Raw genomic sequence first — 115,572 nt, 5'->3', positions numbered from 1 at the left:
AAAAAAATTACATCTTTTTAGTAAATACTAAGTCATTAAAATAAATTTGAATTCAAGTAAATGACATGTAATTCGTTAAACCTATTAGAAATGTGCTGTAGTATAAAATCTTAAAGCGTAACAGCACTGAGACTCATTTTTCAATGAATAACTAATAACAATAATAAAACCAATAAATTCGTGATATAAATCAAAAATCGTCAAATAAATTCGTAATATATAAATTCGTGAAAAAAGCGCTTTCGACAAAATACTAAAATAGAGATCTATCGACAAAGACTACTCACTTCTGCCTAGCTTAATAATATGAGATTGCCGCAGCTGATAGGGTGAATTTCGGAAGAGATCACAATTGGTGAGAATGCTCTGTCTGGTTATTTCAGTTTCCGTTTTTAAAAGCGATATATGCTGAGCCACCTCAGCTAGATTTGGCATGTGACATTTTTAGCGGCAATCATTGGTCGATTTTCTAACGTTGCTATTCGGGGAATTTTAATGAGGCTTTTTTTTGTCGCCGTGTAAGAGAAATATATATATAGATTAATACACATTACCAGCATTAACTTAAGCATCATTGACTTCAATAATGGTTTGGCGATTTCTTATGGTTCCTCTAAAAGAATAAGTACCTTTTCTTCATTAATATTGTGGTAATAGCCGGGGTGGTTTCAGGGGAAAGGACCGTTCGCCTTCCAATGAGGTAAACCAGGTTCTAATCCCAGCGATGAATGGTCGATACGAATTCTGCGCCCAGCTCGCAAGGACCACAGTGATGACGTAAAATATCATCAGTGGTAGACGGATCATGGGTTAGAGTCCCTAAGCCATCAGGCTAACCGTAGGAGGATTTCATGCTACGCAATGTTCTCTCCATGTTACGCAAATGCGGGTTAATTCCGTCAAAAAGGCCTCTACGAAGGCAAACTTCTCTCAATATTTGATTCAAGAGCTCCCTTGTCTTCTGGATTGGTATAAAATTAAAAAGCTTTATATATATTACAAGGAGTTGAACATTAGTGGTCGTAAATCCCAAAAATTGGATCGGCTGTTCAACGACGGTTATTAAATAAAATATGTACCTATTACCTAAATTAAACAAGGAAAATTGGTGTCAATGATAGCGCAGTGAATTTTGGTTTGCGTTTCTCCTAACAAATTAGTATACCACTTTTCCATTAATTTTGCCCTTTAATTAATAACTCATTTTCTTTTCATTTTAATTATCGTTGATTTTAAATTATTTCCAAAGGCCCAGCCTTTTCTTAGACGCCATTTTTCAAACGGCCCTCGCGAACAATCTGATTGAAAATTTCAAACTACTATGAAAATCGAGGGCTAAAATTGTTCCTTACTGCTGCTACCTAAATTTCAGTTATTTTTCTTTGAACTATATAAGAGTTTTTTTCTTTTTTTAAAAAAAATTCAATTTGTTCGAAAGGCATTGCAATTTTACGAGCTTTTCTTTTCGCAATTTTTTTTTCTTGTTATATGTCATATTTTCTTTTGCCGAGTTAAAACTAAGACTTAGAACTGTGAAATTACAAAAATGTGTAGAAAAATGTACATGGAATACGACAGAATAGAAAAGATATTCATAAGTTCGATAATTATCAACTGTTAAACGTGTAGTAAAATACCAGTCCGATCAATCTGGAGTTCGCCGAAATGCAGCTACAGAATTTAAATTTCAAGTGCTGAAAGGGTTATTTTCATTTATGAACTAAATACCTACCATGTTTGTTTCAGAATTCTCATTAGTTAGAAAGTTATTGCAGCGTTTTTGGATTTTTTTTATTGTATAAAACTTTATGTATCCCCCTCGGCATCTTTGTTGAATAAGCTCGCGCTTAATTTGATCTCAAAAGTGACAAAAAATGAATAAATAAAATTAAGAAAAATAAGATAGAAAACATAAATGTTGCCAGATGTAAATCTAATCCTTTATATAAGAATTTTTAAAAAATATAACACACAAGTGATATGAAATCGTAATAATTTAAACTGTTATGTAATGAAATGTTATTGTTATATAGTATTATTAGAAAGTAAAATTACTTCATACTTATTTCTTCTTATTGTGAAACACATTCTGTATTCCCAAGTGTAAATATTTTTTTCCGAGTACAGAGTTGATTATTTACAAATCTAGGAAATTGTTCTTTTTTTTTACAAATTTTCCAAAGTAAAACTAAAATAATTATTTATTTTATTTTAAAAAAAAAGATTTTTTTCGGAAAATATCGACTTTTAAGGGGAAAAAAATTATGAATGAGTAACAACTACGGGGGTAGGTGAGTGGAGCGAGTAGGAGAGGAGCGTCTGAGTGATTGATTATAAAAATTTTAATTTAAAAGAAATATTGGTTTGAAAGGTTATCAAAAAATAACAATGAAGCTATCAAAAAATAATAAAAATCATGTAATGTTAATTTTTAACAAAAATATAATAGCGCTATTCTACATGTTTTTAAGATAAAGTTATGTTTCCCCCCCAGAAAGACTGCGGATCTTGCTGGGCATTTTCATCTACTGGATCACTTGAAGGGCAAGTTAAAGCAAAAACTGGCAAGCTGGTGTCATTAAGCGAACAAAATCTCATAGATTGCTCATCTAAAGAAGGTAATTTCGAATAATTCAATTCTCTTCATTAATTTTTTCCCATGCTCCTTTGAAGTACAGTATAGCCAAAGAAGACTCTTGCATTAGAAAAAAAAGTCAATTACTTATGTAATCTCAAATTCATTTTTGAATTTTTTACAATTTTGGTATGTGAAATGTCGTTGATTGGAGCTCAACATGGCTAAGAGCCCAGGAATCTTCACGAAGTCGAATACAAGGTTTCGACTTTGTGAAGTCGAATACAAGGTTAAGAGTTTAGTTTCTGTCGTTCTAGTCGAGACCCGCACGGTTCACAAGGTATTTGGGGAGGCTTGCATTGAGTTGGGACATGACTGAAAGACCTTCTGCCTAATAGACCTTCTGCCTAATAGAAAGACCTTCTGCCACAGGTGCAGGTAGTGCATTTGATGTGACCACTTAACAACAAGCTAATGTTGCACAAAATCAGCTTAAGTGATGGTAAGGGCACCTATTGTGCAAGAGATGCTTCGGATGGATTATCCAAAGCTGACGGTTTGACATTTTTACTTTGGAGCAGATCCCAGAAAAGAGTCATTTGATAATGACACATCAGAGCAAGCTCTTTTCTTGACCAAAAGATATCAGCAATTTCATAGACGTAGAGGCAAATGTGTGACGGTATCATCGGAAGCAGGTTCCGAAAGGCAGTTTTGGAATATTAAAGATTAAAACAAATGTTTTGGTCACCAACTTTACTCCAGTTTAGGTGCTGGGTTGCACCAGGACTATTAAATAAAATCCAGATATCCGTGGATGGAGTAACAGATTTAATTACGCGTTGGGAGCTATGGCGATTAACTCAGAACTAAAAAGAACTGAAAAATCCGGTTTTCTAATCTTAAATTTATTTAAAATATCAGGGACCTTAATGAAGATACCGCTACCAGACGAGTTTCGTTTGTGTTTACTGACATTAGTATGAATTCGAATAGCATCATCTGGGATTTGGTTTATGAACTTAAGAGCAATCTGTCGTAGGGAATCAGGTAAATCTTTAGTGCTAATTCAGGTTTAAAATGGGCACTAGGAAAGCATTCAAGGAAGTTAAAGATTGATTTCCAGGAATGTCTCGAAACGTTCTAATTCAAAAGGCCTCACTGGGGGGCTGAGGGGATAGAACGATCGCAATGACGTGAACCGGGTTCAATTCCGAGCGGTGACTGGTTTATGCAAATTTCGCACCTGGCTCGCACCGACCACAGTGCTGACTTAAAGTGTGGTAGACGGATCATGCGTTAGAGTCCTTTGCCGTCAGGCTAATTGTGGGATTTTTCGTGGCTTTCCTCTTCATGTAACGCAAATGCGGGTTAGTTCCATCAATAAGTCCTCCACGAAGGCAAACTTCTCTCAATACTTGATCAAGGAGTTCTCTTTTCTTCTGGATTGGGTTCAAAATCATAAGGCTACGAAGTTGAACATTAATAGTCGTAAACCCAAAAACCTGGGTTGGTTGTTCAACGAAGGTTATAAAATTCAAAAGGTTTATCAAGTGGTCTTTTAACATCTAACAGTATCATCATTCCTAATGAACTGTTTTTAAGGAACAGGACTCCTGATGTTGGGTAATGGTTTTCTGATAAACTCTAAAATCTGTTATTAACAAATATTTTTTTTTATCCATAAATACAATAGATTATAATGTAGGAGGATAACTTAACGAGCAACATCATTTTAATGCATGGCCGTACAACGAGATATTTGTACGAATAGAGTCAACAACTGTATTGCTGAGAACACTTCTTTTCCTTTCTACATATTTTGAAAGGTCACGAGTCACGATCATATAAGATGTTCTGAACGGTCCATGCACGAAAAGCCATTCAGAATTATTCGAAGATCAAGGGGGAAAAAAGAACGGTTTATGTCTATGAAAGCTGATTCTGTGGTGGGGAGAAAAATTTCAAGGCAGACAGGACAGGTTTTCCCCAGCACGGCCGCAGTGTAATAACTCTCGGGGAAAACCGATGTTCCTCGTCAAAACATAGTAATCCTCAAAATGCGACCCACTCGTCAGTTTTATGAAAAATCGACATAAATCGTTCTTCCCTCTCGATCTTCATCCATATTAAAGCAGGAAACTGCTGGACGAATAAATCTTACGATAGTCGAAATTTGTACTGAAAATATTGTTTTGTTAATTATAAACCAGGAAACGAGGGCTGTGATGGAGGATGGATGGAATACGCTTTTCAATATGTCATCGACAATGAAGGAATCGACACAGAAAGGGCATATCCATACGAAGCAATAGTAAGTATAAACAGTGCGCAAAATTAAAATCGGAACAACTACATGACTTTTGATCTAATGAACGGATTTGCACTTACTAGGGTGCAATTTTAACGGCTCAAGGTTCTAACCTTAACTAATTTTTTGCAAAAGATATCAGACCCGAAAACGTGCTTTCTTTGACAAAACATGGTTTCAATTTTTGACCCTCAAGACAGGAGGGGTAGCCATTATAAAATTCCCGGAAGTTGAGTTGAAAGAGCGATTAAAAGTCCTTTAAAGTTAATTTCACTTTATGAGAATTACGTTTATATGCTCCGCATTTTCCTCATAGCAAATATCCCCTTTAATTTTAGGATCAAAAATCTAAACGTGCTTTAAAAAAAAAGCGTATTTATTCAGACAAGGCACATTTTTGTGTCATATTTCGTAATTTAGTAGTAGTCGTAGTACTTTATTTACATCGTACTAGCTCCACACAATGGGTTATCGGCTACAATCTGGGAAACATCCCTGAGAATGATCCGAAGAATAAACATCACAATTTTGATCATCTGCAGAGGGGATGACTCCTCGCTTGGGTAGACCGACGACCTGTACGCAAAGTCGAGCACTTTACGATCAACCAGTTTAACGAAGACCACCGTTCCTCCACAGGCTGATCGCAGTCAGTGATGCTTGATTTTGGTGTTTGATTTGGACCCGTATCTTTACTATCAGTCCACTGTGGGATATATATCGTACCTTAAATTATCATCTCCACTATTTATTTAATACATTTCAGGTCAATCCCACGAACAATTAAGATAGCTTGTCAGTACATGGATATCCAATTACAGTCAAATCCCGCTATAGTGAAACTTCAAGGGACCGAAATTTCGGTTCACTATAACCGGGAGATCACTATATCAGTTCCGCAAACAATTTTAACTAATCTATATATTAATAGGCTAGCAATATTTTGTCTCGCTAAAAACTCCCAAACTACGCAACAGAATTAAACAAATAAGGTGTCGTTTTAAAGGTATTGTTAAGTAGATGTGCAATAAGGTCTTAAATTATGAAAATTTCCTTTAATTAATTAATAAAATTAATAATTTAGTTTCAACCAATGAGAATTCAGCAAATCATTTTTCGGGTGGTTCGCATAAGCATTGTTTCCGTAAGCATCGTTTGATTTAAAGCATTTCTGAATTAATAGATTGATAAACAAAAATAAGAGTGGATAAAAAAAACGGAACTGAATTTCTTAAAAAAAGAATTCAATATCTTTAGTTCCTTTGATAAATTTTTAGTTTCATGATAAATTTTTTGTTTCGTTACAATAGAATGGCAATGGCATCGTGCGAATATTCAAACCAAAACAAACGTGCGAATATTCAAACCAAAACAAACTTTCTACAAACAATTATTTTGATTTGAGATTTAAAACGATATCTTAGTTATTTAGTTCTATTTTTATTTATTTAGTGCCTGCTGCCTAAATAAAATGCCTGCTATCAGGCGTCGAAATATCTCTGGCAGACGTCAGAGAAATGAATGGCGGAATTCTAAACGGGAAAGCATTTCTTATTGAGATATATTCTCTGCTACAGCTCCAAATTTCTCAGCTACATGAAGAAAAGATAATCAAATTGTGAAGGGGGCAGAGAAGTGTATAAATTTCATTAAGTAATTGATTTCAATATCTGGCATTTTTATTTTAAAATTTAAATTTGTTAAAATGTTTTTATAAGATTGCGAAGCAATATGCAATGGAACTGCGAAGCAGTTCTGGGGGTTGGCGAGCGTAGCGAGCAGGGGGCGGAGCCCCCTAGTNACTAAAGTTGTGTAGATTGTCGTGGCTCTAAATTGACGAACACGCTTCTCTGATTTGCTCCAAATTACACCAGCGATGGTTTAGATTGTGATTTTGTAATGAATCATTTGCAAGTTTTCTGGATTATTCACTTTCTAATGTGTATTGCTAATCCAGATTACCTTAGGAGTGGCTTCCATACGCACAAAGATTGTTTTTCGGACTGAAACAAGTATTACATATGTATACAGAATGAAGCAACGCAAAATTTCTCATTAATGAAGAACACCAGAAGCGTTAGTTTCCAGCTGAATTTTATCACTACAACGTCCAACAAAAATGAAGATCGGAATATTGTCACGCATTTGTATTACGCATACGCTTTATAGCATATATTTTTTTAATCGGTTAATGATCAATTCATACTGAATGATTTAATAATTGAAATAAATTATTGACTAATAATTCAATATGAACGTTAATAATTCAATATCAATTGATTAAATTAATTTTAGTTACAGTTGCTAATTTTCTCACTAAATAACAACGGCCAACAAAAATTAAGGCCGGAATATTGTCAAGTTATTAATATTACGCATACGTTTCGTATATTGTATCAAAACCAAAATGTTCCATCACATACCGTTTTGGCAAGAGAAAATTCGCTAAGCTTCTGGTGAATTTTATTTTATAACCGTCGTTGAACAGCCGACCCAATTAATGTTCAACTCCGTAGCCTTATAATTTTGAACCTATCCAGAAGACAAAGAAACTCCTGGATTAGTTCCCCCGGAGTTATGATTTGCTATGGGAAAATGGAGGACTTTGTGACTCGACAGATTTAACGTGCATTAGTCACCAATTACTACACGAGGAGTCTTCGGTCGGAGGGAATCGAATACACGACGTCTTCGACATGGACCCAGTCCCCTACCAAACAGACTATACTGGCCCCCTTCTAGTGAATTACCAGATATCTTGCTCTCAGAGCCGCGATGGCTCAGGGGATAGAGCGTTCGCCTTCCAATGAGGTGAACCGGGTTCGATCCCGGCGATGGCTGGTCGAGACAAATTCCGCATCCGACTTGGTGGTCGGTAAACCACAATGCTGACGTGAAATATCTTCAGTGGTGGACGGATCATAGGTTAGAGTCCCTTTCCCTTCAGGCTAACCGCGGGAGGTTCTCGTGGTCTTCCTCTACATGTAACGCAAATGCCGGTGAGCTCCCTCAAAAAGTCCTCCACGAAGGAAAATTTCTCCCAATACTCGATTTAGGAGTTCCCTAGTCTTCTGGATTGGGTTCAAAATGACAAATCTACGGAGTTGATCATTAGTAGCCGTAAACCCATAAAATTGAGTCGGCTGTTCAACGACGGTTATAAAATGAAATATTTTGCTCTCAAATACAGCTGTTCCAATTTTTTTTGACTACGGAACTCTAAATAATCAACGTTCTTTAGGCGGAAAGCCAACTTTATAAATTAAGTTTATTAAGGTTATAACCTTTAAAAGACTATATTTAATTAGAAGGGATAATTTTCGTCGTTTAATAAACCTAGATTAGGTTTCATTTCCGATAATTACATTTACAGTCCTTGTGGTAAATATCGGCTAGTTATTAATTTGTTTTTGGTGTAAATATAATCTGAAAATAAGCCGATTCATAGCTTACTTCGCGATGAAAACTTTAAAAAAATTTGCTATTAACATTAAAAATGGTTAGTAATGAAACATATTTCTTTTTTAATGAATTCAATTATTTTATTTTGATTTGAGAAGCGCGATAGGGAGAACTTGTGCAATTTCTTATGAATGCTTATTATTGTCATAATTTGTTTAATATACTGTTATTAGGAATATGTTATATTTTCTTTTAAAAAATAACATTTCCATTTCATTGGCATTTTACTTGAAATAATTTCATACAGGCAACCGAAAGATTAAATAAAGTAATGATTGATAGGTTGTATCTAAATATTATCAGAGGTTTCAAAACTCATTACTGCTTACAAAATATACTAAGTCGCAGAAATTCTATAACTCTTCCACTAAACACTATTAGGGAACCGCTGTTCTAATGCATCTAGAAACTTCGGAAAGGTACTGAACACTTTTATCGCCAAAATCTCAAAAATGGTCGCCAAGTAGGCAAAGATCCCTCTTATCAGATCAATGTGAGATCCTTAGTTCTATATGTAAGTTATTATTATGTGCTATTGAAATATGTGAAATTGGCTAGTTAAAAAAATTTTTATTTTTTTTTTTTTTTTTTTTTNAAAAAAATTTTTTTTTTTTTTTTTTTTTTTTTGAAAAAATAGTGCTTGTTTAACGTAAAAAGAAGATATTTCATATTTTCAGCTAAAAATATTGCAAGAAACATATTTTCATTCAATGGACAGTTTTAGTGCTGTACAGCGCTATTATAAACTTATTTACTAAGAACCTCTTTTTCTTTTCTCTTTTTCAGAAGTGGCGTATTTCATGATCGTACATGCTCTAAAGATGATTTGGATCATGCAGTGTTGGTGGTCGGTTACGGTTCCAAAAATAAATCAGACTACTGGATTGTTAAAAACAGGTAACTCTAAGTTTATTTTACCCATCACAATATACATAAGTTTTAGAATTTATATGTAATACAAGATGACGCGACGTCTCTAATAAACATGTGAACGCTTTCAGAATATAGAGAGATTTAGCATTCTCACCAGCATTCCGCACGTTTTACGTACACACAAGTTCTGTAGAAAACCAAGATTACTCAGTAGAGATCAAGATTCGTACAACTACGCGCAATGCTACATGAAAGTGCTAAATCTTTTCTATTGTCAGCCCTTGCAACGCTTTGGAATCCTACTTGGTGGCATAAATTTCTTCGTTTGAAAAATTACTTTTCATGAATACTTTACTTTCTAAATTATTCAGTGATTTCTGAATTATTGAACCAGGAACTTAATTTTCCCCGTTTTGGACAGCACAATTTCATTGTTAGTTTTTTTTTAAAGCATACCCCGAATACTTTTTTTTCCTTCCTCCATCCTTCCTACAGCTGGTTGCCAGCCTTGGCTGTCTCAAACAGCTTTTACTATACCAACTGCATTATTTTCGATCGATTTACTCTTATACAGTTCACAGTCAATTCTCCATACCATCTAGTACGTAGTTCGCCTCTTTTCTTTTTTCCCTTAGGCTTACCTATAAATATGAAGAAGTTCTCTCCTCTGCTGTATTTTAATTACTGTAGCTTTGGTTAAGTTTTCTAAATATGTGTTAAATAATTCAGAATTGTATCTTACTTTCTATACGCCATTCTTCTCAACAGCCTCAAAAATTCGTGTCACAATCTTTCATTAGAATTTTCATTCAAATTAAACATTTCAAATTATCTTCTGATTTATTATCACCTTTCATGTAATAATACATTTACATCAAATTAATAACCATTTAATATTCAAAAGATTTAACACGTAAATGTACACTTTAAATTGTACAATCAATGTTATATTCTGTTTAGTTTTTAAATAAAAGGGTTTACAATGCTAAGATCTTTTGTAAATTAATTTTTTACATTTAGATATATCCAAAAGATGATTTTGTATCGAAAATATAAATAACTTTCTGAGTCGGAAAAAAACTAAAATGTATTTATAAGAAGTAATAATTTTATTAATTTTTAAACAATTTTCTAAATGCATATATAAAAATAACAAGCCAATTTTCAAATTGTTTTTCCAAACTAACATAGACACTAAGCATTTGTGTTCAATAGTTTAACAGTGAAAAGGCGTTTTTGTGTTATATCGAGTTTTTTTAACGCGTATTTCAAGCTATATTAGTTTTTTTCAATCGCCTATTTCACGCTATATCCATTTTCTTAAATGCTCATTATGAGCTATGTCAATCTTTTTTAAAATTTAGCATATATTCCTTAATATATTTAACATATATTCCTAAAATTTAATATTCCTTTCTTATTTAACTATCATGAACTCATTTTAAATTATGTCGATTATGAAGTCATTTTAAGTTATGCCCATTATGATCGCAGTTTCAGTCATATTCATTATGAACTCATTTTAAGTAACGTCCATTTCTCATCTAACCGTTATGAACTTAATTTAAATCACATCGATTCTGAACTCATTTTAAGTTATGTCCAATATGATCTCACTTTCAGTCATACTCATTATGATTTCGATTTAAATTATGTGTGTTTCTTATCTAACCATTATGAACTCATTTTAAATCACGTCTATCATGAACTCATTTAAAGTTATGCCCATTATGATCTCAGTTTTAAGTCATACTCATTATGAACTCATTTTAAGTTATGTCCATTTTTCATCCAGCTGTTATGAATTAACTTTAAATTATGTTATTTCATATTAACATCCTGAACTTATTTTGTGTCCATTTACCATTTATAATTTTTTATTTAACACTAGAAAGACGTAAAATTAGTATATATATACCTATATTGCCCAAAAGCAGTCAAAATGACTAGATTGTAAATGCGCAAATAAATTTGTTTAAAATTAATTTTTAGCATTTTCTTTATTATTTACAGTTATATAGCAAGTTATTAGTAAATATTTGCAATAAAAAATTATCTGTTGCTCAAAAAGTCGCAAAATTCTAAGAAATTGTGTCATTATATACATCATTGTTTTTCTAATTGAAATTAAAAGCAGTCAAAATGACTTCTTCAGGCAATCTAGTGTTAACCATTATGAACTTATTTAGTTCTGTTCATTTTCTTATAAACGCATTTTAAGCTATGTCTAAAATATAAAAAAAAAAAACGCTGACGTCTAGAAGTGCGAAAATCTAAATAAAAGCATTCAGATGATTATCCAATAGTTAGAAATACATAAATGTGTAGTAATAGTAAACATTTATTTTTCAGTTGGGGAAGTGATTGGGGAATGGACGGATACATTTTAATGGCGAGGAATCAACACAACCAATGTGGTATTGCAACAGATGCAGTCTATCCTATTGTCTAACAATGGCTTTTTCCATTTACAAATTCCATTTTTGGAAAAATTCTTATTAACAACTGTTACCTCAGGCTCATTTTTTCTCTCTCTTTTATGCCATATTTTTCCTACATATTGTTCTTTTTGTAATATTTTATACAAACATTAGGATCTAATAAATATGGTTTTTATCTCTTGTGTTCATTTGAAGTATTTGTCGACTGAAGAAAAAAAAATCATAAGAAATATCAATTCTATACTTTCTTTTTACGAAAGATCAATTCCATACTCTCTTTTTACGAAAGATTAATTCTATACTCTCTTTTTACGAAATATTAGTTCTATACTTTCTTTTTACGAAAGATCAATTCTATACTCTCTTTTTACGAAAGATCAATTCTATACTCTCTTTTTAAATAATTTGTAATGCCTTATTCTAATGTTCAAAATTTGCTAGTGCGTAAACATTATAGGCTCAGAACTAACATTCTAATGTAAATAATTTTAACTGTTTGAATATCAGCATTCATATTAAGTTTTAACTTTCGGTAAACTTAGAACTTTGTTATGAAATATAGTAGCCAAGTTGAAAACATAACGTACCCGAAACTACAAAATAACCGACTTGTTAGATTTTATTTTATAACCGCCGTTGAACAGCCGATCCAATTCTGAGTTTACGACTATCAAAGTAGCCCTTGTAATTTTAAACCCAACCAAGAAGACAAAAGAATTCATGGAACAAGCCTTGGGAAAATCTAGCCGTCACGGATGAATTTTTGATGGAACAAACCCGCGTCTGCGTTACACGAAGAAGAAAATTTCCCGCTGTTAGCCCGACGACGAGGGGATTTTAACCCATGAACCGTCTACAGCAGAGGATATTTTACATCAGTACTGTGATCGGTGCGAGCCGGAAACAGAATTCGTATCGACCAATTATCGTTGGAATTCGAACTTGGTTCACCTCAGTGAGAGGCGAATGCTCTATCCCCTGAACCACTGCAGCTTCGATTTAGATTTTAAATATTTCCGGATTGTAATTGAAGTGAAAAGGTAAAATTATCTAATACCTATCGGAAAAAAACTTCGGCCGCTCTTGTAAGTATTTTGTGCAAGTTAGAAGATTAGATATTTTACAAATATTTTATCTCTTTGCAAAGTTATCAATCATCCAATAATATAGAATTATTATATACGAATAATATCATTGTATTCTAACGCAATTACTAACGTCTTGGTATTTCCAACATCAAAGTTAAAAGTCTCCTATCTTTTCCCCCAACAACGATAGCAATAGCAATAAAAATAGCTATAATTAGAAAAAAAGGTGTTTTTATTTCGCTCTCAAAATGCAAGTAGAATAGATGGTAGGTTGATAAACGTTAGCTGTAATTCTTTATTCTGATAATTTTTCTTTTCTCCAACAATTAGCAGTAATAATACAAAAAGATAATAATTAAAAAATGATGCTTTTATTTTGTTTTCAAAACGCAGGTAGAATAAGGCTGATAGACGTTGGTTGTGATTCTTGATTCTGATCAGTTTCTTTTCCCCATCAACGATAGCAATAACAATAAAAATTCAAAGTAAAAAATAATATTTTTAAAAACCACGTTTTTGTAGTGGAGAATAATAATTAAAAAAAAAATTGAAAAACGAAAAACATAGGGCGCATGAAATACATAACAGTAATGTTATATTAGTGTGTGTATGTGTGCTCTTGAGAATATGTGTATGTATATCAGTAATTGTAATTGTATCTGAATGTGGATGTGGAATATGCTTTTGTATATGCATATGTATGTGGATGTATATGTGGCTGTGCATGTGTATGAGTAAGAAAATGTGTATATGTATGTGTATATGTACTGTTATGTATTTCATGCGCCCCACGTTTTTCGTTTTTCAATTTTTTTCTTAATTATTATTCTCCACTACTAAAACGTGGTTTTTAAAAATATTACTTTTTATTTTGAATTTTTTTATTTTGAATTTTTTTATTTTAAACTATGATTTTTTTAATTTTTATTTTATATTTTTAAAAAATTATTATTTTTTAATTATTATTCTTCACTACAAAAAACGTGGTTTTTAAAAATATATATTTTTATTTAGATTATTTTTCTTAGTCAAGAGTAGTCAAGACTACTACAAGACCACTACTAAAATAATAGAACTTTCATTTTAAATTAGGGATACAAAAATCTTTATAGAAAAACAATACCTTTACGACTTTCATTAGTTTTATGCTGATGACAACCAAAACAATCTGGAAATGAATGAGGAAAAACTGGATCCTACCACGTGATTTTTCAGCCAATAAAAATACTCCGACAATAAAAATCTTTTCACCTGACATGTAATACTAATTTGAAATAATGGAATCGACAACAAAAGACAATCTCGAAAATAATTTTTTTTTTAAATTTTAATTTTATTTTACTTTGTATGTCTTTTTTCTCTTCATTTTCATGCATTGTCATCCAATTCTGAACTATGTGCCAAATTTGAAGTTTGTAGCTAGTCGGGAAGTTAGTTTAAAATCAATTACAAAAATCCACCCGGACAGACATACACGAAGGCAAGTTTATATAAACGTGGTAATAATAATAATAACAATAAAAATGGTAATAATTAGAAAAAAAGACACCTTTATTTCATTCTCAAAAGGCAAGTGAAATAGATAGGTTGATAAACGTTAGCTGTGATTCTTGTTTCTAATTCAGTTTCTTTTCTCCAATAACATTTTGCTGCTTCTGGCAAAAAGAAGAGAAAGAAAAATCAGATATCATCTTTAGGTAATGAGCTGAAAATCAGAAGAAACCACGAAAAAAACATTTCAAAATAGAATCGGGAGAAAAAGGAACCACTTGTAATCCTGGAAAAGAAAAAAAAATCTTTTTAATACCATAAATGAGTAATATTAATTAGCTAAAATGAGTAATACTAATGAGTACTATTAATTAGCTTGGGCATAAATAATATTTATGCTATCCGTTGAGTAATGGTTTAAATCTGAGCCATGGAGTCAGTAGCTGAAATGATCGACTCCGGAGTCTTATGAGAGCTTGACCTCAACTTAAATTCTATTTAAAGATTCACAAAAACCCAGAAGTTATAAATTTTATTGCTAAGGAAATGTTAATTTTAAATGATATATTTCCGTTTTTATGTATGCGATTGCAACTGAAGTTTTTATTTTATTTAAAATCAGCATGTTACTTTATATTGTAACAGTCGAAGAAATAAATTTTAAAAAAACATATTGGTATAAATACTGAAATTGAACAAAACGATCTTAAGAAAAAGAGCTTGTTACCAATATCTCAAGCACATTTATAAATAATCTCATTACAAGAAGATGCCTAAGCGAGTATTCATAAACTAGGAAACTATTAAAAATCATGTATTAAATTAATTTATGAAATTCTTTAATTAACTTAATAAGTTTGTAATTAAATTTGTTTGTGAAGTTTATGAATGAAAAAAATAACTTTCAATAATTCACTTATTAACAGTGATTCTTTTAAGAGTTTTATGTGTTCTTTTTCAGTAGTAATATTAAAGATAGGCTCAAAACTGTTCAATAGATATAAATTAAATATGTGATAAGTTAAAATATAAATTATTATCATAATAATCATTTAAATTGAACAGAATGAATTGGATGGCCCACGTGATTCGAATGAGTGATGACAGTACAATACAAAAGATACTGCTTTTTAGACCCACTGGTACAAGAAAGCGGAGAAGGCCACTGTTAAGATGGCCTGACTCAGTGTAGTCTGATTTTCTTGCAATTAATGTAAAGAATTGGAGATCAAGGATAAATCGGAAGTCGAGCTAATGTTTCCGACTACAGCAAATTTTTCTCCCTGACCCTGGTATGCATGAAGTGTTAAATCCACAATTGTATATTAAACATAAGTTTTGAGCACAAAGATTTAGTCATATCTCTCATTGCTAGCACATAAAATAGTTTACTTATGAAATTATATTAGAATAAATATGAGAAGTGTGCGAGTTCGTATTTTTTTGATTGTGCAACGACAAAAAGCTGAGTTTTAAATCTATACACCTAGGTTAATATTTGACAACTTTGGTTATAAACAAGGAAACAGGCTTGAAATTGAAACTAAATCAAGTTAATACCTGCCTGAAAAATTTTTTGCTTACATTCAAGTAAAAAAATATTTAAAAAGGAGCTAATTAAAAAAAATATATTTCTGTCTTGAATCTGCTTACCTTTTTTTTTAAAGAAACGAAATGCTTCCTAATTAAGTTTTAAACATTTAACTGTACAACAAACTTAATTGGCAATACCGTTCCTAAAGAAACGCAATCTTCTTTGCTCTAGACACTATAACAAGCATCTTCATAAATAAAGTTTGAAGTAAAAAAATTAAAAAAAAAAAGGCTGCAATTAGATCCGCGGGATATCACTGAATTTATGTGGGTAATCACGAATTATTTACTTAGGAAATAGAAAAGGGGACTCAAAGTTACGCGATTTCCTCACACTCCACTCTTTTCTCCTCTTCGTTACCATGGTATCCGCAAATCTTGCTTTTCTCGCTTCTTACTGAAACTTACTGCCCAGGGGAAAAAGGAGGATTTTTCGTAGCCATCGTGAAGAAGAAGAGAAAAGTGTATTGATTGGGAAAATTGCATAAACTTGAGATGCTTAGTCTGCAGTGCAATAGAAAAATCAACGTAAGCTGCAAAACATTCAAAATCAAGTTTTTGTATATTTGGATTTTTCTTTTATATGATAAAGCTATGCATTGAAAAAAAAATCAAAGATAAATTTTCTTTTGTCAGTTTTTTAAGAGCTCATAACATTAGCAATAGGTAGAAAATTGTTGTCAAGCCAATTGTCTCGATATCGTTGTCTTTCAATTGCACAACAGTATTCTATTCATTCTACTAAAAACATTTTTTCAAAAATAACTGGGTTTTTTATGAGTTTTATGAAATTCTACTTTAGCGTTGATAACATTAACAAGAGAAAGAAAATAATTTCCAAGCCGTTTTTCTCGAAATCAAATTTTCTTTTTTCAATTGCTCGTCAGTAAAGCTGCAATCTAACCAAATAAGAAGTGATTTGCAAAATTCAAACGTTTCACATACAAACTTTTAAATTGTAATCGCAAGGCATCTGAGCATTTTTATTTAATTACTTCAATAAATTCATATCTTAATCGATAGAACATTAGGGGTATCGGGAAAAATTAGAAAATGTTGATAGTGGCCAGTTGTATCCGTATTAATAGTGGACATTTTTCCAAGAAATGAAAATTTTAATTGATAATTTCTAAAAGCTTCAAGAAACAAGAGCGAAATTAAGTAATTTTCACAATATTATAAAGTATTCATAGTAATTATTTTATTTCATAACCGTCGTTGAACAGTCGACCCAATTTTGGGTTTACGACTACTAACGTACAACTCCGTAGCCCTGTAATTTTGAACACAATCCAGAAGACAAGGGAAATTCTGGATCAAGTATTGGAAGAAATTTGTTTTCGTAGAGGGCTTTTTGATGGAACTAACCCACATTTGCGTTACAGGGAGAGGAAAACCACGAAAGTCTCCCACTGGTAGAGTGATGGCATGGGGACGGCCTGATCTGTATACCATTGATTTTCAATGAGTACCAATCATATTTCAGGTCAGCACTGTTGTCGGAGCGAGCTGGGTGTGGAATTCGTATCGACCAGCCACGCTCGCTTTCGAACCTGGTTCACTTCATTGGAAAGCGAACGCTCTATCCACGGCTCTAGCTACCACGGCTCTATAGTAATTATTCAAATAAAATAAAATGCACATAAAAAATAAAATCGACGAAAAAAGTGGCGATCGGTAAGCGACTGGCAGACAATTTTTTAATCACCACTTGTTACATTTTGTCTCCGTTATGAGGTCGTTGGTGACTGTTGATCTTGCCTTATAGTAGTCTATATGGGTAGAACATTAATTTATTTATTACCTATATATAAATTTTTATTTGAAAATTTTTATTAAGCAACATTCGAATGCAGGGTGCGTAGCGTTTTTAAAAAGTGCTTAAAGGTGCTTTTTTCGTTTTTTAATAGCCCTTAAAGGTGCTTTTCTCATTGGGTGTTTTTAAAAAGTGCTTAACTTTCCCTTTTTCAAAATGAGAATTTTCGTTTACTATGTTGATTTTCGCTTCGAACTATGCAAAAAGACACAGTTCACATTGTTTTATTCAACGTTTTCATAATTAATTCAACTCCAATCTATTTCGGCGTATAGTCTGCCCGTAGCGTATGAAAACGCCATTCGTTTTACATGATTCAAATTTTCATGATTTTTGACAATTGTCAAAAACAATGCGAAAAGGTTTTTTTTTGACATGACGGTTAAAACAAGATAAAACCGTCGATTGTCAAAAACTTTCCAACCCTGCCTAATTACGATATTTTTTAAAGTGCTTAAAAATAGTTTTTGAGTGCTTGAAAGGTGCTTATTTTTTGTTGAATAATTTGGCTTCGCACCCTGGGATGGTATAATGCTGAATATAGCTAATTATCATAAATTCTTTAATCATGTTCACGAAGATCTTTTATGCTGCTATCCCAGATAGAATAATTATAAGAAGGATCAGAGTTTGTCAAAACGAACAATAATTTTCCAAAAACTTACTGGAAAAAATTGATTGCTGGCAAATACTTCTCATGCTTTTAATAAGTCCTGATTATAGTTCACATTTGCGTAGTTATCTTATTTATAGTTGACATATTAAAATAAATGCTGTATGGACCAAGCTCTTGGGGTATGCCAGTTTCGGAAAAATAAAAAAAATATTGTTTTTTCTTAATTTGATCATTCCAAATATTTTATAATTTTTCTAAACAGGCATTTATTTTTTAGGTAAGTTCCAATAAATATAATCTTACCTCACATAAGATGTGTATCATAAAAACAAAAACTAAAGTATTATATTTTTAAAAATTTAAAGCTTTCGAAAATTGCGAAAATGTTTATTTTGTATTTTATGATAATTAAAAATAGAGATAATAAGGATACTCACTCTTATTAATTATCTCTTTAAACAGTTACAGCGGTATAGACACCTGGATAAGCCCATCCATAACCTCCATATCCTAGACTATAACCTAAACCAAGACCTGCACCATATCCACCATACTTCAATCCATAAGCAGGGCCGTATTTAAGTCCATCATGCTTCAATCCATAAACAGGACCGTATTTAAGTCCATCATACTTCATGCCATACAATGGGGCGTACTTAACACCATCATATTTCAAATCATAAGCAGGACCGTACTTGAGACCATCATACTTCAAATCATAAGCGGGACCATATTTAAGACCATCATACTTCAAACCATACAATGGGTCATACTTCACGCCATACTTCAAATCATAAACAGGGCCGTACTTGAGACCATCATACTTCAAATAAGCAGGTCCGTATTTGAGACCATCATACTTCAAGCCATACGCAGGGCCGTACTTTAGACCATCGAACTTCACATCATAATCAGGACCGTACTTCAGACCATCATACATCAAATCATAAGCAGGTCCGTATTTAAGATCATCATCATATTTAAGTCCATAAGACCCGGGTGCTTCAACTTTATCAAAATAACGAGAGCTTACTCCATCCCCATGTTTCGATTTGTGGGAAATTATTGCTTTCTGTTTGGAAACGACATCAGCTGCAGAAACAGCAACCAAGATGAAAAGAATCTAGAAAAAACGGAATAAATTATATATTTCGTTTTTTGTGAGAATAAAATTGCTTTTTAAACTCAGCTAAATAATTAAATGAAATAAAAAAAAGTGATAAATGAAGAGCTTTAACCGATTTTAATAACTTAATCTTCATAGTTCATTTTTTTTATAAAACTCCAGAGTTTATTATTTAATGAATCAAAAACTAGAATCAGTAGCAATAAAAAAGCTACTTTCAGCAGAAACTACACTAGCAGTATTTATGCTGTTAAATGTTAAGGTAAATCGATTAAAATCAAAAGAAATTATCAATGTCTACAAATATGAGAAATACTTTTCTGAGATAAGAGCCATTTAAAATTTTCCAAATCTTATTTAATCTATACGTGCATACACAATCACAATATTCGATGAATTAAGTATTTATTTCCCTTAATTGTTTTAACGTTTGATAAAGTAAAAACGCTTAACGATAGGGCAGAGAGTACGAACCTTTCGCGATTAGTGTGCCAATTAAATTACGAATTACTATTTTTAGTGACCAATGCACTACTCGTTATTTTTTTTAAACTAATCTGTAAGCTTTCAGTATTCTTTAAAACTAACCATTGAATTATATTAAGTCACTATATTTCCTGTTTAGTTCCTAACTTGCTTTAAATCTGGCGGTTTCTTACTTTTAATCGATTATATAGAATACATTGATGAAAGCAACTGTGTAAAACAATGTGCAGTTATAATTTTGTTTGGGTTTTCTCTTTACAAATCACGGTTGTCACAAACTTCTAAAACTGGTCTTCTAATAAATAGCCTATTAATGAAGAAAAAAACAATCTCCTTTTCGATATAAACTATGACATGGTTGAGGGGGATGGGGCTAGTTACCTTAGTGTCTGGAAAATGACATAGTGACACGCAAAATCGTACTTGTTTCTAAATCCGTCTTTGATAACTGTTAATATTGGAGGATTTTATTTTATCACCGTTTTTGAACAGTCACCCATCCAATTTTTGGGGTTTACGAATGCAAATATTTAACTCCGTAGCCTTGTAACTTACAATACAGAAGACAAGAGAACCTGGGAGAAACTTGCCTTCATGGAGGTCTTTTTATGGAACTTCGTATCGACCAGCCATAGCTGGGATTCGTACCCAGTTCACCTCATTGGGAGGCGGTCCCGCAGTGGTCTGATCGTTAAGACACGGTTCCCAGCAGATCACCGAAGTCAAGCATCACTGGCTGTGGTCAGTGCTCGGGTGGATGACCACTTGGATTAGTCTGCGTATGGACCGAGGGTGTGCGGTATGGGTCCTCGTTAAACTGTTCTACCGTAAAGTGCTCGACTTTGCTTGCAGGCTGTCGGGCTACCGAAGCGGGGGTGTCTTCCCTTCTGCAGAGGATCGAAATTGTGATAGGATGGGATATTGTGATAGGGGGCCTCAGGGATATTTCCCAGACCGTCGCCAATAGCCCATTGTACAGCTCTAGTGCGACGTAAATGAACTACGACTCATTGGGAGGCGAACTCTCTATCCGTTGAGCCATCACGACTCTGATATTGGAGGATTGTTCATTTCAATGTCGTTTTCAGGGAATGAAATTGAATAAAATTTCTTGGCTATGCCACGTGCCGCTTAGTGGCATACATGGCATAAGTTCGCCATCTCTGCGATAGGGTGTTAAGAAATTGAATTTTTAATTTTACACTCAGTAATGTCTACCGTTGTGTATATGAAAGCCTAATTTAATGAAAAGTTCAACTCTACTTTTTTTAAAAAAGAAAAAAGTTTAAATAAGGAAATACGATAAAATATCAAATCAAAGAATCTAACAAAGCAAATAATTAAATTAGAATGCTATCAAAATATTTGTGTGAGGCTCTTATTTAGAGATCTCTTTTTGACGTTACCACCTTATGTTATAATCAAAGTGCACTGAGGACTATGCTATCTATGATTTACTTCTAGAGTTGAAAGTTAAATTTTTAAAAAAAAGTTAATTTAGAAAAAAAAGTATCGCAAACAAATAAACCTCTTCACATCTTTCAAAGCTAACTAATTTTTGTGATATATTGAATAAATAAATTGAAAATTAATGAATATATAATGAGTATCCATAAATAATGAATATCAATAAATTGAAAAGAACGAGTTAAAGTCTTTAATTAAATGCAAACTTAAACAAAAAAACATAATTTTCTACTTGTATAAAATACCTTTATCATTCATAATTGGTGAATTTATTTTTACGCATAATTATGTCAGTTGAGATCATTTTTATCGACGTTAAATTTTATTCATGGATGCGTCTTTTCATGATGCCAACAGAAGTGGCATTTCCGCACCCACAAAATGACACTGACAAAAAATAAAATCGTTTGTGAAGAAACATGTACCTTCGATAACAATTTTGAAGTCAATGGAGGTGACCTGCAAGAACGACCAACCTCCATTATCGACCATTTTACTGTGGAACAGAGAGTGGTCACTCCCGAGAGGTTTCACTGTATTATCTTTCTAATGCTAATGCTATAAACGTCAATATAGAATGTCCAAAAAAGAGAAAGAAAAAAAAAACTGATAAAACAAAATTCTTATTAGTTATCCCTTCTTGAGTTAGTTTTGGCTCCATTTGTACATTCATCATGCATATAATAGTCTGCAGCATTGTTTTTCATAAGGTGTTCCGAGAATTTTTTTTCTTGTCAACAATGATTATATTTTTACAATCTATAATTTTTTCAATATTTGTTTCATATGGCTTAGTTGGGAAATCAATCCATGTAAATTTGACAGTTCACTGCTTCACAAGGGAACAGAAAATAGAACAACGGAACAATAAAAGTTTAACAATTTCGATGAAATGAACAATAAACATTAGAATCAATATACAGTTGAAACAATGAATTGAAAAGAACAAATTAAAGTCTTTAACTAGGAATAATTCATGTAAGTTTTTGCCTCCCAATATCATTTGGCGCATTCCTAGGAGTCTTTATTTAGTCCCCTGCACAGTAAGAGATGATTTATTCAATATTTTGGTTGTTTGTATTAAATTATTTGAGTAAAAAAACCAATGGGAAAAAAGTAGCAAAAGTTAAAAAGGATTTTTTTTTCAATTACAATTTCTTGAAAAATATATAGTATATTTATGTATTGTATTTATATTATATAAAATATATTGATATATACATTATGTAAAAAGATAATAAACTTTTTATAAAGCTGCAGTATCGTCAAAAGAAGCTCAATCATTTAAGATTCAGGACTTAAAAAAAATTGGGAACCACTAATGTATGGGTTAGATAAAATGCATTTAAGGAGAATTGCTTGCAAAATAAATACTTTATTTTGCGAAGATAAATACAAGCTTAGAGATATTGAAATATTATTACTTTGAATTAAAATATTATATTTATGTATTATTATAATTATGAAATAATATAATTATCATTTTAATTATATTGCTACCATTATTAGTATCTTTAAGAAATTTCTCATGGATTGGAGTTCAATTCTGTGAAGAATTGACAGAGATGAATGGAATTTAATATGAGAGACTGTTGAATAATGACCGAATAATAAATACCATTGAACCAAACTTTGAATTAAAATATTATAATTATGTAATATTATAATTATGAAATAGTATAATTATCATTTTCCTTATTTTGCCTCCATTATTAGTATTTTCAAGAAACTTAGGAAATTTGTCATAGATTAAATTCTTTGAGAAATTGAAAGAGATTGCGTGAAAACCGTATTTTATGAAAATACAGTCGGACTTCTATTTAACGAAATCGTTAAATCCTGATAATTAAGTTCGTTATATGGAAAATTCGTTAAGTAGGAAATCACTTTTTGAAGTACTACTTGAACAACACAAAACAGGTTTTAAATTCCTAAACACTAGACATAATTAAAATAGCAATTGATACACCTTTATCTTGTAAACTAGTATCTACTATTTATTTGATAAATCTTAACCATAAAAGAAATTTGCATGGAAAGCAAGAATGGAGAAAAAGATTATCTAGTGTTACTCTATCATACTACATACATTTTCAACGAAACAAAAAAGGAAGCTAAATTTATGTATAAAATTATAGCTGTATCTATTTTAAAAGTCATTTTAAGCATTCATTATCACATGCGTTCTTAAGTTTAATTGCTAATAAAATCCGTTAATTTTGTCTAGTTTTTCGTTTGAAATGCAAACAAAAAGCGAAAGGCTATCGCTTTCTCTAAGTTAAGTGGCTTCGAAAATTAATTCAAAGTCATTTCACCCATAAAATGCGTTAACAAGTTTGAAATATTTTGGGAACAAAGAAAAGTTCGTTAAATAGAAAATTCACTTCGCTATTCGGAAGTTATTTTAGGAAGAAATTTCCAAAATGTTCATGGATCCTCGAAAAAATTCGCAAAATGGAAGTTCGTTATATAGAAGTCATACTATATATGTAATAAGCTGTCCTTCTCAATATGATCTTTTTTACTTCGAAAGATATTACTTAACTTTAAAATTTCAATTGAGGTACAATGCTTAAGTTCAATTTATAGTTTAGAACCGTGGTTGCTCAGGGGATAGAATGCTCGCGTCCCAAAGAGGTTACCAAGGTTCGAATCAGAGCGATGGTCGGTCGATATGAATTCTGCACTCGGTTCGCACCGACCACAGTGCTGACGCAAAATATCCTCAGTGGTAGACGGATCATTGGTTAGAGTCCCGTTGCCATCAACCGTGTGAGGTTTCCGCGGTTTTTCACTACGTGAAACGCAAATTCGGGTTAGTTTCATCAAAAAGCCCTCCACGAATGTTAATTTCTCCCAATACTTGATCCGGGAGTTCCCTTGTCTTCTGGATTGGGTTCAAAATTAAACACTGGGTAGTTTAAACTCAAAATTGGGTCGGTGGTTCAACACAATAACACAATTACAAATTAAAATAAAATTCATAGCTTACATTACATATTTTAAAGAGGAAATAAAAAATACGCATGAAATTACTTACGACTGATTTCATCATTTTGCTAAGATAACTTTCTTTGCACTTCGTGAAAGCAAATGATGTAAGAAGCTTCATTCGTTCGTTTTAATTTCTAATAGTATTTATAAGCGCAGAAATTTACGGTTGAATTAAGTTGTTCTTCAAGATGAAAAATGTCTTATTTGTTTTAAAGTGAGATAACCTTCCGAGTATTTTTCCAATGCAAAGATTTTCCTCGCTTCATTAATTACTAGGAAAATGTTTAAAGATTATATCAGTTACTAAATAATGTTATAATTTACATTAATATATAAATTACTTTAAACTTGATTCATTACTTAAATACAGTATTTTCTTACATTAATTGGAAAACTTCGAATTATAATTAATACAGCCCACTATTTCCAGGAAAATGCAGACGGCTATCTCACGGTTTTTAGTGGCCATACGAAAACCCTTACCTTTCAACAGAGGGGGGGGGGGCTCTTTCCAAAGTGTCATTGCTATGAGGCTGATCAGGCCTCCCCCAACAATATTCTCTAATGCTTAGTGTTATTTCTTTTAACATGAGACACAAAACACATATTAACGCAGCGGACTGTTATTTTATTTGCACATTGAATTCACACACTTACCTCTTTCGAGGTTGGTAATACACACACTAGTTCTCGTTTCTTACACAGAGGCATACGTTTCGTTTCTTGCTCGCATACAAAACTGAACACTTAGGTTATACTATTCCAGAGATTTTAAGGGATTCGTTTTTGTTTCTATTGCTTTTTAGAGATTTTTGGTTTTATGGAGATGGTGTAGGTAAGAAACAACAACAGAAAACTTACAACTTGGTAAAAACACAGATGTATAGTAAAGAAAATAACGTATCGCTGTATAACATGTAAACATAATGGTTAAAAACCGATTCTCGTTGCGAGCAGCACTTTATTGGTTTTTTAGAAAGTAAGATGCTGTGTTTTAAAAATACAGATTTCTTTGGTTGTCGAGAGCTAAAAACTATTTTAGAGGTAAGAAACACAATTAACTCTTATTTAATGGTATTTACATGTAATATATTTTTTAATTCTTTCTTAATGGGATACCTGCAAGTGACGTAGTGTGGGTATTTCGATCCTGATTGGTTGTTGAAGCGTGGCATTTGTTTACGTCAGCAAATGTTCTTTTCTTTCTATTTCGAGTAAGTCAAGTATCAATTTTCTTAAGTGACACATTCTGTATTCTTTCACGAGGATTTCAATTCTTTCACTATATATTTCTTACTTAACACAATTTTAAGAGAAGAAATATAACTTTTTATATTTCTTACAGGTATGAAACTACGTAGAGCATAAACAAACAAATAATGCATCTGATATGATAGCGAATGAAAACGAAAATCATGAATGAAACTAGGCTGGACTTGCGTTAATCAAGTTACTCGCGAGTTTAACTAATTTAGGCACTAATCGCTACATTTAAATATTTTTTTAACTGTCACCTAATTTTTTAAAAATAATTTTAATTCTTCTCAGCTTCAACTTAATAGAAAAACAATTGAAACTTTATAGAAAAACACTCAGATTAATATAGTATAAAAAATTAAAAGCTTTCATAATTAAAAATTTCCGTATATTATTAAATAATAAATCATTAAAAATTATTTTTTGGATGAAATTATCTTTGGATAAACTAGTTTGATGAGTAGGTGCAATTATTTTTATATTACAGAATTAGTTTTAGAGATAAGACCTAAAACTCAAAAAGTGAATGTAACATTAAGAGGAATAAACTTCCAACCGTTCTCCTGATTAAACAATTAGGAACACAATTTCCAGATTGTAATTTGAGGGTCAAAAAAACCGAATTTGTAAAAAAATATTTTTATTCTGTGAAAGCTCGTTTTTGTGTCCGATTTCGTAACTTGATTAATAGTTATCCCAAATTAGTATATTTGAAGCCACCTCCATGAACCATTGAGATTGACACTACGTGAAAACCCGATCATTAGAATGAAAGTTATTCAGGGTGATATTTTTATTTTGTGCACTGTACATTAGAGAACCTTAAAAGAATTGTCAAATTTATCGTATTCATAAATTTCAGCAATATCTAGAATAGGATGAAATTACATTCAACGCGTTAAATAAAACTGTTTAATTCAAACTATTTATTAAAATTAAAGATATGCAATGGTAAAAATGAAAAACAAATCCTTAATTTTATTGACAAATTTAAAAGTACAAGGTCAATGAAAACATTGAAAATACTTGAAAACATCTCTCCTGAAACAGGAAAAACATAAAATTTCAATTATCTGATGATCGACTGGAGTCCTCATCTAGATAATAAATGAATAGAGAAAGAATTATTGTCAAAAAAATCACGCATGCTTGTACGAATTTCTCTGAAACATAGCGAATCAACCGCACTGGCCAGAATCTCCGAATGGTTGAGCCATCTACTTGATCTGTAACTGCCACTTCTTGAAAATTATCGGGATTAACATTGCCCTCACGGTGTTCATTCTCATCAGCATTCGCCACACCTTCGTCTTCATTCGCACCAGCATTGACCTCACCTTCATCTGCATTCGCACCAGCATGGACCTCACCTTCATCTGCTTTCGCATCAGCATTCGCATCAGCATGGGCCTCACCTTCACCTGCATTCGCATCAACACTGGCTTCTGATATGCTTTCTCCAGGGTTCGCAGTAGCGTCCGATTTACTTTCTGCAGGTTCAGCAGTATCCTCCGATTTGCTTTCTAAGAGATCCGGGGTCTCACCAGATTTGCTTCCTAACAGGTCAGGAAGGGCGCGTGACTTGCGTTCTTCAATGTCAGCCGTGGCGCCTGATTTGCTTTCTACAGTGTTGGCAATAGTAACAAACGCACTCTCTCCAGGATCCCCAATGGAGCCTAATTTGATTTCTCCAGAATCGGTGGTGGTAACCAATTTGTTCTCTAAAGGGTCAGTAATAGCACTCGATTTACTTCCTCCAGGGTAGACAGTTGCGTCTGATTTCTCTTCAGGGTCGGAAGTGGCGACTGATTTGCTCACACCTGGGTCATCAGAGGCGACTGATTTGTTTTCTGTAGGATCGGCATTGATACTAGATTCGCTCTCTCCAGGATCGGCAGTGGCGCCAGATTTGTTTTGTTCCAGGGTGGCCTTGATTCTTATTTTGTTTTCATCATGGTCTGCATTTTTGACCTCCTTGGGGTCAGCAGTGGCGTCTGTTTTGACCTCCTTGGGGTCAGCAGTGGCGTCTGTTTTGACCTCCTTGGGCTCAGCAGTGGCGTCTGTTTTGACCTCCTTGGGCTCAGCAGTGGCGTCTGTTTTGACCTCCTTGGGCTCAGCAGTGGCGTCTGTTTTGACCTCCTTGGGCTCAGCAGTGGCGTCTGTTTTGACCTCCTTGGGCTCAGCAGTGGCGTCTGTTTTGACCTCCTTGGGCTCAGCAGTGGCGTCTGGTTTGACCTCCTTGGGCTCAGCAGTGGCGTCTGGTTTGACCTCCTTGGGCTCAGCAGTGGCGTCTGCTTTGACCTCCTTGGGCTCAGCAGTGGCGTCTGCTTTGACCTCCTTGGGCTCAGCAGTGGCGTCTGCTTTGATCTCCTTGGGCTCAGCAGTGGCGTCTGCTTTGATCTCCTTGGGCTCAGCAGTGGCGTCTGCTTTGATCTCCTTGGGGTCAGCAGTGGCGTCTGCTTTGATCTCCTTGGGGTCAGCAGTGGCGTCTGCTTTGATCTCCTTGGGGTCAGCAGTGGCGTCTGCTTTGATCTCCTTGGGGTCAGCAGTGGCGTCTGCTTTGATCTCCTTGGGGTCAGCAGTGGCGTCTGCTTTGATCTCCTTGGGGTCAGCAGTGGCGTCTGCTTTGATCTCCTTGGGGTCAGCAGTGGCGTTTGCTTTGATCTCCTTGGGGTCAGCAGTGGCGTTTGCTTTGATCTCCTTGGGGTCAACAGTGGCGTCTGCTTTGATCTCCTTGGGGTCGGCAGTGGCGTCTGTTTTGATTTCTTTTGATTTTTTTGATTTCTTTGATCTCTTTCTTTTCACAGTAACTTTCGGTTCGCTTTCTGCAGGTTCGACATTGACGCTCGATTCTCTTTCTAAAGAACAGACAGTGACACTTGATTTACTTTCTATAGGGTCGGCAGTGGCGTCTGATTTACTCTCTCCAGGGTCAGCAGTGGCCCCCGATTTTTTTTTTCTAAGGTCGATCGTGGTGCCTGATTTGTTTCCGCCGGAGAGAGCGGTTTTGCCTGATTTGCTTTTTCCAGAGTCTGTAGAATCACCCGATTTGCTTTCTCCAGGGTTCGCAGTGTTGCCCGATTCGCTTTCTCCGAGACTAATTTCTTTTTCTGTGGTTTCTTCGGGTATCATTTCGCGTTCCGATGGGGCAAAAGTTATTTTAATTACTGGTGGCTGAGAGCTTTCTACCAGTCCCTCTGACGAATAGCTTTCTTGACCCACATCCATGCCTCTGGTATGCCAAAATGCTACAAAGAGAATCGAATTAGCACGATTTTAAAGCAGATATAAGCAATTCTAAGAAACAAAAAATTCCACAACATTCGAATTATTAAAATCCATTAATTTCACTTCAAAAAATTTTAAGTGATTTTAAGATGTATTTTTAAACAGGGAAGTTTATTTTATCCTTGGCAGTGGTCAATTTATCTTCATGACAGAAAAGCTATTTTAAATTGCTTAATATTGAAATGATTATTCATTATATATTAATTTGTCGTGGAAAATTTGTAAGTGAAATTTTTTTTCACAACAAAAATCTTTAATATTACACAAAATCTTCTTAAGGCAATAGGTCTAAGCCAAGGTCAGTATGCTATTTGAAATATATCGGGCTATTAGTCATTTGGCAAAAATTAACAGGAAAATTCGGGCCTAATATCTTTGTAGTTCGATCACGTATTGGATTGATGGAATAAATTTCATAAAAAAAAAGAGTTGGGAGTAGATTGTAACATCTTAATTAAATCAAACAGTATTATAAACTAAGCTGACGAAAAAATAGGTAAAATTACTCAAGATCTCAGGATGCGCGTTTAAATGAAGTAATATACGTTGTATAATCTAAAATTTCTTATAAAAGTGTGTTAAACCTATAATTGAAAGTTGGAACAAAGCTGGATAGACACAGGGAAGAATTCTAACTTGCTTAAAGATTACAGATTTCATGACCACGAGACTCTCTCCGACTATGAACTAATATTAGCAAGATTAGTCCTTCATGGCGGAATGCTGAGGGAATTACTGGCAGACAACAACTAAATATCAATTATAAGCCATAAAATTATTTGGATTTAAGACTCAAATTAAAGAAAATTACTACCAAGTAGAATGTTGACAAAATTTAGGATGTCAAAATGCTGAATCATTTTGTCAACGGGGTCATGGAAGTATAAAAAGCTGGCCTTCCAATTGAGAATTGATAGGGTCAACTCCTGGTGGTCGCCTGGGCTGGAATTACTTAGATTAAAGGACAGAGCACATAAGATAATATACCAGAGATGTCTGGATCAGGATATTCGAAATAATCCTCTATCCTTAAGTTCCCTGCCACAAAATCATCTTCTCAACGTTTGCGGAGATTGCAAAGTTGTGCATTTTTGCCGATAGCGGCAATCTTTCAGAAAAAAAGCTCATTAAGCTATCTGAATTGCAAACAAATCCTTTATATTTTCCGAAATTTTAATACTATGTTAAACTGGACAATATTATCAGACTCTTTAAACTTAATTACAACTTAAACGAAAACGTGGTTCAATTTAACGCAGTAGAGAAGAAAAAAAAGCACTGGGTTAAAATTTTTAATTCTTATTACGTTTTTTAAGTGCTAAAAGAAAATTTGAGTGAACTTTCAATTGAAGATTATAAATACTCTGCTTAAATTTTAGTTAACTCATATGGCGAGAATTGGAGTTTGACGTACAAGACCGATAATGTACAGAACGAAATATATATGATACATGAAGAGAAAAATTTATTTCATTTGTAGATTTTATTGCGAACTGCTGGCTTATACCAAATGCAATGACAAGCCTTAAGTGTAAAAGGTAGAAAACCTAATCAAATAGCTAATTTTCACTAAATTTTGAGTTGAATTATAAATAGCACTTTAAACCTTAAACAACGCGAATCACTCACTGTGTTGATTCTTGTTTTAAAAACTATCATACAAAGTCTAATATTTAATTTTTTTCATTTGCCCGAGAAAACCAGAGATAGTGTTAAATATTTTCAAAATATGATTTGTAAATTAAATGTTTTTTTTTTACACATACAAAGCTTTTTTAATTTCAGCATAAAACTTGTGTATCACGTCTTCTTTTAGTTCCTTGTATTTATTAATGAAATAAAAATAAGTTGATTTTTTGCATTCTTCAAAAAAACTGATTAGAGAAGCGGTAAGAAACAAAAGTAACTTTTACAAACGTTGCCGCCGGTAAAATGTTGAAAATTTTCAAATTAAGTTGTAAAAGATCACATTTTAAAATTACTAAATTTTTGTAAAAATTTAATGAAACTCATTAATAAAGTCATTTTTTTAAAAACTAAATCAATATAAAAGTGCAAACTTAAATTTTTCAAACTTCTCAATTTAAACCATTTGCTTGTAACAATTTAACTTTTTGGTATGCGTTATAGACACTGATTTTAAAACCATTGTCTGGAATCTTTAGTATAAAAAACGCTAATGCCGATACACTCCCAAAGATCGATAAATGAAATAAAATATTTTTAGTGATCAGCAAAAACAAACTTGCATTAGTTTTACAAAGTATTTCTAAATATCTAATGTTTCCTACACTAATATGTCTAGTTATGAATTTTAAAATCATATTAAGAAGATATAACAAACATTCTACAATCAAAAATTTTTAAATTTACAACATTGTAGAAAACAGTAAACAAATGCTCATTAGATTTATTTCGTTTATTTTTATTATGATTTCAGGAATACAAAATAATTTTTAATGTTTTAATGGTGACACTAGAATCAAGAGGTTATATATCTTTATAAACTTTATTAGAAATAAATTTTCATAATCTATATTAAATTTAATAAACTAAAGATTCAAATAAACTCACTAGCAAAATCAAACAAAACAACTTGTGTCGTTTCAATATTATAGAGAAGAAAATTTCGTTATTAATTTTTTTATTAAAACTTACATTGACATCTTACTTTTAAACTTCGCTAAATAAAGTAAAATTCATGAAACTTTACAAAAAGTTCGTAAAAATTCCTCAAAATCATAGTTTATTTTATTTTTAGAAATTCTTTCATTCAACTATAATAAAAAATACCAAAACTATGTTAATCATATTTGACAAGTTTTGAGTTTGAATTTAGTTTGTCTTAAAATTTAAGATTTTGAAATAAATTCATTAAAACTCTTGACATACTGCTGCAACACGATTTTAAATATTTAAAATATTTTTTGTTTACAAATTACAAGCATTTACATAGTTTATTTTTCAACCATATATATATATTAATAATTATACATAGCAGTTTGGAAATTAATTTTTGAAACGGTAATTTCGATTAAATAAATTTTTTTCTAAACTTTCATCAAACTACTAATTAATTATTTCTAAATAACATGAATTAAAATCAGTTTTATTTAATCCTGATCTCAATAAAATTAATTAACTAAAAATATTATCACTTACTTACCTAAAGAAAGTCTAGCAGCAGACCTGAAGTTACAGTAAAAGTACCGAAAAAGTCCGGTACGCCCTTTATATATACATTTATTTCACTTCAGTTCTAGTTCTTTCTTACTCGAAAATAGAGACATTTTAGGAGTTTGGAGTAGCCGAGAGACTGAGATCATGATGTATGACACAAAAGGTCGTAGGTTCGTGGGTCAGAGTTATCGAAGAATCATATTCATTACAAATTGCATAGTAAGGCATTCCGCAGACTGTATCAAAAAAGGGTGCAGGTTCGTACCCCGAATTCAGCAGAGCTTCAAAGCTCTTAATTGTAGCCTTATAACTTACTGTTTGCGTTGAAAAATATGGGTTTGAATTCTGTTTAATATCGAACTCTCTATTTTCATTTGTAATTACAATATTTTAGGTTTAACGCGCGAAACATTGTAAGTAAGTAAGTACTTTATTTACGATGCACTAGAGCTGCACAATGGGCTATTGGCGACGGTCTGGGAAACATCCTTGAGGATGAACCGAAGACATGCCATAGCAATTTCGATCCTCTGCAGAAGGGATGGCTCCCATGCTTTAGTAGCCAAAGGACCTAAGCGCGAAGTCGAGAACTTTGCGGTACAACAGTTTAACGACGACCGGTACCGCGCATCCTCGGTCCCTACGCAGGTTGATCAAAGCCGTCACCCACACGCTTACTGACCGCAGCCAGTGATACTTGACTATGGTGTTCTACTGAGAACTGCGTATTTACGATTAGTCCACTGCGGGACCTAGGACCGTTAAGATTAAGTCTAAGTTAAAATCCGATCACTAGATCAAAAGTTATTTAGGTGTTCTGTTTTTGATTTGCGCACTGTACGTGTGACTCAGAAATTGTTTTGATTTCCAATTGGCTACTAAATTTGAAGTCTTCGAAGATGAGCACCAATGCCACACAATTATTGAATAAATTGGCAGTTCTGTATTTAATTATGTATAGGGCAAAATTAACATATAAAAAAATATTTAGGTTTTCACAGGGTGTCCAAAAAGGAGTGGAACCAGTCAAGTCCTGCTAAAATACAGAATCTTAAAATACAATATCATTTAGTGTTAAATATTTTTCTAATCGGCATTCAATGATATCAAACTCGATTCCCACTTAACCCTTTGTTGTGAGGCTTATTGTAGATCTGTATTCTTCCTAAAAGAGAAAAAATAATAAATAAATAAGTAAAAATAAAATAATAATAGGCAATTAGAACTTTTATTCACAGGCTTTTGCATTTTGGTTTTCTGATGGCGTCGTCATTGCAAAATAAAAATGTGGTACAAAGTGTTTAAGAAAGAGATAGCTCAAAAAATTTATGTCAGAAAATATAATAGTGCACCAGCTAAAAAATAAATACGCTTTATATATTGAAAAACTTATCTTGGGACACCAAACTTGATTCCCTATGAGTTTCATTCAATCTCAGGTTGTGGGGTAGGTGGCCGAGTTAGGAATCATTGCATCTTTTTGAAAATATTTGACGCATGTAACGTTAGGTTTTTATTACGATGCGTTCGTTATTCTCGAGATAATTGCCCCTTTTCAAACTTTTTTGACACCCTGGATAGTGCGTGACAATGTTCCCAGCACATCATGGAATGAAAAAAAGAAAAATCACTCTTATATCTATTTTTATTGCACAAACGCTGCTTCCTAGTTCCGGTAATCCATTATGCATTCACTTTCGAAAAATCTAGATGTATGCAATTCTTAATACTGTTATTCTTCCGCAAATATTTTTCAACTCTATTCTCTGAAAATGTTGTGTTTACACTACACATTCTTTGCACCATAACTAAAAAAAAAAAAAAAAAAAAAGCAAAGCCAGTATTTTTCTCAATCTTTCTTTCACAGGTAGTTAGCATTTTTGCCCAAACTCACATCGGAACACAGCGGATATTAAAACATATGAAACATGATACAAATAAAATATATTTATTAAAAGATATAAACATAGTTTCAAAATAAATATATTTTATCATAGATATTTTATTGTTACATATATTTTATTACAACTGGTAGATGTAAGTAAATATATATTTTATTTATAACAACCAGTACGGCCCATTAGCTCAGTTTGTTAGAGCATCATACTAAATTCGTAAAGGTGGTGGGTCTGATCGCTCTCATGGGTATTTGACAGTATTTGTTATTGTCCGCCTCTCAATAAGGTGACCCAGTTTCGAATCCCATTGGTGGCAGGTTGATGCGAATTATGCTCCCGCCGACCATAGTTACTGATTCATTAATGCAATAATTTTTTTCTTCTTCTTCTTAGGCACTACAGCCGGTTACCGGCAAAAACCGTCTCAGTCAGGTTACCCCATCTAGATTTATTCGATGCTGTATTTCTCCATCTAATAATTCCGAAGTCATTTAACCATTTCTCTACCATATCTAATCATCTTGTTGTAGATTTTCCTCTTTTTCTTTTTCCCTTTGGTGTCGTGAAGGTAATTTCTTAACTGGATTTTCAGGATCAACGAAGGTGTTTCCACTTTATCGTGGACTATCCTGAGAGATATGACGGTCGGAGCTCCTGATTGGGATACGCAAGCCAGACGCGTCAAACACCCTAAAGGCTCGGGGTTGGGTGTGAGGTTAACAACCTCACCCCGTAAAAAAACTAATGTTCTGAAATCTCAAGAAGAAAAGGCCAGATGCAATATTTTACTACTGACCTAAATAATTACTATCAATATAGATTATTTTAGATTTGCAGATTTATATAAGTTCATTTTCTCTGTAGTTATCACACGCAATGAAATACATCTGACCTCAAATTGAAGTTTATGATCAGTATGAAATTTACGAAGATGAGAAAATATTGTGAAAGGTGGGTAATTGTTTTGAAGACTTAAAAAAATATGAAATAAAAATAAAATAAGCATTTCTCATGGTTTTACACGTAACGGTTGAAAATGTAATAATATTGTTTGTAATTTAAGTATTAAGTTGATATAGTCTCAGTGAACTTTCTAGATATTAGGTTCATTTTCTTTGAAGTCTTACCTTAAAAAGTGTAGCAAGAATTTCTTCTGAAATTTTTAAAGATATTCTTGTAACATATTTCAAGATAAAGTTTCCGTAAAAGGAACACAACTGAAACGGAACACAACGGAAAATTAACTGAGACTAAATTCTTATTGTCACAAAAATTTTATTTCTTATTTCTGGCCGTCTAATGCTGTCACCGTATAAATGTACAACAAAAAGAATTTTTATGACCAGGCCATCTGAGAGTAAACCAAGAGGAAGACCCGAACTCAGATGGTTCGATTCCGTCGATAAGGACTTCCTCATACTGAACTGTAAAAACTGGAGAGCCTTTGCTGATAACAAATTCAGGATGGAAGAGAATCCTCGAGAAGGCCATGGCTCTCCCTGATCTGTCGCGCTAATGATGATGATCACTATCATTTTTTCGAGTATGATCACTATCACTTTTTCGAGTATAAACACAGAAAAGATGCTTTGTTTTTTTTTAATGTTTTTAAAATTATTTTATTAAATAATCAATTACTTACAACAATGTATGAATGACGAATTTTCGTCAAACGGTTAAAAGTGAACTTTATCAAATAATCAGAAGTAATCAATATATATTTCTGACAGCAATATTTATTAAAATTGCAATAAAAAAAGTTTATAAATTTTTTTTCAAAAATTTATTAAAAAAATAACAATTTTAAACAAAATATCAAATTAGAGATTTAGCATTCGACTTCAATTTTTGAACTCCCCCCCCCCTTTGTTTTTGAAACTTGTTTTTTAAAAGCTCCCTACTTAAAAAAAATTTATAATAATTCCTATTAAAAATTATAAACTGTGTTTTATGATTTCCGTTAACATTACATAACTTTTTTAAAAAAAATTAAATTACATTAAGATAAAAAAAGTAGTTCGCCATATCATTTGAAGAAATAAATAAATAAAAAGAACCCTTCAGAAAATTATTAAGATGAAATAAAAAAACAGTCTGCTATGCCGCGAAATTCACGGTTGCATAAATCTGTTCCAAAGAATTTCATCAGATAAATAAAACAATAAAATAAAAATTTCTGATTATAATATTCATCGAAACACGTTTAATCCCTTTAATAAGAATAAACACAGAAGTTTTTTCGCTCTGCTGGTGACGCGTCACATTTTCTTGTTAACTTCATTAATATTAGAACTTCAACGGTGTTAATTAACCGTTTGAATTAAATGGCAATTCATAATGTAACAGTTAATTTAGAACAGTTATAATTTAAAATTGTTTCCGAAATAGAATGTCGTTGATAAAAGGGTGTTACAAATTATTCGACGAAATATGATATCGATTTATTTCGAATCATAAACTTAGATATTTGAATATCAGATTTAAATTTAAGCGGGAGATGTATCGATTCAAGTAGTTGATTCGATTGATATAATATTTTATTCATTTTTTCAATGTTTCAAACCAGTTGATTCTCTTAAATAACTTTATATATTATCTAACACCTTTATCCATTTTCACATTGATTCGAATCAACCAAGCCGATTAAAATAATACGTTGATTCGTTTAACTATTGATAATATTTTTGATTTGAATAATTAAACTCAGTTTTTTTTATTAATTGTTTTAGTCAAGTCCCATATAGTAACCCGTTTCTCTTTATTCTTATTAATGGCATTCAGGCAATTTTTTTACAGGATTTCTTTTTTAAACGTGTCATTAATGCAAAAATTGGTTTGTCGAAAAATACTACGAAATTCTGAAAAATTTTACAGAAATACGTAGGATTGTTAACTTTATTGTATACTTTATTTTACTGCAGTTTTTTTTATTTTTTTAAAACTGTCATTTTTAAAAAAATTAGTATGTGAAAAAATTCTACTTATTTCTGAAAATATTTATGAATGCAATTAAAAGATTTTTTTTACTTCAAAACTATTATGTAAATTAAAACGAATTTTTTTACAGAAATACGTCGGATTACTTTATTGTATGCTTTATTTTACTGTCAATTATTTTTTAAAGCTGTCATTTTTGCTTTTGTTAAAAAGCCCTACGTACCTTTTTTTATTTCAAAACTATAATGTATATTATAACTACATTTTTTTCAGAGATACGTAGGGTTTTATTTTATTCCATACTTAATTTTACTATCAATTTTTTAATTTTTTTTAAAGCTGACATTTTTGAAAAAATTAGTTTGTTAAAAAACCTATTTACATCTGAAAATGTTCGCATATGTAATTAAAAAAAATTTCATTTTTCATTTCAAACTATAATGCATATTAAAATTATATTTGTTTTAGAAATAGGTAGGATTATTTCAATTTATTACCTATACCTTTTTTGTTATAAACAATACCTGGCACTTTATCATTTTTGTAACTAGCAGGTCTAAAAAAGAAACATTTGAAGCTTTTTTTTTTATTCTAACATTGCTGGTTGTTTCAACAGTTCACCCCTCAAAAAGAATGGTGAACTGTAATTCAACATGATTTCCTTTATAAATTAAAGGCAATTATGGTGAATTATAAAAGTTTTTTTTTTATTTTAAATTAATTGATTGTTTCACAAAAAAAAATTCACAACATATGTTTATTTTTCACATTGTTGAAATGGTAAAACCCCTTAAGTTGTATTGAAAAAATGCAACTTTTGTCCCATTAAAGGTTACCGTATGTTTTAAATGTTAAAATATGTTTTTTCTCCGCAAAACATATTTTAAAAAAAGCTATAGTGAATTCTACTTGTTCATAAAAATAAAAAATAAAATGTTCTCTCTAAACATCAATAAAGGCTCACTCGTGTGTAGCCGATCTTCTATTCCCCAAAAAACCGGAAACATCATTTCCGGACTATTATGTTCCGGGTCATAAGAGGGATATATCGGATTTAGGAAAGACTTTAAATCAAAAACGTATTCACACAAAACGAAATATTTCTAGAATTACGAAAAAGAGATTCATAACTGTAACTGCGTTTCCTTTTTTTGTGTTGCACTCTCAATCGATTCATTTGTGTAAAAAATCATCGATAATCGTTAAGTGGGACATCAAAATAAAGAGTATGAGTTATGTAGTCAACAGGAATAAGGTCTTTTTTTTTTAATGCATGTGACAGTGACATCAATATGGAAGTTGGCGTGATACAAAAAAACATTTCACGCAAAATACATACTGGGTGCTTTTTTTTTCTAGATCACACACTTGTTCAATAGTTTAGTCACTCGGCGAGTGAAATGTCACGGCGTTAAATACTGATTAGTAAAACGGAAACAAGAAGGTCACAGTCTACAACAGTCAAGACTTCAGCAATAGTTTTTTTGAACTTTTTATCTTTCAATATCGTGAGGATAGTCATATCTGGAGGGATGTGATCTTTCATATCATTTATATCCGTTTAAGAGTTAATTTATCCGTTAGCTTCTGTTAATTTTTTTCAGAAATCAATTCTAGCAGTTTCTGAAAAATTCACTTCGTCTGCAAATAAAATAAAACTTTATGCTGAGAACGTAAAGAAATTGTTAGCGTTGTACATTTTTAGAAACTTTTAATATTCTATTCGTATTTGCTGACCAAATTTAAAATAATTGAAACTAGTTTTTTTTTTAAATTATAGCGCAAGGAGCACTCTAAATTGTATGTAATAAATAAGTGTTAGATCCAAAGCCTTCATAAATTTTCGATACCGTCAATCTGGGTTACTTTGTCCAACAGAATTATTTTTCAACTATCAATGTTTTTTTAAAAAAGTCACAAAACTTACTTTTTTCGCAATATTTCTGCTAACAATTATCTACAGAAAACCCTTAGGAAAATTTGCCACTGACAAACCTATGGTAACCTTTGGTTACCATAGAAATTTGTTTGGAAAAACACCATAAGCTTTTAGTCACCATAAAAATGTGTATGGTATTTATATGACGGGACACCACAAAACTACGGTAACCATAGAAATCTGTATGGTATTAATATGAAAGAACACAAGTCTACGGTAACCATGAAAATCTGTATGGCATTTATGTGGCAGGATATTACAAGGATATTACCATTGGTAACCATAAAAGTTTGTATAGCATTTACATAGCGAGACACTATAATTTATAACGAGAATCTAAGAATTTGACGAGTGTCTCGCATAATTTAAAAAAAAAAATTTTTTTTCCAGCTATATTTGAGTTTTTGCTCATTTCACCCTTAGTAAAGGAGGAATTATCTGAAATGACTTTAGAGGTATATTCGATAAAAGAGCATATTAACTTCTGCTGTCCTTGTTCATTAGAGTTTTCATACTGAAATCGAAAGCAATGAAAATATATTTTAATTACCTTATATATCAACTCAATATGTTCTTTCCCAAGATCAGAAATTATTTCTCTCTCTATAACTGATGGAAACAAAGAACACTAGAAATTTAAAATTGGGAAAATTGTTCCCGGGTTATAGAAAAGGTATTCCCGGGAAAAGAACTTGGTGCACATTGTTGTCACACAAAAAATTAGGTTTCTTAATAATAAAAATGAAAAAAAGGTTCATTTTCGTTTGTTGAAGAGCAGTGAGTCAACTTAATATAGAGAGTGCAGTTATAAGGTGCTAACTGTTATCAATAAAAAATTTCCACATTTGTAGTAATTTTACTTTTCGACAAGATGTTCTCAGAGAAAAAAACATTAATTCCAAATGAACAAGAGTTTTTAAACACAAATGTTTCAGCAGAGAGAACCTTGTAATTTTCAAGTACTATTTTAATTTATAACCGTCGTTCAGCAGCCGACGCAATTTTCGGGTTTACGACTACTAATGTTCAGATCCGTAGCTTCGTAATTTTGAACCCCCAATCCAGAAGACAAGGGAACTCCTGGATCAAGTATTGGGAAAAATTTGACTTCGTGGAAGATTTTTCTATAATCCACGGTTCTAAAATAAAATAAAATATAAATTAAATAAGAAATTATTATTAATTTTTAATTTCACACTTTTCTGTGAAACAACACAACTATTGTTTGCCTTCCTTCTAGCAAGTTTTTAATGAAATTTTTATTTACGGTAAAGCATAATTGAGCATAATTGTCTAGGCTTCTTCAAGTCTTTTGCAGTCGTGAGCTTGTTCACATTAATTATTTGACTTCAAAAAATCAGTGAAATATATAAGCGGAAGATGTTTAATCTAGAACGACTGTTTAATCTAGAATTTCGTCACTTAAAACATAGTCTACACAACCAAGAAATAGAATAAAGATGGTTCATTGCTGTCCCAGTTTCAAATAAGCACCAAACTGTGATAGATTTACCATATGTGTTGTCCCATACATGTTTGTAACGTGTCTACTTTTTAAAAATTCTGGTGTTCAATGACAAAAAATGTATTTTATTGAAATGAATTTTCTACTTTTATTGGGACATCCTGTAATATAGAACATTAAATTTTCTCAAGAGGCGTTCGAGCCGAGAAAGTCATTTTTATTTTGACCAAAAAATAATTTGTTTCGCCTGAAATTCTTATTTTATCAAACAGAAAATATTCCTGTTTAAAAAAAGAAAAAAAATAGCTCATACCCTACATACATTGAATTTGCAATGCAAAACTATTCACCTTGCACTATTTTCCCACAAAAAAAAAGAGCAACAAGTGGAAAATGCAAAATACAATCACGTGCAATCAGTTGCTTAAATTTCGGAGAATAAAAACTTATTATCGATTCTACCAACTTTCCTATTTGCTTTTTAAATCTTCTCTTTTCAAAAAATGCACTCAGGCTCAAAATCATAAAAAGGATTCGTAAAAACTAACTGAAATCGGAATATTTGAAGGCTAACCTTTGCTTCAGTGGTTGAGTTCTTTCTGTTCTTTACGTCTTAACCTGCTTCAAAGAGACTGTTGTTCGCTTAAATAGAATACCGCTTCGGAATAAATCATTTTTATCTCACTCCTGTCGTCTGCTTTTTACTTCGACATGGAACAATTTGTTTTGAAAACATCTACAGTTTGTGGAATAATTTCGATCACACGTGCACTGCTACCAACCCAAAAGTGCTCTTCAATGAGAAAAAAAAAATTAAACTTCATACTGAATTTAAAATATCTTAAGAAGCTTTTTTTATTTTTTGTATTGTTTAAATATTGTGTCAGTCTGACATATTTTGAATCAAATGTTAACGAACTAATTTCATTACTAGTGAAAAATATCAGATCAGTTGGTAGGTCTGCAAGAGTAAATAATAATGGAATGGCGAAAGAGGTACTCTATTTATGTCGCATTAGAGCTGCACAATGAGCTGTTGGCGACGGTCAGGAAAACATCCCTGAGGATGATACAAAGACATGCCATCATAATTTTGATCATCTGTAGAGGAAATTTAATTCGTGAGGTCGCAGCCTCAATTTAGACATTAATTTGGAAAGGAATGAAATTTTCTCCTGATCCCTGATTTTCCCCTGATTTTCCCCTGATCCTGATCATCGACAAACCACAGGACTTTCAATTTTACAGATTCTACGAGCACGTATCATGTCACATGTACTCCGTGGTTCTTAACGGAGTCGAGGATTGAACCCTGGCCCCTCCGGATCGGAGTTGGAGATCGGAATTTTGAACCACTGCGATATCGCGGCCCTTGAATGGTGGAAAAACATTCTTAACTTTTCTAAAAATCGAAGTTTTCTAATTATCATTTTCTGAAAACCTATGGAATTTTCTGAAATTCGAATCCAGGCGTTATAATGGCTAATACAGAGGTGAATAACTCTTAACCTTGTCGCGTTTTCCTGGAAACCGTTCATATCTGTTGTGTCCTATTCAGACCTTAGGAAATATTTATCCCGTTTTCATTTTTTATGGAATTACATATATTCTAATTCTGAATCATTTATCTTATTAGCTATTATATATGTCTATTTTTGAAAAGAGAAACAAAATGTATTTTTGAAAGAGATATCTAAAAAAAGAAGCAAAACTCTCATAAAATTACGTTCGTAATTTCATGACAAATGTTTTTTTTAAAAAAAACTCTTAAATAAAATTATCGTTTTTTTTTTAACTTTAAAGCAATGTGTAACGTTGTAAAATAAAGTTTCTTACGAATAATATGCCATTTTTATAGCTGTTGTGAATTTCTAACAGTAATTCATGATTGCATGGTTGTTTTATCCATTTTTAGCCAGAGTCTATGCTAATTATGAAAAGGTGTAAAATATCAATGTTAAGAGAACCCACAGATTTTTCAAATTGAAGAGCGTTTGTGATCTAATTTTTTAATATTAAAGTTACGTTAACGAGCTTTAATGTATGAGGAATTATTTAAAAAAAATGAGGAATTATTTATTAATTTTCATCTGGGTGGAAAAAACGCTTAAAAGTATTGATTTTTTTCAAAAAGTGAGAATTTTTTTTAAGTATTTAAAATAATTCTACAGTTGCAAGTTCAGTGAATTCTTTTTCAGCAATATTGTATGCATATAGGTTAAAATTAAAGCCTATCTTCGATTTTAAGTCATTCTTGATGAGTTTTTTTGTTTTTAATTTGAGAAACAACTTAGAAAAATCTTTAATCAGGAAGCGAAGGAAAATAAAATAAAAAGCCACAGTTCAAATGCTTTATACTGAAAGTAAAGCTATAATTTTAAATTATGACATCTATCCGTAATGAAGCTAGACATCTGCACCATCTTGAAGCAAAGAGTTATCTGGACTTTAAAATGAACAAATAATTTGAATATTTTTTAAAAAATCACCAATTTGCCAAGATTTTTCCACCTAGATGAAAATTATCAAAATAGACAAATTCAAATTTTCTTTTAAAATTTTTATGACCCTAGATAATGCAAGCGTTGAAGTAACTTTTTAAGTATCAAAGGAATTCGAGCATAAATGCTTTTCATTTACATAAAATCGTGGCTTTTTTTTTTCATATTGATGTTTTGCACAATTTTCAGATTTAGTTTAGAGGGAGCTCGCTAAAGGTAGGCTTAACAGTCTTGAATAACTGCTGCGCAACTTACAACAGCTCAGAAAATAACTTATTATTTACATAAAGATGTTCTTTGATGTAACGAGCCTTTGAAAAACAGCTTTAATATCATGGAATAATTCTTAATTTTTTTAAAACTTTTATGAGTCCAAACAAGGAAGCATTGGAATAGCTTTTCAAAAGTCGAAAAAACTCGTTCCCAATACGTTTTCTATTTTCACGTAATTGTGAATTTCATTCATACTGACATTTACGCCATTTTCATAATCAACATTGAGAGCGGCGGTTAAAAATGGGTGAAATTGAACCTCATAGCATCGAAAAACTGTTACTAGCTCATACTATTTTAAAAAATAGAACATTATTCGCTAAAACGATTTCATAGACCGGCAGAGTCAAAAATAACAGCCTTATTCGAAAACCTTAAATACGTATTATCTGAATATCTTAAATATTCTTCAGAGCTACAGATAGTGTAACTGTGGATGGTCATCTTGAACAAAGGTCAAAAGGGAAACCGAAGCAATCCGGAAAAACAAGAGAATAATAGGAAACGAGTGCTTTGTTTGCTCTGCGAAGCGTGGAACTTAGCAATGGAGAACTCGCTTTGTTTCGAACGTTCCAAGAGAGTGAATTCCCTAATCTCTTGTAACCTTCAGAACTCTCTGTCGCTTGGGAAGAGTGTTTTTTTTTTTTTAACGCTCCATAATCTCTTAATTAGTAACCCGTTAACGTATAATAGGACTTAATATTACGGAAATAAGGGGTTGGAATCTGGCATTGAATTGAACGAATGTAAAATGTATGGAAATTGTGAACAAAAAGAATCTGTAAAGAATAAAATTCAATTCTGTATCGTTACTGATTATGCAATATTGTGGAATGTATCGTATAAATGTTTAAAACCTACCATTAATGGCAGTAGATACATTTTGAGGAGGATAATTTTAAAAAAAAGACACATGAACATTAATATAGATCTCTAAGAATATGAACATTAATATAGATCTCTATTATTGTCTAAGTTAATCTACATAAATATTGTTTTTATTAAAAAAAAGCAATAAAAGGTTCAAAACTAAATAAATCTTTTTTTTTGAGGAATATTTGCAGTTCAAACGTATAAGTACACCTAGATTTAACGAAAAGAAGATCCGGCTGATTATCGTCCTAGGTTTTGCAATGCTCCAGACTAAATAAATCATAAGAATTTTCTTATCAGCTTTAAGTCGACTGCAATGAGCTCACCTACGATTATGTTAATTAGGTAATTAACAATCCAATGTTCTATTAGTCTAATTCATTTGAAATCATTGGCAATAGAATCATTGGTAAAGAAGGCTTATTGCAATGAGCTTAGTCATGAATGAAACTAACACCGAATCTTTATTCACGGCCAGAGGTCAAAGTTAATTACAATAAATTTAAGTAAAACCAGGCCGATTGATTAATTCTTAACACATATTTTTTATTAGTCTGAAAGCATATGGGCTGATTAAAAGGAGCCTGAAAATAACATGTTTGATAGAAAAGCTTTCTCAATTAGCCCGATGCATTTCAAAATGGATGGCGGCAATTGCAAAAAGCCCAATTTTCCAAGTAGCTGACGACAATAATAACATTCAAATGGGACGTAAATTTATTTACCTTATATTCTTAGAAAAATCGGTTAAACGTTAGACCATAATATCGGCAGTTTCAAAAGTTGACGAATTTACTGTTAATTGAATGAACTTGTGTAAAGAATTTCTATAACAAAAACATCATCTAATTCAAACTGTACTGGTATTACAAAATCTCAGTTTCGAAATTGCTGTTGTTGTTGTTGTTACTAATGCCAATAGTAGCCCACTATGCCAATAGTATGCAATAAGCCTGCTATGCCAATAGTATAAGCCTGCTATGGGAATCCCGGCGAATTTTAAGGCAGAAGGTGCGTTTCTCGCTTTTTCAGTGGCGCCATCTATGGCTAGGATTACGACTTCCTCCCGTTTTACTGAGAGAACCCATTCATCCACAAATTTAATTTTGACACGAACATGAGAACGATCCATCTCCCATGCAGTACATCCATAGGTATTGATTTTTATGGAAACTTGGAAGACTTTGTGATCCCGACAGATTTAATGTGCAACAGTGCACCAATAACAACAGTTTTGAAATTAATCTCTCTTTACTGGCCTAACTTTTGCTTTAGTAAAGCCATTCTTTGATGACCATACACTTGCTTCTGGTTTGTTCATATGTTTCCCCAAACAATCTTGCCATGTATAACTGTGTGCCTCCTTTTGATACAACTCGCTTCATTTTCGCTGAGGAATTGTTGCCAATTTTCTTTATGTTATAACTGCCAAATGAATTGAAGAGTGAACGGTCAAGAAGTTGCAATTCATGGGGCTTGTGACCAACATTTACCAGAAGAGAGAGAAGACCTTCGCAAGGATCAATTTCCAATTTCATAGTCCGGCTAAACGATGGAAAGATAAGAAAGATGACACTGCCTTCGGGATACGTAACTGCTCAGCGGGAAAAATATGAAAGAAGTCACTACATTCGGACAACTAAGGGGTCGAATTTCTCGTTTGTAGTAACCCGTGGGGAGGCCTTCTCTCTTATAAGAGGTGTTGGTGTGACCGGGGAATGAGACCGAGCCGTTTTCCTGAGCGTTTTCTAATGCTTTCAGGTTTTTTGGTGAGAGTACAATGTCTATTTAAAATAGAATAAGTTAGATCTTAATCTAAAAATTGATTTAGTTACTCCTTGTATGTTATTACAAAATCAAATACGGCGGTATTTTACTGTACAGCTCAAAAAAGTTGCAAAGAATGAGCACCAATGTGTTTCATATTTGCTCCTCTATAGTCCTAACTCAAGTCATTCCATTCCAAACAACATCTTTATTCTCCATTCATTTCAATCAAAACTGAGCAAGATCACTTGAACTTTTATGGTGACTGAAAGACTTTTCAAAACACTTCAGTTTAAACTGTTGTTGGTTGTCTCTAGAACTTACAACATAGAGAACCACTCACTCATTGCTTAGTTGTTGTTTTCTAAGGGAAGAAAAGACGAAGTAATATTTTATTTCTTGCTACCTCAATTTTTCCCCCAGGTTATTCGTTTTTTTTCTTCTTTTTTTTTAGTAACTGTACGTAAATAATTTGTAGAAGAATGGTCTTCTAATATAATTAAATGATATTATGATACACTGATATTCTAGTGTTTCTAAATTTCCCATAGAGTTAACATATGCATCTTTTAATAAAGTATGTCTTGTAACGAACCACAGTATCTTGTAATGAAGCTTATCATGTAACGAACTATAGCATCCTGTAATAAAGTTTATCTTGTAATAATATTATCTGTTAAGGAAGTCTATCGTGTTACGAGTATCCTGTAATGAAGTTATTTTGCAATTAATCGTAGTATCTTGTAAATCTTGTATTTTGTGATGTTTATCTTGTAATGAATCATAGTATCTCGTATCTTGTGAAGTTTATCTTGTCATGAATCATAATATCTTGTAATAAAGTTTATCTTGCAATGAACCATAGTATCTTGCAATAAAGTTTATCTTGTAACGAACCATAGTATCCTGTAATAAACTTTGTCTTGTAATGAAGTTTATCTTGTTACGAACCATAGTATCTTGTAATGAAGCTTATCTTGTAACGAACCATAGTATCTTGTAATAAAGTTTATCTTGTAATGAATCCTAGTATCGTGTAATGAACCATAATATCGTAAAATAAAATTTGTCTTATAATGAACCGTAGTATGTTATGATAAAGTTTAAGAAGTGTAATAATATGATCAAGCTTGGAGCCGTTTCGAACAAATAAGTCAACTTGAGCGCAGTTTTGCATATCCCAGCATATTTTCCCAAGACACTGCAGTTAGAATAAAAACAAGGTATTTTTTGACTTATTTAACAAGGCAGTCCGATGGGGGTCATGTTTAGAATAATAAAATTGATAAGAGTATTCAAAACATTAAAAAAAAATTGAAGAAAAATTTAAGTAAGTTTAATAAACCACAAAAATAATGAACAAAAAATGTCTAGTCAGAAGAGGAGACGAAAAAAATAAAATGGTTTCTCTCTGATGTGATGCATTCGGTCACGCTACGTCAGAAATTCAAGCATTTCTCTTTTATTCGATCCCACTATAAAAGGTCCAGTCACCGTCCACTCTTTCATCTCACAGAAAGGATAACTTCATCAGCAAATCTTTTTCCCAAAACGCTAAAGGATGATTAGATTGCAAAAATTTTGTGTGGTAAGTAAAAATTAGTTGGTTTTTTTTAAATTTATTAAAGCATTTTTGTTAATTTTATAATATTTGGAAATATTTTTTAAAAAAAATTACACTTTTTATTTATAAAATATTACAGTAATTAAAATTATAAAACATGTGAATTATTTTTAATCACAATAGACAGTAATTAATCCTTTAATAGTATAAAAACACTTAAGTATTAATTCATTTAATGTATTTGTTGTTAGAATTCGAAAAATATAGTTGATTGTGTTTATTCGCAACTTATTGCAGTTCTAATCATGATAGCGCTCGTGATTAGCTTTATGATGTTTTGAATAATTAGAAATGATTTCCTTTAAAAATTTTCCAACAATATGCGGGAATCTTTACTGAAAGTACTAAAGACGATTATACTGCCGAAATTTTAATTAATAAGTAATTTTAGATCGTTTTTAATCAACTAACATTCGATAGATTTGAATACAAATTAATTTGATTTCTGAAATACAGTTAAATATTTGAATATTAATCTTAAATAGCGATAAATACTCTTCCAATAATAATAAGTAAAGACTTAAGTGATTAAAAGAATTATATCATAACTTATACATCTTTTCAGCATTAAAAGTTTTTAGAAAAAAATTTCAAAAATTCATCTTAAGTTCTCATTTTTAGGAGGTCATGAGTACTTCATGTATTTTTTTTTTTTTTTTTTTTTTTTTTTTTTTTTTNAATTTTTTTTTTTTTTTTTTTTTTGAAAATCTTCTTCGAAAACATTGGCTCATTTAAAAAGAAAGTATTTTTATTCAAAAGATTTTCCAAAAAGTAATTAAACTAGCTATTTACTACTCTAAATCATACATTTGATAAAAAGAAATAAAGGCTAAATTCATTACTATATTCATTACTATATTCGTTAAATCTATTTCCATCGAAATTCATTCATACATTTAAATTATTCGAAGCATAAGTTATCAATTTTATGTTGCAATAAAAATTTATAATTCACAACACTTTAAATAACCACACACTTAAATGTAAAAACAGTAATTGTGAAAGATTTAGTATTTTAAAATGTAGATATTAAGATAATTATAAAAGATTTAGATATTAATTTTTTCTGGCAAATGTATACTAAATAATAACTAGTGGCATTTTTCGACCAGCTTGGATACCTTTCAAAATTATCTTGTACGACATACAGACTTCTTTTTGAAATATTGGTATAAAATTTTTAAAAAATTGCTTATTTATTTTATTACGTATGAAAACATAGGAAACTAGAAAAAAATATTTATATTAATACTTTTTTTAAATGGCTGTTTTTAGGTAAAACTAAGGCATTTTTTTTGCATACATGCTAACACTGTAAAAATTATCGCCTAAAACAAAAAGTCCTTAGATGATTTTATTTAGAATACTATCAGCTATGTTTGGAACTATTATTAAGTGCATATACTGAACTGAGTTAGGAATCAATGAAGTTAAAAAAACAAATTTTTAAAAATTTCCGCATTTTATTTTCGAAAAAACATGCATAAAAAATGAAATTCTAGTTCTTAGTCTGTAGTTTAAAACATGTGTACTATAATCATAAACACTCGTAAAAAATTGTAGACAATTATTTTAAATACAACCATGAGTAATCGTGTTTAAGGTAGGATAAAATGTGAAAATATCTGATTTTGAGATAAGCGCATTCAAAGGCCTAAAATCACTAGTCTATCCACTGTTATCACCTTACACAAAAAACTGTTATATCTTAGTAAATAATTTAAATATAAACAAAAGAAAAAGTATTATGACAAGAATTCTAATTTGTAACATTTCGATAATTTTGTCCAAAATCATGTTTTTGCACTAGTCAGATACTTTAAATGATAACCAAATCGAAAGTATAACACAACTGTATTTAAATATTCTAATGTTTCAACCCTTTCTTCAATCCTAATACCTTAATTAGTTTTAAATAATATATTAACAAAATACTTTTCACCCTCTAGTTGTTTCCCACGCGAAATTACTTTTTTTTAACTAAGAGATGTTCATGACATTATTAAAGTTCTTCATGCATTAAATTTTAATAATAACATAAACTCAGTCTGACAGCCATTTAATCACACAAACAGCATTGGATTGGCATAGTAAGCGGCAGAAGTATTAAAATCTCTATGAGTAGATAAGATAGAAAACTCATCCTAATACTCCATTACGCGCTGTACTTCATCACGCACCTCTCAAGCCATAAGTATAATATACATGCTCTGTCTTATAATAGGCACCAATAATTGGTATAGCAGTACGCGACACGATAGCACCATTTATGTTTAAAATTTCTGCGGTCATTTTAGAAAGGATCAGAAATAAATCTAAAGAATTACTTCCTAACAAAGTTTTTATTTCCTTATTAGGGGGCTAAGTCCCCTGTTTACTGACACTCACCAAACCCGATGATTACTCAGCAATAATTACTGTTTCTTGGCTTAAAACAGTTGAAATTATTCAACTAAAAATATATGAACACTTGTGCCTCCACGTCCAAATATTTCCTTTATGATACTATTAATACTATACTATTAAGTTATACTATACTATACTATATTATAATACTATTAAGATCTATTAGTGAACGTAAACCATTGTTCTAAAGTAATCATTTAATTGTCATCATGGCTATATGTAATCAAATAATATTTAAAATTAAAAGTTTATTGTCTTAACAAATTTGGTGAGTTCACAATTGTAATTTAATATTTTTGTTTACCAAACGGACGAATGTATATTTTATTACCATAATTTTGACAGTTAATATTGATTTGTAAATATCTTTTAGAAAATAAAAACCGAATTCAATTTAATGAAACAATCGCTATTTTTCTTCTTAATAGATATAAAAAGTACACTTCTAAAGCAGTCACTTATGAAGGTTTTTTTTTGTTACTTCATTAGAATTTTAAATATAAATTAATATTTATAAATCCAAATAGTTGCAGATAATTAAAATATTTAAAATGGTTGTGTATAATAACAATTGAGGTAAGCCTATTTTTTTCTCACTTAGCTAGCGTTTAAAATCTTCCCCCCCAAAATCTATCTCATAAATTTATTTAAATTGTTTATAAATTATGGTGGTTAAATTCAGTACAATTTCTTTTTAAATAAAGTACAATGAGAAAGTGCAAGATTTGCTACTACTTTATACTAATAATATTATTAAAAAATTATGGTAAATATCAATGTCTCTTCACTTGTTTTACTCGTGTTATGGTCTTAGTCACTACTTTTTAAACTCAGATAACCAGTGAATTACTCTTTTCACAGCAATTTATCAATGTTATTCTTCAAATGTAATTTTTTTCAAATTAAAAAAAGTTATGTCCATATCAGTTTGAGATGTATTTAAAGCATCTATTTATTAAGAATCAGTAAGGGAGAAGTAGTAGTTCTTGTGGAGAATTTTTATAAATTCTATCAGATATTGTATTTTTTTAAAATTAAAATTTGAAAGTTTGTCTTTATTTTGAATAAAACTTAAGCTATTACTCCTTAAGAATCAGTAGGCTTCATTGACTATAAAGATAAAATCAAGAATCAAAAGACTTCATTGGCTTCAAAAGTACGCAGATGGAAATCAAAGTCGACATGTTTCGAGCTCTCAAAAACAAGTACTCACTCTCAAGACATGCCAGATGTAAATGAAAAGAAACTGCTTTGAAGTTTGCTTTTTTTTTCGAATGGCAGGCACTGAACTTTATTCGTTTCGCCTTAGAAGATGCCAGAGTTGTTACTCATTTCGCGTTACCCAGTGGTCACCTGTGAACCAAAGTCACGGAGGCGAGTAACATTGCCCACGCCACGCTGCCACAAACCCGTTCATAGGGTGGGCCACATTCACTCATCACACACAACAGAGGACAACACAAGAGAGATAAACATTCATGCCCAGAGCGGGATTCGAATCCGCGGCCATTGGCTTCGCAGTCAGGCGCGCTAACCGCTCGGCAACCTGGCCGGCGTGATTTGAAGTATGAAACGTAAAGTTACCAACGAAAAATGGAAAATAAAGAGGAGAAACAAAACTAGAAAAAACCGCTGCAGCAGAGAGTGAAACAGAAACAAAGAGAAAAAAAACTCTGCGACCAAAAGAAGACAATCAGGGTAAAGGCATTTTATGCACTATACAGAGAGGGTGGAACTAATGTCGTTAACAAGAGAATCGGCATTCATATGAATGAAATAAGATTCCAGGACATCAAGATGAGCTGATATGACTGTGATGGAAATAATTTTGGCGTTGTCGAAATTGAAATTCTGTCCAAGATTCCAACAATGTGCAGCAGTAGATGATTTATTGTACTCCTGATCTATTGCGATCATAAATCTAAATTTTAAATCGAGTCTGGTTTGTTCGATGCATACCCAAAGTCGCATTGGCAAGGTGTGTGGTAAATGCAGCAGAAATTTTCAAAACTAGTAGGATATATAAAAAACTTAAATTTAAATTTGTTAACAGTCCTAAAAATGACTCTCCGTTTTGCTTTTGCTTTTGCGCTTATTTTTTCTCACAATCGAAACATGTTGACTTTTATTTCCATCTGTATATTTTTTAATCAACTTAAGTCTTAGAATAAGTTATATCTTACCGCTTCTGTTTCTTGGGATTATTCATTAAACATTAAAGTTAATTTAAATGTTTTTCATTATTATTCTTCCTTCAAAAAATATTTCTTTTTGTCCTTCGAGTGATCCAAAACCAATTATTTAATCTATTGTTATGAACTTATTTATAACAAAAGCACATAAGATCAAAATGATATTATTTTTAGTCTAAAAATACGGTACTAAGAAGTGTTGTAATTAATGATATTAATTAATGATAAAATTTTATTATTTATTTTATTAATTTTAATTAATGATAAAATTTTATTTACCCATAAGTGTCTACTTCACTTAGTTTAATTGGTTATTTTTCTTGAATAATTATCTGCGTTTTCATCCTAAGTTAAGCATCTGCGATAAATTGAAACTAAAGTGAAAGCAAATTCTAGAAAATATTCTCAAAAATGCTTTTTACATCACTGAAGCTATAATATGACCCGTCAAAGACTAGAAAGTAACTTCCAGGTTAATGGAGAGATTTCCAAATTATTTTGGGAAGCAGGAACAACAATGAACTATCAATGATTAAATTATAATAGAAATTGTCCCCTGTGTATTGTTTCTTTTTAAATTAATTAAGTGTTCACTTTTGATTGTTTAGTGTTAATTGTATCTTCCTTATCCTACGTAGTTCAGTAAACGGCTATAATTATGGATTAATTTCAAAAATAAAGCCATGTGTAAATTGGTAAAGTCACTTTCGTAACAGTAGCTCAAATGGGTTTGAGAAGTTAAGAAAATCCTTGTTGTTTTAATACCATTTCGTACATTGCGGGGAGATAAGATCAACGGTTTGGTATTTATACATCGATAATACTAAAATGAAGAGTTTGTCAATCTGTCTGTTTGTGTTTCGTTTATAGCTCAAAAAAAGTTTGTTCTATCATCATGAAATTTGGACAGGATTGTTTCATTGGCTTAGAATACTATAAAATGACTTAGACTATGATAAAAATGTGAATATTGCAGACGATTTTCTTACTTTCAAATAGTTCAAAGATCACATCAGTGTGATTTGCTAACTCATAGGGTCTCATAAAAAAGGAGTTTTTTGAACGTTTATTACTCACCAAGCATGTAAGCTAAAAATGAACCCAAACATTAAAAATGTGTACATATATTGTATATAAACTTGGTTTTATATAATTTTCTCCAATAAAAAAATGGGCACGTTTATGACCGTTTTCTGCGACCATTAAGGGATTAAAACGTGTATCTATAAAACTAAATAATTTAAAATCAACAGAAATTTAAAAATACAGCATAAAAAAAGTTATGCATTGAAATTAATGTAGAAATAGTACCAATTCGTATGATAGAGGGAAAAAAAATCGCTATGCTATTATAGATGCCAATGATACTTAATTAATTTTGAGTGAAATAAAAAATAAGTTATGTTCTAGAAAGTAAAATTTTTGGAGGAAAGGGGAATAAAATGAAGGGGAATAGTGAAAATTCGCTGTAATGTTATTGACTCCAAATGAGGCTCAATTAATTTTAGTAATATGTACAAATCGAAATGAAAACAACCTGCGTACTAAAAAGAAAAATTAATAAAGAAATTGTTCTATTTCGTTTAAGAGAAACTTGCTAAATTATTATTGACGTTATTGATGAGTAATTAGTTTTGGATAATTATTCATTGAAATTAAAAACTAGCTATGTTAAAAACAATATTATAAAAGAAATATTTTACGGTCTCTCAGACAGGATAAATACCGTACAGAATCTCGTGATTGTGCTAAATTTTGACTATCATGAGTTGGCCTCGAGTAATAGAGTTAGTAATTCTGTAAGAGTTAGTAAGTTCGAATAATCAATTGATTCTGAATACAGTTTATCTTTATTTTGATAGTATGAATAACCAAAACTTGTTTGGCTTAATCTAATAACGTAAACTCACCGGGAAGGACAAAATATACTTGAAAATACTTAAAATAAACTTGAAAAAATTGAATTTTTTTCGCTTTATTAATTGGGTTTATGTGCCGTTCAATTTTGTATAAAATTTCGTATTGTTCAGTACTGATATATTATTTGCTTATTTTTTTCCCACCCCTTACGAAAAACTGTTCTTCAGTTAGTATAACGATAGAAATAATAAAAATATTTTCTTCGAAACAACGTTTTTCATACTAACGTGTCGATATAACCTCTCCAATTTCTGTCGCGTTTAATTCACTAATTAACTGTATGATTAAAAAACTGACTGGATTTATGTTACTGAGTTATTTGTATGTTCTAAAGCCCAGATAATTCTTCACGGTAAGATTATCTATACAGTCGAACTCGTTTATAACGAGCTCGGATTTAACGAGAACTCGGATTTACCGAGGGAAACGAGAATATTTGGTTGGATCAATGTTAAGTCTATGGAACAGAAGTCGCTTTTAACGAGCAACACTCGGTTTTAGCGAGCAATATTTTTCTGTCTTGCAACCTTTTTTCTCATCTTTCTAGTCTTTCTGTCTTATCTTTTTTTCAAAATGATATGAAAAGAGCTAATTCAAAGTAAGCTAACAAACTATTTTAAATATCTAAATTAATGAAAAAAATAAATGTTTTGGTAAGAATATTTTCCTTTATTTTCTTTCCGTTTATATTTTCTTTCTTTAAAGACTGTAGCGCAACTAGAAATTTTTTTGCTGGTTGGGGAGTTAGCTGTCATTAAATTAAGAAAAGTTTTTAATTAAATTAATTAATGTAATTAAAGTAAGTAAGTATTAATTAAATTTTAAGTCAACTCAATCATTTGACCTCCCAAGCCCTCCCCCCCCCACTTCTGGTTGCACGTCTGCCTTAAGGACCCGTTTATTACGAGCACTCGGATTTAACGAGTACATGTTACGGTCCCTTTGTGCTCGTTATAAACGAGTTCGACTGATACAGTTTAGAATCATTGCGTTGCTTCAAATGTAAGGCCCTTAAGTTATGTTTTTTTTTTTTTTTTTTTAATTTTTCTAGGCGACAGAGCTACGAAAAACGGCGTTAATCAAACTATGAATCTTGGTTTTTAAGGAAATTCCATTTTTTTCGCTGCCATATTGTTAAAAATTACTTTTTTTTGTTAAAAGAAATTATTGATGAGCAACTGAAACTTCACAATTCAAAATTTCAAACACAAAAAAGGTCACTTTTCGAAGAAAAAATGTCCAATAATCTCATTAGGCAGATTCTCATTACGTTTATTATCAAATATAATAGATATATACATGACCATATTTACATTTGATCAGAAATAATGACATTAAATAAATTTACAATTCTACATATCTCTGTAGATTCTCATTTGAAATGCATAAATAAATTTTACATTTCTACCAAGAGGTAGTAAACATTTGATTGAAAATATTATATTATATATTATAAATAAAAAATTTCATTTATTAATTATCTTGTGTCTGAAAAATTTTAAATATTACTTTGTTGATAAAAGNATACTTCCAATTTGTTTATTTTATACATGTGCTAATTTCTATACTACTATTAATGTCTGATAATTTCTTTTTATGTTGTTTAATACCTTACTATGTGTTGTATATTGTGGGTAAGTTTCATAAAATTCCATGTGTAATTTCTTGAGTTATCGCGATTTTTGTGAATTTTCCTTAATTTATGATAACCAGTGTAGTTTAGAATCATTTCGCTGCTTTAAGTGTAAGACACTTAAACTATGGCTTTTTTATTTTTCTTGGCGACAGAGCCTCGAAAAACAGGGTTACTCAAACTATGAATTTTGTTTTTTAAAGAGTTTCCATTTATTTCGCTACCATATTGTTAAAAAAAATATTTTTGTTAAAAAAATTGTCGATGAGCTTCAGAAAATTCACCATTCAAAATTTCAAACACAAAAAAGATCAATTTTCAAAGGAAAAATTTCCAGTTATCTCATTATGTTGATTATTAAATATAACAGATATATATGACCCTATTTACATTTGATCAAAAATAATGACATTAAATAAATTTACATATCTACGTATCTCTGTAAATTCTCATTTGAAATGCATAAGCAAATTTTACAAGTATTAGTAAATTTTCTAAAAAAATTTTATTATATCTGATAAAAATTAATAAATATACCGAGACTTTTTTTTCCTTTTATTCAAAAAAAAATTATCTTGTGTCTGAAAAATTTTAAATATCATTTTGTTGATAAAAGATGGATATAAAATATTCGGAAATTTTTTTCAATACGTGGTAAATAATATCCCTTATTTAATAGAAAATATATATTAAATTATTTATTCTATATCAATAAAAAAAACACTCTATTTCAAAATTAATAATACAATATTGGATGATATAGCATTTGATAACAACTTAAAGGATCATTCTTTTGTTAATGAATTGATAAAGATGAGCGGAATATTCTCTATGGGCGAATACGTTTGAAATACCGGGAAATGTCCAATTCTGTCATTTACGTCCATTAACTTCAAAGAAAAAAAAGTTATAGCATGATAAGTTCACGGCGAACGTGTAGGATATGACCCAAAAAATAACTATTTCCGATAAATTTCACTTCCACAATTTCTAAACGATAGAATGGCAACAATCTTTATTGTGGTTTACTGTTGCCATGCAGTCACTAATTCATTCATTTAGGTATAATATTTATTCCGTGTTTCATTTCAATACTCAAATCGGAAGTTTTTGAATGATTCTTTGTGTTCGCAGATAAAAGATGGGCTCTTTCAATTTATGAAGTGCTTGATACAGCACATTGAATACAAAGGTGTCATTCGTCAAAATATTTAAGGAGCAAACGATAATATAGGTAATTAAAATATAAACACTATAAAAATAGTTTGGCTTTGTCTAATTTGATGTGTTTATTATACACGAGTTTTCGTGTGCATAGTGAAAGTAAAGCGAACTGGTAAAGTTTATTCCAGTGATTTAGGGGAAGAAGGTAATGAAAGTCAAAACGGAAGAGAAACGAATTATATTTGGAAAGTGAAGACACCTCACTTGGAGTATTGTGGAAAAGAAATGAGTAAAGAATCGAACTTAATTAAAGAGCCAATATAGTGTGCCAATTTGGATTACTCGCCAAAAGAAATATGCTCATATTTCGTTCGCTTTAGCTTATCTATATCCGCCTATGAACAAGTGAATACTACCGCTAATCTTTCCCGCCACTTGCCACCTTACCGTAGTTGAATAATTACTGATTCATTAATAAAAAATAATTTAAAATAATTAAGGATTTAGAAAGAAATAAGAGTGATTGCGTGGAATTTCTCCTCTAGTTTGTGACATTGGTTATTTAGTGAAAGACATTTGTTTATTTGCTTATTCTTTCCATTCATTTTTTTCACTTTCGTTAATTTGAAGAAAAAAAATTGCTTTCATTCTTTTCCGGGAAATTTTTACTTTCATTTGATTCCGAAAATAATTCAGGAACCTTCAAATGTTTTTATTTGATTTTGGGAATTTTCGTCTTTATTTGATTCTGAAAATATTTGCGGGACTCATTCTTTTATGTATTATTATTGAATGTGAAATTTATTTTCTGTTGTTATTATGGGAATTTTCGCATTTTTTGTTTTGTTTTAAGAGTTCGAGAAATTATATGAAATTTCGTTTATGTTCATTTGGTTTCCTGAAATCCTCTCATACTTTTAGAAATTTGCAGCCAGCGGATTATGATTAAAAATTAAGTATCCGATTAACTCTGTGAGTTATCTATTCTACTTATTTTCGTAATAGATAGCAAAACTGAATTTGATGTGAAGAAAAGTATGCTTATTCAATGAAAGTATCAACGTTTTTTGGTTCAACCGAAATTGGTGGCTGTTGACTTCCACCGGTAAATATTGACAAAAAACGCATAGTCACTTTTGGAAAATGTTCGAAATATACATGGTCTAGGTAAGTGCCATTGCCCGGTATACCTTACATTGATGTTTCAGTGCCTCTACCTAGTATACATTTGTCTGGTTTGCATTTAACCGGTATTCCAATGATGTTTCTCCTAATCTATCCTCAGCAGATATTAAAATATGGAATAAATATAATAATATCAACGAATAAATTAATATCAAATAGGATATAACAAATGTTTCCAAAGCGTCTATGTGATTGTTGACATTCAGCGGTGAAAGTTGACATTCTCTTGATTTCGGCCATTCACGAAAACATATATATTACGACTGTTTTTCAGACATTTTGCAACGGATCTATATCAATAATACATTATAAATTTTGTAACCCCGGAAAAGATTATTATTTAATTACAATTAAAGTAAAAGAAGAAAAAAAATTTCACATTTTCAGCACAAATCCTAGCATTTTGTAATATTTATGTATTCCAGAAAAAATCATTATTCGTGGAAATTATAGCTGAAATACTTTGTATTTTTTTTTTCTAAGAATTTTAAAAGCAGTTTAATTTAGATTTTTAAAAGTATATTTCCAGAATTTCTCAGATATGTTCGTAACATAGGTAATAAATTTAAATAAAAAAAAAACTAGTAAAGTTTCAAACATTAATCAAAATTATTATGTGTACTTTTAGGTATTAATAATGTATAACCTATTTCTAAATAGTTTTTTTTTATATTTTAAGTGATTTGTATTACACTTATATTTTTTTATTATTACTAGTAAAATACTGTTTTAGCTTAATAACCTACCTAAGCAAAGTTTTATTAAATACCCAACGAAAGATGCAATGGATTTGAAAGATGTTACGATTAAGCCAGTAACAGCTGCAGTAAATTGAGATAATATATTGCAATTAATTCTAACTTTTTTTAAAACTTATTAAAAATTTATATTATATAAATATATACTTAAAATCGAAAAAAATAGCAAATTTAAAGTGGGCTAGATTAACAACGCTACAGACTACACTATGCAACTTTTGAAATTGTGGTTTCAGTATAACAATTGCAATTTTTTATCATTTACTATGCACCTTTTGTAGTAATTTTTTAATTTTAAAATTTTTGTAAAAATTTGTATTAGAATACAGAAATAAATGAATCAACTGAATTCAGACTTAGTTATACTATGTATTATACGTTTAGTAAACATTTAAGTTTTTTTATAGAAATTCTGAAATTTACTTGAAAGTAAAATTTTATTATACTTACCTAAAAGTTGTTCAAAAATTAAAATTTGTTAATTTTTGTTTGTAGTTGTTGTTGTTAATTTACTTCGCACTAGAGCTGCACAATGGGCTATTGGCGACGGTCTGGGAAACATCCCGGAGGATGATCCGAAGACATGCCATCACAATTTTGATCCTCTGCGGAGGGGATGGCGCCCCCGCGTTAGTAGCCGCGTTAGTTACGATCTGCGCGCGAAGTCGAGCACTTTACGGTAGCACAGTTTAACGAGGACCAATACCGCACATCCTCGGTCCCTACGTCCCTACGCAGACTGATCCAAGTGGTCACCCACCCGCACACTGACCGCAGCCAGTGATGCTTGACTTCGGTGATCTGCTGGGAACCGTGTCTTAACGATCAGTCCACTGCGGGACAATTATTGTTTGTAAAAAATAACTTTTATAACTAAAACACACTTTCATAAACTTTTGCACTCCAAAGCCACCAATGAGGAGACATTATTAGTCACCACTCAAAAATTATAAAATTTTAAACTTTAGTAATTAGTAATTACGTTATTTTAAAAGATTTAAAAATTATTTAAAAGCACTGTATTATGCATTTTAAATTATTTACTGCTTAAATTTGTTGAAATACAATTTTAAAGTATTCAAAGTACAAAGGGTTAATCCATGACATATGTAAAAAAAAAATCTTCATATTCTTTTAAAACTCTTCAATAAAAATAATTCATGTTCTTTTCATTAATTTGCCGACAGTGTCATGCTTCACAGATGCGTAGTAAAGTATTAACTGTAACTTTCACGGTCTGTGTTGTTCTTGTCAATCAAAACGAGTGACCGCAACAAAGTGTGGGCCGCCTTTTTTGAGGGTTGAGAAATTCTGACCGCCTGCTTACAGTTATGAATACCTTCGCTGAGTTTTGCCGTTGAAATGCACGCCCTTAACGAGGTATTTTCTAGATATGAATGCGGTGACAGTTACAAAGAGCTTTGATCGAATTGTCTTTCACCTTTTATAAAGTTACATCATACCTTTTATTTAGATCTATCTGGCTGTGATGACCCCAGGAATTTTGTATCATTCAGCATATCTTTAGTTAAAATGTTAATTAAGCCATGCTGTTATATATTTACGTGAAATCATCATTTAACTTTGAATCTTCTTTAGAATATGAGTTTCACAATATTAATAATAAGCAGCCTAGGTAAAAAATCCTTAAACTTTTCAACTCTTAACCCATTTTCAAAAAAAAATAATTTTATTTATGCTCATAGAGATAAAAAAGAGATATGAAATACTAACGAAGATTAAAGATTGATATTCTTGCACCTATAAAAGATGCGGACCCACTTGCAAGTGGTATGATATAACTATAGATGGAGATAATATATTAGAGTTTGTTATTTAGGCATCCATAAAAATGCGAATATACGTATATCGTAATAGCAACATATACGTGTGACCTCACATGTATAATTCTGTGACCCTATATGTGTATGTACGAGGGTTGTTTTTTAAATAAGGGCAGTTTAAAAATAAAAACCAATGGAAAGAAAATTTTCATGAAGCAAATTTATTTTTTGATTCCTCGTAAATTTACTTACGTTTCTGTTCTTCTTCTTTTTCAAAGTAGATCCGTGATAGCACCGGTGAGGGTACAGGGGATAGAGCGTTCGCCTTCCAATGAGGTGAACAGGGTTCGTATGCCAGCGACGGCTGGTCGATACGAATTCTGCATCCGGAGATCAATGCATCCACGAATTCTGCATTACAGTGGGGACGTAAAATATCCTCAGTGTTAGAGGGATCGTGGATTAGAGTCCCCTGCCGTCAGGCTAATCATGGGAGGTTTTCGTGTTTTTCTTCTCCATGTAACGCAAATGCGGGTTAGTACCATCAAAAAGTCCTCCACGAAGGCAAATTTCTCCCAATACTTGATCCAGGAGTTCCATTCTATTCCGGATTTTGTTCAAAACTAAAAGACTGCGGGTTTGAACATTAGTATCCATAAGCCCATAAAATTGGGTCAACGACGGTTATAAAATTAAAATAAAAACAGTTGCCAAGTTTGCTTAAACACTTATCATACCTTACAACTAGATTTAGAATACCCTCTTCATAGTAACTTGCCGCCTGCTCCGATAACCAAGAGGTTACGACCGTTTTCAAGTCTTCGTCATGGCTGCACTAGTTGGCGCCAAAATGACGTTTGAAACATCGGAAAAGATGAAAATAACTTAGCGCAAGGTCTGTGCTGTATTGAGGGGTGGTCTAAAACTTTCCAGTCAAAAGAGTCCAATAAAGTTCGGGACTAAGTTGTGAAGAGAGTCATTTTCATGGAGTAGCAAAATTTTCTGTCAGCATGCCAGTAGGAAGCTTCGTAAACTTCATAAATGTGCCGATGAATGAATGCAGCAGACAGGTTTTTTGCCGACTAAAAACGCATCACTGACCATACCTCATAGTGTACACAACAATACGGCCCTTACTTGAAAAAAAAGAAAAAAGAAAAAAAATTATCTTCCAATTGAACCTGTTATATTGTAATAGTAATATATTTATGTTGTTCCACATATCTGTAGCACGTGGTTTGTTATAAATATAGATGGAGGTTAAAAATTAATTAAAGATTGATATTTTTGAATCAGTTAAAAATGCTTCCAACCTATAAATAAATAGTAAAATATATAGTCGTCCTGCAATGGACTGATCGTAAAGACACGGTTCCCTGTAGAACACCGAAGTCAAGCATCACTGGTTGCGGTCAGTAAACGCGTGAATGACCACTTTGATTAGCCTGCGTAGGGACCGAGATTGCACGGTATCGGTCCTCGTTAAACTATTCTAGCGTTAAGTGCTCGACTTCGCGCAGGTCGTCGGGCTACCAAAGCAGAGGAGCCATTCCCTCTGCAGAGAGTCAAAACGGCGATGACATGTCTTAGGATCATCCTTAGGGATGTTTCAAAGACCGCCGCCCATAGCCCACTGTGCAGTTTTAGTACAACGTAAATATAGTACCTACCTACCTCAAATCTCATTCGAACGAATAAAACATGGACTAATTTTACGAAAAAGCTTTTATTCACTGGGGGTTCTTAAATACAATTTTTTATTGAAGTTCAAAGTATAAAAAAAATCCTTGTTCAATTGAAACTTAAGTCAAATCTAGTAACTTTCTAACGTGAAAATATGCTTCGATTAATAGGCAAGGTGCAAGTGTGACATCAAATCTTTGCAAAATTAAAAACATTGTTTTAATTCCATGATTTTTTTTTCTTTCTGATTTCCAGGCTTGTTGGTTGTTTGTTATATTTCTAAAAGCAACAGAAGCAACCGATTCTGTTTCAAAACCAAACGATCAGAGCGAAAGAAAAGCTCGTGCCTGGCTCCATCATGCCCACCCGGGTCCCCCAATGCTTCTTCAGCAGCACCAACAGGCACCCGTGTCCACTAGTCTACCAATCGATGCCGCTCTACAGCAGAATTCCAACCCACATCAGCCAAGCGATCCAAATGGTTTGAATCGAAATTATGAAGATCCAGATAAATCTGCAATGCCAGCTGCCTCTGAACAAGATTTCTTGTCCAGACATTTTGGATACTTGAATGTCCACAGATTCGATCCAAACTTTCCATATTATGACAGAAACGTCTTTCCAAGGTAATGAAATATTCAAAATATAAATAAAATGTTAGAAGCCCCAAGACCCACTATTTATTCGTGATCATTTTCATTTCTGAACGATAAATGTATTCTGCCGTGCAATTGGAAAAACAACGTAAGTGCTTCACCATTGATTCCGAGAAAAGTGGCTTGACAGTTATTTTCCTTTCAATTGCTAATGCTATGAAGGCTAAACTAGAATTTCATAAACAAAATTAATTTTTGAAAATTATTTTTTTGCAATATGTAGCTTACTATACAAAGGTTCAAATACATAAAAATCTTAATTTTGAATTTCTTGTCGCTTACGTTAATTTTTCAATAGCACGGCAATATTGTTACGTCAAAATTTTGAAATTATTTTATTAAAAATTCCCAGAAACCTTTCATTTCATTAACGCAGAATTAGTTCTGCCGAATTTGCTACTGATTTTCATTAAGATAAATTTAAATGTAATAAATTTTCTCGTTCACATTGTTATTCATCCTGAAATAAACTTGTTTGTTTTTTTAAAATTCATTTTTGATATCGAAACTTAAAGTGGAAATGGTAACAAATTATCAGATTAATAAAATGATAAATACATAATATTAATAAATAACTATAAATAATTAGTTAAATAAATTAATCTGTGAAACAAATGTTTTGTTGTACTTGATCGTACCTGATTCAAGTGTATGGTTTCAAACCAGAAGTTAATTTTCGCTTCCTTCTTTTGCATTGGAGGTTAACATATCTCCTAATATCCTATGGATCCGATATTTCCGTTTTTATAAATTGAACAATGGCTATATTTTCTTGAACATGAACTCTTTAAATTGTTGTTTTTTTACAGATTTCCCTCTCCTCAACTATCTCCTCACACTCCCAGATTCGGACCAGGTTACAGAAAGGACAAGTATGGACACGGTTATGGCTACAGCTGCAAGCAAGGAGATGACTGCGACGAGGTTAGGGCAGCAAATCAACTCGCTGCTGCCCAACCACCCCCTCACATGACGCATCCTCATCCACACAATCCCGGATTGCCCTTTGGTAACAACTACCCAGAGCTCTCTCCATACCCAAGTTTACCATCTTTTCAAGGAATGTCTTCTTTCTCACCCTACGGTGGACAGTTTGGCCCAGCACCAGCTCGATTCAACGATCCTCAAGGACCACCACCCATGATGCCATCCATGTACCCGGGTGGTCCAAGCAGATTCTACCAAGGGCGGTACTTACACGATGAAGAGCCTAACAATAAAGGTACCCCTGTGAATAACAACAACCAGGAAGCACCTGTGAACAACCCTTTCAAAGGTTTGCCGGTCAATGGAAACCAAAAAAGCGTGCCAGTGAATAATAATTACAAAGGAATACAACAGAGCAGAAAAATTCAGGGTGGTCCAGAAGATAGTCAGAAAACAATTGACGAAAGGAGATAAACTTTTATTTTCTATTGGAACTCAAAAAAATGCATCTGAATTCGTGTGGAAATCACATCGTATCATCATTTTTATAGATTTAAAAAAAAAATGACATTTGAACTTGTTGACAATTGAAGCAATTTTCTGGACACCACAGGAAAACTGTTGTTAGCATAAAATACTAGTACCCTCGGAGTTAAAGGGTAATGGGGGTACTAGGTTATTGAAAATTCTCTCATTTTGATCAATTAATTAAATATAACTAAAATTTAGAGGCGCGCTCTGTAGCTGGAAATTTTTTTTCGCGGTTTAAGGGAAATGCAAATTGATATCGAGCTTTATTCAAGATTGTTATTCAGTCATTTAGATCAATGGACAATTTCAATCAATGGATCAATTCAATCATTTAGAGACACTTTTGTGTACGAAAATATTTCCATAACTGGTTTTAGACAGCGCTATTACTTTTACGCAAAAATTGCAAAACTTTAAGAAAAAAATTCAAATTGAAAAAGAAATCACTGATATGCATTACAAAGAGGTAAAGATATATGAAAATGAGAACTAGAAATACTATAATTAATGACCTTGAGTAAAAAAATTTTTACATTAAAATATTGGCATAGAAAGTGGAAATTTGCCCGAAACTATTTACTTTTTAATACAAATTTTAAGGCTTATAATTAACACAAATTTTAAGGCTTACAAATTATATTGCTATAAAGTATGAATGCTTGCTACTTATCCGTCGGCTTGGTATCAGACGAAACTTGGCGAAATTGCACTGCCACCTTAATCAAAAATTGCCACAACTCATAGAATCATTTTTACATCGTCTTACTTAAAAATTATTCATTTCTTTCGGTAAATTGGGAATGCTTTGTTTCTTCGTCATTATACAATTGCCAAATTGTGAAGTTCACCCTAGCGTTTTAATAAACAATTAGTAAATTTTTCTAAAATAAATAAATAATAATAACCTTTTTTAAAGATAATCTCTAAGGATGCTATTGACATCTTCAAGGTAATTAAGTTTAACCCTTTGACTGCTAACTGCTCTAAATTGAAACGATCGCTGGGGATTAGATATCTTTTCGCGCAATATTCATTTTATCGGTAGTGTATTAAAACATGTTAATATTGTGTATTATATTAACATGTTAATATAATACACAATGCAAATACCATTATTACTTTCATATATATTGTATTTTCAATGTATATAGTTTATTCACCAATGATCAAGTTCTAAAGCAGCATAATTTGTTTGTTATAATATGTGATAATTGAATTTATGAATTTTGGATAGCTGTCAAATTAAACGAAATTTCAATTTTTCTCGTTTCTAAGCAACGAGGTATGACGTATGTTGGACGTATGCGAGAGCAATATATTCAGAACATGCAAACAGTCTTCGCCGAACACTGATGGCTTGCGTGGGTCGCACAAATGCACCAATAGGCCACACAGATGGTTTTCGCTAAACGCATATATACACCCACAGCAGTTAAAGGATTAATCCTAAGTTAATTATTTTGAAACTTAGCGGTCATTTTTGGCTCAGAGATTTACATCTGGCACCCAGTTAGCGGATTAAAACTGAATTATTTACTTTTTTAGACTAAAAAAAAACTACCAAAACGTTCCTTTCATTTCATACGTATGTGTAAAGAAAGAATATAATAGAGTAAGAATCCAACTTAATTTTCTTCGATGGAACTGAGAATCAAATTTGCTTTAAAGTAGCTTTTTTCGCCCAAAACAGAATAATTTTAATTTAAATTAAGAAATACTTCGACACAAACCGGTGTGTTTTCATTAATTTTGATAGAAAAAAAGTAGTAAGTTCCTTATAAGGACTTACTAATTTAAGAAACAATTCAATTACCATAGGCTGTAACAACGCTGCAAGTTTTTTAAAGTATGTGTTTTGGAGCCTTGAAAAGTTTCTGAGCCAAATACAAATACGTAACAAGGTTATAATGTATTGTTTGGTTCCGAAACTTATTATTGCACCAAGGATCATATTTTAAAAACTTGATCTAAAGTTGTCTGGATTACGGTACTAAAAAAGCAACTTACTTTTACTAATATATACAATAAAAATATCCACTCTGTTGGATATTTACTAATACCAATATTAAAAAAAAGATCAAACATAATTTTTGTTTATTATATTATATGTGAATTTATTGTAAAATATTTGTTTGTTTTATTTACCGAATTTATATTTGAATAAGATGAAATTGTATTTGTTTTTAAATAAAAATTTATATGAAACAAAAAATGCTTATGGAACTTATAATGAAACTTGGTGAAGCCATTGAGTAAAACTCATTTCATGGAAAATGATTTGAATTTTGTGTGTTAAATAAAACTAATAAACTCTAAGTGTTGATTTATATAGGATAAATTTGGGTTTAATATTGTATATGGATAAAAGGCTGGAAAAACGGAATTGTCATGAACGAAGCAAAATATGAAAATTAAAACTTAAATTTGTATGTGCTTAAATTTAACTTTGCTAATGAACAAAATGTATGAAAAACATAACTGTCAAAAATGATGCAAAATATGAAAACAAAAACTTAAATAATTTGGCATATAAATAAATTTAATTTTGTAAATGGATAAAATGAATAAAAAAAGGAATTGTTCGCAGCTGCTGGAATTTCTTTGTTAAACTTATGTTTTAAAATATTTTCTTTCTTCGTGGTGATAAAATATTTAAAAATCTCTCTGTCAGAACTTGAGTTTGGAAATATCTTCGCACAAGACATCTAATTGGTTTTAACATTTTTTTAAAAGGCTAATTAAAAATTTTAATTTTATGTTTAGTCAAGGGTCCTAAAATTATAAATTTAAAGTTTGAAAAATTACAAATATTTTTTAAAATAAGGGCAAATTTGAACTTAAAATAAAACATTTTCATGTCACGCTCTCTACAACAGATTGTAATGCATACATTTTAAAATATTTTTTTTTTCTAGATCAATAAAGTGATTACCTGTATTTTGAAATAAAACCTTAAAAAATTTTAAAAGAGAATTAAGTAGAACTAAATATATTGTTAATATTGAATTTTTGTAGAGAAATTCTAAATATTCATACTTAAAACTGGATAAAAATAACAAATTCACGCTTTGTCCTCAGCTTCTAGTTCAAAACATCACTGTGCGTGGTATCAGACAACTATAAAAGCATAAATTTGGTGACGTGGGCCATATGTGCTTCTACGTAATGTTCTTAATTAGGTATAATATAGCCTACGTCACAGGTTGTGTTGTTCTTACTAAATTTAACCCATGAACGGCATTTTCTGCGAGCCTAACTTCAAGCCACAAATAAACAAACGAAGTGTTCGATCGTTTAAATAGCTGCTCGCCAGATTTTATTGCATTATAAAGAAAAGTTATTGAAACTTAATACAACTAAATAAACAACAACTAAATAAACAACAACAACTAAAACAAATAACAACAACTACTAATAACAATAACTAAATAAACAACAACTAAATTCCATTCGTTTAGCATTGCGTCATATGTTGTTCCTACTAAATCGAAGTAGTTGTGTTTTTTCCATATTATACCCAATTGAATTTATCTGACACAGCGAATATAAAATAATTAAATACTTAAATGTGCTCAATAACCATTTTTTTGTTCAAATAGAGCTATAAGTTAGAAATTATCACTGATGTTATCTTAAAATATGTTAAAAACTGAATCGTTTATACTTGTAGTAAAATTTGAAACAATGACTAACGTTTAACCCATCAGATAATAGCATTTCGTTTTTCGTTCATCCCTATTTAGTGAATGAATTAATATTTGAAGAAAAAAAAACGATATTAACATCAAGTTAGACCACTACAAGTTTAAAAAATGTATTTGAACTTGAGAGGATGAATAAAAAGTATTTTATGAAAGATTGAAAATTTGAACAAAATATAGGGAGAGTGTAAACTAATACTAGGAATTGGAAAAAGCAACAACTATAACTTTATTTCCAAAAATCGGAGTTCAAAAATTTAAAAGGTTTTGGAAATGACTTAGAACTTTGCAAATGAACTAATGTTCAAATATAGAAAACGAAAAAAAATCAACAAATAAAATTTTTTAATTTTCTTCGAAATTGCCGATTTTTGCTAAATTAAGATACCTTAGAATTCTTAACAATTTTCTATGTTTTATGTTCTTCAAACTTATCGTATTACAGAAAATATTTTTTATCCCTTGTCCAGAGAATTCGCTCGGCTTAAAAAAACGTAAATTTACAAAATATTTCATGATAATTATAAAAATAGGTATTTTTCACAAATTACTGTTATAATCGTTTAATCTGTATCGAGAAGACAAACACTTGTTTAACTTTTTTTGTGACGGAACTTTTTTCGTTAACTGATTAAAATTTTATAATACTGATTTTGATAAGGATATTTAGAAGTAAAATCAATTATAGCTCCATCATCAGGGATTAACGATTTGGGTAAATTAAGACTTCTTGGACGATAGCAAGGAATATGTTTACGAGACGCCGGTGATTCTTCTTCGTTCGTTGTAAATTTTTGATTCCATCGTCGCCATGTCCAAATCTGGTGCTGATCAGGAATGTAATAGAAGCTGAAATGTGAAATATAAAACGATATAAAAAGTTGAAGCTCTTAAGAGGTGAAGGGATGTGATGTTAAAGATGTTGCTGGATTCTAAATTAGTCTTTTACCAGCATTCCGAACCGTTGTATATGATATGTTACTGTGAATAACCGAAAACAAGAGAATGTCGACTTTCACCGGTGAATGTCAACAACCACATAGTCGCTTTGGTGAAATGCACGAAATATTTGTATATCTGGTTTGATATTAATTTATTCGTTGATATTATTATATTTATTTGATATTTTAATATCTGCTGATGATAGATTAGGAGGTACATTAGTGTTCGGAGTACTGGCTAAATGCATACTGGGAAGTTGCACTTTATCTTTAAAAAATATCGATGTAGGGCAGATCGGGCAGTGTCACTGAACCGTAAAAACCATTGATGTAGGTCATACTGGGTAGTGGTACTTAACTAGACCTAGTATATATTTCGAACATTTACCAAAGCGACTATGGGGTTGTCAACATTCACAGATGGAATTCAACAGACTCCAATTTCGGTCATTCACAGTAATACCAACATTAACACCAAACTATAAAGTATATGTTTACGTACCGATGATGGTGCGAGTGTGCAGAATTCGGTAAATACTCGTGCTCTACTGGTTGACTTTAAAGCTGGGTTCCAAAAAATGCTAAGATTTTGAAGGCAATTTCCACTTTTAGGAGCCATCGTGCTACGTAATTGAGTAAATTTGTTTACTTTTATGGAATCGCATAAAGAAAACTTAACTTTTTAATATAATATTATTTTAATGTAAGCGAAGTAGTCAGAAGAATGCAATTTTAGTCACATAAGCATGATAGGCAATTTTATTCCTAGTTAAAATCACATTACATACTTGCGCAATAATCAAATGTGGGTTATATTTTTTGAAGGAACATACGGATATTTCTCTTTCAAATAGTTAAAATTTAATGAAAATTTCAGATGCAAAATCTAAACCGCTATGGTGATTATATGGCTGTGATTGGTAGATCCACCCTTTCAGAAATTAAATAAAATATTCTTTTGTTACGGAATACATGTCTAACCATGTTTTAATTTTTTTTAGAAATTAAAATTCATCATTAATCTGCAAATATGTTTGATGAAGATTACATGGATATTGAAGCGGAAGTTGTGGATCCCATAGAAGTGGACAATCCGTTTGTGACAACTACCACTCAGCAGATTATAAATGAGACAGCAAAAGTATGCTCTTCAAACTTCAGTACTAATTTAACATTATGTATCAACAGCACAGACATCACAATACGGGCAGATATCAGCTCTTTGGAATATATTATCAGCATCGTTGTTCCCATACTTTTCGGCATCATCGTGGTTGTAGGCTTAATTGGCAACACCTTGGTGGTTTTAGTTGTTGCTTGCAATCCCCAAATGAGATCTACAACAAACGTGCTCATCATTAACCTNCGCCCCCCCCCCCCTCAATTACGTCCCACAACACAGGTCATGTGTTTTTTTTTTTGCTTTGTTTTTCAAAATAGTGTGGGGGCTCCCAAGTTGCGGTACCCTTGCAAGATTTTAAATTCACCCCAGTCACATAATACAGTGAAACCTATAGGAAAGACCACCTCTATGTAACGAATATTTGAAAAAAAAATTGAATTCTATAGAATAATTTTTCATAGAATTTTTTTTTCATAGAAAAAAAAAATTTGCGACAACATTTGGGGGGGGGGGCACGGATTTTTTTTTTCATAGACTTTGAGTTGAAAAAAAAACCTTTAAGACAGACCATTAAAACCTCTCTCAGCGACCGGGGAATCCTTCGCACCGAATGCCAAAAGAGTTAATTAAGGAAACACGAAAAAAATATCAAAACAAAATAAGTAGATCAAAATGTATTCAAAATATTAGTGTGAGGCACTTATTTAGAGAGCTCTTTTGGACGATCTCTGAAAGAGATCTACAACCTCGTGTTGCAGTTAGAGTGCACTAAAGACGATGATTTAATTTTAGTGTTGAAAGTTAAATAAGAAAGTTATTTTAGAAACAACTAAGCTACTCAAACAAACAAGCTTTAAAGCTAATTAATTTTTATGCAATAAAATAGAATGAAAACTTGAACAAAAAAGCATAATTCTTTCTTTATTTAAAATAGAACTATATCTCATATAATTATATCAGTAGGAACTATTTTTATCGATGCTAAAGTTATCCATAGATAAGATAGCATCGATCCGATTTTTATAAATCCAACACAAGTGGCATTTCAGCACCAAAAAATGGTACCAACAAAAATTAAAATCGCTTGCGAAAAATCATGTACCTTCGATAACATTTTGAAATCAATGGAGGTAACCAACCTCCATTCACAATCATTTTACTGTGGAACAGGGAGTGGTCACTTCCGAGAGGTTTTACTATACTTGTCTGCGGTACAATATTAGTAAAAAACATATTATGTTCATAAATGCAATTCAATGAAACAGAAACTATGGAAGCATGTGGTGAGAACTCATATCTGAAATCCATTCCATTACTTTAACAGTATTGTTCGATGTTCTTTCGCCAAAGGAAAATAAGAAAGCCACATTTTAAATGAATTAAACTTTTGGATCAAAGCTATAGTTTTAAATTACATATACCATCTTCTCGTAAATATTTATTTGGACTTTAGACCGGACCAATTACTCAAATTATAAAAAACTTATTGAACTACTCTTTAAAAAAAATCGCCTGTTTGGCGAGATTTTTAGAGCTGTTTTTTTAATTTTATTTCACTATCAATAGAAGAAGTAATTCTCAAGAGCCTCAAATGTTGAAGGATATCTAAATATAATACAATAAAAGTCTATCAACATGAAATAAATAATCAGCTGATGATATATTTGATGATGGCAAAGTTTGATGAGTTTTCTTTTTTCAATGCCTAGAATTTATTTACTTATTTATCTCAAAAGCGATTTTTTATACTTTGAAGATAGCTCCAATTCCAGGCAAATAACTTCAGACATAAAATCAAATCATCCTTTTATTGCATTGTCTTATCCTTAAGTTGAAAGTTTTTCATAACCAAGAGAAGAAAAGAGAGGTACTCTGTAGTAACAGATATTGCTGGTACTGTGGTAGTTTAAGGTCCAGAATCAGGAGCTCCTCTGATGTTTGGCGACAATATTCAATTGTAAAATTTTGCTAAAACTCAGTTTCTGGTTACCATATTCTTTTATTGCTCTCTCTCTCTGCTTTTAGTGACGTTAGCCTCCAGTTACCACAATTTCCATTTACCGTTTTGTTATTGGTTCTTAGTTTACTTTCATATGTATAGGCATGCTTTCATATCGCCAACTATCAGAGGTACCCCCGATACTATACTTTAACCTCCATGCAAACAAAATTCCAACTGCAATTTTTTAAAACAAGCTTCTTCGATAATGATTATAAATTTTAAAAACTAGATGTATTAAAAAAGAAAAAAACTCCATCGAATATCTATATTCATAAAGGAATCCAAAATGTCAAACTACCATACTGTGCACATTAAATTAATAAGCTTATCGATAACTTACCCATCTGCTGCCTTTAGAAAATTGTTTTCCACGGTCGACTGCTAATGAGAAACATTCACTATGATACCTAGACATATTCTCACTCAACTGCTGCACAAGATAAATTAAAATTGTGTTTGCCTTCATAGCTTTTAGATTTCCATGAATGCTTATAAATACCTCCAAATAATCGCGGAAAATAGCTCTTTGGAATGACATGGTAGATCCGTGATCTGATAAACAAGAGATGTCTAAAATAGCGTCACTTTACCTGTTCACTGGAAATCTATCAACGATCAATCAGTAACAGGTTGTAAGGAATACGTTTCTATTGAAATGGGAATATGAATCGTCCAAAAAAAATGGTGCAAACAATTGATAGATTTATTCCACTCAAGTGACAAAGTTCAGCGTCTAAGTTTCTGTCTATATTCAAAAATCGTAAGGACCGCGGACGCTATACTTAGGTGTTCAACTTAACGTTATATTTTGTTTTACTACTCAAAAATTATAAGACTTAAATGCTTGAAATAACGACTGACTGAATAATACTGAAATTTGATATGCTGAAAGAGACATGCCTTTCACAATTATAAATTTAATTAGAGTTTTTTTTTCTCGGCATCCCAATTTGTTCAAAAGTCATTGCACCTCTGAATGCTTTTTCTTTAATTTTTGCACATTTTTTGTTTTTTAGTAATATTAATACAGTGTGCATAGAACAATTTATTTATCTTCTTCAAGATCTTCATTTTGTATACTCGCGCTTGACATATCAAAAGTTTCAAGAAAAAATGCTAGATATAAATATTATCATCATGTACATATCGAAATATATAAAAAGATAAGAGACTCGAGAATGATAAAAGCTGTTTATGTTTTGAACTGTATGCAGTATAAGGTTACTATTACAGATTAACAAGACAAATTACTTTTCATTATTCCAAAGTTTAAAAAAAAATTTCAAGCACATTTGACTATTTTTCAAATCCAAGTAAATGTTGAATAAACATAATTTAATTTTTCTTTTTGTTATGATTATTTCTGAGACCAGAATTTGGAAATCGAACAAATTGCCTTTAAAAGTATTTCGGTTCTTCGATTCTGTCATATTCTGTAAAAAAAAATTTCATATAATCAGAATAAAAATTCGTCATAATGACAATTCACAGTAACAGATGGAAGTGAGAGTGTCGTTATAAGCAAATTCACGTATTTAATGTTAAAAATAGCAATAAAAAATAGTAAAAGATAAACATACAATTTTTTCTCTTTTCCTTCAAACAACTATTTTGATCATGAATACAAATCTGTAGAAAACTATTTTCGCCCAGAAATCATAAGCTAGATCTATAATTTGTCTAAAGTAAGAACTCCACTAGCCAGTCGTCTGGACCCAGGGTGGTGACTATGGTAACGAAGTATAACTGTTTCAAGTAGGGTGTGGTATCACTGTTTAGGGCAGGTTTTGGCTCAGAATCTATTGTGTTAACCCTAGAGTGAAGAGAAGCTACCCTCCATGAAATGCGCTATTCTTGTTTCCATAGCAGCAGATGGCCTCAGACTTTGTGGCGGGGGAGTTCTTTTCGTAGATAAAATATAAAGTGGAAATTTTTGCTTAATGGCACTGAATTAAAAAAAAAGTCGTCAAGGGGAATTAAGACAACATAGTATCTGGTGGTCACCCACACATTTGTTTTATAAACTGTAGTGTAACCATCGTGAATAAAGGTTAGAATGAAAGAGATTGAACTAATCAAAATTATAATTAAACATACTTTTTATTTCAAATTTCTAGATAATCAATAGAAAACTGAAAGTACATAAAATTAATAATTCTTTTGCGCAGAATGAATTCTTAAATCGATATCACAGACAGTAATTGGAAGGAAAAAAAATGCTTAGTTACCATAACTTTGAGGATCATCATGTACACTCTTTTTAATTCACTTTCTCTTCTTGTTAAATACGCAACCCCATCTCCAACCTTTCTCACTAATTTAACTACTTCAATTTTCACTCAATTCTTCTTATTTTTCCAACCTAACTCTTTTCATATCCACTCATTTCTTTCAAAACTAAAGCATTTTAAAAATTGATCCTGAATATTAAAAAAAAGGGAGATTAATAATCCACCCACATTAAACCCCACTGGTCAGAGGTTATCATCAATCCTTTTTCTCACAGTTGGGCAGGAAACATTAAATATCGTCCAACCAAATAGGTGTTCCAAAAACAGTGTATTAAATACTCTTTATCTTAGCTCTCTGCTTTCAGAGAAGGGTGATTAAACAAACAGTAGAATTAAAATATAAATTAAATTAAAAAAGTTGAAATAGAATATAAATTAAGTTACGATATAATTAAAGATATTTGTATCAAAACATGTAGGGTTAAGATTGTTAATAAAGTGAAATGATGATCATTTCTTACCTTTCTAAATGCTTGAAATCAATAAAAACATCTTCCAGTTTTCTCTTTTTCGTATATTCTTTCCTTGTAAACAGCAGAAAAATGTATTCCCCTCAAAAACATGTTGTCGTAATAGCGGTAGGGTAGCAATTTTTAAATCGTTTTAAACATATAATTAACATTAACATATAATTAACATTTTAAACATATATGTTAGCGATTTGTCAGTGATTTTGAAACTTCAGCAGCAGACTTCTTGTAATATGCTGTAATTGTGACATCTAACATTTACTGTATATTCATTCATTTTTTAAGCTGTCGGGATGAGTTTATTAATTCTTTTTTTTTTTGTTGTGCATAATTATTATGAATTTCAAACTTAGGATCAATTAGGAAAAATGTACGTGTAGGGAATATTGAGTAATGTTATAAATGTGCATTTTCTACCACACTTATTAAATAATGTGGCTATTAACCAGGATAATAACCAGATATGAATGTATTACCAGGTATTCACTACACATTTTTTCTTTATCTCTTATTGCTCTGAATTCATTTATATCGGTGATGGCGAATCTTAAAAAGTAGGTCACATTACGATCAATAATTTTTTAAATACAAGTTTGCAGGTTACTGAATCAATGTTGTAATTTGGAAGGGGATAAAATGGTACTATAATAATCTGGAAATGCACAAAATGTATGGACAGAGTTGATATTGTCATTGCAGAGTTGGTATAAGTATTTTGTGGTCCACATGGCATATTTGATGCCATTTGATTATGAACACTGCATTGGTTTGACATTGAGCATGCAATTGTACTTGGTATAGCACCTTGCATTGTTGACATATTTGTAAAGTTTGCTAGGTTTGGCTGGCTATTAGCTGTACTATTTACAGAAACATACATGCCAGGCATATTAATGTTTGATGCAACAGTATTTTAATGCGCTTGAGCATTTCTAAGAGATCACACCCGGTTCACCATTTTGGAGAAGGAGCACTCACCACAAGCGCTCAAAATCCGGAGAACATAATACAGCTCTCCCGATCTTTTACAAAAACCGGATTGAATCAACTAGTGATATCTGTTCATCAAATTCTATCCCTGATAAAATCTGGTGTGGGCTTATTGTGGCGTAACTACTACTACGATTATTGAACATCAATTCACTAGTATATAACACACGCTAACTCGATTCAATCTCGGGGTACCTTTTGATAGATGATAGTTAGTTAGTCAAAAGCTTTTTCCCCTCAAAAACTTACTTCTGACAATAGGGAATCTAGTTAGAAGGAAAGGATCACATGCTGAAAGCTTAATAGAGCTAACTATTCATAGAATAGAACAATAAAACATAGAATATTATTCTTAAGGGGGAAAGATGATGTTTCCAGACTTAAAACTAAAATTTTGTTTTTCCTAGTTTTTTTTTCTCTCTCTCTTTAGATTTAAGACTGATTAAAAATTTCCCAACTACCAAGCTTCCATTTTTTACTTAGAGCTTAAGAATAATTCTTTCAATTGTGCTGGAAATTTATACACATATTTAATAGAATTGATTAACAAGTATAAGAACTAGGAAGTTATTTATTACATATTTACAGAAATTTCAACGATGTTCATTTCTAATGCAACAAATACATAAATAATATGGGTCATCTATCAAGATTTCTGAATACAGAGCCAATTGTTTAATTCCTCATAAGGTTCACGAATTATTTCATCATCGTAAGGGATGTGCCAACCAGATTCCATACTGCCTTGAATACTTATGCTGTGTTTTACAGGATTCTAAAACAAATAAACTAGCTCAGTACAACACATTTATTTTGAAATACAAATACACAATGCAAACTAAATAATAATATAAAAAGATAATTTTTTTTTCTTATTTGCTTAGAAATTTTCAGTAATTTAAATTTAAAAACAGCTATCCTTACTTTTTCTTTACTATTGAAATTAGAGATATAGTAGTGAAAAGAAAATATTGATATTTAAAATCACAAAAGTATCTACATTGATTGCTAGAAAAAACTTTTCAATACTACTCTATATTATTGAAACTAAGTATCGGTACTACTAAATATGTTATATTACTTATACTAAAGTTTGATTTATGTAACAGCTTTAGAAGTATAGTCAGAAAGATAAGATTGTGTTTCAGTAAGCTATGTCTATAAGTCAATTTCGATAATAACATAAATAATTACACGCCTAGTATTTGGATAACTAAAATTAAATCGAAACCAATAAAAATTTTGCATTCGGAAAAAATAACAGAGCAAACAAAATATATCCAAATGAAGTTGAATTTAGCTTATTATGGTTCAGATAAACTGGAATATAAATATTTAATAAGAATTTAGGTAGTAAGTATATCTAACTTAGTTGTTAGAGAATTACAAAACAAAATATTAATTTATAATACATTTTATTACCACCATTGAACAGCCAACCAAATTTTGAATTTACGACTATTAATATTCAACTATATGGACTTGTAATTTTGATCCCAGAAGACAAGGGATCTCCAAGATCAAGTATTGGGAGAAAATTGCCATGTTGGAGGACTTTGTGAGGGAACTAACTCACATTTGCGTGACATGGAGAGGAAAACCACAAAAACATGTTTCAGGGCCAAAATTTTAATTGAAGACTGCATATTTGACATACCCCCATAAATTACTATGAAAAGAAGTAATAACAGTAAATATAATTTAAATAATTAGAATATCATGCTATAAAAAATTACATTATATCAATAATATTAGAATATATCAATAATATCAGAAATATCAATATGAACAGGAAATATTGATATTTTGATAGTATCTATACTTTTTCAATTTTATTAATAGTAAGCATTTTAATGTATACAGGGAGCACAGAAAAGTATTTCATTTACCAAAAAATTGCAGATTACAAATTTTTAAAAAAAATTTAAATTACACCTAAAATTATTAATTTGTACTGATTGGATTGTTAACTAATGTAGCTAAAAAAAGTAGCTGAAAATCTTAAATAAAATAATAAATAACCAAATAAAAGCATAATAATAAATTTTAAAAAATTTATATTAAATAAAAAGCTAAATATTCTAATTATTTAAATTATATTGAATTATTAGATAATAAAATGTTTTAGATAAAAAATTTTTACTTAGCAGTCAATAAAAGCACATAGAGCAGATTTTTTTTAGAATCATACTTTTTAATCCATGTATGAAATTAAAAATCAGTTTATTGTTTCTGGTATAAAAGAAACATACTAATTTTATAATTTTTATTATTTTTAATTCCCATTATCAAGTATACTGAAATATCAGTAGATAATTAAAAGTTTTTCTTTCTTCATAATTTAAAAATCTTCACATAAAAAAATTGATAATAAATATTCTAACACTTAATTACTACAAGAAAGTAAAATTTTATGATGCATGTATTTTGTACTTGAAAAGTACAAACAATTTTTCTTATTGAACCAAATTTGTAAAATCTTCAATCCTCTTATTTTAGTATATTATACATTAACACTTTCTAGACTAATATTAATGAATTTTGTAATATATTAAGCGAATTCCAAAAAATTATGCATGGCTGAAAAATTGAATAAAATTAGCTATTTTGTATTGTTATTATTCTAATAAAAACACAACTATTAATATTCTAAGGAAATATATTCATTTTTAGTATTAATTTTCAGTCAACCAAAGTTTTGTAAATTTAAATGATAAGAAAAGAAAATAATTATGCCTTTGATTTTCATTATAATAACACAAATATCCTTATGAAAGGTTTTCTCTTAAGTTATAACAGATGAAATAAAATATGAATAAATAAAAATAAATATATATTAAAAAAAAATTCTTTCTTTTTCTTTTTTAGTTTTAATTCTTAATTAAAATTGTGACTATTAAACTAACATAATCAAATAAGTTTCAAAATTTTAGTTTATAAATACACAAATATGCTTCTTTAGAAAGATTTTTGTTTTTAATTCAGTTCTGGAACAAAGTTATGAATGTTTGAAATAATAATAATATTTAAAAAAAAATAAATTTACCATAAGTTTGAAATTGTCGTTTTCATCAACTACCAGTAAAATTTGATGTGACTGCTGCCATTTTTTGAACAGTGCAATCAGGTAAGGATCATCCAGACGGGACATATGATCCCTCATCAAGTCCATGGTCAATATAAATGTATTAGGTCCACTAGCCAAGGCTGCATATACTGTGAAAGGGTCATCTTGAGAACTGAAATGAAGAAGAATTTCTTTAAAAATCTATTAAGCACAGATATACTAAAATTTAAAATTCAAATATTTATTCATCAGAATTAAAATATTTTAGAGAAAAATATTTTATGCTCACTGAAAATAAATTTTATTGAATAATTTCATAAATCTGATGTATTGATAATTTGAATTCAATTGATAAATTTATATAATTGTTTGAATAGTTCTTTTGACATAATACTTGATGACAAAATATTGGAAAATGTCAACAAAGTCAGAGGAAAAAAAAAACTACAAAATCAAAATAGGAATATAACAAAAAAAAAAGTTCAAAAAACCATAAATTTGAGTAATTTTAAATGGAGACAGTCATGTGATAATACAAAAATATATTATATATTTCCTTGCAATAAAAAATACAGATAAGTGGCAAAAAATTCACAAGAAGTTTAGAGACAAATTAAATTTACAAGTAGTAGTGAGGTTTTTATATATTTAGCAATTTTGTATGATAAGCTACATATTACAAAAAAGACTTAAAAGATTAATTTTATTAATTATTTTCCTAGAATTCTATTTCAGCATTGATAGAATTAGCAAGAGAAAGAAAATAGGTGTCAAGCTGCTTTAATCAAAATTTATCATAAATCAGTTATATTTCGTTTTTTTTTTTAAATTATACAGCACTACAGTCATGTGTTACAATAGAAATAACAAAAATTTAAAAGCATTAGAGAAATAAAGTAGTTGAAATACTTGCATATTGTTTGTGAGAAAAACAGCAGATAGATTCGAAATTTTTCTCATTAGATTCGGAGGCCACCCAATCATGTGTTTGCGACCCAAGACAAGTATTCTGCGAGATGATTTCGAAGAAAGTCTCTCCACAATTCGAAGCAGCTGGAATTTTCGAAATAAAATTTGCAAATTAGATGGCAAATAATGTTTTGATTTTAGGAGAGGAAAATAAATACAATGAAAAAATTTCAAATTGAAATACTAATAAGTAAATATAATTTAAATACTTTTCTTTATTTATAAAAAGAATAAATAATTATAAAATATGCTATCTGAGTATTACTTTTAAATAAAAGTTACATTAAAATTTTCTAATAAAAATAAACTAGTGTTTTGTGGATAAAATTAAAATGAATTAATGCAGAAATTTGAATCTATTCAAAGAATTACTATTTTAATAATCTACTTTAGTTCCCTTTTTACGTTAATTAATAATATTTTAATCTGCTCGAACCATTTTAATTCAAAATTCGAATTAACCTGATATATTTTAGAGCTTGTTAATGAATAGAAAACAAACAAAAATAGTTGTGATTACAATTTTATTCAATCATTAAAAAAACTTTATTTTTAACTTGCATAATATTGTATAAAAATCCTCCAATTTTAAACTTACATAAAATAACAAAAATCCAAATAGCCACTATTTTTTTCTTAATTAAATAAAAAACTTTGCAATATTTTAATTAATAAAAATCAATGCAAACTAACATGAATAGCTAAATTCTTCGCAATCTTTTTCTTCTTTGTCGTATATGCTACATTCAATGCATCAATTACAATATGAAAAGGTTTGTGACGCTCAATAAAAGACATATATTTCTTGAATTCATCAAAAGTTGTATTAATAAAAATATCCCCCTTTTTAACAGATTTCTCCATGAAGCTTTTTTCTAACATAGAAAATTCTGATTCTGATAATTCCACAGGCTTCAAACATTTCTTACAAAATTCACATTCTCCTGTTCTGAAAAAGATACAATGATTAATAAACAATTTCTGAATAACTACACAGGAAAACTGTTATCAAGAATAAAGTAGGAGTTAGAAAAACATATGTTATCATAAACTCTTGTAAAGTTTTAAATTTCTGTTTAGCAATAACAAAAGAAATAGTAAACAAGTTTTTCTATATGAACTGAAACTAATCATATAACATAAACAAAATTTAAATACACTATTATGATTTGATAATCACAAGACCAAAAAAATGTTGAAAACACTGAATATTGCAAAAAAATAAGATAATCAAAAACGACACGTTAATGGAAGAAGAAAAAATTTAAAAATAAAGAAATCTTAAAAAAAAACATAAATTAACTTGATTCAGGTCCTACACTAAGGACTTCAAGTTATCAGTCAATAAATTAGATAACATATAAAATTCTTAGCCAAAGGTGAATCTTAATCATTTTTTATGATTGATTTTTTCCCGTAGAAAGCTTCAAAGCAAAATATAAATTTTCTATAAATTAAATTATTTTATAAAATGCGTAATATTAATCTTTGAGGAAAAGAAATAGAAATAGGTTGGGCTAATTTTTGATAACTAATTAGATTAGAGGAGTAATATAAGAACAAACTTTAAGCAACATCATATTATTGTTACATTATTGTATATGTTATCGTCCCGAGAAAACATTTTCTGTAAAAATAGTTGAATGATAATATGAATCTTGCTACCTCTTAATCTACTATCTTAATTTCTTAATCAGCTTCCTCTAATTGGCATAAACTGTAGGGAGGAATTTTGTTGCGTGACACCAAACATCGTTTGTGTCATGCTTACATTATCTCTTGTTGCTATACTTACATTATCTAGACTTAATATAATTCTAATTAGTTATGCTACGTATCTAACGAAAACTACTGTAATCCAATAAAAATACAGCATTTGTTCAAAAAATTCCTTTGAACGTTTTTTTAAGGATCGAATATATCAGTAATCAGCAGCTAATAAGCTAAAAAAAATCAGTAACTAATACTTTTGCCAAAACACAATTTTTTTTCGCAAAATATATGATTTATCAAATTTGGCGAGTGCTTAGTACAGGCCCTCTGCTATTATAAATCATACTATTACAAAGCTGTAAATTTTATGTATTTTTTAAAAAAATAATCTGACAATAATATGTCTAAACAATAAAAATTACCAATAAATATCAAATAAAAAAAAATTTAGGCAATTTTAAATGTTAATGAGTTATCAGTAAGTGATCTCTTCAAAATTTAACGATTTGCATTAAAATTAAAATGTTTACATTAAATGTTAAAATTAAATGCTGTTATGCATATAGCATAATTGTTGATAATGTAAATGAGCTATGGAAATAGCAGAGGAAGCAATATTTATTCTACACAGGGTATCTGCTACATTTTAGATTTTCAAATCCATGACTAATTCCAAAATTTTTCATGACTTAACAAAGTTACTGTTTTCTCCGACAAAAACACTAAATTAAAAAAAGTATGATAATAACATTAATTGAAATGTTAGATATAACTAAAACTGATTTTAAATTTAAAAAACAAGAGTAAAGAAAGAGTTGAAACAATAAAATAGCTGAAAAAAATACAAAAGCCAATACTTTCTTTTCTGATTTTCTGCAGAATTATATTTTAAGATACTTTTCCTGTTCATCCGAAAGAAAAGAAATACACTTGATTTTTCTCTTGTCTTCTCGGAATAAAAAAAAATTTGCCAATGACTGGCTTGCTTCAGCAAGAATTTTGAATTGATAAAATAAAATAAAAAAATAATAATACAAATTCTGAAATCCCATAGGTTTAAAAGATAATTCGCTCTAGAAAAAATGTTTATTCTTTCATTTTTTGAAAGAACACCATACTTTTTAAAGAAAATGATAAAAACATTTTATATTTTAATGAAATATGACTGTGAGTGGGGATTTTGTTAGAAATTCAGATATTCGGAACACCATAAAATGGAGGGGGGATTCCATTGTGAAAATTAGATTTTTCGGCAACCTAAATTCATGACTATCCATGATTTTTCTTTAAATTATTAAAATAATGACATTTCAAGACAATTTTTGTTCAATACCGAAATTCAAGTTTTTCCATGACTTTCCAGGTGCACGGATACCCTGTTTATATTACAGGGAGACAATTGAAGCCTTTTTTTTTCATGGGAATTGTAATTTGACTTGCAGCAGGGTACACTGAATTTTCTTTTCATTTTCAGATAAATATCTAATGGCAGAGTAAAAAAAAAAATTTTTTTTTTAAACTTATAAACATGAAAACTGCTTACAAAGACTTTCGGAATGAAAATACGAAAATTGCATGAAATTAAATTTGAAGAATAACATTTCAAGATTAACATACATTAAAAGATAGAAATCAATACCACTTTGTATTTTATAAATGCTCTTTAGATTTTTCGAAATCATTCAAAAACACACTTGAATTGTCGAAGGATTGTACATACAAATTTTTAATATTCATTATGAATTTTAATATTCATTATGAATATTCATACTTTTGATTTTAATTTTTATATAATTTTAATAGCTTAAACTTCAATTTAATATCTGCATTTTCAACTTTATACCATATTTCACTCCATTCTAAAAACATATTGCCTAAATTTTTTTTAATAAATTCGAATCACTGCAAGAAATATTCCTTTAAAACAAAAATTTTTGGAGGAAAATTGGGGATGTTTATAATACCTCTCTGTTTCATTAGGCAATTAAATATACTTTGAAGCTGAAGTTTCAGTTAATAAAGTTTATATATTTCTCCAGACTTAAATATTAATTTGTCACCCTTAAAGTGCATACTTTTTCATCTTTCATTTTAGACAAGAATTCTAAAAACATTTAAGGCAGTGATTCAAACAGTTGATAAATATTATTGCTATTGCTTCCTGCATTCTTGCCTTATGTGCAAGAGGATAAAATATATAATTTCTCATTACCTATAAAAAAAAAGTAGACAAATTAAATTCCTAAAAAATTTTAGATAAGAAAAACAATAAATTACCGATTAACCTTTGTATACTTTATGCTCCAGTCTGAGGAATGCCTAAAAAGAAACAACATTAAATTGAAAAATTTTACAAAATGGCTATTAATACAGTCATAAATATATTTGGCACTATCAAGAACAATATAAGGATCAACTCCATTTTTAAATTGTTTAGGAGAATATTTCCTGTGAGAAACATAACGATTTTAATGTAAGCAATATGATATTTTTATGAATGCTGTAGTATAAATTCCAGAAACTTACGAAATACACATCTGGAAACAATACTATGTTCAGTATAATAATTTAAAGGAAATTAATAAAATGCAAAATAAATCAAACACTGGAAATTCTTTAAGTACAACAAAAATATAAATTAATTAAATAAAATAATAGAATAGAAATAGCAACAGTAGATTAGCTATTATTATTAACCCACAATTTAAGCCTTGGTGTAGCGTTTGTTCTGAAGTGAAACTGATTAATTTTATGCATTTTATTAAATTCTAAAAATTTAATAGACTTCTTTCTAAAACTAAGCGTTTTCTTTTCTTTTTTCAGTTTATAATTGAAATTACAAAAATAAAACAGATCTATTCATTTCAGATGAGCGTACAATTACTACAGCAATTTTTGACAAACATTTTGGCCCAAATTTTCACAAAGAATCAATAAAAGGCAATATTAATTATTAGACACAAAATTTTCTAGTATGTAACAGAAACGATTTGTTTTCTAATTTATACAAGGAAAAATAAATAAAATAAATAATGTTACATATTTATTATGTTTTTTTGGGGGGGGGGATTTTAAAAATATGAGTAAATAACTATTCTCCACATTAGTTCATTTCTAGTTAGTTTTAATTATACAGTCACTAATTCTATAATCAATTATAAAAATAAATGCGTAAAAACTTAATTATTCCTATTTGACTTGGTGATGGTACTTATCTTGCTAACCATAGTCAGATTAGCACTTTCATAACCCTAGCATCATTTAGTGAAGGTGGCAATGCTTACTTTTTCTACTAATTGTTGCTAGCTGAGTGAAGTTTTGATTGATTTACCAAAATTACTTTTCGTTGAACAATGCAAGTTTTTAAAACTTTGAAAGATGAAATTAAATATTTCTTAGGTTTTTACAATACTATATTCTCAAAAAAATATTTCTTGAAAATTTGCAAGTAGCCAACTGTTTTTGAGCAAAGCTTAAACATTACTGTTAATGATTGTCTTTCAAGGAATAAAGAATTAAATTTTAAACATTAAATAGATGCTAACATTTGGCAGTGCATCAATAAATTGACTATTTATTACTTTATAATGGTAATTTTATTATGATAATTTTATTATCAATAAAATAAAAAATGTTAAATAATATTATGAAACAATGCAAAATGTATGAATCTTACCTCATAAAAAATTTTTCAACTAAAGTCACAGTATTTTTAGTTAATTGGAGATTATGACATTCCATATACTTGAAAATCTTTAACAAGAAAGTCTCAGCTTTACTTCTATCTTTTACCAATAATTCATTCGCATATTTTAAAAATTCTTCAATAACTTGATTACCCAAAACTTCACCCTTCTTAAACCGTTTTGAGATGATTTCCCATGCTAGAGTCTCATCCCCGTTTCGTATAGCAGCAGATGCTAGACTATTTCTAATTTCCAAACACGGGGATGGAATTCTCTTAAGATAGTCAAAGGCAGAACGCCATTTATCTGTGCTACAAATACCTTGTATAATATAAACACCTCGTTTCATATCAAAAATAGGAGTATTTTCGATGAAATCTTGAATTTGATTAAAACTTTTAAAAATTTCTTCTTGCCCACACACCTCAACATTCTTCCCACACAAAGCGATATATTGAAGGTATGCTAATACATTAGGCTTCATATTACTTTTTTGCAAATAGTTCATGAAAGATTGAGCTAACTTGATGTTGTTTTCATTCAATAGTGTATTCATGATAATACTACTATAGTTGATGTCCGACAAAAGAGATATTTCAGTGAAAAAATGCATTTTTGCATCTTCCCAATCATCAAATGTTTCAGGAGATTTTTCTGAAAAGTAACTTTTAATTTTTTCATTTGCTACTTCAAACGGAGCCAAAGGATGATACTGACTACCAAAGCCAGTTTTATAATCAGGAAGAGACTTATTCTTAAAATTTGGTATGTGCTTTAAATTATTTACATTAGATGAGAATGGTTTCTTGTGTAATAGTAGAGAGGATGTTAGTCGAAATGTTGATGTGATATTTTTAATAGGAGGGATTGCTTTCTGTATTCTTAGCACGGACAACATCTTGATAAAAATTGTATGGCAAAACAATATCCTTTACCATTGTAACATCTTTCAAACCTGAATGAAAAATAAATAAATAAATGACTCTTTCAAAAAACATGATAATTTTCAAAAATATTAATCAGCTTTTAAAATTAATATGCTCTTACTTTAATATGCTGATATAAAATAATGCTCTAGGTTACAAATATAACTATAAACTAAAAACCTACCCTGAAATACTTTAATATGTATCCAAGACATATACTACAGAATGAAACAAAAAAAGAAAAATACAAGAATTAAAAAAAAACTACAAAAAATAGCAATAGTTTTTATTGTAAAATAATTTTAAAAATCTCAACCTAATACTAAATTAATTTAATCAAACATATCTTCAATTCCTATTTTGAAAAATAATTTGGGCATTAATATTAAATACTGCAAAATTAATTCAATAAGTAATTTAATTCTTTCATGAAAAAAAATTTTTTTTATTAAAAGTGAAAATTTATAAAAACTTTGAAATGCCACATAAAAAATAAATAAAACTAAAAAAAGAAAAACAGTCGAAATCAAAAGAGATAATATATATTTTTATCAACAATTATGTCTGTAATTTTTTTTGTGATCTCATTATTCTTTATTTAACAATAATTCTTTTATTAATTTACTTAAAATAATTTTGGTTACCTCTTATTTTGAAGTTTCTTAAATATGAAATTTAAAAATTATTCTGATTTTTTCTCCGACTTGCATGAAAAGTGACTTTTTTTCAAAACTACACTTATTTTAAATGAAATACTTATTAAAAGAATATTACTCATATGATATTAATCAAAAGAAAATTAAAAAACTAAACAGCTGGAAATAATTTTTAACAGTTTACAGTTAATTTTGAAAGTGTTATTTTTTCTATAATCAAGTATTAATTTTTAAATTAGAATATTTTCATTTAATTTAATTCAAACCATTAAAATTAAAATAAAAAAGGAGAAAAAGATAAGAATAAAACAAATTAAGGTTAATTAATTGTGCATCACATCAATCAATAAAAAAAAATTAAGGTAAATAATTTAGACAGATGAACAATAATGTTAAAATATATTTGACATTTCAATATTTTTCTTCATAATGTTGAAATATATGTTACCGTATGTAAAACTACATACTTATAACCATGTATTTAGTATATAGTTTGTAACTGTTTTCACAAAAATGGTAGACAGGATTTCACACAAGTATCCCGATTTGACTTAGTTAGGTTTTGGGTGACTTAGCACAGTTTTTGTTGCCATTTCTACAAGAAATATAACGTAGGAAAAATATTTTTAAAAATAATTTAATGTTACAAAATTAAATAATGTAACAAAATTTTCAATTTTTCTGGAAAAAATTTTTTTTTTCATTAACTTCTTGTTAACAACATATGAGCAAAATTTCAAGACTGTATTCTTATGGGATCATAAAGGGAGAAAAAATAAGTTTTGCAGTTTAACAATGATAAATCATGCAGTAAAAGCAACATGACATGCTATTTCAAGAACAGGTCTGGTATAAAAATGTCATATTGAGTAGGGTCGATTTTAACTTTTTTTACAAAAATCGAAATAAAACCTTGCCAATAAAACTAAACTGAATAAATTGGGCCGAAATTTAGCTCTAAAGTTACAACTGATAAAAAATTCTAAAGCTTTAAAAAAATTTTGAATTTTAAAATTTTAAAAAAACATAATTCAGTTATAAATAATTTTACTGATGGTTTATTTTTCCATTCATTCTGCCAGCTCTACCAATGAGCAAAAAATAAACAATACAAAGACCTGATATTTTAGCCCTTATTTGATCTGGTATGGATTCACTCATAAAAGATTTTTTTTATGTTTAAAATCAAAATCGTTCTTTCTGGAATACAAGTGGGATGGAATACTGTGAATACAAAAGGGAAAAATGTTACAAAAAGGACATACTAATCTAAAACAATCTAAAGCAAATGTCATTTGTTAAAAAGATATGATTTAGACAAAATATTTTAAGTAAGACAATAAAGAGAAAAATTAAATTGTTACAAAAGTAAATCAAGTCATAATTCAATTAAATCACAACTGCCAACTTTTTGGAGACAATTGCTACATTTTTGGAGGACAATTTCCACCTTTTTTTGGGGGCGGGGACAATTTTCCCTACTAGTAGAAAAACAATAATTATTAACACATCTTTTCAATTTTGCACACAATTAAAAACTCAATCAAATTAACTCCCAGGCCTTTTGTACATGCTTTACTAATTTTTACGTAAAGGTGTTAAATTTTTAAACCAAAATTATAGAAGCGAGAATCGATATCTGTTTATACGCTATAACATTTATAATACTCTAAAAATCACAGAGGGGAACAGAAAATAAGATGTGCAGATTTATTTAGACAAAATTGATTCAAACTTTTAATGTATTGTAGTATTATTCTTAATCGATAATGAATCGATTAAGCAAGATGATTATAAATCATTTCTTGTATGTTGTATGGCAACAGTCTGGATGAAAAATAGAACAGCTATGGTGAATAAATATTTGCTAACCTTCTGAATAAGTCTATCTTGTATTAAAGTGATAAAACAACACTTCAGTATCAACAAAAATAATTCTTTTCCTTTGTTATTAATAGCTGAAGGAGAAAATTTTTAATAATTCTGAGTATTAAATTACATGGTTGCTTTTACTTAATGCAAATGTTTGATCAGTCCTTGATAGTTCAAAAATTACTTTTCTTGATTTGAAATCCTTTGTTCTGTCAATCACTACATAAAATAATAGCATAAATGTCAATAATATTAATAGATGGATAAAGGGAGGAAAATTCAAATTTTAAATATGCACCTGGAAATAGTGAAAAAATGGCCCAGAAATATTATATTACTGTGTCCCATTTGAAATATAGTGGAATTACAAAATAATGAAATCTTTAATTTCCATACCATATTAAACATAAATATTTATAAAAGGAACAGATACAAATAATCTAAAAATTTATTTTAAAACGAACAAAGTCTTAAAAATAGGTTTATATAGTACATTAGACTCAAAATACAATTAGTAAAGATTTATTTCAATGCAGAATATTTATATAGTCATATATTAATTTTATGTTAATACATATAACCAAAAGGGCATTTCATAAAGCATAGCTTCATAGCTGGCAAGCATAGCTTCACCTTTTTATTAAAGTGTCAGAAATCTTATTTTCTTCAAAATATATTTTATTTTTATTGCATATATATAAAAATTTATGTTACGCACAAAATAATTTAAGTGTTGAAAATAAAATTGAAAACAAAATTTGTTTAAAAAAGTTTGGGATGTAATTGATGAAAAATTTGTAAAACAGCTATTAACCCAGTTTGCGCTAAATATTATTTTTTAAATAAACTGAAAATTATAATCAGTACTATTTAAAAGTAAACCAGAAATATAATTAATAATTTTTACTTACCAAATAATGTATTCTTTAGGTTGTCAGAAAACCATAAAGATGAGAACTAGAAGGAGAATGAATATTTAATAAATAATAGGTAGAAGAAACAATGTAGTAAATAGAAGTAAAAATAGTTAAAAAGAGTAGTCCTAGGAGCCCTAATTTTTCCAGCAAGGGTCTCAGGTGTTCCGAGAATTAAGAATTTCTTTTACCCAGTTATGATTTTCAAAGCCTGTAACTGAATTTATATTCAATTAATAATCCATTATTATTTATTTAATATTTCCATTATTTTTAAGAAATTATATAATTGAAATTGGATTGTAAGTTACACAATCTTTAACATCCCTTTAAAGAATTCAATTTTACAAAAACAAAATTAGAGCACATTCGTTTCCCAGAAATAAAACTAAAAAAAAATTTTAAGTAGAAATTTGATTTATCAGCAACTATTCAAATGATTCTGCTCATATTTTGCAATGTAAAATTACATTCTTTAAAAATAATGTAAAAATTGTATACCTTACAATTCAAGAGTTTTTCAAATGTTATTAAATAAAATAATGAATTAAAAGTTATTATTTTTTTTGCAAGGAATGATCTTGAAATAAAAACTTTTTATAATTTCGTGCAAAAATCAATTCACTTAAGAAGTTCTTGCAATAAGGTTTAATATGGAAAAAGTAAAATCAACTTTAACGAGTTCAAATTTTAAATCAATCCCCTGAGCAAACTATGGGGACCATAATTCCTAGATCATGGTTACTCGCTATATTTTGAAGATGAAAAATCTGAATCCGTCTAGAAAATAGTATGTTTATTCTAAGAAAGTACGTTTTTGCGTGTGATTTCATAACTTAGAATATCGCTTGCAAAAATTTAATCAGCATATATGAGGTCACCCCTTTGAACCATTAAAATTGATTCTACAAAGTGAATATTCCATCATAATATTAGAAGTTATTCAGGGTGGTCTGTTTATTTTTCTGTGCATGGTACAACATTACAGGACACAATTTTCAAAATGAAACTTTTCAAGGGTTTCTAGTATACATTGCTATACACTGCAATATTTATTATAATATATATTGCCACTATTATATATATTGAAACATATTATATTTTTTTATGCACAAAGCACTTTATAACAGAAAATATTAATATTGTCTTCTATAAAAAACAAATTTCACTTGGTGAAGGATTATCAAGATGTTTATATAAATACCTATATAAATTATAAATAGAGGCAATATATGTTGCACGAAAACGTAAAAACTCAATCATAGTTTATTAATCAAGTATCTAACTAATGATTAAAATCCATAATAAATTCATACACAAAAATTTTTAACTAAAAGCTTAGTATTATTGATCTGCACATATGGTTGCATTGAAGAAAAAATTTGAAAGGAAAAAAAACAGTTAAACAAAAAGACTTTCTCACATTGTTACAGCTGAAATGGATCCTATGATGAAATCTATTCATGCTATTCTGTTTTTATTTCTATAATCTAATTCATTAACTTGTAGGTCATTGGTTACTTATAGTTACCCTCATTTATGAAAGTGGTCATTTGTTGTAAGATTTTTTAACTTTGGAGATTTTAAATTAAGAGTTTTCTATGTACTTCCTTACCTCTATGTATACCTTACTTCCTGCCTTTTTTTTATTTATTTTTTTTGTTCCAAAAATCAAAATTCCTGATAATTCAAAGTTTTCTGGGTTTCCTTAACCACCTGGGAAGAATCAGAAAGGATAGAAAGAAAATATTGTTCTTATTTTTTTCAAAACAAATAAGATAACACCTTGAAAAAACTCACAAAACTTGTAATAGGCTTGTTCGAATCCTACAATAAACATAGTCATAGTTTTTATAATAATGAATGATTAATCTTACTCTTATTTATTTAATATTTTTGAAAACGTTCAACAATTTATTTAAAATGATAATGAACTAGACACTGAATTAGAAGAAAAGTTTTACTTTCTCGTAGCCTATGGTAAATACATAATCTCATAAACTTATTTCATTAGTCCCTAAATTTATAACAATAAAATATTAAACTAACATCAACAGGAATCACTCATTTTTTGAATATATATATATGAATAATCAAGACAAATCTGACAAGATAAAACTTCGTTCATTATTTAGAAAGAAAAGTTTTGAATTAAAGAATTCAAATGTTGTTTGTAAACAACACACCATATAATAACTGTTGCCATTTATATTTTCAATTTGAGTTTTCACTTCAAGTTACACGGAATATTCTCACTGATGAAACGTCTATTCTTACTGTATGAGAAATGGTGATATGGATGGTTGACCGTGTAAAACTAAGCACAGATGGCGCTACGGAGTAAAATTTGTCGTAAGACTTCCGGGACATTACTTTTGATTGATTTTTACGCCTAAACTTGAAAAAAAGGAGCCGTTAATAATTATTATGCTTGCAGTATTTACAATATAACTCGTTTTTTAAATTTCTACGAAGCAAACAACCTAAGAATTTGGAAGACTCTAAATTCTTATGTTGTTATGAAAAATGCAACCCGAAAAATAACTAACGGTGATATTTTACACAAATATGGCCAAATAAGGGATAACACTCAAAACATGGAAAACCTTACACTTTATTTATGTTGTGATATTAATTTTCCGAAATTTATTTTAGTCTTATAACCAGTTGAAATTCGTAAATTACAGGAAACTTTTATGAATGATAAAATTATGCGCAAATTTGAACATAAATCACATTAATAAGACTCCTTAAATAATAAGCCTGTTTACGCCTCGTCTCGTAAGCATTAGATAAGCGGAGGTATACACCGGAAATTTTCTAAGTTTCTGCCAGTTTTAAAAAGCTTGTTATTGTTTACGTTCAGTGCCCCCCCCCCATAGATCATGACGTTGTTCATCATGCCCTCCCTCTCAGTGTTCTAAACATGTTTTGAACTTAATCCTTAAAATGGCATTTCCCATTAAACATAAAAGTAATTACTTTAATTGGCGATCGAAATGGGCTGCAGGTGGCGTAGAGCAGAACTCTTATCCTATGGCAACACTTCACATGCTTTCCCCATTAGCGTGTGGAAAGTCATAGAGGAAGGAAGTACGTTAGTTTCTCTCTTGATTTTCACATAGATTAAAATCTTTTAACTGGAAAAACTATATGGAACTGAAAACTACTTTAAACATAGTTCTAAAGAAAAGTATCATAGAAATTTTGAAAAATATTTTTATTGAATAAAAAGGAAAAATATTAAGAAAAGGGAAATTATCGTAGTACATTCCTATACAACTGAAAAGAGGAGGGAAGGGAGAAGGGCTAAAGGCATGAAACCGGTCCCTCCCCAGATGGCGTATTCGAGTGTTGCGATCGCGAATAATGTAATTACTTCATTAATGTATATATTTCATCAAATATTTATAACTAATTTGTTCATTTCATTACGGTTAGGAGCTAGTTTGGTTAGAAAAAAAGTTGATGCAAAAGCATCACCGTTATTGAATTTTAGTTTAATAACAATGAAATTTAGGGGAAAAAAGTTTAGTTTCGATTTTGAAAGATGGTTTCGATTTTTTACAAATTTACGAGTTTTGTGTAAATTATTATTCGATTAAAAGATATTGGTGAAACTTTAGCATTGTTCTTAATACTTTTTATCATAATTAAATTGTGTCTTTCTTTTGCTTAGTTTGGAATTTATTTTACTTTTGAGAAATTTTTAACCCATCTGAAATAAAGAGAAATTTTTAATACAAAAATTATAGTGCAAAGCTTTAAAACTGCATCTAATACAGTAGTAAGTAGTCTCAACGCATTTGAAATAAGACTTGTATTGACTGAAGTATTTTTTCACTGTATGTATGCGGCGAGTTTATTTTAAACTAGAACAACTATTTTCAAAATATTAATTAATTTCATTTCCAAAGTTAAAAATGAAACATTCCAATTACTTTTATTTTAATATTTTTGTTAATTTCATCATTATAATTATTGCATATTAAAATATATGATATAAATCTTTTTCTTCTCATGAAAATTTCATTATACTAAAATGCCTTTTTAATGGCCCCTACAAGAATATTTGTTTCAATAAACGTAACACATTAAGCTTATACATTATCTGAATATCTCAATCCTACTCTGAAATTCAAATTGTGAAATATTAAAAATTCTCAAAATAGGACTGTATGAGATTATTTTACGTACGAAGTATCCAGAATTCTGAAGACAAATAAAGAGAAAAAGTGATACATACTTTGAGAGACAACGTGTGTATATAATACACAAAAATNTATATATATATATATAACGCAAACGAAAGAAAATTAATTATAACTAATAATTAATTAAAAATGGAACGGAAAACAGTGAAATCGGTGTGTATTTGTTCTATGACAGTTCAATTAGAGTGTAATCGGTTTTAAAGAAAAGCATTCTATAGCTTACTGTTTTTTAAAAGAATTTAATTTTAACTGGACTCTTACTTGCAGTATTAAAATACATTATCTGAAGTTCAATAATAGAATGATGACCGATAACCTTTTAACGGACTATTATTTGCACTTGGATTGCTGTCTATTACAATAGTTTAAACCCTCAACGTAATTCAGCCAGATTGGCAGACAAGCAGTAATTGTTTTACTTTAGTCTATATTCATATACAATATATGAGAATTTCATTTTATTGTATGAGTGATTGGATTATTTTCTTAGAATTCTTCTCGAGTTAATATGAATACCCATCAATAATATTAAAGCTTCATGTGGTTCAGCATTTAAATGTATTGTGGGTTTTTAAGCAGTCAATTTACAAACAACAAAGAGTCGTGTTCTGTTATATTACTCATTATCACTTTTAAATATTTATAAAAAGCTCACTCCCATTGCTTTTACATTTCACAAAACTGTAATAATAAGAAGAAAAATTGCGTCTTTATAAAGTTTTATTAATAATAGACTGTGTTTTCAAGATATTACGTGCATAGAAATTTTTTAATAATATCTAATCGTTATTAACAATGAAAGTGGAAGCCGTTTGTAAATTCATTAACTCGAAAGTGGTCCGGAATTACCAACATTTTCACTCATAAGAAATATGATAGTTTGTTATTTTTAATAATAGTTAATAATGTTTTTTTTATTTTAAATTGAATATATATTATGCTAGGTTATTAAATCGCTCGAATTTTTGCATTCTCTACAATGAGCTAGTAGAATTAGATTTTCTTTTAGGATATTTTATTTTCCAGGATATTTTACTTTCCAGGATATTTTATTTATGATAGCTTGCAACCTCAATATTTTTCCTGTTTTTTTAAAGGTTTGAAAAATTTATGTTATATTTATAAAAATAAAATATCCTGGAAAAAGGAAATGAATAATCATGCAATCTTTAATTGTTAAAGAACATTTTTTTTAAAGAAAAATCACTATCATTATTTTTATTGCTTTGTGTCAACATTTTTAATTACTTTCTGTGCTACAAATCCACATGAATAGTACAATAAGAAGATGGTCATAGGTATTTCTACTCGTTCTAAGATCTTGTATTTAAAATACAGAGTTTGTTTCACATTGATGAAGTTTATTTGGAGCAAAAGGAATTTATTCGGTAATGTTAGAGAAAGAATAATTGTTAAAAATGGAGAAAAAAAAGAACGTTACCATAGTTGATTCGTAACATTGATAATTGACAAAGCAGAAGTAAAATGACTAAAAAAAATAAATAAAAAGGCACTTCCTAACAGCCAAAGTGCTTCAGCCAAAGCCTCTGGTTTTCGTAGGAGACCACTGTTTTATAAATACCAATACTAATGCCACCTATGATCTCAATTTTACGTCTTTTGCGCAAAATTAAATGATTTTATTTTAAATGTTATCTTAGGAAAATATGACGAACATTATTTCATATGAAAATGGTATTAAATAAAACCTGTAGTATAAAATATTATATACTATACATACTATAATCGCTGTTGTTACACTGTCACCTACAATCTGTATTAAGCATATATGTACCAAATTTTTAAAAAATTTAAAGTAATTAATTACTTCTACACATTGCTTTCGTTCGAAAAAATATAACGTCAATTTTTTTAAAATGGTATTAAATAATAATCATAAAAAAGAAAACTCGCTAATAGTCTGTTCAGTTGTTATTGAACTCTCAAAAAGTACAAGAAAAGAAAATTGTAAAAATGTGTCATGGGATTCCGTTCTGGGTGAAAAAAAAACTTTTTAAAGAATGGCTATATAGTACGTTTCATTTGAATCAAAATCTATTTTATAAATGGCGATGTTTGCGCCATCTATGTTTCGATCTTCTCCCCAGAAGGCATACTCGAGTGTTGCGATCTCGAATACATTTCATAATTAACCTTTTTTAGCAAATTAAAATATGTAAATAAATTTTCTTAACACATAATAACACATGTTATATTAATTTACATATATCGTAATAACAACTAACATTTCGTATTTTTAACCTAAAATGTCTAATTATATAGCACTTTTCATCGGATATATAAAACATATTTCATAACAACTAACATTTCGTTTTCTTTTTTTAAACTTAAAATGGCACTTACACGGCACTTTTCATTGGTTATATAAAACATATTTCATAAATCGCCATGCTCGTGCATCATAAAGTTTTCAATGACTGGTACATAAATGAAAAAAAGTATCAACGTGTCCATAATCCTGTTTTGTACAAAGGATTCTTGTATACTATAAAATGTATTGTGTACAATATGCTATTTAAGAACCGTAAGAACGCTGAAATAATCACAATCGAAACAGATTATTTTTAAATTTATTAAAAACAATGTATAACATACAGAGAGAAAAATTCTCTTTGTGCAGCAATTTTAAGTCGAAAAACAAAGTTTTGTAAGCACAAATAAAATAATTTATTTTTCAGTACGCTGATTGTAGCACTAACGATGGTGCCTGTAACTGCATTAAAATGATTATCTTCTAATTTTAGCACTCTTATTTGAGATTTAAAATCGTTGTTTTTCGACTTAATCTGTAACATGCCAATGCAAAAATTGCACGAGATTATAAATAACAATAAATTACATCTGGAACGATCCAAGACTTTGAAACAAATAAAAATAATAAACACAGAAAGTGAGAAAAAAATTTTCCTTTAAAGGGTGCATGAAAATAAAATATTTTTTTAGATTTCATTCGAAATCTTTCATTTAATTAAAATTCAATATTAATTAATCTTTTTCGTCATTAGAATGACTGATTAGGTAATTCATTAATCACATTTTACATAAATTTGCATAATAAATAAATTTAGTAATAAAAATACTGATTTATATACAATATAATGGGTTACAGTATTTCAATTTATTCAGCAAAGCTTCAGAATCTTGAATGTAATGAATTCCCTTTCCTCTGCAAAAAGAAGACAATTGTTTTATTAAAAAAACTTATTTGTCGGAAAAGCACTTATGTAAAAAAAAAAAACTTAAATAGAACAATTTCTGTAAAAAAATTTTTGGAATATTAGATAATTGTGATGCATATTTTGGTTTGCGTTTCAAATTGTCTAACGTAAAGAAAAAAATAAAGCAGAATTTATTTTTAATAATTTCCAGATTAACAATAAAACAAATAAAATATTGAGAGAATAGTAACTTAAGGCATTAAAGGGTTGTGAAAGAGATAGGAATTAGAGTAAACGTTTTGTTGCAATTATCTCAGTTTCGGCAAAAAAACATACTTGATAAATCTATGAAATATGCCAAAGTAGATAATGGGACAGAGTCTGAAAATATGCTAAGAAATGAAATATGCATTTACCATCGTTAGAGGTCACGTGAATTTGTTATTCAATCAATCTGATAACAACATATTAATGAAAAATTTATGCCTACACATTCCCACATTAAAAGTAAGTTTTAAAAATTAATTTAGAGCTAAGTCATTACGTTTGCAATCATAACAAATTGGCATTATAAATGCCACTCTGTTTTAAATAAATACGATGGAGTTAAAGTGAGGTAACAAAACATTCGATTTTACAAAAAGCATTTAAAAATTTGGTAAAGCTATTTTTCACTCATTTGGGAGTCATTTTATTATGTACTGTATCTTTTTCATTTAATGTATTTTTTCTTATACTGCTTGAAAATATCCAAAAATGCTCTGAAATTACACAAAAATCACGTATAAAATACTAACTCTTATCACTATCTTCTGAACCGTGACCTCAGCTCACTTGCCAAATTGGGGGCGTACATGTTGAAGAACCTGGTTTGACCACCTGAGGGTCTTCTGAAAGTAGATGGTTGACCAAAGTCACCAGACTGGCTGAAAGAAGATGGCCTGTTTACGGAAGATGGTTGACCGAAGTCACCAGACTGGCTAAAAGAAGATGGCCGGTTTACGGAAGATGGTTGACTGAAAGAGGATGGCCCACTAAGAGATGATGGTCTGGCTGGTAAAGATTGGCTGACGGCTGGAGCAGCATTGCCTTGTGGTCTTCCAAAATTTATTTGCGGATAATCGTATCCATGGCGACTGTAATGCGGAACTGCTAACTTCTCGGCAAGATGCAGAGATAGATCATAAGACACACAAACGGAGGCAAGTGTGAGCAAAACCTGGATAATGAAATAAAAAATATTATATGAGCAACACATTATACAAGTAAATTTAAAAGCATTCTTCAGTGTGTTGATGCATTATAAGATAGTAGAAAGTATACTTGTGACCAACTTCATTAATTTTCATGTGTCGATGGCTGGATATTTCACCATAATTTGATTTGTTGAAAAAAAGCATCACTTAAATTCCAAATATATGATAATTTCTTATCATTCTCAAATTAAATATTCACTGTCAAGAAGAGTATAGAATTTGAAGGTTAAAAGAATAAATTCGTAAAAAGTGCATCAGAATAACAAACTATCTTCTATAAAGATGAATTAACATTTCTTAACAACTTCTCAAGCTTAACAAAACTAATTTTTTTACTCAAAACCACTTTGAACATAGGTGTGAATTATGCTCTCCAATAATTTATGTCATCTAAAAGTAGTGAAGTACTAACTATATTTCAAAAGTAGCTTCTAATCGCTACATTTAAAACAAAGTAGTTGTAGTTAGCTGAAATTCTAATAAAGTAGTTATAATTGCAAAGAAAATGTAGTTTTTCTGACCGCTGGATATAGCAATAGACAAAACCAATTTTAGATTAAATTGATAAATCTAAGAATTAATTGGAAAAAACTTGCATTTTGCTGCTATCTTAAGCATAAAATATTACGGGGAAAAAAAACATTTTGAGTGAGAAGCTATAACTACGTCATATTTGAAAAAAAAATTCATTTTTATAAATAAATTAGAAGCAATGTCATTTCCTCCCCCAGTCACACCCCATAATAAATTTAAAAGCATTAACTAGTTAAAAACAAAGATGAAGTATTATTATGAAAGACAATGAAGGTTAAATGCATACGATAGCATGACCTTTAACTTAGAAACTCTAATTCGATACGAGGTCATGTTTCTAACGATAATGAATTGTGAGTTCCTTTTTGCCCCCTTTCGAAATCGTGCCATTCCTGTTTTAAAACAATTCCATCTTTAGATTCTTATTTTACCTTCCTCCCACAACACTTAAATACCTGGTTTTTAATTCAAAATCTGTTTCTCGTGATTAAATTACCATATGAAAAGAATTTAAAATCCTTGAGCAGCTATCCCCCAAAAGTACTGGATAATTCAGACTTTTAGATTTCGCCATATTGGTTTCCTAAAACTAATGGTTTTTAGGGTGAAAAAGAGAAAATATATTTTTATCTAAATGAAGTAAAAAGTTATAACCTTGGTGCGATATGAAATTGAAGTTAGTATTAAGTATATCTATTTTTTTAGTTTCGGGTTTAATATTGTTCTATAATTTAGGGCGTAGTGAGTGTTTGAATCAATGATCGCTAGGACTGATATTACCGAGATATACTTAAAGTACTGTTGTGCAAAAATGCTGTTTTTTTCCTTCTTTTTATTGCTTATAGTACCATTTTTTTCGTTTACTTTGAATGTTCTATTTGCATCGCTTTGTTCTGAAAGAAATGTTCAGTATATCCTCCAAAACTGTATTTTGATGTTTGAAGATATTTAATTGAAGTTTTCCCAACTGGTGGCAACAAACTATTAAATTTTTTGTGACGAAGATATTTCTTTAACGTTTGAAATGTTTTTCTTTTTTTTTAAAAAATTAATGTCTCCTGATTTAAACATGGACCCAACGGGCCTTAAACATCTTAGACAGTGGTAATAAAAAGGATTAAAACTACACAGTTAAATACATTTTAAGCCACTAACATATTTTAAAAGTATATATTTTTTAAAAAAAAACTACACCTAACATTATCTTAATGAAATTATTATTAGCATTCTCAAAAATTCGATACCACTAATGCGGTCTAAGATCCGTGGTAATTCTGTTCAAGATTATTTTTTTCACCACAACATTTAAATAATTTAAATGCATTTTTACATACCTGCAAGCTGAAATTCCTAGGGTAATTTTCTCCAGCGGCAACAAAATGAAAATTAATTTACAAGATTAAGTAGAAATATCTTTTTATTTTGTTGAGAGTTCAAATATAACAGCGTATAATTATCATGCACTCATATAAATATTAGTTTATTTATAGTTAGTGGTAGTTAAAACTTTAGAAATCGACGAACTAAATAGGAAGCATAAATTTCCCTACCACTAAATATGTAAAAATGAAATGTTACACAAAATGCGCAAAAGCTCAAGTTGTATAGTCATGTATTAATTAATAAAAGACCCGTTAATAAAGCTGAAATGGTTTTAGGTGATCGTAAAATTTAAAAACAAGGCTAAAAAATTTCACCAAAAGCTTCTGAATTCCTAGTTTTGCAAGCAACTTTTGACACTTGAAGGAGGAGGAAGAGAAGATAAAAGAATTAACTGTTTTTAAATCAATGCAAAACTCTTAATGAGTTCTATGATTATTGATTTACCCCTTGGAGACGGTTGATTCAGAAAAGCATTCGTACAAAATCAGAATCAAGTTGTAATTAAATAAAAAACGGTAACTTAAATGTAGTCGTTTCTAATTTGACAGACTTACTTTACTTTTACTTTAATTATTGTTAGTTTAATCATATATATAATCAATGTTAATTCAAGGTATAACTAAATAGTTTTATTTTGAACAAAGTAATGGTGAATTAAATAAATCAAACAATTATAACTCCGCCCACAAATAAACTGCTAAAGAATTACTTTGATTACCAGTTTTATCTTTTTACCCTGGTTGATACGGTTTTATGCTAGCACTTATTTGTGACAGTCGGCGCGATAGGGTTAATGCATGTAATGGTCGATCAGATATTGGTTATTGTTAATATTAAGTGATAATTGTTAAAAAATAAACTCATTAAAGTTAATTATTTTAAAGAAAGTATCTTATTTACTCGACATAATAAATTAACAACGAAGTTCAATCCTTATGATTATTTTCACTGGAACCATGAGCTATTGTTTAAAATAACTAACGTGATTAGCTTTTGTAAATGTGTATTGCTATTATTAGTTGTTAATTTTTATTGGACATGGGCGCAACGCCCTATCAACCAGGCTAGAGTGCCTAATACAGGCACTCTAAACCAGGCTATCCCGGCCATACTACGATACGTGAATAATACATATAAGACCCACTAAACAAGTCAACATCTTTCCAATCCAGGCCAAATTTTAAGAAAAAAAATCATATAGCACTTTAATATTTCTTTACCTTTTTGAATATAGTGTGAAACATGAATTTGTTAAATTGCAGTCAGATCAAGTATAAATCTACTTAGTGCAAGTTCTAAGACTCAATCTCAGGAGTTTGAGGGAGTGACCTCAAATATGATAATTAATTTGTGCAGACGATATTTTAGGTTAAGAAATCAGACACGAAAAGGTACTTTTAAACGTTGAACAAATATAGCTTTTTTTTTTCTTCGAACGATTCGTATTTCTGACCCTCAAAATATAGGGGATAGCAGTAATCTGGGAAATATGGTTGCAATAGTTCGGTCATGAGAGCGGTCCCCTTAATGTGAATTTTGTCTTTTATGTTTTCGCCATAACTCAAGAACTTTTTAAGCGAATTGAAAAATCTTACATTTATAAAATTCGTTTATCCAAAGATAATTCCATGCAAAAACTAACTTTTAGTAAATTTTTATCATTTTTTATTATTTTATTTAATATTCGTCGAGAAGTTTGAATTGTAAGAATACTATTTTTTTAACATCACTTTAAAGAATACAATTTTATATGGCAAAATGCAAAATAGTTCCTGAGGAACCGAATTTTTAAAAAAATCGTTCCTTTAAAATTTAATGTCTCAAGAACTGTTAATTATGCATTTTGACACGTAAAACTATATTCTTTAAAATTACGTGAAAATCTGATCATTAAATCATAACTTATTCTGGATTGTCCGTTTTCTTTTGCATAGTGTACACAACCAAAAGCTGCAACTTTAAACACAAAATTATCAATTTTTACATATTGATGTCTTTTTTTTAGCTATGATGTAATCTATGTAATCTAAAAATTTACTCTCTTGTAGGGTTAACAGGGGCGGCTGAAAATTCTAAAAGTGGTGACTAATAGAACTCAAAATTTATTTTAAACAAATTAAAACTAGCACTTCTTACAGCATACTTTTTCCAGTTTACTAATTGAAATGAATGCTTTAAATATGAGCAATTTAAGTCATAGTGGTAGTTGCGGTTTAATAATTAACGAAATAATAAATAAATAAAAGCGAATTGAGCCACTTTTTTTAATCACCAGTAGGATACCTGATCATAAAATGAGTATATTAATATTTATATATGAAGTAGATATTTTATAAAGTTAAATGTTTAGTTTTTAAAAATTATTAAGTCACGTTTACAAGCGAGAGGATTTTCATTGCATTTCTTTACACAGGGAGGCCGCAGGTGACTAAAAATGTAAAAAGTGGTAGAAGCTCGATTCATTTTTAAATAATTATTATCTCTTTAATTATTAATCGCAACTACATCTATGACTTACATTTCAAATTATTCATATTTAAAACAGAAAACTTCGTTGTATTCACTCTCAATAGTAAACAGATAAAAATATGCTTTACAATTTGCAAATTTTAATCTGTTTTTATAATATTTTAATTTCTTTAGTCACCACTTTTTCCATCTTTTTCTTCCGAAGTAACCCTGAGGACTTGATACGAGTTTTGCTGAAGTACCCGACTTCTTCATCTGAGATGTGCTAACTGGCAACTGAGACTATTGGCATGGAATTAAAAGGTAAAACAAGGAAAATTGATGACTGGGTAGTCTTCTGCTTAGGCAGTTCATATCTGAATATGGACCCCTGAGGAATACCAGAGATGCCAACTTGCTCCGGACAGCAGATATATATTTTAAAGTGGTAATTTATCAATTGTAATTCTTGGTGTAATAAATTCAATTTAGTCGATTTTTATCCACCACTATTTCTAAATAATTCGTAGAGTTGTATAATTCACCACTTTGTGGCTCTTACGTCATGCTGTACCTTTTAAAAAGCAAGCAGAAATATTCAAATATTTGCAAAATTTACTTTGTAGTTATTTACCGTTTTTTTTTTAATTATTTTGTCGTGTCCGGAGCAGTTGGCATCTCTGGAATACGGCTAAAAGCCCATATATATAAAAACGAAAAAGAGAAAAAACTGGTAACATTTCATTCTAGCATTTTTTCGAGAAAGATAATATTTCTGCAACTTCTAAGTTTTTTTTAAAATTATAGCATTTATATTAAAATGCTTCTTTCAGTAGAAAAAGTAGATAAATAATTTGAAGAAAAAAAAATAGATTTTACTCTTCCCTAAAACCAACTGAAACCGTCTCACTTCTGCTGAGGAAAGACGTTACTCAATAATTATCTAAACCAGATTATATCTAAAACCAGTTTCGTAATATGAGAAGTGAAGAAAATATCCGCATTGCATTGCATAAAATTGATATTAATATAAATACAAATCTTAAATTAAAAAGTGGTAACGTGTTTGTTCTTATTCTACGAAAAAATTACTAAATTTTGACACAATTATTAAAAAAAAAATTGCTCACAATGACTATGTTCTACATGTTTTGACAATTGTTATTTAGACACGAAACCACTTTACAAAATTTTAGCATCCGATAAAAAAGTTTAATAATCAAAATAATTCAACTATTCATAACACGATATTAGCGAGCTAATGCTGAGTATATAAATAAAAAGAATCAAGTGAAAACAATTTTACTGTGCTTTTGCCCGAAAAGGAAAGAATTAAAATATTATAAGGATTATTATAAGGATTAAAATATTATAAAATATTATAGGACCGAGAATCTCTCATAAGAATCGAGCTTATAGTCTTAGTTAATTTTCCAGATGTTATGATCATTTTATATGAATTTCATCTTAGAATGTGTAACAAGAATTTCTTATAAAATTTTTAAAAAAGCTATTAAAAAGTGGGAGACTTTCAAACAATAATAACATTAAGCAAATCGCCGACTTTTTCTCTCCCTTTCATGAAAAATTTTGGCACTTATGTAACGTGTATATATAACGTGTATAACGTGTATATATATAGCACCGGGACCTTTATTTTCAGCGAACGGTTCACTCGTTACGCAAAAACTCTCACTTACAAATTTTTTCTCTATAGGGAGCGGTGCAATACAATAATCTTTTAAACACTGAACAATATATATATAGATATTAATATTATTATTTATTATTTCCAATGAGCTGCGCAATCGGTCTTGCCGATGAGCAGACCTAGTGCGTTCACCAGAGGTTGTATCCACTCTTTCAGAACCACCACAATGGGTGAGATACCGTTGGTCATGTTAATTTAGACGTCTAGTTTCTGCCACACTAGATGGCAGCACCGAGACTCTATTTGGATGCTAAAGTGCGCTAAGAATTTAATTTTTCCGGAAATGCCAAGAGCCAATAAGGCACTCCAGGGATCTTTTACATGCCGCATAATCATACGACATGGCCGCTGAGGATTATAGATATTAATATATATATATATATTAGTTATTTTATAAATTTTTACGGAGATGCCAACTTGCTCCGAACAGCGAACAAATATTCTAGTATTTAAAATTATGTACGATCCTTGATTTAGTAAATTGGTTTTAAATGGATTTACTCACCACTTCTAAATAATTCAAAGAGGCTCATGTGTAACAATTAAGCCGTGTAGCAGTGTTGCCAGATTAGGGGTTTTCCCCCTAAATCTAGGGGGATTTTTTACCTTCAGTGGGTATTTTAGGGGAATTTGCTTTTAGGGATTTGTTTTAGGGTTATTTGTGAATTTTACTATTTTCATTTTGGTTACGTTTTAATATCAAATTTTATAACTGAATGTGTGAGATGGTAATATGAAAATCATTATGTTAAACCAAAACAAAAAGATTAAGATTTAATTCTAGAACTTAACCCCTTTGTTGAATGTAGTAAGTTATTACTTAGCTCAACTCTTGTTTTAGTTTTATTAAGTATTCCGTTTTCAAATGCAGCTCTGGACAGATGTTGCTCCATATTAAATATTATTAAAGACAAATTGAGAAATAAAATGTCTATAACTAGCTATTTTGCACGCTGCACATGAACTTTCTAATGGTTGTCAAAATTTTGTACCTACTTCTTCTATGTTAAAAATGTTTAACAGCTAAAACATATACAAATAAGAAAGTATTGACGAAAATATGTCTGATATTTTATCAGAAATTTAAGCATAATGTTAGAAAAAAATATTAAATAGATTATATCGTTGATAATAAAATATTTATGAAAAAATGTGCGAGTTAAAAAGCATTGAAAAAAATATCTTAAATATTTTAGTAGAAATTAAAGATAATGTAACGATTGAAATATAAAAAAGATTAATTTGTTGATAATAGAATATTAAAAAGCATTAAATCAACGTTTTCTATACATTATTTAACTTTCGTACTATTTTTAATACATTAAGTTAAAAATTTTGGGGTTCTTTTAAAATTTTTAGGGGATTTTACAACTCTATCTGGGGGTGAACGGTTATCAGTACCTGGCAACACTGCCGTGTAGAGCCTGTTAAAAAGTTGGCAAATATAAGCGAAAATCTGCAAACTTTAGTCTATAGTTCTCTACCGTTTTTTAAAATATATTGTCGAATCCGTAGCATCTCTGTTTTTATACCACTTCTTAAATGATTCCGTAACAACCCTGATTGTATTCGTTAACATTGTAATGCCATATTTACGCTCATTCTTTCTACATTTAACAATATAAAAAATACTTCTTCCTCCCCTCCAGCGGATTTTATTCAGACTTATAAAATGGTAGGAAAAATTATGCTTTATAAATTCATTTCACCACTACTTTATCTAAACAGTTTTAAGAAATATGTAACATCTGTTAAGCTCATCGTTAAATTATTAAGTGCTAGCAAATTTTTAAATTAAGCCTTTCATAATTGTCTTTCCCACAACTTCTATACGTTGGTATGTATGAAGTAGGTAGAAATTACGGACAATAAAATTGAAAAACAAATATAATTATATGATAAAATATTTTCTTTGTAAATTGTTTTTTTTTCTTTCTCAGGAATTTTTCTATAACATTCAATACACACTAAAAAAGAGAAAATAGTTTTATATTTTGTCAGATCGAAAACAAAAGCTTATGAGTAAACTTTTTCACTAATAAAGTTTTATCAAATCTCGCATCTTCCAAAAGTGATGCGTCCAATGTGTTTCGTTTTAGGTTTGTCAAAAATAAAATTCTTTTCGACTTTTTTTTTTCAAAAAATATTCATTTTATTGTTTATTCTCCTTCTTAGTCAACATCCTGCTTCATAGAAGTTTCATTTAAAAAAGTTTTTCCTCACTGGAAAATAATCTGTGACCAAAAATTTCCCTTACATCTTCTAAAAATGATGCTCCCAATGTGTTTCGTTTCAGTTCTGACGAAAATAAAACCCTTTTCTACTTTTTAGGTAATTTAAAAAATTTTCATTTTATTATTTATCGTTTCTTCTTCTTAATCAACATTCCGCTTTAAAAATATTTCGCTTAAAAGTTTTTTTTTCTCGGGAAAATCTGTTATGAAAATAATCTGTAACCGAAAATTCCCCTTACATCTTCCAAAAATGATGCTCCCAATGTATTTCGTTTTAGTTCTGACAAAAATAAAATCCTTTTCGGCTTTTTAAATAGTTTAAAAAAATTTTTTTTTCATTATTTACCGTTTCTTCTCAATCATTATCCTGCTTCATAGAAGTTTCATTTAAAAAGTATTTTTTTACGGAAAATTAATCTGCCATTAATGCATATTTGATGATCAGTGCCCTAAATCCAAGAGCACTTTCAATCCATTCATATCTTTGAGGAAATAACTAATAAAGGTACGGAATCGTTAGAATGGCTTATTTAACCCCGGGGAAAATAAGTCGAAAGAATGAAGAAAAAAATGGTGGAAAAAAATGTTTCATTGAACTTTCAACATACTAATGTTTTGACATAATTTCACAGTAATTGATAATGATGTTTTAACGAATCGTTGTATTTCCTCGCAGATTAAAAAGCTTTCATGTTTTCTTTGAATTCGTAATACAATGCTGCGGACCAAAAATAAGTAACAACTTTGATCATATTAACAGTGGGTGTTGTATTCATAAAATTTGGTATATTTTTAAAAATATGCGAATGATAATGGCAATGTTAACAACTTTTTTCTTTCGGACGTAGAATTTTTCGTTAGAAAAATTAATTCTTTGATTTTTGTTTAAAATTAAGTTACTTTGTAACTTAATTACTTTAAGTTACTTTGTACTTTAAGTTCTAAGTGTCATGTTTTTAAGTTGTTTATTTGACTAGAGAAATTTAAAAATTTAAATACATAGCTACCAGTTAAATCGTTTTAGAAAGGTGATTTAGTGAAAATTAAGCTATCAATTATCAACTCCTCATCAATTATGTCTTTCATTTTTCAAAAATCAATATTTTACGTATCAAATCATGCTTTATTTTTAATTTAAGTTGACAATCAGTATTTCTATTGTTATGTAAAAACGTCAATTTGTCATATTGAATTTCTTCATTGTTCAACAAGCAATTCGGCTTTATGGCTACCGTAATGTTTGCCAAATCAATGTATTTTACCTTACTGTATGTAATTTAATGATGAATGGGATAGGGGCCCAGTTTATTTAAATAAAGAAGAGGAATTATCAACTCCTAATGTTCTATTTAACCTTATTGAAAAAATATTAATGATGGGTGGGAAGAGGGCCAGGTGACCAGCTAAGATCATCTGTCCACTCCAAATGGCTTGCCGATCTCCCAAATGCTCCTTTTGGGTGGTGATTCGAATTCCACCGCAACCGAGGATGTATCTTTGTTCTTCCACAAGACAAGTGCTTATAAGTCGTATTTGAGCACACATGCATGTCTATGTTTTTGTAATAATCAAAAATAAATAAAACTTTAAAGAAAATTTTTGGGGGCTGTTCACATACGCTCACCAACCCCGAGAACATGATGTTAAAACGAACACTTGTGCCTCCTAAATATTTTCCTTATGATTACTATCCATTGGTGAACATAAATAATTTTTGTGAGTAATCATTTTTTGAAATAAAATTAAAAGTATATATTGTGTTATAACAAATTGGGTGAGTTCACAAGTGTAATTTAATATTTTTATTTACCAAACTGACGGATATTTACATTCATCAGTTTGTGCAAAAAGCTTTTGACGTTTGAAATTAAGTTCAAAATAATTTAACGAATCTCTTTAATCGTAATTCATAATTGTATATTAGTGTAATTTAAATTAAAAATACTAATTGTAAAACAGTTAATAAGATCAGACACCGATTTAAATAACTTATCTTAAAATGTAGCGCAGAATTACACTGTTCTAATAATAACAATAATGATAATAATAAAAACCATCCTCCTAAACTTTTAAATTAGATATCAAACAAATCAAAAGCGTTATAATAATAGTACAGGTAACTTTAATCTTTAAATTAGGGAAACAAAGATGTTTATACGAAAGCAATAACTTTATGACTTATATCAATTTTATACTGATCACAACCAATCGAACATGAAAATTACTGTGGGAAAACTGGATCCTACCATTTGATTTTCCAGTCAATAAAAATGTATTGACAACAATGAAAAACTGCGACACCATCCTTAGATTTTCACGTATAGTAAGATATTGATCGACATTGCTCATCGAATTTAGACATGTCAATTTGTGACTGGCTCAAAAGCGAAAATAAGTACAAAATAGTAAATTTTATGAATAAAATTCCTTGCATCTTCTTAACTATTCATCATACTGACTCGTGTTTGATTTCATAAGATTCAGTGTAAAATCGTTCAATAATTCACTAATTTGATTAACAAAGTCAGGTGCGTAAGTAAATGGGTACAAATACAAAATTGTACTCCGTGCACGTAAAACTATTGTAACTTTTTAACTGCTAGTCTTATTGCCTGGTTAGTTTTATTATTCGATCGATGTCATCAAAATTACAGCTGTCTCATGTGTTTATGCGTCAGTATTAATGTTTTTAACCTTCATAATCCAGCATGTGGGACCCTATATGACCCTTATAAACAAATCTCAATGAGCCCCAGCTTGTAATTTTAAATTTTTGGGTATGGCGTTTTTTTTAGCTTGATTCGACAGTACTACGAATAATATTCACGTCACAAAATATGACAGTTCCTGGAATAGTTGTATTCTATGTCACCCCATTGTCTATCGTTATGTGGACGTGCTCAAATGCACGTATGAGTGAACGACTTTGTTTTTTAAAAACCCATCATTATCAGTGATATCATCTTTTTAAAATTTCATTCATAGATATACTTTATTTATTTATTTCGAATATTAATCTTACTAAGAGATAACTTTATTTTAGATAACTTTACACACAAACAGTGATTCAATTTCCGAAATAGATCCGTTTAAACCAAATTCTTTATCTAACTTACTTTCTATATCAGTCATAATAGTCCCGAAAAAGTATTTAGCTTTTAAGTATTTATTCAAATAGCGTAAAATGTTTAAGGTACTTTAAAGGTGTGAAAATTTCATTAATATTTTTTTTTCGTACAATAAGCAAATCAGTGACATTAAACAGATCTTAATTAAGGTCTATTATGATGTATGTTATCATATGTTAATATTTTTTTGAAGTATTTTAAAGGTATGAGAATTTCATTGATATTTCTTTTTATAGTACAATAAACAATTCAGCGACATTAAACTGATCTTAAGTAAGGTTAATATTATATGTTTTTTTTTAAATTATAAATATTGCTTTAAATAAACTTTCGGCAAACAAAATTCTGAAATGTATTTTAGAATATTGCATGCCAATAGTAAGAATAACATTAAGAAGCTTTTGCTTTAGTGACACCACATTTTGCACATTGCGTTTACTTACATTACATTTTACTCACATTTTGAGGGTGAAAAATCAAATCTTGTGTTTATTTAGAGAAAGTAAGTTTTCATGTTTCAGTTTGTAATGAATGTAAGTTTAGAATGTTGCATTCAACTTAAGATATTGTTTGTTAATATAAATTAGCATCTTTTAAGTTAAGGTCTCATATCAGTAAGATTTCATCTCAGTATATAAAAATCTGGTCATTAAATCTAAAGTTATTAAGTTTTTCGGTTTTTAATTTTGCACTCAGTACTTTTTGTTGTCATATTTCGTTAGTTATTTAGCTATATCTCCTAGAGTTAGTTATTTCGATGTAATATCGCCTAGAAGAGAGAAGGCCTCAGCACGAGCTACCATAAATAAGAAATTTGATTCTTTAGTAGTCCATACGTAATGACATTTTTCGTATAACCCCACTGCGCAGCTTAAAAGCCCGAACGTCTTGACATCTTTCTTATTTTTTCAGTTTACGTAAGCAGTTTATGTTTGCTGATTGGAATACTTCATTGATCAGTGCTGAGGCCTTCTCTCTTCTAGAAGGTGTTGCTTCGAGACACCTCCTCCAGTTATTATCTCATTCTTTCTTTTAATTTTTTTGTCGTCGTCTTAGTTTATAGTAACGTTCGATTTTATTCCATTGAGTATGTCATTTCAATTGGCTCAGTATATTCGCGCAAGGCTCTAATACAATCAATCTGTACATTCAACTAGCATCATAGGACGTGAAAATACGATCATTAAAATAAAAGTTATTCAGTTATTCAAAAGTTAAAATAAAAGTTATACTAAACTGCCACTTACTCATATGGAACGAATAAATATTAATTTGGCAAATATAAATATGAAGCTTAACAAATGTCAAAAATAATCAATTATACCTAAATCGATTATACCTAAAATAAATTAGACGGGATAACAAATTATTTGTTGCATTTCTACAAATACTTGATTTTACGTATTTGGATATGGGAATTTCAAGTCTAAAATGAGTTTTGTTCTTACAGATTTCTTTTTTAAAATTTTATTTTTAGCTATAAAGTTTATATATAGAATAAGTATAAGACAGAGTCCGACTTAGCCTAATTGGGGCCCTGGGCAAAAACTTCTTTGGTATCCCCCTCGACTTCACTACTTCTGTAATGAAGAGTTGAACTTTATGGAGGTATTTAAATTTTTCTCCTCATTATACATACATAACAAGAAAATTGACTAGAACCTAAAATAGCTATTAAGTGCTTCCTCTCTAATGGTCCGACAAAATATCGTTTTGTCCATTTTACTGACATTCTGAGAATTGTATGTCCATCATGTCGAATGCAGTTTTCTGATTGTTAACTTTGTCATCTAGCTGCGAAAAACTCATATCCTTGCTGACATTAGGGCGGAATTCAGGCTCACTTAAGCCAACCAGAAGCCTGTATTTTTGCATACATATTGTATTTTGCGATTTGTAAAAGTGTTGCGATATACAGGCTTTTCATTGGTCAAATGCGTCCATCGTCATTACAGAAATTTAGTTAAATTCCGTTAAATTTGGTTAAATTTAGAAAGCCATGAATTTACGAAATATGGATTTTTTGTGTTCATACGATAGATTAATGAAGAAGCTAACATAAAACTGACGGATTTTACACTGTACCGATATTTTGTTTAAAAAAGTGTTCAGTAAGGAAGGAAACCTAAAATAAACTTTTAATTCGATTTGGGGGCCTCCTCTGATGTGGGCCCGGGGTAACTGCCCCTGCCTTAGTCAGGCTTTGAATATAGGTTTAAATACATGTATATACACTTGTCTGCATCATTGAAAATGACACTGAAAATGAAAAACACATGACCTTAACGTATCGCATCATGAATTGATATGTATTATAGCCTTTTTCCTAGTACGCCCTACGTACTAGGGAAGTGGAAACAGTAGTCCCTCGATTAAATATATTATTGAATTGCATAAAAATTGTAACCTGTAGAGAGAAACAGATTGCAGATTCGAAATCAGCGAGGCGAAAGTATCTAAGATATCTTAAATTAAAATCTCATGCCACAGATAAAGATTAATAATAATATTGCAATTACAAGATCCACAGAATAATTTTTTAAAACAATTCTTGTTGCTATAATAAACATAAATATTTCGCTTTTAATTTAAAAAGATTAACATCTAAATTGGAAAAATAAATTTGGTAAGAATAATTTTAATTATGAAGTTTATTTTAAATTAAAAATATTATAGTTTTCACTACATTATTAAACTGGACTTAATTTAAATTTCTTATTGACTTAATAATTAATTAATAAACTAATTTTAAAATTTTAAAAAAACCAATGAATTTAATAATTTTAAAAATTTCATAAAAACCTATATTTGTATACTTTAATAAAAATTTCGAAATTCTTAAAATCTAATAATAAAAACAATTAATTTATTCAAAAACTAAAGCAGTAGAATTGACTTCAAAAAAAGAAGTTTTTAAAGTTGGATTCTTATAAAGTATTTTAAATATTTATTAAATTAAAAACTTATTTCTAGAAAAAATATATAAAATGTTAATATTGTAATAGTTCTGCTAATAAATACATCAACAAATATTAAAATTCAATAAATATATTTTTAAATAATTAGAAACCGAAAATAAAATTGGTGCCTTACCAGAATTCGGATCATTATGGTGGTTGTGTGTCGTGGGATGTGATTGTAAAGAGTAACAAACCGGTGTCTGGTAATACGAACTGAATTTATAGAATGCTCTGTTTGTTTCAAACTGAAGTAGCACACGCGGTCACGTGAGGTCGTACGCTACGTCTCCACCCTTCTGTAGCAGACAATTTTTTAATAAGCAGTTTTAAATTATAACAGTGTTTGAGTTTTGAAATTCAAATAAAAGCAGTCATTAAAGATAAAATGGACAAAATTATATAGGGTCTTCAGTGTAATAATGCAACATCCGAGATTTAGAAGTTTCTTTCTTTCTTTTTTTGAGATTACTTATTTACTGAACAATAAAAATTTAATAGTTTTTTATTATTAAGTACTTTTACCATTATTTTTATTATTATTACCGTCAATTATTTCTGAAATTAAATAAGAGCAGGTTGAATTATACTTTCAAAACTTAAAATCTATCATAATAACATTCGCTTAACAATTTGAATCAAAAGGTTTTTTAGTATGGAGGTTTAATTTTACTGGTTTAGAAATGTATTAAAACCCATTTGTTCCTTTCGAAAAGAAAAAAAGAAAGAAAAAAAATTTAACACATGTGTCCTCTAGAACAAATGTGACACATTAACAAATGTTTGTTTAGTGATCGGAATATTTTTTATTATTAAGTACGATCATATTTTCATCAGCTACTTTTCAAATTAAATAATAGGAGGTTGAATTATATTTTCAAAAATTATTATCTATTATTACGGCTTCCCCATAACATTTTGAAGGAAAAGGTTTTTGAGTACAGAGGCTTCATTTTATAGGTTTAGAAATGTCTTAAAAACCCATTTGTTTCTTGCGTCTTTTTAAAAAGATGGTTCATTTTTTTCAAAAGAAAAAAGAAGAAGAAGCGTAATGCAGGTGTCCTCTAGAACAAATGTGATAGCTTGCTTGGTTTAGTAATCGAAAAATCAAGTACTATATTGCAAACTTTAAGGTTGGGAAGAATATCCTTAAATATTCTAATTAACAAACAAACAAAACAAACAAATTTTATTTAAATTTCGTAATTTTCTACAAAAAAAAATTGCCTTGGTCACTAAAAACCTACAAAACCAGTGCTAGTGGCAACTTATATTAATTTGAAATTAGTATTTTGGAACATAAATACAAACGATACATAAATAAAAACAAAGAATTTATACTACAAGTACAAAATTTAATGCACATGTAGTACAAGTAGGGAAAAATGTATGCGTGACAATTATAATAAAAAAAGTTACGCACAAGAGAAAATTTATAGCAATAAATGATGTTAAAATTAATAAAACAAATTTAAAAAACATAAAAAATTAAATTAAAAAAATTTATTAATATATATTATAAAACTTTTTAAATATAGAAATCAAAATGTCATTCTAGAAAATTCAAAATCTGATGATACTGGAATTTAAAAAAGTATTTCGCTTCCAGCCATGGAAATACAATTCAATATCATCAAGTTTTTAATATAAATCTAAGCGAAACTTGCTTAAAATGAAGATAGTTTTTTATTGACTGCAATTCCAATGGCAAATTATTGTACAATTTCGGATTTAAAAACATTGTTTCTGGTAAATTTCTTTGAGCATAGTTGGAAATTCAAAAATTGTAGTGGGATGTCCATCTGAAGTATTTTTCTTTTCTTTTAATTTACAAAGTGATTGATTTTAGAAAAGATATAAAATGATTCATAAGAAGGTCATTGTAGTGGATGGGTAGTAATTAATTTGAGCAAACCTTGTTTTGAAATACGAAATCAAACACAAAATAAACTTTATCTGAATAAACAGGCCTTTTTTACGATTTGTATGTTTAACCTTAAACTAGGGATTAACCATAATCTGAAAATTTTGATAATAAGAGACGTGAGCGATTGAATCTGTGGTTCATTTAATGTGAATTTCCAAATTTGAGTATTTTGTCATACCTATGAAACTTGCTGAGAGAATTGAATACTTTTTGCACCTAATTATTAAATTCGTTTTTCAAAAATATTTCATCTAAAAAATAATTATTGTATTTACTCGTAATTTAATTGAAGAAAGATTGAAAAATTTGTGTACATATTAAGCTGAAGAAATATTTATAAAATGTTGACTGCCAAAATATCCAAAATTTTAACGAAATCGGTTAAATGATAATTTATAAATACCAGTTTTCGAAATTTCAATTCTAAGTCGAAATCAGACACTAAAACGTCTTTTTTCCGAATAGACTGGCGTCTATTCCCTAAGGATTTTTGACCATCAAAATCCGGGGGGGGGGGTAAAAAACACTGTCTCAAAAGCTCAAAGCTTAAGTAGGAGAGTGGGTCCCTTTAATGTCCCTAATTTCTCTTAGTGCATCGTGATGACTCAGGGGATAAAACGTCCGTTTTCCAATGAGGTGAACCGAGTTCGAATCTCAGCGATGGCTGGTCGATACGAATTCCGCATCAGCCTTGCACCGACCACAGCGCTGACGCAAAATATCCTCAATTGTAGACGGATCATTGGTTAAAGTCCCTTTACCGTCAGGTTAACCGTGGTTCTCTACTCCATCTAACGCAAATGCGGGTTAATTCCATCAAAAAGTCCTCCATAAAAGCAAATTTCTCCCAATAATTGATCCAGGATTTCCTTTGTCTTCTGGATTGGGTTCAAAATGACAAGGCTACGGAGTTGAACATTAGCAGTCGTAAATTTTAAAAAAATTGGGTCGGCAGTTCAACGACGGATATATATTGCGTATTCCAACACTCTAGGACCCTTTCCAACGAATTTTTTTTTCCAGAGATGCCAATTTGTTCGAGTGGTAGTCTTTTAATGTATGATACTTGGTTTAGTAAGTTCGATAAGTAGTGTTTTTAC

General features: G+C 30.0%; 6 protein-coding genes across 16 annotated transcripts in view; 2 read left to right on the top strand and 4 right to left on the bottom strand.

Annotated features, from left to right (window-relative positions):
* The window catches only part of LOC107448083 (procathepsin L), a gene marked incomplete in the record, with an annotated part of 20,532 nt that extends 8,688 nt beyond the window's left edge, over positions 1-11,844 (top strand). Inside the window, 4 exon segments of the mRNA XM_071183957.1 lie at positions 2,495-2,618; positions 4,789-4,902; positions 9,095-9,245; positions 11,574-11,844. Of these exon segments, the coding sequence (XP_071040058.1) occupies positions 2,495-2,618; positions 4,789-4,902; positions 9,095-9,245; positions 11,574-11,673 (489 nt within the window).
* A 1,797-nt stretch (positions 11,845-13,641) lies between these two features.
* Positions 13,642-24,776, bottom strand: LOC107448088 (uncharacterized). Of its 2 annotated transcripts, none has more exons than XM_016063179.3 (3): positions 24,386-24,776; positions 18,704-19,389; positions 13,642-14,527 (listed from the first exon to the last, which is right to left on the bottom strand). In XM_016063179.3, the coding sequence occupies exons 1-2, from the start codon at positions 24,455-24,457 to the stop codon at positions 18,721-18,723; spliced, it is 741 nt and encodes a 246-aa protein (XP_015918665.2). In that variant the 5' UTR covers positions 24,458-24,776; the 3' UTR covers positions 13,642-14,527; positions 18,704-18,720. The 2 variants fall into 2 exon arrangements, with proteins under 2 accessions (XP_015918665.2, XP_071040417.1); XM_071184316.1 differs by having other exon boundaries at positions 13,642-14,405.
* A 1,778-nt stretch (positions 24,777-26,554) lies between these two features.
* Positions 26,555-32,168, bottom strand: LOC107448098 (uncharacterized). 2 transcript variants are annotated; one of them, XM_016063192.3, is made up of 2 exons: positions 32,051-32,168; positions 26,555-28,844 (listed from the first exon to the last, which is right to left on the bottom strand). In XM_016063192.3, exon 2 carries the CDS (start codon positions 28,822-28,824, stop codon positions 26,662-26,664), a length of 2,163 nt encoding a protein of 720 aa, XP_015918678.2. In that variant the 5' UTR covers positions 28,825-28,844; positions 32,051-32,168; the 3' UTR covers positions 26,555-26,661. The 2 variants fall into 2 exon arrangements, with proteins under 2 accessions (XP_015918678.2, XP_015918679.2); XM_016063193.3 differs by having other exon boundaries at positions 32,047-32,147.
* Positions 32,169-47,171: 15,003 nt separating this feature from the next.
* On the top strand, positions 47,172-66,392 carry LOC107448096 (uncharacterized). Its single transcript, XM_016063187.3, has 3 exons — positions 47,172-47,305; positions 62,322-62,692; positions 63,532-66,392. Exons 1-3 carry the CDS (start codon positions 47,279-47,281, stop codon positions 64,121-64,123), a joined length of 990 nt encoding a protein of 329 aa, XP_015918673.1. The 5' UTR covers positions 47,172-47,278; the 3' UTR covers positions 64,124-66,392.
* A 9,859-nt stretch (positions 66,393-76,251) lies between these two features.
* LOC107448097 (mitochondrial ribonuclease P catalytic subunit) lies at positions 76,252-91,717 on the bottom strand. Of its 9 annotated transcripts, none has more exons than XM_021146973.3 (9): positions 91,551-91,692; positions 89,499-89,544; positions 86,244-86,277; positions 85,124-86,088; positions 83,725-83,766; positions 80,428-80,683; positions 79,679-79,818; positions 78,745-78,937; positions 76,252-76,473 (listed from the first exon to the last, which is right to left on the bottom strand). In XM_021146973.3, the coding sequence occupies exons 4-9, from the start codon at positions 86,029-86,031 to the stop codon at positions 76,345-76,347; spliced, it is 1,668 nt and encodes a 555-aa protein (XP_021002632.2). In that variant the 5' UTR covers positions 86,032-86,088; positions 86,244-86,277; positions 89,499-89,544; positions 91,551-91,692; the 3' UTR covers positions 76,252-76,344. The 9 variants fall into 9 exon arrangements, with proteins under 9 accessions (XP_021002632.2, XP_071040422.1, XP_071040420.1 ...); XM_071184321.1 differs by having other exon boundaries at positions 91,302-91,665; XM_071184319.1 differs by having other exon boundaries at positions 89,499-89,718; positions 91,379-91,665.
* A 4,570-nt stretch (positions 91,718-96,287) lies between these two features.
* Positions 96,288-112,788, bottom strand: LOC107448087 (RNA-binding protein EWS-like). Its single transcript, XM_071184657.1, has 3 exons — positions 112,682-112,788; positions 97,692-98,113; positions 96,288-96,902 (listed from the first exon to the last, which is right to left on the bottom strand). The coding sequence occupies exons 1-2, from the start codon at positions 112,694-112,696 to the stop codon at positions 97,700-97,702; spliced, it is 429 nt and encodes a 142-aa protein (XP_071040758.1). The 5' UTR covers positions 112,697-112,788; the 3' UTR covers positions 96,288-96,902; positions 97,692-97,699.
* Between the last annotated feature and the right edge of the window lie 2,784 nt (positions 112,789-115,572).

This window comes from Parasteatoda tepidariorum, chromosome 8 (assembly GCF_043381705.1).
Source record: "Parasteatoda tepidariorum isolate YZ-2023 chromosome 8, CAS_Ptep_4.0, whole genome shotgun sequence".
Lineage (NCBI taxonomy): Eukaryota > Metazoa > Arthropoda > Arachnida > Araneae > Theridiidae > Parasteatoda > Parasteatoda tepidariorum.
The sequence above is the reverse complement of the archived record's forward strand: the minus strand, read 5'-3'. Positions and strand labels throughout refer to the sequence as shown.

Excerpts from the sequence above, each read along its gene's own strand:
- LOC107448097 (XM_021146970.3), bottom strand. The coding sequence starts at position 86,031 with ATGTTGTCCGTGCTAAGAATACAGAAAGCAATCCCTCCTATTAAAAAT. Across the intron at positions 83,767-85,123 it reads GTTGAAAAATTTTTTATGAG|GCATTCCTCAGACTGGAGCA; the intron begins GTAAGATTCATA and ends GTTTCTTTTTAG. Across the intron at positions 76,474-78,744 it reads ACGACAATTTCAAACTTATG|AATCCTGTAAAACACAGCAT; the intron begins GTAAATTTATTT and ends TATTTGTTTTAG.
- LOC107448096 (XM_016063187.3), top strand. The coding sequence starts at position 47,279 with ATGATTAGATTGCAAAAATTTTGTGTG. Across the intron at positions 47,306-62,321 it reads GATTGCAAAAATTTTGTGTG|GCTTGTTGGTTGTTTGTTAT; the intron begins GTAAGTAAAAAT and ends TCTGATTTCCAG. Across the intron at positions 62,693-63,531 it reads GACAGAAACGTCTTTCCAAG|ATTTCCCTCTCCTCAACTAT; the intron begins GTAATGAAATAT and ends GTTTTTTTACAG.
- LOC107448088 (XM_016063179.3), bottom strand. The coding sequence starts at position 24,457 with ATGAAGCTTCTTACATCATTTGCTTTCACGAAGTGCAAAGAAAGTTAT. Across the intron at positions 19,390-24,385 it reads GCAAAATGATGAAATCAGTC|ATTCTTTTCATCTTGGTTGC; the intron begins GTAAGTAATTTC and ends CGTTTTTTCTAG.
- LOC107448098 (XM_016063192.3), bottom strand. The coding sequence starts at position 28,824 with ATGGATGTGGGTCAAGAAAGCTATTCGTCAGAGGGACTGGTAGAAAGC.